The sequence below is a fragment of the Thamnophis sirtalis genome, unplaced genomic scaffold, assembly GCF_051295495.1.
Source record: "Thamnophis sirtalis isolate CommonGarterSnake01/CBP01778 unplaced genomic scaffold, rThaSir2_p1.2 scaffold_13, whole genome shotgun sequence".
Lineage (NCBI taxonomy): Eukaryota > Metazoa > Chordata > Lepidosauria > Squamata > Natricidae > Thamnophis > Thamnophis sirtalis.
The window spans coordinates 2864183-2986078 of record NW_028261393.1 but is presented as its reverse complement, the minus strand read 5'-3'; the positions used below and the strand labels follow the sequence as shown (position 1 = coordinate 2986078).

Genomic DNA, 121896 nt, shown 5'->3' with positions numbered 1-121896 from the left:
ATAGGGAAAAAATTAAATAAGGAAAAAAATTAAATAAGGAAAAAAAATAAAATAGGGAAAAATAAGGGAAAAAATTAAACAGGGAAAATTAAACAGGGAAAAAATAAAATAGGGAAAAAATTAAATAAGGAAAAATAAGGGAAAAAATAAAATAGGGAAAAAATAAAACAGGGAAAAAATAAAATAGGGAAAAAATAAAATAGGGAAAAAATTAAATAGGAAAAAATAAGGGAAAAAATTAAACGGAAAAAATAAAATAGGGAAAAAATTAAATAAGGAAAAATAAGGGAAAAAATAAAATAGGGAAAAAATAAAACAGGGAAAAAATTAAATAGGAAAAAATAAGGGAAAAAATTAAACAGGGAAAAAATTAAATAGGGAAAATATTAAACGGGAAAATTAATAGGGGAAAAAATTAAACGGAACAATATTTAGAACCACTTTAGGTACCGAATGGGAGCACATCCACACCCTCGATTCGTATAATATTTATTGTCATTGTACTTAAATGCAACGAAATTGGTTTTAACCTCACTGGTGCAAAATTATAACAGAAACGAAAAAAAAGAAAGAAAAAGAAAACACGCATGTTTGTGCATACACACGTAACACCTATGCCTCCCCTGAGAAGAAAGCCCGGCGTCAAAAGGAAGAACTCTGCGCGCGCTCAGCGCCTGGTCGGCAAAGGCCGTTCGGAAGCGGCTCTTCCCGGGAAACGCGTCAAAGGAACCCGGCGGCCAGCTGTTCCTCCAAACGCCGCCCCCGCAGCCGTCCGCGCGCTCCGATTGGTCGGCGATTGATACTTTTCCCTCCGCTACTCTCCTGTGCCTGGCACGTTGCCATAGCGAAAGAGGAGGGGGGAGCGTCCGCGAGGGGCGTCTTCCCATTGGCTGATGAGTGTTGCGGGCGTTCTGAGAGGCGATTCTTTTTCTTTTTTTTTTTTTAAATCCCCGCTAGAAGGAACTCCCGATTGGCCGGGGGAAAAAAAAAAACAACAACAACAAGCCCAAGCGCGGTGGGAGGAGCCCCTTCGGTTGCTATGATAGCCGTCGGCCAATCACAGGCGCTAAGGGCGCCACGGGGGGGGGGTTGTTAAAAAAGCCCGTGCTATCATTGGCGGTCCTTTGGTTTGACGTCTGTAAGGAAGAGCCCGGACGGTTTATAGCCAATGGGGAACGCCGCCTCTGCTTGAAGGGGAGGGGCTGCAGGGCTTGCGCTCGGTTCGAGGGTTAGGGAGGGGGGGGAATTCCTGCGGAGACATGGAGGCGGAAGACGTGCAGGGGTGAGCGGGGGCGGAGCCAGGGGCCGGGGCGGGGCCGAGGGTCAGTCGCGGGGGTGGGGTGGGGGGGTTGCGGGTGAAGGATTCCAGGGGGAGCCTTCGCTGCTCGCCCCACTTTTCTCAGCCTGTCCTACCTCGCAGGGTTATTGCAGAGCAGTGTTTCTCAACCTTGGCGACTTGAAGATGTCCGGACTTCAACTCCCAGAATTCCCCAGCCAGCGAATGCTGGCTGGGGAATTCTGGGAGTTGAAGTCCGGACATCGTCAAGTCGCCAAGGTTGAGAAACACTGGTCTATGAGATTCTCAGTCTGGGATAATGGCAACTGGATTTTCTTGGTTTTTCTTTGAAGACGTTTCGCTTCTCCTCCAAGAAGCTTCTTCAGCTCTGAATGGATGATGGTGGGGAATGGAAGGATTTATCCTCCTTGCAGACAGCTGGTCCCTTGCATCCTTTTGAGAGGGTCGTTGAGGCCACTTGGAGGTTCCTCTGTGTCCTCAGGGTCACAAATGGTTCCTGGAGTCTGCAATTTTCCCTCTGGAAAAAATCCCTTCCTGCTCCCACCCCATTCCAAGGGTCTTCATCCCAAATTGAATAGCTAAAAGTCTGTAGAGATTCCCAGTCCTCCTGGTCACGTTGCTCCCAAAGGCGTTTTTTTTCGGGAGGCACCTGGATTTCCTTGTTTTTTCTTTGAGGATGTTTTGCTGAACTGCTTCAGCTGGACTGGAGGGTGGGGAATGAGCCAAGCCGAGCTGAAGAAGCTTCTTGGATGAGAAGCGAAACGCCTTTGAAGATAAACCAGAAAGTCCAGCTGCCTCTTGGGGGGCAGGGGGGAAACACCCTGGGGAACCCTATCCCAGATCCTTGGGAAAGACTCGATAGGGGAATGAAAATCCCCAATCCAATTTAAACGTAAACTCCACGTAAAGCTGCCTCTTGCAATGGCCTGGTGCTGATGATGTCAATGCCGCCGCATTCAATAGCAATAGCAGTCAGACTTATATACCGCTTCCTAGGGCTTTCAGCCCTCTCTAAGCGGTTTACAGAGTCGGCATATCGCCCCCACAATCCGGGTCCTCATTTTACCCACCTCGGAAGGATGGAAGGCTGAGTCAACCCTGAGCCGGTGAGATTTGAACCGCCGAAACTGCAGCTAGCAGTTCAGCTGAAGTGGCCTGCAGTACTGCACCCTAACCACTGCGCCACCTCGGCTCTCAAGCGGTGATTGCACCCCAAAGGTGCCCTGGGACTGTGGAGGTTATCTTGGCTTTATTGTTATCATTATTTGTAGATTTCCGTCCGTAAAAACCTTCACCGAGGTGGCTGAAGCTGGGGTCTCCAGCCCTCGATTCATGACGCTCTGCTCGTGGCTGGTTTCAGAGCTTCGAACCATTTGTCGGCTGGAGGAGGACGTTAGCCCCGTGCAGGGTAGGTGGGCTCTTGCGTTTTGCAGAGGGGGGAAAGGTGGTTTCCACTTTTGGGGTGTGCGGCTTTGCAAGAGATGGGACTTTGGACTGCGCATCGAGGTTACGGAGCACGAGAGAAAGGGAACTGTTCTAGATCTGTGCAAGAACGGAAAATGCAAAGATTGTGGGGAGGGGGAAGAGAAGAGAAGGAAGAGGAGGGAAGGGATGGAAAGAGGAAGGAAGGAAAGGGATGGAAGGGGAAGGGAAGAGAAAGGAAGAAGGGAAGAAAAGGAAGGAAGGGGGAAGGTGAGAAGGGAGGTAGGGGAAGGGAAGAGGAAGGAAGGAAGGAAAGGAATGAAAGAGGAAAGAAGAAAGGGGAAGGAAGAGGAATGGAAAGGGATGGAAGAGGAAGGGAAGAGGAGGGAAGAAATGGAAGAGAGTTGAAGGAATGGAAGAGGAAGGAAGGAGAAGGAAGAGAAGAGGAAGGAAGGAATGGAAGAAAGAAGAAAGGGGAAGGAAGAGGAATGGAAAGGGATGGAAGAGGAAGGAAGGAAGGAAGGGAAGGGAAGAGGAAGGAAGAAATGGAAGAGGGCTGAAGGAATGGAAGAGGAATGGAAAGAGAAGGAAGAGAAGAGGGAGGAAGGAAGGAATGGAAGAGGAAAGGAAGGGGAAGGAAGAGGAAGGAAAGAGAAGGAAGGAAAGGAATGGAAGAGGAAAGAAGAAAGGGGAAGGAAGAGGAATGGAAAGGGAAGGGAAGAGGAAGGAAGGGAAGAGGACTGAAGGAATAGAAGAGGAAGGAAGGAGAAGAAACAGAAGAGAAAGGAAGGAATGGAATGGAAGAGGAAGGAAGGAGAAGGAAGGAAAGGGATGGAAGAGGAAAGAAGAAAGGGGAAGGAAGAGGAATGGAAAGGGATGGAAGAGGAAGGGAGAGAAAGGGAAGAGGAAGGAAGAAATGGAAGAGAGTTGAAGGAGAAGAGAAGAGGAAGGAAGGAATGGAATGGAAGAGAAAAGAAGAAAGGGGAAGGAAGAGAATGGAAAGGGATGGAAGAGAAAGAAGGGAAGGGAAGAGGAAGGAAGAAATGGAAGAGGGCTGAAGGAATGGAAGAGGAATGGAAAGAGAAGGAAGAGAAGAGGAAGGAAGGAAGAAGAAATGAAAGAGGACTGAAGGAATAGAAGAGGAAGGAAGGAGAAGAAAGAGAAGAGGAAGGAAGGAATGGAATGGAAGAGGAAAGAAGAGCAAGGAAGGAGAAGGAAGGAAAAGGATGGAAGGGGAATGGAATGGAAGAAAAGGAGCTAGAAATGTACCACTTGGAAAGCTTAAGAATGAGCAGAGGTGATAGAAATCTTTTTATTTTAATTAAATCATTCTGATCCTAAAAAAACTCTTCAGGGCCTGAGGATGCCGAGACATTTCAGATCGAAATCAGCGGCCTCCTGGCTGAGCTGCACTGCCCGTATCAGTCACTGACCACAGGGGACGTAATGGCCAGACTCCGCACCCGAGACAACTGCCTGCAGCTTCTGTGTAAGTTGGGGGAATGACGGAATGGGGTGCTCCGCACTACGCCACAGCTGGCTTAATCGTGGTTTGTGAATGACGACCCTCCTCCTCAGACCCCCCCCCCATCCTTCTAGCACTGATGATGTTACATAGATGGAGAATGAAACGTCTGCAAGAAAACAGCCAAGCTCGGTTCTCCTCCTCCCCAAACCTCACATCCTTCTAGCTCTGATGAGGTCACCTTCAACGGCCAAGTGCGGGGAGCACGAAGGACCCCACTACTCTGACTAGTAGGTGCCGAGAACAGAGGGCATGGCGGGCCTGTGTTCTCCCGAGGCCCCATCAGCTGAGGGACTCCCGACACGGCCCTGGTCTTCTGCCCCTGGGACATCAGGTGGAGTCTCCTTTCGGCCTCCAGGGAAATCGCAAAGGGAGAACAACGTTTCTTCTTCTCTTTTCCATTAGGGATACTTTTAAATGGATCTACTCCAGGCAGGGGGGGGGGGGTTCCCTCAAAAGCCACATGTGCAGGTGGAGGGGTGGGGGTGGAGGACATACTAAAAACACCAAAATGTTCCTCTTTTTTTCCCTTCCTCCTTCCTTCCTTCCTTTCTGTCTTCCTTCTTTTCCTTTTCTCTCCTGTCTTCCCTTCCTTCCCTCCCATCTTCCTTCTTTTCCCTCTCTCTCCTGTCTTCCCTTCCTCCTTCCTTCCTTCCTTTCTGTCTTCCTTCTTTTCCCTCTCTCCTGTTTTCCCTTTCTCCTTCCCTCCTTCTTTCTTTTCTATCCTTCTTTTCCCTCTCTCTCTTGTCTTCCCTTCCTCCTTCCTTCCTTCCTTCCTTCCTTTCTTCCTTCCTTCTTTTCCCTCTCCTGTCTTCCCTTTCTCCTTCCCTCCTTCCTCCTTTTCCATCCTTCTTTTCCCTCTCTCTCCTTTCCTCCCTTCTTCCTTCCTTCCTTTCTTCCTTTCTGTCTTCCTTCTTTTCCCTCTCCTGTCTTCCCTTTCTCCTTCCCTCTTTCCTCCTTTTCCATCCTTCTTTTCCCTCTCTCTCCTTTCCTCCCTTCTTCCTTCCTTCCTTCCTTCCTGTCTTCCTTCTTTTCCCTCTCTCTCCTGTCTCCCTTTCTCCTTCCCTCCTTTCTTCTTTTCCATCCATCTTTTCCCTCCCTCTCCTTCTTCCCTTCCTCCTTCCTTCCTTCCTTTCTGTCTTCCTTCTTTTCACTCTCTCTCCTGTCTGCCCTTTCTCCTTCCCTCCTTCCTTCTTTTCCATCCTTCTTTTCCCTCTGTCTCCTGTCTTCCCTTTCTCCTTCCCTCCTTCCTTTCTCTCTTCCTTCTTTTCCCTCTCCTGTCTTCCCTTCCTCCTTTCTACTTTCCTTCCCTTTTTTCCCTCTCTCTCCTGTCTCCCCTTCCTCCTTCCTTCCTCCATTCCTTCCATCCATCTCAGATTTTTTGAGCTCGGAGCTGCTGGCTGCCCGGCTCCAGGCCAGGAAAACGCTCCAGTCCTCAAAGCAAGGCGACAGAAAGAACGAAGCTGTGCGGGAACTCCATCGGATCTGCCAAGCCCTGGGGATGCCTGAGCCGGACCCGGCTTCCTCTGTGGCTCAGGTTATGGACGACATTGGATCCCAGGTGAGACTGGAGGGACAGGCAAACCCGGGCTGGACAGGTAGGGTACGAGGAGGGGCCTCTGTCCTTTTCGATGTCAGAAGGCTTAAAGAGGACTAGCTGCTTGCAAAGACAGAGGGAAGGAAGGAGGGAGGGGACAGGACATACCCTTGACTGGGGAACGTTCGTTTTAACGACTGTTTAAAGTTACAACAACACTGAAAGCCAGTGGCAAAAACTTGCCTCCAGAAGTTTCGGGTGCTCCAACTCTGAAGGTTTTTAAGAAGAGGTTGCTTCTCCTGCCTTCAGGTGCTTTGGAGAATAGGTTGACACCCCCCCCCACTTCTTTGGGGCAGCCCCTCAAATATTGGGACACTGCTATCATGCCCACTCCTGTTCATCAACCTAGACACACCCAATTCCAGCAACCGTTCTTCATACCTTTTAGCCTCCAGTCCCCTAATCATCTTTCTTGCTCTTCTCTGCGCTCTTTCTCAAGTAAGGGGTCCCAACTCAGGAGTGAAATTCAGCAGGTTCTGATCAGTTCTGGAGAACCAGTAGCGCAAATTTTGAGTAGTTCAGAGAACCAGCAAATGCCACCTCTGGCTGGCCCCAGAGTGCGGTGGGAATGGAGATTTTGCAGTATCCTTCCCCTGGAGTGGGCAGGAAATAGGGATTTTGCTGTATCCTTCCCCTGGAGTGGGGAGGGAATGGAGATTTTGCAGTATCCTTTCCCCAGGAGAGGGGAGGGAATGGAGATTTTGCAGTATCCTTCCCCCAGGAGTGGAGAGGGAATGGAGATTTTGCAGTATCCTTCCCCCAGGAGAGGGGAGGGAATGGAGATTTTGCAATATCCTTCCCCCAGGAGTGGAGAGGGAATGGAGATTTTGCAGTATCCTTCCCCCAGGAGAGGGGAGGGAATGGAGATTTTGCAATATCCTTCCCCCAGGAGTGGAGAGGGAATGGAGATTTTGCAGTATCCTTTCCCCAGGAGAGGGGAGGGAATGGAGATTTTGCAATATCCTTCCCCCAGGAGTGGAGAGGGAATGGAGATTTTGCAGTATCCTTTCCCCAGGAGAGGGGAGGGAATGGGGATTTTGCAGTATCCTTCCCCCAGGAGAGGGGAGGGAATGGAGATTTTGCAATATCCTTCCCCCAGGAGTGGAGAGGGAATGGAGATTTTGCAGTATCCTTTCCCCAGGAGAGGGGAGGGAATGGAGATTTTGCAGTATCCTTCCCCCAGGAGAGGGGAGGGAATGGAGATTTTGCAGTATCCTTCCCCCAGGAGAGGGGAGGGAATGGAGATTTTGCAATATCCTTCCCCCAGGAGTGGAGAGGGAATGGAGATTTTGCAGTATCCTTTCCCCAGGAGAGGGGAGGGAATGGAGATTTTGCAGTATCCTTCCCCCAGGAGTGGAGAGGGAATGGAGATTTTGCAGTATCCTTCCCCCAGGAGTGGAGAGGGAATGGAGATTTTGCAGTATCCTTCCCCCAGGAGAGGGGAGGGAATGGAGATTTTGCAGTATCCTTCCCCCAGGAGTGGAGAGGGAATGGAGATTTTGCAGTATCCTTCCCCCAGGAGAGGGGAGGGAATGGAGATTTTGCAATATCCTTCCCCCAGGAGTGGAGAGGGAATGGAGATTTTGCAGTATCCTTTCCCCAGGAGAGGGGAGGGAATGGAGATTTTGCAATATCCTTCCCCCAGGAGTGGAGAGGGAATGGAGATTTTGGAGGGAATGGAGATTTTGCAGTATCCTTTCCCCAGGAGAGGGGAGGGAATGGAGATTTTGCAATATCCTTCCCCCAGGAGTGGAGAGGGAATGGAGATTTTGCAGTATCCTTCCCCCAGGAGAGGGGAGGGAATGGAGATTTTGCAGTATCCTTCCCCCAGGAGAGGGGAGGGAATGGAGATTTTGCAGTATCCTTTCCCCAGGAGAGGGGAGGGAATGGAGATTTTGCAATATCCTTCCCCCAGGAGTGGAGAGGGAATGGAGATTTTGCAGTATCCTTTCCCCAGGAGAGGGGAGGGAATGGAGATTTTGCAATATCCTTCCCCCAGGAGTGGAGAGGGAATGGAGATTTTGCAGTATCCTTTCCCCAGGAGAGGGGAGGGAATGGGGATTTTGCAGTATCCTTCCCCCAGGAGAGGGGAGGGAATGGAGATTTTGCAATATCCTTCCCCCAGGAGTGGAGAGGGAATGGAGATTTTGCAGTATCCTTTCCCCAGGAGAGGGGAGGGAATGGAGATTTTGCAGTATCCTTCCCCCAGGAGAGGGGAGGGAATGGAGATTTTGCAGTATCCTTCCCCCAGGAGAGGGGAGGGAATGGAGATTTTGCAATATCCTTCCCCCAGGAGTGGAGAGGGAATGGAGATTTTGCAGTATCCTTTCCCCAGGAGAGGGGAGGGAATGGAGATTTTGCAGTATCCTTCCCCCAGGAGTGGAGAGGGAATGGAGATTTTGCAGTATCCTTCCCCCAGGAGAGGGGAGGGAATGGAGATTTTGCAGTATCCTTCCCCCAGGAGTGGAGAGGGAATGGAGATTTTGCAGTATCCTTCCCCCAGGAGAGGGGAGGGAATGGAGATTTTGCAATATCCTTCCCCCAGGAGTGGAGAGGGAATGGAGATTTTGCAGTATCCTTTCCCCAGGAGAGGGGAGGGAATGGAGATTTTGCAATATCCTTCCCCCAGGAGTGGAGAGGGAATGGAGATTTTGCAGTATCCTTTCCCCAGGAGAGGGGAGGGAATGGAGATTTTGCAATATCCTTCCCCCAGGAGTGGAGAGGGAATGGAGATTTTGCAGTATCCTTCCCCCAGGAGAGGGGAGGGAATGGAGATTTTGCAGTATCCTTCCCCCAGGAGAGGGGAGGGAATGGAGATTTTGCAGTATCCTTTCCCCAGGAGAGGGGAGGGAATGGAGATTTTGCAATATCCTTCCCCCAGGAGTGGAGAGGGAATGGAGATTTTGCAGTATCCTTTCCCCAGGAGAGGGGAGGGAATGGGGATTTTGCAGTATCCTTCCCCCAGGAGAGGGGAGGGAATGGAGATTTTGCAGTATCCTTCCCCCAGGAGAGGGGAGGGAATGGAGATTTTGCAGTATCCTTCCCCTGGAGTGGGAAGGGAATGGGGATTTTGCAGTATCCTTCCCCTGGAGTGGGGAGGGAATGGGGATTTTGCAGTATCCTTCCCCCAGGAGTGGAGAGGGAATGGAGATTTTGCAGTATCCTTCCCCCAGGAGAGGGGAGGGAATGGAGATTTTGCAGTATCCTTCCCCTGGAGTGGGGAGGGAATGGGGATTTTGCAGTATCCTTCCCCCAGGAGAGGGGAGGGAATGGAGATTTTGCAGTATCCTTCCCCAGGAGTGGGGAGGGAATGGGGATTTTGCAGTATCCTTCCCCTGGAGTGGGGAGGGAATGGAGATTTTGCAGTATCCTTCCCCCAGGAGTGGAGAGGGAATGGAGATTTTGCAGTATCCTTCCCCCAGGAGAGGGGAGGGGATGGAGATTTTGCAATATCCTTCCCCCAGGAGTGGAGAGGGAATGGAGATTTTGCAGTATCCTTTCCCCAGGAGAGGGGAGGGAATGGAGATTTTGCTGTATCCTTCCCCCGGAGTGGAGAGGGAATGGGGATTTTGCAGTATCCTTCCCCCAGGAGTGCAGAGGGAATGGGGATTTTGCAGTATCCTTCCCCCAAGAGTGGAGAGGGAATAGAGATTTTGCTGTATCCTTCCCCTGGAGTGGAGAGGGAATGGAGATTTTGCAGTATCCTTCCCCCAAGAGTGGAGAGGGAATGGGGATTTTGCAGTATCCTTCCCCCAGCAGTGGAGAGGGAATGGAGATTTTGCAGTATCCTTCCCCCAGGAGAGGGGAGGGAATGGAGATTTTGCATGTATCCTTCCCCTGCCATGTCCACCAAGGCATGCCTGCCACACCATGCCATTCCCACCAAGCCACTCCCACAGAACTGGTAGTAAAAAAATTCGAATTTCACCACTGTCCGAACCTTTTCTATACCCCATGCCCCTAGATTATATTCTCACACTCCTTAAAGAAAGAAATAATTATATGTATATATTTATACATATGCACTATAATTGTGAAACTTCTACCGTCTTTTCCCCGAAAATAAGACAGGGCCTTATTTTATTTTTTTGACCCCTGAAATTCTGGGAATTCTGGGAGTTGAAGTCCACAGGACTTAAAGTCGCCAAGGTTAAGAAACACTGTTCTAGAGTCTCTCTACATCTTTTTTACATCTTGGCAACCAAAGCTGGATGCAGTATTCTAAGTGTGGCCTTTCCGCGGCTTCACAAAGCGCCATTAACACTCTATTGTGTTGATCATTTGTGGTGCTATCGGCCTCTTTCTCTTCGCCAATCTACGCAAGCTAACGCCATGCTTCTTTCAGGTTTCCGAGGCGCTGGCTGCGCAAGGGCCGGAGCCCGACGGGACGGCACCGCTCCTGAAGGCCCCGTTGACCTCTGAGCAATGGGTAGGAGGCCTCTAGAGTTGGCAGTAGAGGAGAAGGAGGGGTGGGCTTCCTGGTGATGTGCTGATGGGTCTTAAGCATCTCTGCTTCCCCCTTTCGCTCTTTTTGAAATACCAGAAAGCGCTGGACGAGATTAACCAACTGCTGGGGGCTGAATACCAGTGCCGAAGACACATGATGCTGACACGTTTTGACGTCACCGTTGCGTCCTTCCATTGGTCTGAGAGGGCCAAGGTAGATTTCAGATGCTCTTGGAACTGATTGACTGATTGACTAACTAACTAAACTTCATTCATCCATCCATCCATTCATTCATGTACCACGTTCATTATTATTTAATAACTCAAGGCAGCGAATGTAGGCTCAACGTTGGCCTGAGAATGATTGGCTTGCTTGTTTAAGGCGGGACTAGAACTCACTGTCTTCTAGTGATTGGCCCAAAGTCATCCAGCCAGCTTCATGTCTAAGGCAGAACTAGAACTCACTGTCTCCTGGTGATTGGCCCAAAGACATCCAACCAGCATTCATGCTTAAGGTGGGATTAGAACTCACTGTCTCCTGGTCATTGGCCCAAAGTCACCCAGCTGGCTTTCGTGCTTAAGGCGGGACTAGAACTCACTGTCTCCTGGTCATTGGCCCAAAGTCACCCAGCTGGCTTTCGTGCTTAAGGTGGGACTAGAACTCACTGTCTCCTGGTCATTGGCCCAAAGTCACCCAGCTGGCTTTCGTGCTTAAGGCAGGACTAGAACTCACAGTCTCCTGGTGATTGGCCCAAAGTGACCCAGCTGGCTTTCGTGCTTAAGGCGGGACTAGAACTCCCTGTCTCCTGGTGATTGGCCCAAAGTCACCCAGCTGGCTTTCGTGCTTAAGGTGGGACTAGAACTCACTGTCTCCTGGTGATTGGCCTAAAGTCACCCAGCTGGCTTTCGTGCTTAAGGCGGGACTAGAACTCACTGTCTCCTGGTGATTGGCCTAAAGTCACCCAGCTGGCTTTCGTGCTTAAGGCGGGACTAGAACTCACTGTCTCCTGGTGATTGGCCTAAAGTCACCCAGCTGGCTTTCGTGCTTAGGGCGGGACTAGAACTCCCTGTCTCCTGGTGACTGGCCCAAAGTCACCCAGCTGGCTTTCATGCTTAAGGTGGGACTAGAACTCACTGTCTCCTGGTGATTGGCCCAAAGTCACCCAGCTGGCTTTCGTGCTTAAGGTGGGACTAGAACTCACTGTCTCCTGGTCATTGGCCCAAAGTCACCCAGCTGGCTTTCGTGCTTAAGGTGGGACTAGAACTCACTGTATCCTGGTGATGGGCCCAAAGTCACCCAGCTGGCTTTCGTGCTTAAGGCGGGACTAGAACTCACTGTCTCCTGGTGATTGGCCTAAAGTCACCCAGCTGGCTTTCGTGCTTAAGGCGGGACTAGAACTCACTGTCTCCTGGTGATTGGCCCAAAGACACCCAGCTGGCTTTCGTGCTTAAGGCGGGACTAGAACTCACTGTCTCCTGGTGATTGGCCCAAAGTCACCCAGCTGGCTTTCGTGCTTAAGGCGGGACTAGAACTCACTGTCTCCTGGTGATTGGCCCAAAGTCACCCAGCTGGCTTTCGTGCTTAAGGTGGGACTAGAACTCACTGTCTCCTGGTGATTGGCCCAAAGTCACCCAGCTGGCTTTCGTGCTTAAGGTGGGACTAGAACTCACTGTCTCCTGGTCATTGGCCCAAAGTCACCCAGCTGGCTTTCGTGCTTAAGGTGGGACTAGAACTCACTGTATCCTGGTGATTGGCCCAAAGTCACCCAGCCGGCTTTCGTGCTTAAGGCGGGACTAGAACTCCCTGTCTCCTGGTCATTGGCCCAAAGTCACCCAGCTGGCTTTCGTGCTTAAGGTGGGACTACAACTCACTGTGTCCTGGTGATTGGCCCAAAGTCACCCAGCTGGCTTTCGTGCTTAAGGTGGGACTAGAACTCACTGTGTCCTGGTGATTGGCCCAAAGTCACCCAGCCGGCTTTCGTGCTTAAGGTGGGACTAGAACTCACTGTCTCCTGGTCATTGGCCCAAAGTCACCCAGCTGGCTTTCGTGCTTAAGGTGGGACTAGAACTCACTGTATCCTGGTGATTGGCCCAAAGTCACCCAGCCGGCTTTCGTGCTTAAGGCGGGACTAGAACTCCCTGTGTCCTGGTGATTGGCCCAAAGTCACCCAGCCGGCTTTCGTGCTTAAGGCGGGACTACCTCCGGTCCTTCCGACGCGCCCTAAATAGTTGGCTTTTCCATCAAGCCGGCCTGGCCTGAATAGAATAAAATATAGGATTAATTTGGTTGTTAATTTTAATTTAATTTTTAAATTTTTATTGTAAATATCAATTGGGGGTTTTTTTGGATACTTTATTTAATGTCCCTTTTAATTTTTGTAATATGTGTTTTCTTTTATGTTGGGAGAAGGGCGGCCTATAAATCCAATAAACCTAAACCCAAACCTAGAACTCCCTGTCTCCTGGTGATTGGCCCAAAGTCACCCAGCCGGCTTTCGTGCCCAAGGCGGGACTAGAACCCACGGTCTCCCTCTTTCTAGTCTAGTGCCTTAACCATTAGACCAAACTGGAGTTGGGGAAGAGAGAACGCAGCCGTCTCTGGAGCCTTGTCTGTTTTTCTCATCTCTCGTCCCCCCCCCCCAGAACCGAAGCGCAGCCATGTCCGAAGCCTTCCAACCTTTACGGAAGTCTTTGCCGGAAGATTCCCAGCTCTCCCTTGCCCACCTGCTGGCTGCCCGCGAAGACTTTTCTCGTATCGTGAAGACCAGCAGTGGGGCCTTGCGGAGTAAGACCAGCTGTGCCGTCAACAAGGTATGAGCTGGAGGGAACATCTGGGCCCCCAACAGCTGGAGGGGGGGAGGAGGAGGACCCCAAGGGGGTTTCAAGCTCTTCACGGCTTAGCCCAGGGCCCAATGCTAGCCCCCCGCGGTTCACTCAACAGACTGCACAACCCGGATTTTACAACTGAAAGGAGTCGAATCTTGGGGTGGAGAGGCCGAGGGGGGGAGGATGCTGGTGTCCCCTCCCATCAGCCTGTCTTCCTTCCTCCTCTCTTCCCCTTTCTTTTCTTTTCCCTTCAATCTCCTTCCTTCCTTCCTTCCTCTCTCCTCCCTTCCCTTTCTTTTCTTTTCCCTTCACTACTTCCTTCCTTTTTCTTCCTCTCTCTTCTGTCTTCGGTTCTTCTTTCCCTTTTCTCTTTTCCTTCCTCCCCTCTCCCCTCTCCTCTTCTCCCTTTCCCTTTTCCATTCTGTCTCCTCCCTTCTTTCCTTCCTCTCCCTCTCTCTCCTCTTCCCTTCCTCTTCCTCTTTCTTTTCCTTCCTCTCCTCTTCCCTCCACTTTCCTCTCCCCGCTTTCCCTTCTGTCTCCTTCCTTCCTTCTCCCTCTCTCCTGTCTTCCCTTCCTCTTTCCCTTTCTTTTCTCTTTCCCTTCCTCTCCTCTCCCCTCCACTTTCCTCTCCCCCCCTTTCCCTTCTGTCTCCTTCCTTCCTTCTCCCTCTCTCCTGTCTTCCCTTCCTCTTTCCTTTTCTTTTCTCTTTTCCTTCCTCTCCTCTCCCCTCCACTTTCCTCTCCTCCCTTTCCCTTCTGTCTCCTTCCTTCCTTCTCCCTCTCTCCTGTCTTCCCTTCCTCTTTCCCTTTCTTTTCTCTTTTCCTTCCTCTCCTCTCCCCTCCACTTTCCTCTCCCCCCCTTTCCCTTCTGTCTCCTTCCTTCCTTCTCCCTCTCTCCTGTCTTCCCTTCCTCTTTCCCTTTCTTTTCTCTTTTCCTTCTTCTCCTCTCCCCTCTGGTCTCCTCTTCTCCCTTTCCATTCTGTCTCCCTTCTCCGTCTCCCTCCTGTCTTCCCTCCCCTCCCTCCCTCCTTCCTTCTTCTCCGTCTCTCTCCTCTCTTCCTTCCTTTCCTCTCTCCCTCCCTCCCACAGATCTTGATGACGGGCAGCGTCCCAGACCGGGGAGGACGTCCAAACGAAATCGAGGCCCCCATGCCCACCTGGGAGAAGAGGAGAGAAGGAGGAGGAAGAGGAGGAGGAGGTGGAGGCCAGCGCTGGTCTAAACGGGGCAACAAAAAGAAGAAATAAAGGAAGAGGATGTGAAACCGGCTGCTGTAGGTCGGCGTGGCCAGAGAGTGTGAAATTCAGGAAGCGCCACCGAGTCCCACCGAACGTGTCCAATTCTCAATCTCGCCTTTCTCCAGGATGGAGGCGACGCAGCTTTAAATAAGGATGTGGTCCTTGGGGCCAGATGTGCCCCGTAAAGGCAAGCTCCTCTAATCCAAAGATCACGCCAACTTTAGGAGAGCCGTAGCTCTCTTAAGCTATAGGGGAAGGTTTGGGAAGGAAGGCCACGCGACAGAGCAGCCGGGAAGCCGCTAAACAATTCTTGGCTGTCCGAAATCAAAAATAAGTATTTTGTATTTAGACTTTATTTCGCACTCTAAAGGCCACGGAATGGGGTGCCTAGCTGGGGAAAGGGAAGAAGATCCATGGGCTTTGATTTAAAGTTGATTTGGAGTTGAAATCCACAAGTCTTAAAGTTGCCAAGTTTGGGGACTCCTGATTTAGATTTTTACTGTAAAGAAAGCTTCCAAATCAGGTATCTTGTTAATTTGCAAGCAGAAATGCATAAGTTGTTTTGGGTGAGTGGGTGCTTGGGGTATTATTGGAGGAGGGGGGGGTGCCTCTTGCCGCCTCCATTGGTTCTCTTGGTGGTGGTGGGTTTGAACCAGGAAGGCTGGTTCATATATATCCATATCTGCTTAGCTTCCCTGGCTGAGGAATAAGGGGATTGTGGCTTGGGAGGCCCAGGATGATCATATGTATTGATGGCCCAATGGCCTTTTGTATTTAAAAAAAAGGGGGTGTTTGGGGGGACAAATAGATGTGGTTGAAATTTAACGTTCTGGATTGCTAACACAGCTCAGGTCCCTGATAAGGTTCTCACTCATTCAACCCAAACTCTTGCTGTGTAAAGATCCGTGTTCAAAATAAAGCTTTTTATTTTTTCTGCCTTCTGGTGGGTTGTGTAAAGTTTCGGGCTGGGGAATTCTGGGAGTTGAAGTCCACCCGTCTTAAAAGGATGCTGGCTGGGGAATTCTGGGAGTTGAAGTCCACCCGTCTTAAAAGGATGCTGGCTGGGGAATTCTGGGAGTTGAAGTAGTCCACCCGTCTTAAAAGGATACTGGCTGGGGAATTCTGGGAGTTGAAGTCCACCCGTCTTAAAAGGATACTGGCTGGGGAATTCTGGGAGTTGAAGTCCACCCGTCTTAAAAGCTGACTGGGGAATTCTGGGAGTTGAAGTCCACCTGTCTTAAAAGGATGCTGGCTGGGGAATTCTGGGAGTTGAAGTCCACCTGTCTTAAAAGGATGCTGGCTGGGGAATTCTGGGAGTTGAAGTCCACCCGTCTTAAAAGGATACTGGCTGGGGAATTCTGGGAGTTGAAGTCCACCCGTCTTAAAAGGATGCTGGCTGGGGAATTCTGGGAGTTGAAGTCCACCCGTCTTAAAAGGATGCTGGCTGGGGAATTCTGGGAGTTGAAGTCCACCCGTCTTAAAAGGATGCTGGCTGGGGAATTCTGGGAGTTGAAGTCCACCCGTCTTAAAAGCTGACTGGGGAATTCTGGGAGTTGAAGTCCACCCGTCTTAAAAGGATGCTGGCTGGGGAATTCTGGGAGTTGAAGTCCACCCGTCTTAAAGCTGCAGGCGGACCACTCCTCGTGGGAAGGTCCATTTCACTGTAGATTTCTGTGTATTTTGCAGCCGGCCTGCGTGACTGAACAACTGGTCTTCGGACTTGAAGCTCGCTCCCCACCCCCCCCCCCCACCCCCTTCGCCTTGTGACTTTTCTCAAGATATTCAAACCGATTACTTTTAGGTTAGGAATACTAATATGGCTGATATGAACTCTCGGAGTTGTGCTCTTTATTTACAAATCCCCCAAAGCTGCCAGAGCCATAAAATGCTCGTACATTAAAAAAAACAAAACCCCATAATAAATAAATTACAAATACGAAGCTCCGTGGGAAAGGGACCAGATCCGCACCGTTCCTTCTAGGACTGCAAAGATGGTTAACCAGAGAAGATCCTCAGGTGGAAATTAACAACACCCCACCCCACCCCACCCCCAGGACAGCGTCTATTATCAGCTCCCAAATTTTCTTCTTCTTTGCCGTTTTAATTTTTCAGCTTCCTCCGCCAGTCCCTTCTCCTGCGCTTGGCACGCCGAGGCTCGGTGCTTGCCCCTCCGGAAAGTTCCCTTCAGTCCTCGGAGTCCGTGGCAGAGGAGGGCAAAGCGACAGATAAGCCGACTCAGATAAACCGAGGCGCGATTTCGTAGAGGGAGCCCGGACTGCCTGTTTTCAGCAGCCGCCTGTTCTCGGCTTCCAGCTGCGCGTAGCGGCTCTGAAGAGATTGGTTGGCCGTCAGCAGCCCGTCCCGTTCCTGCAGGTCAGAGCGAGGGGTTTAGAGAAGGGGGCATCAGAATGGTGGGGAGGCTGGCATGCATCCCTGTTCTGACCCCCCTCGTCCCACACCAACACACACTCCGAGTCAAAGATAAGTTACGGCATTTAATTAACAGACAGACAGGTCCTTGGCAGCAACCCGGCACAGACAAGCTTGGGCAGCAATAAACACAGATAAGGCTTGGCAGCAATCCAGCCTGCCAAGTTTCTAACAATGTTCTCCGACATTCGTTCCTGTGTTGACTTCCGCAAGAGGGCCATGTACACAAGCAATCTTTTTATAGTCTGGAGAGGAGCCTAATGACCACCAGCTGAGCACAATTACCTCCCGTAATTGCGTAATTGTTCCTAACGCCTATTAGCTCTTCAATGGCGGTATTATTCTTTTTCTGGCCTTCAGGTGCTTTGGAGAATAGCTTGACCCCCTCCTCTCTGTGACAATCTTCAAATATTGGAACTCTGCTATCATGTCTTCCCTGGTCCTTCTCTTCACTAAACCAGCCATGCCCAATTCCTGCAACCGTTCGTCGTATGTTTTAGCCTCCGGTCCCCTAATCATCCTGGTTGCTCTTCTCTGCACACTTTCTAGGAGTCTCCGCATCTTTTTTGATAGTGTGGTGACCAAAACAGTGTATGCCACGGTCGTTAAACAAGCCAGTGGTTCTCTACAGGGCCAGTTTGGCCAGTAAGTGCCTTATTTTCGAAAAAAATGTGTTCGTGGTACTATCAGATACCGCAAATGGGCTGGGGAATTCTGGGAAATGAAGTCCACACACCTTAAATGTGCCTGGGATTGAGAAAAGCCACGATTATTGTTATTTCCCCCCCCCGTCCATATCCTCACCTTTTCCAGCTCCTTCACCAGTTCCAGGAGCTGCTTCTGGGTTTTGCTGCAACCATCCTCCGGCCGTCCCTCCTGCTCCTCAGCTGCTGGGCTGGCCTGCTCGGTTTGGGTGCTGGCATGTTTGACCGTCCGGCTGCCGGGGCTGCTGGACAAGGAGACCACGGGGTTCTTGCCCTGTTCCCATCCTGGTGGGAAGAGAAACTTTTCTTCCTCTGAGCCTGCAAGAGGATAAAAGACGAGGTCTCGTACGCTCAATCCAGATTTTCGGAGGCAGGAGATGCTCTTGGGGTGACCCTCGCCTCTTTGGCCTGGTGCAGAGGTGGGTTCCTACCGGGTTCGCACCGGTTCGGTAGAACCGTTTCATCAAATCTACTGAACCGGTTAGAAGAGGTTCCACCAGTGGACCCGGAAAGCAGGCCACACCTACAGAAGAGGTTCCAAAATTTTTTGAAACCCACCACACACACACACACAAACAGAGAGAGAGAGAGAGAGAGAGAGAAAGAGAAAGGAAGAAAGAAAGAAAGAAAGAAAGAAAGAAAGAAAAAGTGAGAGATGAAAGAAAAAAGAAAAAAGGGACAGAGAGACAAAAGGAAGGAGACAGAGAGAGAGAGAAAACACATGGCTGGCAAGCCACTCCCACAAAGGAGGCCACACCCAGAGTAGGTTCGAAAAATTTTTGAAACCCACCACTCTCTCTCTCTCCTCTCTCTCTCACACACACACACAAACACACACACACACACACACACTCACATAGAGAAAGAAAGAGAAAGAAAGGAAGAAAAGAAAAAAAAGAAAAAGTGAGAGATGAAAGAAAAAAAGGAAAAAGGAACAGAGAGACAAAAGGAAGGAGAGAGAGAGAGAGAGAGAGAGAGAAAACACATGGCCAGCAAGCCACTCCCACCAGGTCACATGGCCGGCAAGCCACTCCCACAAAGGCGGGCACACCCACAGAGTAGGTTCGAAAAATTTTTGAAACCCACCACTGGCCTGGTGGTGTCTGAACCGGCTCGTCTTCCGATTGTGACACAGAACCTGGCATGGGACCCTGCAGGTAAGGGGGTCTCCAACCGTGGCAACTTTAAGACTTTTGGGCTTCAACTTGTACAGATAATTCTTGGCTTATGACAGGGGTGTCAAACTCAATTTCATTGAGGGCCACATCAAGGCTGTGGTTGACCCTGGGGGGGGGGGGCTGGGCGGGCCTGGCTGACTGAGTGGGCGTGGCCAGTGGGGTGGGCGTGGCCAGCTTGATGCCACTTACTAAACTGCTGGCCCGAATTTTCCTCTGGCCGAAGCGACTATTCTGGCCGAGGCTTCCTAAGAGCATGAAGCCAACTCCCTGTTGTCCCAACAAAACCTCTTTTATTAATTGACTCTGAATTCTGCTCCTTCACCTCCAGCAAAGTCTTTCAAGGGAGGATTTACAATCACAGACCTTATCTGGCTTGGAGAGCTGCCAGGACGATCTCTGCAGAACTTGGCAAGGAGTCTCGGAGAGTCACGAACCAATGAAGCGAACTAATGGCCTCCTGCAAACTCCATTCCCCTTTCGCTCCTCTTTTATTCCCCCTGGGAGGGGCCATTCATCGTCCACCTGTGGCTTTACTCCAACCCTGTCCTTTAGCTCCTCCCTTCCTCTGGCAACTCTGCGCATGTGCACACAGGCTCCAGCTGTTCTTCTGCCTCACTGATGTCTGACTCTGAAGGCAGCTGATAACTGCCAGACGGCCTTGGCCTCCTCTCTGCCTCCGACACAGAGCCCACATCCGAGCCTTCCCCAGACTCCAGGACTGGCCCAGGTTCCTCCCCAACCCTCCTCACTGTCTGAATCTGCTGCCAGCTGCAATGGCTGCTGGTGGGCCACAACGGCAACACGGGCTGACCCCTTAAATTTTCCAGGCCAGATCCCACCACATTGCAGGCCCGCGGGCCTTGTGTTTCACATCCTTGGCTTACGATCACAAATTGGGTCCAGAATCTCCATCACTAGGCAACGTGGTTGTTAAGCGAGTCGTGCGTGCTTATTTTTTTAAAAAAAAAAAACCTTTTTTTTTTTTTACCCTCAACGGCCCATATACCGGAGCTGGGATGGTGACTCATAGCTAGCGTGGCTGTGGATGCGCGCGGAGTGCTGTCGGAGGAGGAGGAGGAGGAGGACGGTAAGCGGCGAGTGTGGCACTCCACCTCCACCTGGTTCTTGCAGTGCTTGTGGCAGATCATGGCACAATCTGGAGAGGATCACCAAAAAAGAAAAAAGGGCTTCAGATCAAAGCAACAAGAAGATGAATTGTCACCCACACCCAGGGCTGGGTTTCAACCGGTTCGCACTGGTCCCTGCGATCCGGTTGGTCGCCGAACCCGGGAGTAAGTAACTTCCGGGAACGGCGAAGCCCCCCCCCCGCGCCCGCGCGCGCCCGCACACCCGCGCCCGCTCCTTACCCGTTTTTTTTAATTTCGCGCTTTCCACGCATGCGCAGAACGCCTGCGCGATCCTCCAGGAGCAGCTGGAGCATCGCGCAGACGCTAATACGCATGCGTGCGCTGCGTGCGTGCACACGCGCGCTGCGTGTGTGCGTGAGGACGCCGCATGCATGCACGCGCGCGCCGCATGCGTGCGCGAGGACGCCGCCGGCCTCGTTCCAACCGATCCGGTTGGAACGGTGAGAAACCCACCCCTGCCCACCCCCCCCCCAATGGCTCCTGCTCCCAGTCCTCTCCAACCTGATACCACAACACCCATGGGGCTGGGCCAAGGCACTTTTATTCCTTCAGTACTAAGGATGCACATACACAAATGCACATTTTTAAATTTAATTTAATAGCTGGAGCAGCGAGGTTGGACACTGAGCCAGAGCACGCAGTTGTGGTTCATTGGTCCCAGAGTGTAAAGGGAGAGTATCTTTCCCCCCCTCCTCTGTGCCTTTTTTTTTTTTCGTGTGGGTGTATGTAATTTCGTGACCCGACAAAAGGGCGAACGACAAAACCGCGCCCGACTAAACCGCGTCGCTAAAACCACGACGTCATCAACGCGCCAACAACAGCGCGTCGACAACAGCACGTCGACCGAAGGGCGATTTACAACAGCGCATCGGCAGAAGGGCGATTTAAGTTAAGGTAAGGGTTAGGTTTAGGGTTAGGGTTAGATTTAGGGTTAGGGTTAGGGTTACGTTTAGGGTTAGGGTTACGTTTAGGGTTAGGGTTAGCGTTAGCGTTACGTTTAGGGTTAGGGTTAGCGTTACGTTTAGGGTTAGGGTTAGCGTTACGTTTAGGGTTAGGGTTAGCGTTACGTTTAGGGTTAGGGTTAGGGTTACGTTTAGGGTTAGGGTTAGCGTTACGTTTAGGGTTAGGGTTAGCGTTACGTTTAGGGTTAGGGTTAGCGTTACGTTTAGGGTTAGGGTTAGGGTTAGCGTTACGTTTAGGGTTAGGGTTAGCGTTACGTTTAGGGTTAGGGTTAGGGTTACGTTTAGGGTTAGGGTTAGCGTTACGGTTAGGGTTAGGGTTAGCGTTACGTTTGGGGTTAGGGTTAGGGTTACGTTTAGGGTTAGGGTTAGGTTTAGTTTTACAGCGTGCTTCTGTCGCCGCGCTGTTGTCGGCACGATTCAGCGCTCATTCGTCAGAGCGCTTTAGAACACGCGGTTTTGTCACCGCGGTTTAGCCGGGCGCGGTTTTGTCGTTCGCCCTTTTGTTGGTGAACCATGTCATTTACCTCACGATATCCCTGCGGTATTGATTTACCTCAGGATGCTCCTATTTGTCTGACCACCCTAGCTGAGTGCACATGTAGATTGCAAATACATTTATTTATATTTCAAACACTGAGCTGGTGTCAGCATCTTATGCCTCCATTCAGACACCGCAAAAAGATGAATTTTCAGTTATTGTTAGCATCGTTCTCCAGCTTATTATAGGCTCCCGGGTGCTCTTAGAGCAGCCCCCCCCCCCCAAAAAATTGGCAACTTTAAGACTTGTGGACTTCAACTCCCCGGATGGAAAATTCTAGGAGTTGAAGTCCACAAGTCTTAAAGTTGCCCAAATTTGGAGCCTTCTACTCCAGAGGTTGGTTGTTTTCTTGCGGACATTTCATTACCAAACTAGGCAACATCATCAGTGCTGGAAGGATGCGGGCTTTGCTCTAACCCTTAACCCCATTTAACACCCAATGGCAGCTGTCCCAATTCGGGGGGGTGGGGAGGGGTTTAGAGCCCTCCCACCTCATTGGATTCGGAAAAGCAATTGTGCTGAGCCAACAAGAGCCCAGCAGAGGGCGCACTCACCCCTGCATCTGTATCCCTGCTTGGTGACTCCCCATATCTAAGGAAAGAAAGAAAAGGAAAGAAAGAAAGAAAGAAAGAAAGAAAGAAAGAAAGAAAGAAAGAAAGAAAGAAAGAAAGAAAGAAAGAAAGAAAGAAAGACGGAAGGAAGGAAAGAAAGAAAGAAGGAAGGAAAGAAAGAAGAAAGAAAAGAAAAAAGAAGGAAAGAAAGAAAGAAAGAAAGACGGAAGGCAGGAAGGAAGAAAGGCAGGAAGGAAAGAAAGAAAGAAAGAAAGAAAGAAAGAAAGAAAGAAAGAAAGAAAGAAAGACGGAAGGCAGGAAGGAAGAAAGGCAGGAAGGAAGGAAAGAAAGAAAGAAAGACGGAAGGAAGGAAAGAAAGAAAGAAAAAAGAAGGAAAGAAAGAAAGAAAGAAAGAAAGAAAGAAAGAAGAAAGAAAGAAAGACAGAAGGCAGGAAGGAAGAAAGGCAGGAAGGAAGGAAAGAAAGAAAGAAAGAAAGAAAGAAAGAAAAAAAATGGGTTAGTTTAGGTTGCAAGACCCTCCCCCCCTTGAGACCACATCTGGAAGGATGCAAACAGCTGGGTGAGCTCTGCCAGCCATTACTTGCGCGAACAGATAATTTTATTTTCATTTCCCTGTGGCTTCCTTTCCCGGGGTTTTATTCCCCATCTCAAATATACATCTTGGTTACGGAGGTGTCCCCGTTTGCAGTCCCCAGAGTTGGCTTCCAACAGGAGGGTTAGGACGGCTGGGGAATTCTGGGAGTTGGTCCCCATCTTTTCACTCCCTAAGTGTGAGGAGCAATGTTTAAGAATAGTGTTTGTGCCTACACAGGGCAGCCAGATAACGGGAATAAAACATCCTTGGAGATCCTCAAATCACTCCTCTTCTGAAAAAAAAAATAGCATGTTCCTAGTCCTGATGGAGGGCCTAGAAGTCTAGCAGAGTAGTTCTGGAAAGAACTACTTAAATATGGGGGCTAAAACATATGAAGAACGGTTGCAGGAATTCGGTAAGTCTGGTTTGATGAAAAGAAGGGGGTGACACGATAGCAGTGTCCCGATATCTATGGGGCTCAAGAAGAGGGGGTCATCAAGCTATGCCCCTAAGCCCCTGGAGGCAGGAGAAGATGCAACTGATGGAAACTAACCAAGGGGAGAAGCAACCTAAAACTAGGGAGAAATGTTGTGACAGTGAGAACAATTAACCAGTGGAACTACTTGCCGCTAGAAATTGCGGGTGCTCCAACCATGCAGGATTTTAAGAAGAGATCTGATAATCTGTTATGAACGAATCGGTTTGTTTGAAATTGCACCAGGGTGTCCTGCTTGAGCAGAGGGTTAGACTAGAAGATCTCCAAGGTCCCTTCCAACTCGGAGGAGGAGGAGAGAGTCTAGCTGCAAAGTTTCCCTTCTACCACTAGGGGGTGGGGGGGATATCGGGAAAGGTCCGTAAACTCACAAAGCCGCTGCAGTGGTCGCAGAAGGTGGGCTTCTTAAAAGTGACCTCTTGGAAATCGTGCAGGACCACCAGGCCCATCTTGGAGAAGATGGCGCAGGCCCTCATGAAGTACTCCGAGAGGTTCTCTCGGTTCCAGGTTCCTTCCCTGTGATGAAGAGAGGACAGTTTGGTCTAGTGGTTAAGGCTGGAAGCTGGGAGTCCAGGCATTCTAATTCCGCCGTGTCCAGTTGAGTGACTATCGGCCAAACCACCAGGTGACCGTGAGCTCCGGCCCTGCCTTAGAGATGAAAGCCAGCTAGGTGTCTTTGAGTCGATCACCAGGAGACTGGGAATTCTAGTCCCACCTTAGACCTAAATGCCAGCTGGGTGACTTTGGGCCAACCCCCAGGAGACAGGGAGTTCTAATTCCACCTTAAGCATGAAAGCTGGCTGGGTGACTGGGTCAATCACCAGGAGACTGGGAATTCTAGTCCCACCTTAGACCTAAATGCCAGCTGGGTGACTTTGGGCCAACCCCCAGGAGACAGGGAGTTCTAATTCCACCTTAAGCATGAAAGCTGGCTGGGTGACTGGGTCAATCACCAGGAGACTGGGAATTCTAGTCCCACCTTAGACCTAAAATAGCAATAGCAGTTAGACTTATCTACCGCTTCATAGGGCTTTCAGCCCTCTCTAAGCGGTTTACAGAGTCAGCATATTGCCCCCACAGTCTGGGTCCCCATTTTACCCACCTCGGAAGGATGGAAGGCTGAGTCAACCTTGAGCCGGTGAGATTTGAACTGCCGAACTGCAGATAACAGTCAGCTTGAAGTGGCTGCATTACAGCACTCTAACCACTGCGCCACCTCGGCTCTTAAAATCCAGCTGGGTGACTTTGGGCCAATCCCTAGGAGACAGGGAGTTCTAATTCCACCTTAAGCATGAAAGCTGGCTGGGTGACTGGGTCAATCACCAGGAGACTGGGAATTCTAGTCCCACCTTAGACCTAAAATAGCAATAGCAGTTAGACTTATATACCGCTTCATAGGGCTTTCAGCCCTCTCTAAGCGGTTTACAGAGTCAGCATATTGCCCCCACAGTCTGGGTCCCCATTTTACCCACCTCGGAAGGATGGAAGGCTGAGTCAACCTTGAGCCGGTGAGATTTGAACTGCCGAACTGCAGATAACAGTCAGCTTGAAGTGGCTGCATTACAGCACTCTAACCACTGCGCCACCTCGGCTCTTAAAATCCAGCTGGGTGACTTTGGGCCAATCCCTAGGAGACAGGGAGTTCTAATTCCACCTTAAGCATGAAAGCTGGCTGGGTGACTGGGTCAATCACCAGGAGACTGGGAATTCTAGTCCCACCACAGGAATGAAAGTCAGCTACACGACTTTGGGCTAATCACCTGGAAACGGTGAGTTCTAGTCCCCCAAAGCTGCCTGGGGAATTCTGGGAGTTGAAGTCGAGACCTCTGAACATGTTGCGAAAAGACGAATTTAAATTTCTTGGGTATAACTGGTTGCTACCATCCTGAATTGTATGTTTAGGCCACGGGTTATATTCTGCCTCCAGCATTCATAAGCGCCTAGAAACCACATGTCAAATCGTACTCGGCGCCTACACCCACTGATTCTTATCCTGCACTCTTCTCACAAAGGGGCTTATCCTGCTTGAAAAAAACAGAATTATTTTTTTTGTTCCAAGTTTGCAAAATGAAATTGGCTGTCCCAAACATACAACGCCTTAGCATTATCTCCTGTTTGCTGTCATGTCTGCGGGATGCGATGTGCCTCTCCCCGTTGAGTAAGAGGGAGTTAGGTCATCCTTAACAAGTCCCATCTCGTCCCCTGATTCCATTGCTGTCGGGATGGGTAAAGTCTCTGGGTTTGCTTGTTTCTGCCACAGTTAAACAAGTCACTGCTGTTAGGGGAATCATGCAGTCGTTAAGTGAATCTGGCTTCCCCTATTGACCTTCCTGGGAAGGTCCAAAAACGTCTATCAACTGACCAGTGGTGGTATTCAAATTTTTTTTTACTACCGGTTCTGTGGGCATAGCTTGGTGGGCGTGGCAGTGGAAGGATACTGTAAAATCTCCATTCCAAATCTTCATTCCTTCCCCACTCCCGGGGAAGGATACTGCAAAATCTCCATTCCTTCCCCACTCCCGGGGAAGGATACTGCAAAATCTCCATTCCTTCCCCACTCCCATTGAAGGATACTGTAAAATCTCCATTCCTTCCCCACTCCCGGGGAAGGATACTGCAAAATCTCCATTCCTTCCCCACTCCCGGGGAAGGATACTGTAAAATCTCCATTCCTTCCCCACTCCCGGGGAAGGATACTGTAAAATCTCCAGTCCTTCCCCACTCCCGGGGAAGGATACTGCAAAATCTCCATTCCTTCCCCAGTCCCGGGGAAGGATACTGCAAAATCTCCATTCCTTCCCCATTCCCGGGGAAGGATACTGTAAAATCTCCATTCCTTCCCCACTCCCGGGGAAGGATACTGCAAAATCTCCATTCCTTCCCCACTCCCGGGGAAGGATACTGTAAAATCTCCATTCCTTCCCCACTCCCGGGGAAGGATACTGTAAAATCTCCAGTCCTTCCCCACTCCCGGGGAAGGATACTGCAAAATCTCCATTCCTTCCCCAGTCCCGGGGAAGGATACTGCAAAATCTCCATTCCTTCCCCATTCCCGGGGAAGGATACTGCAAAATCTCCAGTCCTTCCCCACTCCCATTGAAGGATACTGCAAAATCTCCATTCCTTCCCCACTCCCGGGGAAGGATACTGCAAAATCTCCATTCCTTCCCCACTCCCGGGGAAGGATACTGCAAAATCTCCATTCCTTCCCCACTCCCGGGGAAGGATACTGCAAAATCTCCATTCCTTCCCCACTCCCGGGGAAGGATACTGCAAAATCTCCATTTCTTCCCCACTCCCAGGGAAGGATACTGCAAATCTCCATTCCTTCCCCACTCCCGGGGAAGGATACTGCAAAATCTCCATTCCTTCCCCACTCCCGGGGAAGGCTACTGCAAAATCTCCATTCCTTCCCCACTCCCGGGGAAGGATACTGCAAAATCTCCATTCCTTCCCCACTCCCGGGGAAGGATACTGCAAAATCTCCATTCCTTCCCCACTCCCGGGGAAGGATACTGCAAAATCTCCATTCCTTCCCCACTCCCGGGGAAGGATACTGCAAAATCTCCATTCCTTCCCCACTCCCGGGGAAGGATACTGTAAAATCTCCATTCCTTCCCCACTCCAGGGAAGGATACTGCAAAATCTCCATTCCTTCCCCACTCCCGGGGAAGGATACTGTAAAATCTCCATTCCTTCCCCACTCCCGGGGAAGGATACTGCAAAATCTCCATTCCTTCCCCACTCCCGGGGAAGGATACTGTAAAATCTCCATTCCTTCCCCACTCCCGGGGAAGGATACTGCAAAATCTCCATTCCTTCCCCACTCCCGGGGAAGGATACTGTAAAATCTCCATTCCTTCCCCACTCCCGGGGAAGGATACTGCAAAATCTCCATTCCTTCCCCACTCCCGGGGAAGGATACTGTAAAATCTCCATTCCTTCCCCACTCCAGGGGAAGGATACTGCAAAATCTCCATTCCTTCCCCACTCCCGGGGAAGGATACTGCAAAATCTCCATTCCTTCCCCACTCCCGGGGAAGGATACTGCAAAATCTCCATTCCTTCCCCCACTCCCGGGGAAGGATGCTGCAAAATCTCCATTCCTTCCCCACTCCCGGGGAAGGATGCTGCAAAATCTCCATTCCTTCCCCACTCCCGGGAAGGATGCTGCAAAATCTCCATTCCTTCCCCACTCCCGGGGAAGGATGCTGCAAAATCTCCATTCCTTCCCCACTCCCGGGGAAGGATACTGCAAAATCTCCATTCCTTCCCCACTCCCGGGGAAGGCTACTGCAAAATCTCCATTCCTTCCCCACTCCCGGGGAAGGATACTGCAAAATCTCCATTCCTTCCCCACTCCCGGGGAAGGATACTGCAAAATCTCCATTCCTTCCCCACTCCCGGGGAAGGATACTGCAAAATCTCCATTCCTTCCCCACTCCCGGGGAAGGCTACTGCAAAATCTCCATTCCTTCCCCACTCCCGGGGAAGGCTACTGCAAAATCTCCATTCCTTCCCCACTCCCGGGGAAGGATACTGCAAAATCTCCATTCCTTCCCCACTCCCGGGGAAGGCTACTGCAAAATCTCCATTCCTTCCCCACTCCCGGGGAAGGATACTGCACAATCTCCATTCCTTCCCCACTCCCGGGGAAGGATACTGCAAAATCTCCATTCCTTCCCCACTCCCGGGGAAGGCTACTGCAAAATCTCCATTCCTTCCCCACTCCCGGGGAAGGATACTGCACAATCTCCATTCCTTCCCCACTCCCGGGGAAGGATACTGCAAAATCTCCATTCCTTCCCCACTCCCGGGGAAGGCTACTGTAAAATCTCCATTTCCTCCCGATCAGCTGGGACTCGGGAGGCAGGGAATAGGTGGGGGCGGGGCCAGTCAGGGGTGGGATTTACCGGATGTCCAAACTACTCAAAATTTCCGCTACCGGTTCTACAGAACTGGTCAGAACCTGCTGAATACCACCTCTGCACCTGGCCCCCTAGGAGATTGCGACCATTAGTAAACAGATGCTGGTTCTCAAATGCTCAGATTTTGATCACATGGTTGTTGAGGTCCTCCTTCAATGGTTAGTGCAACTCTGGTGCTTACCGTTCTCTTTCCAGGCCATAGAAGGAGAAAGGGAAACTCATCGAAATGGTCTCGAAATCTTCCTGAGAGATGCAGCCCCTTTGATCAGGGTCGTAATTCTTGAACACAGACTGTTGGGAAAAGAGAAGAGTAGAAACGCAGAAACCATCAAGACGCAAAAGTCTACAGAGAAATTTATTGACTAACTAGCCGATAACGCGGCATTGTCCAGGTATTGATTTATAGGGGGGAAATGTCCAGACCAAATGTAATTTCTAATGTTGCATTTTCCCACTTACCAGAGGGAGCCCCCTTATGGAGTACTGTGAAGCCGTTAACCCCGGCAACTCCACTGCGCTGTACAGTAGAAGCTATTTTAGGGCAGTACAGTAGAAGCCATTTGAAGGCACAACAGGCTGCATCTTAACAGAACATAAACCTCGAGCGGTTTTAGGGGTGTCTTACACCCACAATATTTGTTTCCAGAGAGTAAAATCATTTGTGTACCAAATTTGGCTGAAATTGCTCGAGGCGTTCCAGTGTTATGCTGGAACGCATGAACACACGCACGCACACACACACACATTTTATATAGATAGATAGAAGAGTAGAGGTACAGCTCAGGGTTGAATGGTGGGGTTCTCGCTGCTCTCTCAGCTTGGTTTTCTTGGAGACATTTCATGACCCAACTAAGTAACGTCATCAGTGTTAGAAGGGATTAGTGGGGTTTATTCTCTATTTGTCGGAAGCCAGCTAGAAATGTTACAAACGGTGATTGCCCGACCGCAGGACTGTGCCACTGTCATAACTACAGGTAGTCCTCGATTTACGACCACAATTTAGCCCAAGGTTAAACGAAACATTGGTTAAGTGAGTTTCCCCCCATTTTACCCCTTTTTTTTGCCAGCCTCGTGAAGTGAACCGTTGCCTATGTGAAGATAGTCGTTCACACGGTTTTGAAGTGAATCTGGGTTCCCCGTTGCCTTGACTTGTCAGAAGGTCGCAAAAGGGGATCACGGGACCCTGGGGACACAGCAACCGTCGTAAATATGAACCACTTGCCCAGCCTTTGAATTTCGATCAGCTACTGCAACGGTTCGTAAATGTGAAAAATGGACTTTTTCCCCCAGTGCATCTTAACTTCCAACGTTCATTAAACAAATAATTGTAAGTTAAGCTACTACCTGTAATTTTCACTCAGGGCAAGTGGCTCAGTTTCCTAGAAATTGCACGCTTTTTATGCATGCAAAAACACGCTCTTCAGCTACCACCAATTTCCGCTTCAGCACTTTAAAAATCTATCTGGGTGAGTGAAATAAATATTTGAATTTCATTTTGCCCTGTTTCTTTCCTCCCCACATCCTCTTTCCCCCCAAACCTGTAACCTACATGCTGCTCTCAATTCTTTCTGCATCGACAAGGTTGGGGTGCAATACTGTATAGATTCTCCACACCCCTAAATCTCCTACGAAAAGTACCTGTGGGCCTGGCCAGGAAAATTCCTTATTTCTCCTGCAGCGATTTTCAAAAGAATTGCAGCTCTTGAGATGCAAAAAAAACCCAGCTAAACTGTAGTAGATTGGAGAAAAAGAAAGTTAAATTATTCCGTCTTTGGCAATGCTGAGGCTACTTGAAAAAAGTCACCCCAAACTTCTTTGATGTTTGTAATGGTCTTCGTGGAGATCTGTTGAGTTTATATAAAGGTAAAGCTTCCCCTCCACGTATGTGCTAGTTGTTCCCAGCTCTAGGGGGCGGTGCTCATCTCCGTTTCAAAGCCGAAGAGCCAGCGCTGTCCGAAGACGTCTCCGTAGTCACGTGGCCGGCATGACTCAATGCCAAAGGCGCACAGAACGCTGCTCCCTTCCCACCAAAGGTGGTTCCTATTTTTCTACTTGCATTTTTTTACATGCTTTCGAACTGCTAGGTTGGCAGAAGCTGGGGCAAGTCACAGGAGTTCACTCCGTTACGCGGCGCTAGGGATTCGAACCGCTGAACTGCCGACCTTTCTGATCGACAAGCTCAGCACCTTAGCCACTGATCCACCCTGGGGTTTATATAAGAGCATCTTAAACCATCGTTTGCTAATTTGACACTGTTAGGCAGTACTCCCCCAGGGACCTGGCAACTTTAGGATGTTTGGACTTCAACTCCCAGAATTCTCCAGCCAGCAAAGATGTTTGGACTTCAACTCCCAGAATTCTCCAGCCAGCAAAGATGTTTGGACTTCAACTCCCAGAATTCTCCAGCCAGCAAAGATGTTTGGACTTCAACTCCCAGAATTCTCCAGCCAGCAAAGATGTTTGGACTTCAACTCCCAGAATTCTCCAGCCAGCAAAGATGTTTGGACTTCAACTCCCAGAATTCTCCAGCCAGCAAAGATGTTTGGGCTTCCAACTCCCAGAATTCCGTGTGCTGGTTGGAGAATTCTGGGAATTGAAGTCCACATGTCTTAAAGCGCCCTACAGTTTTAAGGCGCTATTTAGCAATATGGAATATGAGTTACTGGGGACGAGGGGGGGGGGACGGGGGGCTTGGATTGTGGACCCTTCCCTGCAAGCTAACGAAGCCTGGTGGTGGTGTTTGCTTCTCTCCTCTCTCTGTCGCCATGCGCAACCGTGTTTTCACCAGCATGTTTTTATTTGTAGAAGAGGATGTGGTTAAAGTGGCCGGATCTAAGCGTCTTCCTTTAACAGAAGAGGGAGGGGGGGCTGGGTGGAAAAGGGGAGGAGAAAAGCGGGAACTGGACATGGCTTCAGGGGGGAGGGGGCCGTAGGTGCAAATTGGGGCCACAGTGCAGCAAAATGCCAGGCTCACTGATGTGCCACAGATGGGGTTTGAGAGAGAGAGATGGATGATGTTATCTACTTTGGTCAAGAGAGTACCACGAGAGCACCAAGGACTGTACAGTCGTCACCAGCCTCCTCCTCCTCCTCCTACACTCCACAGCCCCCCTTCCTTCTAGCACTGATGATGTTACCTAGCTGGGTCACGAAAGGTCTGCAAGAAAACTACCAAGCTCAGAGGGCACCAAGGATCCTTCAGTCCTCTTCCTCCTCCTATTCTTCCTCCCTGCAAACCTCCCCTTCCTTCTAGCACTGATGACGTTACCTAGTTGGGTCACGAAATGTCTGCAAGAATACCACCAAAGCTCAGGGAGCACCAAGGATCCCTCAGTCCTTCTCCTCCTCTCTGCAACCACCCCACCCTCTAGCACTGATGACATTACCTAGTTGGGTCAAGAAACACCACCAAGACCAGAGGGCACCACGGAGCCCACAATTCAACCCTGGGCCACGTATGTTCTCTTTTCTCGATGGCTTTGATGGTCTTACCTCCACCATCTGCTGGACGTGCCTCTTGACAGAGAGACGGTCCGGCTTAGTAGCTACTCTGGGTGCCCACTCCACAACTACAGGGGGCTTGAACTGGGTAGATGGCTGTGAAGGGAAAAAAAAAGGGGGAGAAGAGAGATTTAAGAAACAAGACTTCCCTGAGTCTTCCTCAGGGAAGACTCGGCCCATCTCCAGGCCTTTGTCCTCCTCTTACCAGCAATTTGAGGCAGCGAGGCTCACGAGAGTACGAAAGGGCGTAAATTTCCTCCTCGGAGTAGTAGAGGTCCAAGGAGAGCTGGAAAGCAAGAAAGCATTTTACAAGTTTTTGTGCATCAATTCTTAAGCTTAGGATTAACATCACTGGTTTTGCATTAAACATAACTGAATGTTTCACTGTCATTGAGCATTATGTGTTCAAATGACCATTAATATTCCTTCATTTGTAACCATCCTTATTTCCATAAATTCATAATTATCTATCAAATAACAATAAGCCTTTAAAGTATTATAGCATCACCTATCTCCAAGGAGAAAAAGCGAAGATTAGAACAAAGACTTCCCATTAATTTATAATACACATTCATATTTTCAATTGACCATAATGTCACCAATCATCCAGAATTCCAAGAATAGTTTCCCATTATTAATTATTAATCCATATAGTGGTTAAGTATTTCAATCCATGTATATATCAATTATTCCTTACATCATCATCGATCCGTTTAATATACAAAGATCCTGTAACCAAATGACATGCTTGATGAAATGGAGGAAACTTGTTCTTTTTTCTTCTCTTGTTTTGTTTTGTATGTGTCGTTTTGTTTAAAAAGAATATATGTGTGTGTGTGTGTGTGTGTGTGTTTATTTGTGCTGATAAATAAATAAAGGGAGACTAGCATAGATCTATTTCAAGCTATTTAGCTGTCATCAGCTAGCCATACCCTTACTGGGATTTGAACCTGGGCTGTATTGCATACTAGGCATACTAGGCAGAGATCTTAGCCATTAGGCCACAGGCTCTTATCTGTTATCAGCGAAGCCAGGGTGGAAGGTATCTATTAGATTTTTACAACCCCTGGTAAGCCCCAATTATGGGAGGAAGCTAACTGCTTCCATCATCTGTCATTCGGCTCGTCACAAGAGTCAATCACGACAGAAACCCAATATTTTTACTGTTGCCTTTGTTATATTTGTGTTTTTTTATTTGTGCTGATAAATAAATAAAGGGAGACTAGTATAGATCTATTTCAAGCTATTTAGCTCTCATCAGCTAGCCATACCCTTACTGGGATTTGAACCTGGGCTATATTGCATACTAGGCATACTAGGCAGAGATCTTAGCCATTAGGCCACAGGCTCTTATCCGTTATCAGCAGCCCCCTTCCTACACCTTCTCCCCATCTCTCATCCCGGATAAGCTGTTTGGGGTGACTCCCCCCCCCCTACAGCCTCCTGCAATGCCTGTCCTCATTACGACACTACAGTCCTTCTCTTAACCCGTGATACTGCAGCCTGCCGCCACCTTGACCGGTGGGTTCGAAATGCCCATCCTTGGTAAAGAATAGACCGGGAAGGATGGGAGTTGTAGTCCAAACGGGCCTGTCAGACACCAGGCTCCTGGTCGAGTGAAGATGCCCTATGCGGCCTGTAGTCTCTGGTTTCACCTTGCCTGAGTTGCTAAGCGACATCTGCATCACCGTGCTCCGTGGCCCCGCCCACACTAGCTGCTGCTAGGCAACCAGGCATCCTGGGTTAGGGCCGACTGGCTGCTAGGCCCGTATTTCTTTATGTGGGGAGTCAATGCAGCCATTTGGGGGACTGAGTCAACCCAGTAGGCTGGGAAAAGCAGGCCGGGCCTCTTTTGCCTGTAGTGGGAGGCGGTTGCTAGGCAACCCTGCAGCTCTTGTAAACTGGAGGAGAGGTTTCTAAGCAACGCCACAGGTTGGAGGCCTGTGGAAGAGATGGCTGCCTGTTGTTGGTTCTCCCGGGGTCCCAGCACAAGGAAGCGTTTGAAGGCCTGCCACCCTCTGCACTTCCCCACCTGAGGCCATGACTGACTGTGTCAGACAGCATATAAACCAGTGTTTCTCAACCGTGGCAACTTGAAGATGTCCGGACTTCAACTCCCAGAATTCCCCAGCCAGTTGGCTGGGGAATTCTGGGAGTTGAAGTCCAGACATCTTCAAGTTGCCAAGGTTGAGAAACACTGATATAAACAATATAAATATTCATATAATATGATAGGGCACACTGTCCTGGTAGGGACTTCATAGTTTGCCTCCCGGAGTTGTGGGTCCTCCATCGCTGGAGATTTTCAAGAAAAACAGGATTTTCAAGAAAAGAAATATATATTATCCAGGCTGGTATAAGGCAGCAGCCCCCAACTTTCTGGGCACCAGGGACCAATTCTGTGGAGACAAGTTTTTACGAGGACCGAAAAGGGTATCGTTTTGTGTGGTGCCTGCATCCCATGGATGGAGGTTTACTTGTTTGCATGCCACGGACCGGGGGCTTGGGGGCCCCTGGTATAAAGTCTCCTGCCTAGGTCAGGGAGGTGGACCAGAAGACCTCCAAGGTCCCTTCTAGCCCTGTGATTCTATGAATGCTGGCGGGGGAAAGTCCATATTCTCCAACCATGGAGTCAGATTAACCGTGGCTTAGTCTGACTCCGGTTGATTTCCTTCAAAGGCAGCCAAAAGGACTTCCTTCAACCCGCCCACCGCTGGACCGCCTGCACTTCGGCCTGCTCATCCACCCTTCCATGAGTTCTCCAAGGGTATCGTTCGTACCGTCAGCAAATGCACCAGGTCCTTGTTGGCTTCGAAGGGCGTCTGAGCCCGTTGCCGCAACCGGAATTCCCACACCGGCTCGTAGAGGCTCTGCAGTTTGCTCAGGTTGAGACGCCCGCCCTCTACGCGATCCGGGAGGGCTTCGTGCAAAGTCACCAGGTCCTTGAGGTGGACTCCCACGATGGGGATCTTGAAGTCTTTGCAGTCGGCGTAGGCCCGGCGGTACGCCCCATAGTTTCCACTTGAAGAGAGCAGTTCGGTCATTTCGGCAACCACCTGCCCGAAGAAGGGAGAGGAAGAGTCCAGGAAAGAAAGGATAAATCCCATTTTAGCATCACACCCCTTCTGAAGAGCGCCTTTCAAAACGAATGCATGGATTCGTCGTTTTCTTGGCATCTGACGAAGCCAGATTTGGTTAACGACTGCATGGTTCACTTAACAATTTAAGCGTCCCTTAACTGTGGCAAAAAATAAGTTTGTAAAATGGGACCCAACTGACTTAACAACTGTCTTTCGGCTCAATTGTGGCCATAAGGTTCGGAGACTGCAGTTAGTTCAGAATGCGGCCACGCGGACGATAGTGGGTGTGCCGAGATACACCCACGTTACACCTATCCTCCGTGAGCTGCACTGGCTACCTATTGGTCTCCGGACTCAATTCAAGGTGTTGGTTATCACCTTTAAAGCCCTACATGGCTTAGGGCCAGGATACCTTCGAGGCCGCCTGCTGACACATACCTCCCAGCGGCCAGTAAGATCCCATAGATTGGGCCTCCTTCGGGTGCCGTCGGCAAACAATGTCGGCTGGCGGGCCCTCAGAGGAGAGCCTTCTCGGTGGCTGCTCCGACTCTTTTGGAACCAGCTCCCTCCGGAAATCCGGACCATACTCACTCTGATGGCCTTCAGGAAAGCCGTAAAAACTTGGCTGTTCCGGCAGGCCTGGGGCTGTTGACCTCACTGTTGAGGTCCGGTCCCGACAAGAATGAGTTTATGAGGGATGACTGTTGTTTTAAATTGTATTGTTGCTATGTGTTTTTTATATTTTCTTGTAAGCCGCCCGGAGTCCTTCGGGATTGGGTGGCATATAAAAGCTTCAAATAAATAAATAGATAAATAGATAAATAGATAAATAGATAAATAGATAAATAGATAAATAGATAAATAGATAAATAGATAAATAGATAAATAGATAAATAGATAAATAGATAAATAGATAAATAGATAAATAGATAAATAGATAAATAGATAAATAGATAAATAGATAAATAGATAAATAGATAAATAGATAAATAGATAAATAGATAAATAGATAAATAGATAGATAGATAGATAAATAGATAAAACATAAATAGATAAATAAATAAATAAATAAATAAATAACTAAATAACTAACTAACTAACTAAATGAATGAATAAATGAATAAATGAATAAATAAATAAATAAATTCTGAGGAAAAAAAATCATATTAATGGGCTTCCCTAACCTCGAGACCCCATACCCAAAAGAATGCCCAGCTCTTCGGGGACTTGGCATAAGATATGACATCCTGTAGATCTGGGGTCTCCAACCTTGGCAACTTTACACCCTGTGGACTTCAACTCCCAGAAGGCTCCCAAATAGCATTGAAGTCCACATGTCTTAAAGTTCCCATGGTTGAAGACTCCTGTTGTAGATGGCCAAGAGGCCAGGATACTGATGTGGACATGATGGCTACCTTTGGGATACTTCATCGAGGCTAAACCCCCTCCTCTCTTTTGTCCTCTTTCCTTACCTTGGCGACCTCAGAAGGTAGAAGCGCATGGGTCTCCTTGAGGCGAGCAATGGTGCTGTGGCAAAGCCCTCCCACAATGGCCATGAGGGTGTTGAAATTCTGCAGCTGCCTTAATTTCTGCAACAGGAGGAAGAACAAGAGGACAATAGCAATAGCAATAGCAGTTAGACTTATATACCGCTTCATAGGGCTTTCAGCCCTCTCTAAGCGGTTTACAGAGTCAGCATATCGCCCCCAACAACAATCCGGATCCTCCCTTTACCCACCTCCGAGGGATGGAAGGCTGAGTCAACCCTGAGCCGGTGAGATTTGAACCTGCAGATAACAGTCAGCTGAAATGGCTGCAGTACAGCACTCTAACCACTGCGCCACCTTGGCTCTATCCAAGATAGGAGCTTTAAGCGGATCCCGAGTAGAAAGAGTTGGCTTCTTCAAAGCCTCCTCAACGGCTGACGGGAGCTAATTTTCAAACCTGGATGCCCCTACGGGTGACATCTTTTAAACAACCTGGGGTTGATGAGCTTGGGAGGAATGTATTTTGTCCGTAATCACCGTTTGCAATCTTTCTAGCTGGCTTCCGACAAGGAAAGCCAACGGGGGTAGCTGGATTTACTTAACGACTGCACGAGTCACTTCAGAACCGTGGCAAATAAAACCGTAAAATCAGGTACGACCTATTCAACAACTTCCTTGTTTAGCAATGGAAATTCTCAGTTTTGGCCGTAAGTCGAGAACTACCTGTATTTTCTAACCGACTGGATACAAAGTGAGACAAAAATATAACAGAGTGGAAGGAGTTACTTTGGAGCCGGCTGCCAGAAAAAGCCATGTTCTCGTATCCTCCCAGCGGCCTCCAATTTGATAAGTCCAAATTGATAACTTTCCATCTGGACCTTATTGAACAATTGAGTTTTGAGACCAGCATCAATGGAACATTAGTGTCAGAAATTTCCTGGGAGTGAGAACAATTAATCGGTGGAACATCTTGCCTCCAGAAGTCGTGAGTGCTCCACCACTGGAGTTTTCCAAGAAGAGATCGGATAGCCATTTGTCTGGAATGGGAGAGGGTTCCCTGCTTGAGCAGGGGGTTGGACTAGAAGGCCTCCAAGGTCCCTTCCAACTGTGTTATTCTGTTACTCAGAGGATACAAGCCGCCAACTTCTACCAGCAAAGGATCAGGTTCATTTTAGGTCTCAGCTAATGCATCATTTCACTTTGGACCCCTCTGGATCATCATCTACATTCCCGGGTCTCTGCCCACATCAAAATTCCTCTCCCAGGCCACCAGCTCAGAGCTTACCACGTACTCCAGACATCCTACAAGTTCATAAAATATATATTGAGCATCAAACTTCCCTCTGGTTAAGATCCACCTTTTTCTGCTCGGGAGGTGGCCCAGAAAGAACATTTCTTACCTACCTCCCTTTGCAAAAATGCAAGCAAACCCGTGCCATTCTCCGCCTTCGCATCGGTTTTGCCGATTGACATCACCTCCCCACCATCCAACCCCGGAGTAGGTGGTTCTCCATTAGCGTTTGTCTTGGCAGAGCGACCACAAAAGGAACAGGAACATCCTTTTGAGTCTCCCACACACCCACCCACCCAACTGCATGGGCCAAACTCCCCGCTTCTGTGTCTTTCCAGTGAGGACCTTACCTGTGTCACGTGGATGAATTTGGTGAAGACTTCTGCTCGCTGCTGGGGCGTGGGACGCTTCAGGATCATCACTTGCACCCACTGGGAGATGCTGTTGAACAAGGTGATTGCGCGTTCCAGAGATGAGATCCCGTGCACAGATCCACGCAGCACGTAATTCTGGAAATCCAAGTACTGCCCAACATAACAATTTAAAAGGTAAGAACCGGTCTTGCTGGATTAAGCCGAGTCCAAACTGTTTTCCAAATGACTCATTGGGGAAGCCACTTTGAACTCAATTAAGGGACACCCAGGTTGGTTGGGTTTTTTGGTTCACCGCTTTTGAGGTGGATTGACGGCGGGAAGGGAAGGCGTTCCACAGTTGTAGGAATGCTCTTGTACACTTCTAAAAACTCATCTCTTACTATTATTGCTGCTTCTTATTTACAGGGATGAGAATTCTCACCACGTTCTAGTACAGTGATTCTCAACCTGTGGGTCGGGACCCCTTTGGGGGTCAAACGACCCTTTCACAGGGGTCGCCGAAGACCATCAGGAAACACATATTTTCAAAAAAATACGGGAAACATAAAATAATTTTATGGTTGGGGGTCACCACAACATGAGGAACTGTATTAAAGGGTCGCGGCGTTAGGAAGGTTGAGACCCACTGTTTGAGTAGGTGATACATAGAGTCCTCGACTTATGACCACAGTTGAGCCCGGAACGTCTGTTGCTAAGCGAGACATTCGTTCAGTGAATTCTCTCCCATTTTACGACTTTTCTTCCCACAGTCGTTAAATGGATCACTGCCGTGTTAATTAGTAACACGGTTGTTGAGGGAATCTGGATTTCCCCATTTTGCGTTGCTTGTTAGAAGGTCGCAAAAGGGGATCCCTTGACCCCGGGACAATGCGGCCGTCATGAATATGAGTCAGTTGCCAAGCGTACCAATTTTGATCACGTGGCCACGGGGAGGCGGCAACGGTCGTAAGGGTGAAAAACAGTCCTGCAGTCACTTCTTTCAGTGCTATTGTGTCTTAGAATGGTCGCTAAATGAATGGTTGTAGTCGAGGACTTCACGTACCCTGGTTCCTTCCAAGGCTGGATACTCAACTTTTTCAAGGGGCATTTTCAGAATGGAGAGCAGGACAAGGAATAGCAATAGCAATAGCAGTTAGACTTATATACCGCTTCATAGGTCTTTCAGCCCTCTCTAAGCGGTTTACAGAGTCAGCATATCGCCCCCACAGTCTGGGTCCTCATTTCACCCACCTCGGAAGGATGGAAGGCTGAGTCAACCTTGAGCTTGGTGAGATTTGAACCGCTGAACTGCAGATAGCAGTCAGCTGAAGTGGCCTGCAGTACTGCACCCTAACCACTGCGCCACCTCGGCTCATGGGGTGAATGGGATGGGAATGGGGTGGCAGGCCCAGAGGTTCGAGGGGGCAAAAACAACAGGTTCCCAAAATTGTTATCCCAGGTAAAAATAGGGCTGAGCGATTCCTTTCTTGCATTCCGATATTTAATTGCATTGAAGGAGCATATGGATCACTATGAATCAAAACTGGCTTCTGCTTATATTATTGTATACGGTAAGAAATTAGTGGTTTTCTAGCCTAGCAAATGGTAACCTTAATACTGGATGGCATTACTGCAAATGTTATCTCACTGCTGTGGCTTGTGGAAACTGCTGGACACCTCAAAACATAGATATATGGTTTTGTTTTGTTTTTAAATCCACATCTTCAATAATATACTGTACCCCTTTGCTCATGTTTATAGCCGAGGTGGCGCAGTGGTTAAATGCAGCACTGCAGGCTACTTCAGCTGACTGCAGTTCTGCAGTTCGGCTGTTCAAATCTCACCGGCTCAGGGTTGACTCAGCCTTCCGTCCTTCCGAGGTAGGTAAAATGAGGACCCGGATTGTTGTTGGGGGCGATATGCTGACTCTGTAAACTGCTTAGAGAGGGCTGAAAGCCCTCTGAAGCGGTATATAAGTCTAACTGCTATTGCTATGTTCAAGTTTGATACCAGTTCCTGGAAGGGCTTTGGAGAAGCAGTGGACAAAATTGTAAGGATCCACTAATGCCCTACAGGTCATTTTCCAGCCTGTTATATAGGAAGTCCTCAACTTAACGGCCACAATTGAGCCCCAAATTTCTGCTGTTAAGCAAATTGTCAGTTGCGAGGTGACAGTGAGAGCAATCAGCCCACGGAACAGAAGTTGCCTTCAGAAGTTGTGGGAGCTTCATCACTGGAGGCTTTCAAGAAGAGACGAGACTGCACACCGTCTCCCACTTGGGCGGGGGTTGGACTAGATGACCTACAAGGTCCCTTCCAACTCTGTTAATCTGTTCGGTGAATTTTGCTGGACCTTCCCCTCCACCCACCCCGCTGCAGTTGTGAATCATTGCAATTCTGAAGTCAGTCATGCGGTCGTTAAGCAAATCTGGCTCCCCCCCCCCAAAAAAATCAACTTGGCTAGTTACCCCGCACCCGAATTTGGATCACATGACTGTGGGGATGCCGTAAAAGTCGTAAGTATAAAAAAAACGGCCGTAAGTCCCTTTTTTCAGTGTTGTCCTAACCGTGGCACGACAAAACCGCGCTCGACTAAGCCGCGCCCGATTAAACCGCGTCGCTGACGTCATCAACAGGGCGACAACAGCGAGCGCGGAGAAAGAAGGGCGCTTTAAATAGCGCTTTGAAAGCAAGCCGATTCAACTTAAGGTAAGGGTTAGGTTTAGGGTTAGGTTTAGGGTTAGGTTTAGGGTTAGGTTAAGGGTTAGGGTTAGGGTTAGGGTTAGGTTTAGGATTAGGTTTAGGGGGGTTAGGTTTAGGTTTAGGGGTTAATTTTAGGTTTAGCGTTTACAGCGTGCTTCTGTCTCCGAGGTGTTGTCGCCCTGTTGATGACGTCAGCTACGCGGTTTCGTCGAGCGCGCTTTAGTCGAACGCGGTTTTGTGGTGGAACCGTCCTAACTCTGGACGGTCACTAAACAATCTATAGAGTCTGACCCTTTGCAGCTGGGATTTCTATTGTAAAGCCTTCTCCAAAAGGGGTGTAAAATTTGGTAGAGAGAGAGAGAGAGAGGGAGGGAGGGAGGGAGGGAGGGAGGGAGGGAGAGAGAGAGAGAGAGAGAGAGAGAGAGAGAGAGAGAGAGAGAGAGAGAGAGAGACGCAGAAAGACGCAAGGCCTTATCTTCTGCGTCGATTTGGAATTTCCACTAGAGAGGAAATTTCCACATTTCCTGTGGGCCTCGAAATAGTTGGTACACCATGTCCTGACTTACTAGTAAGTTTTGGCTGGGTGCTTGTGGGAGAGAAGATCATTGATGTTGTATTAGATATCGGCCTGGGGCAACCAAGGACGACAATCCTTCGGGTGTGGTTTGCCAGAAGCAACCACTGACCGAGGGGGGGGGGGGGAATCAGTAGGCAGCAGTTGTGGGTAACGCAACATTTCAATTGCCCAAACTGGGTACCAAGGAATGTGGTTGTTGCATAATTCCACCCCAAAGGTCAAGGAAGCAATTACTCTGAAGAGGCTCAACGCACTATTTCTCAAACCTGCACGGTTTTAAGACCGTGGACTTCAACTCCCAGAATTCCCCAGCCAGCCATGCTGAGCTTGCAATGGAAGACCGCATTACACCCCACAACAGGGTGCAATATTTTTCCTTCGCCTCAGTTGATACCCCGTGAACAACGGGGCCAATGAGTGATGCCAGGAAGACGGTCTCATGGCGGGTTGAGTTCCTACCTTCAAGGGGTGAATTTGAAAGGACCCTGAGGCTAAAACGTACGAAGAACGGTTGCTGGAATTGGGTATGCCTAGCCTAGTGTAAAGAAGGAGTAGGGGTGACATGATGGTGGTGTTCCAATATTGGAGGGGCTGCCCCAAAGAAGAGGGAGTCAAGCTATTCTCCAAAGCCCCTGAAGGCAGGACAAGAAGCAATGGGTGGAAACTAATCAAGGAGAGAAGCAACCTAGAACTAAGGAGGAATTTCCTGACAGTGAGAACAATTAATCAGTGGAACAGCTTGCCTCCAGAAGTTGCGGGGTGCACCATCACTGGAGAGTTGTGAGAAGAGACCCTTTGCCTCTTGTGCAAAGGGTTGGGATAGAAGACCTCCAAGGTCCCTTTCCAACTCTGTTGGTCATGCAATAGCAGTTAGACTTATATACCGCTTCATAGGGCTTTCAGCCCCCTCTAAGCGGTTTTACAGAGTCAGCATATCGCCCCCAACAACAATCCCGGGTCCTCATTTTACCCACCTCGGAAGGATGGAAGGCTGAGTCAACCCTGAGCCGGTGAGACTTGAACAGCCGAACTGCCGAACTAGCAGTCAGCTGAAGTAGCCTGCAATGCTGCACTCTAACCACTGTGCCACCTCGGCACATGCCTTCTTTGTATGAAGAACTTTCATATTTACTTTGGGTTAGATGGATGTACATCCATTATAGTAAAATAATGGACCTCTCAGCTGGTTATGGGTAAATATCACCATTGCTCTTCCAGTGAGAAGGATCGCCACAGTTTCAGAGTAGAAACTTCTTCCTTTGGTTGAGGAACTTCCTGTTGTGAAGCCGGGGTGATCTAATAATAAAGCGTTTCTCAACCACAGCAACTTTACAATTGCGCCGACTTAAATGTTCCTGCTGGCTGGATTCCAATAAAGGAGTGTTATTTGTAGCTCAGGTTGAAACGTGGGGCCCTTGGTGCACTCCCTCTGAGCGTGCTCGTTCTCTTGCAGTCGTTTCCTTGCCCAGAGTAGGTGACCCCCCCACACTGATGGTGTCACCTAGCGTGGTAATGAAACGTCTCAAGAGAAAAAGCCGCAAAGGGCTGAGAAACACTGATTAATAGCAATAGCAGTTAGACTTATATACCGCTTCATAGGGCTTTCAGCCCTCTCTAAGCGGTTTACAGAGTCAGCATATTGTCCCCAACAACAATCCAGGTCCTCATTTTACCCACCTCGGGAGGATGGAAGGCTGAGTCAACCCTGAGCCGGTGAGATTTGAACCGCCGAACTGCAGAACTGCAGTCAGCTGAAGTAGCCTGCAGTGCTGCATTTAACCACTGCGCCACCTCGGCTCTAAAAGGAGGAGGGAGGGAGGGGATACAGGCAGTCCCCGACTTACAACAGTTCGTTCAGCGACCATTCCAAGTTACCACGACATTTCAAAAGAGTGGCTTAGGACCATTCCTCACACTTACGACCGTCCCCGAAGCCGGTGGTCACGTGGTTGAAAATTGGCACGAATCTTGACAACGGCTTCATGTTTACAATGGTCACTGTGTCCGTGGGATCACGTGATCCGCACTTGCGACCTTCTGACCCGCCAACGGGGGAAGGCAGATTCACTTCACGACCGTGAGTCAGCTGAAGTAGCCTACAGTGCTGCATTTAACCACTGCGCCACCTCGGCTCTATTAATCTATACGGCATTCAGCCATCCTCAACCTGGGAATTTCCTACGTCGTCTACCCTTGTCTTCAACCAGCCAATTTTTCCACTACCAAAGATATCCGTAAAAGATACAAGGCCGAGGAAGGCTTATCACCACGATCCATCCACCCTTCTCGCCAAAAACGTTCCGTGCTCCTTTTGCAGTTCCTTACCGAGAGACGGCAGAAAGCCTTGAATTCCAGGTAACTGAGGTGGTCGGCTAGCTCACCTGGATCCAGGTGATCAAAGAGCAGCGAGACTTTACGTTTCTTGCCACCGGCAGGACTGTGTTGGCAACTGAGGGAACGGGTTCCAGGTGTGAGTCACCCTGGAGGAAGAACAAGGGGCAGAAGGGACTCGTTAGGGACTGAGTCGGGGTGACCCAGGGAACGGCACAGGGGCAACGCAGGCAGCTGACAGTTCGAACCGCCCCTTTATTGCTCCAAATATCCCCCCCAAAAAACGCTCCCACATTTCTGACAAGTCCCAGAGCAAAGTGATGACACTCACACATTCTCTCTCTCTCTCTCTCTCTCTCTCTCTCCCTCCCTCCCTCCCTCCCTCTCTCTCCCTCTCTCTCTCTCTCTCTCTCTCACACACACACACACACATACACACACACACACAAAGCCCAACGCTGTGAGCACCATGGCTGCAAAGCAAGAAATCCAGGAAGCAAAGGAGCAAGGCAAGTAATCCAGAAATCCAGCAAGAATGCCAGGAATCCGGGAAAGTTCAAACGTCGCCACTCAACCACTCCATGAACTTCAGCGTTTGTTCCCGACAAATGCCCCTCCCCACAGCATCTCCTTAAGTCTCAGTCCCCAGGTGTGCCTTGTGAAGAGGGGTGGGACACTCTCTTCCCGACTAGTCATATCAGTCTGCGCTGTTCCCACCTTCTCTCCACTCTCCGTGCCCGAGGAGTCAGGAGGGGGCAGTCCCCTGCTCGTCGCCTGAGCTCTGTCTCTCACGTTCACTGCTTAACCTCTCTTTGGTCATCTTGGCCCTGTTCCTCCATGCCTACAAGCCGTCCCAATCTTGAAAGGCCCCGGCCTGACTGAGCCCGCTCCTCCCCATTTTCCAACGAAGCCGCCCCCTCGATCTCTGTCAGCTCCTGTCCAGTCTCATCTTCCCCCCACCCACCCAGATTCTGGCTCCGACCGGGGCAGGACATGAGTATCCAAAGATTCACAAGGCCAGGGGACTTCTCTGTGGAAATGCAGAGTGCTCTCTGTAAACAAGACCAACACACTGCTAGGGTGTGGATGGTAGGCCCCTGAGCTAACTGGAGAAATGTTAGCTTCCATGGATAGTTGTGGAAAGATGGGATGATCTAAGGAGAAGATTGAAGAAGGCGGATGCTTTCCTGAGGAACAGAGATTTATGTCTCTTGAACAGAAAGCTTTGGAGAGGTGAAAAGACCAAGCTAATGGAGATCAGCCAAGGAGAACCTGAGAAGCAGGGCCTTCAAGTGCCTGAGGAATAGGAGAAGGCTTAGCAGCCCCATGGAAGCTCAGAATGGGTGTTAAGGCAACACCCATGGGTGTTCGTCACTGTTGGTTCATCTCCACCGAGTGACACGCTAGTTGGACTTTCCTTCTGCTTTACATCCTCATCATGATTTGGTAACATTTTTGGAGAAAAATGAATCACTCCTTCTTGCCATTGAATCAGAAGATTTTTTTTTTTAAAGGATGGGTAATGTCCTGGACTCTTTTCCCCGCAAGGAGCTTGCGTTCAAAATAAACTTTGCTATAGGTCAGCCGTGTGCAACCTTGGCCACTTTAAAACGTGTGGACTTCAACTCCCAGAATTCCCCAGCCAGCATGGCTGGTTGAGGAATTCTAGAAGTTGAAGTCCTCAAGTCTTCAAGAGGGCAAGTTTGGACAGCCCTGCTATATAGACCAATGTTTTCCATTAATAACCCCCAAAAGAATCGGCTGAAATGAAAAGCCAAGAGTTAATTTGGGATTTTAGGTTTGCCCAACCATTCCCGTTTCCCAGATTATTGCCTTCTATGGGCAAAAACACAATGGAGAAAAAAACCATTAACGCCTTCTAGTAAGGAGACATCTCAAAATAAAATGAAGAGCAATAGCAATAGCAGTTAGACTTATATACCGCTTCATAGGGCTTTCAGCCCTGTCTAAGCGGTTTACAGAGTCAGCATATTGCCCCCAACAACAATCTGGGTCCTCATTTTACCCACCTCGGAAGGATGGAAGGCTGAGTCAACCTTGAGCCGGTGAGATTTGAACAGCCGAACTGCAGATAACAATCAGCTGAAGTGGCCTGCAGTACAGCACTCTAACCACTGCGCCACCTCGGCTCTAATGAAAAAGGATCCTTTGTAAATTCTCCTCTTGTTCTGATAGACGAGGCTCAATTTCGCCATTCGTCTGTATTTCTAATGCCTCCAGAGGTATGAAACTTTCTACAGTAATTCAGCTAGGACTACAAGTAGACATACGACAGGGGTGGGTTTCTCGCCCCGTTCCAACCGGTTCGGTTGGAACGGGGCCGGCGGCGTCCTCGTGCACGCGCGTGGTGCATGCATGCGTACTAGCATCTGCACGACGCTCCAGCTGCTCCTGGAGGATCGCGCAGGCGCTGTATGCGTCCTGCGCATGCGTGGAACCGTAGAACTCGTCAAAACCGGGTAAGGACCGCGGGCGGGCGAGCGGGCCCTTCGCCGTTCCCGGAAGTTACTTACTTCCGGGTTTGCCGACCAACCGGTTCGCAGGGACCGCCGCGAACCGGTTGAAACCCACCCCTGACATACGACCACAAATTGGGAATGAAATTTCGGTCGTTGAGCAAAGTCGCTGTTAAAGCGAGCTGGCTACAGGACTACTTTGCTCAATGACTGTAATCCTGGCTCTCCCTTTGCAGTCTTTAAGCTGCCTGCCCCCCCCCCCCCCACACAAATATCTGGGGAAAGGAAGCTCAGATCATCATGACCTGAGCATCGTTTCTCCACCCCACCGCAGGACTCCTCCGCACTTCCATGTATGTAGGAGGAGAGAGAAAAATCCTTCAGCAGGGCGAAGCAGCTGTCAGCCTTCACCCTACAGGCTGCTCCACTGACGTTCTGGGGAAGCCAGAGGAGAAGATTGCAAGTGGCGATCACATGTCTACAGAGGGCTTGGCAATCAGTTGTAAGTGCAAACAGGTTGCCAAGAGCCCAAATGCAACCATGTGACCCGGGGGGGGGGGCACGGGAAGAGCAGCAGTGGTAACTCTGAGGCTAGGTCTGAAGTAGCTTTTTAGAAGTCCGTCATAAATTTAAACCTTTGTTAAATGGTCGGTTGTAAGTCGAGGACTTCCTGTATAGAGCAGGTTTTTTGAACTATCATGGAGTTAATGCTATAACATGGGATACATTCAGATTCCGTTTTTCCCTACCTGAAAGTCCTCTTTTGCAAAAAAAAATGCATTTAATTCAATCAATCTATCTATCTATCTATCTATCTATCATCTATCTATCTATCTATCTATCTATCCATCCATCCATCCATCCATCCATCCATCCATCCATCCATCCATCCATCTATCATCTATCTATCTATCTATCTATCTATCTATCTATCTATCTATCTATCTATCTATCTATCATCTATCTATCTATCTATCTATCTCTATCTATCTATCTATCATCTATCTATCTATCTATCTATCTATCTATCTATCTATCTATCTATCTATCTATCTATCTATCTATCTATCTATCTATCTATATAAATGGCTGTGTTCCAGCATAACTCTGGAACGCCTCGAGCAATTTCAACCAAACTTGGTACACAGATGACTTACTCTCTGGAAACAAATACTGTGGGGTAACACCCCTAGGAGTGTGTGTTCTGTTATGATACAGCCTGTTGTGCCTTCAAACGGCTTCTACTGTACTGCCTTAAAATGGCTTCTACTGTACAGCACAGCAGAGTTGCCGTGGTAACCGCTTCACAGTACTCCACAAGGGGGCTTCCTCTGGTAAGGGGGAAAATCCAACATTAGAAATTATGTTTGGTCTGGACATTTTCCCCCTATAAATAAATAAATATCCGGGCAATGCCAGGTTATCGGCTAGTATATAAATAAATAAAAACGACGGCACTTGGAATCCCGCCATGCCCATCCCATCCCTTCCACAGGGCAATTCCCATTTCTGAACTGGTTGTCGCCACTCACAGGCTGGATGTATCGAGCATGTTGTTTTGTCCTGCTGGGCCTTGGTTCCTCACCACCTCTAAGATTTCCGTGATCACCTCCTCCAAGTGGGGGTCCAGGTGAAAAGCCTCCGGATAGTTTACAAGCCAGTAGCTGAAAAGAGAGCAAGAGGTTCAGGTTGGAGCTGCATGCCTGACTGGGGAATTCTGGGAGTTGAAGTCTACACATCTTAATGCTTACTAGTTTGCTGACTGTGGAATTCTGGGACCTGAACTCCTCAAATCTTAAAGGTTTACTAGCTTGCCGACGGGAATTCTGGGAGTTGAAGTCCACACATCTTAATGTTTACTACCTTGCTGACCGTGGAATTCTGGGACTTGAACTCCTCAAATCTTAAAGGTTTACTAGCTTGCCGACGGGAATTCTGGGAGTTGAAGTCCACACATCTTAATGTTTACTACCTTGCTGACCGTGGAATTCTGGGACTTGAACTCCTCAAATCTTAAAGGTTTACTAGCTTGCCGACGGGAATTCTGGGAGTTGAAGTCCACACATCTTAATGTTAACTAGCTTACTGACTGGGGAATTCTGGGAATTGAAGTCCACACATCTTAATGTTTACTACCTTGCTGACTGGGGAATTCTGGGAGTTGAAGTCCACACATCTTAACGTTAACTAGTTTGCTGACTGGGGAATTCTGGGACTTGAACTCCTCAAATCTTAAAGGTTTACTAGCTTGCTGACGGGAATTCTGGGAGTTGAAGTCCACACATCTTAACGTTAACTAGCTTGCTGACCAGGGAATTTTGGTAGTTGAAGTCCATATATCTTAAAGTCTACCATCTTGTGGCTGGGGAAGGCTGGGAGTTAAAGTCTACACATCTTAAAGTCTATTAGTTTGCTAACCAGGGAATTCTGGGACTTGAAGTCCACACATCTTAAAACTTGACTAGCTTGGTGGCTGGGGAATTCTGGGAATTGAAGGCCACACATTTTAACTTGGCGAAGTTGAGAAATCTTGTGTGGGGGGGGGTAGGGGATAGTGGGAAGAGAGTTCAGACCGGACAAAGTGGCAGATCCTCAGCTGACGTGAAGGATTCTTCTCCTGGACTGATTCCTGATATGTGATCAATAAAGTTAAGGCTTAATTTGTTCTCAAATTCTTGGAGAAAGTGTTCAGGAATCTATTTTGCTGAAATACACTCCTCTCCCTTCCTTTCAACAGAATCCCTTTACGAGGTGAGACCTTCTAGCACAGGGGCGTCATAATCGTTTTCACTGAGGACCGCATGAAGGTTGTGCTTCCCTTCGGGGGGGGGCGCATAGCTGGACATGGCCACCTCGACGTCACTCACTGAGGTTCCATTTCTGGCCACGACAACCTCCTGCAGCCTTCTTCCGGACCCGGAGTCTCCGTTTTCACTTACAGAGGGCTGCAGGAGACCATCGTGGCAGGAAACAGAGCCCAGGAGGCCTCCGTGTGGCCTTCCTGAGCTCCGTTTTCACTGGCAGAGGTGCCATAGGCCAGTCCATTGCTGTTTACCAGAGCGGGCCTGCGGGCCAGACCCAGCAGTGGGATTCAACCCACTTAACAATCGGTTCGCTGAAAATGTCAGTGTGCATGCTCTGGCGCACAACTCCAACACATGCTCTGCCACGCAGCTTCCGTGCACGCTCTGGTGCATGGCTTTTGCACATGCTCTGGCGCACGGCTTCCGCGTACGCTCTCGTGCACGGCTTCCGCGCATGTCCGGCTTCCGCCACGCGGCGAGGGTCGACTGAGCAGCCTTTCGGGGCCTGTTCCGTTCCATCCCTGTCCTCCGGGGCAGCGGCTGCTTCTCTCGCTGGGAGAGAGAGAGCATCTCTTGCGCAATTTAGCACCTGTGAGCCGCCACTTTCCTCTAAGTCCCATCCAGAGAGCGTGCACGACAGAGAAGCAGCAGCCGGTGGTTGGTCTTACGGCTTCTCCGAACTGCACAAAATCAGAACAACCGGCTCGCGCGAACCTGGTCCAAACCGGCTGAATCCCACCCTTGGCCAGATCTAAGCCCCCTGAGGGCCGGATCTGGCCTTCAGGTCTTGAGTTTGGAGCCAAGGTGGCGCAGTGGTTAAATGCAGCACTGCAGGCTACTGCTAGATCAGCAGTTCAGCGGTTCAAATCTCACCGGCTCAGGGTTGACTCAGCCTTCCATCCTTCCGAGGTGGGTAAAATGAGGACCCAGATTGTTGGGGGCAATATGCTGACTCTCTGTAAACCGCTTAGAGAGGGCTGAAAGCCCTATGAAGCGGTATATAAGTCGAACTGCTATTGCTATTGCTATTATTGAGTTTGACACCCCTGTTCTAGCAGGACCGTTTTAACTAAGATAACTCACATAACGCCCCAACATTTTCCTTCACGTAACTTCTGAGCTATTTGGAGTATTTGAAGGTCAGGCTGCTTTCGTTGTTCACCGGTTCAATACTGCCTCAATACTGCTACAAAGGTTACCCTAATTAACTGGCATAATTGCTCCCTGGGAAGTTAATTCTCGAGGAGCCCCAGTAATTCACCCAGAAATGGTTGCCTGGGAATTGTCATTCATTCCAAGTGCTAAAACTCAAGATCCTTTTTTTTTTTTGCTGGTTAAAGAAAACCAGAAGACTGCTGAAGTACACAGAATACTTGTTCTAAAGCTGTTCCTTTTAGGTCCGATTGGAGGCTGGACAAAAGAAGTTTGCTAGCTTCCTATAATGCACGAAACCCCATATATATCTAGGTTCACATAAGGTATCGGAAGAAAAAACAGTATCAAGGCCCGACTCGTGCAGCTTTCTAAAATAACGAACGGCACCACCGGCGAACCAACCCATTTTACGCAAAACTCGTCCCTTTAGACTAAGGAGCCGAGGTGGTGCAGTGGTTAGGGTGCAGTACTGCAGGCCACTTCAGCTGACTGCTATCTGCAGTTCAGCGGTTCAAATCTCACCGGCTCAAGGTTGACTCAGCCTTCCATCCTTCCGAGGTGAGTAAAATGAGGACCCAGATTGTTGTTGGGGGCGATATGCTGACTCTGTAAACCGCTTAGAGAGGGCTGAAAACCCTATGAAGCGGTATATAAGTATATAAGTCTAAGTCTAAGTCTAATTCTGTAATTGTAATTTTTGTCAAGGAATCCTGCACCGCGTCAACAGCAAGCCACCAGCAATTTTACCTCTCATGGAGTTTTTAATTTTAGATGTTTAAATTTAAGCTCTGTTGTTTTTAATTGTTTTATACAGCATTTTATTCCGTGTCTATCAGCTCCTGCGAGTCCCTTGGACTGCAAGGCAATCCAACCGGTCAGTCCTAGAGGAGGTCAACCCTGACTGCTCCTTAGAAGGACGGATCCTGAAGAGGGAACTCAAAAGACTTTGGCCACCTAATGAGAAGGAAGAGGGACTCCCTGGAGAAGAGCCTCATGCTGGGAACGATGGAGGGCAAAAGAAGAAGAAGGGGACGGCAGAGAAGGAGGTGGCTGGATGGAGCCACCGAAGGAGAAGACATGAGCTTCAATGAACTCCAGAGGATGGGAGAGGACAGGAAGGCCTGGAGGAACGTTGTCCATGGGGCCGTGATGGGTCAGACACAACTTTGCAACCAACAGCAACAACATAAGCTGGCCTGGGGTCCCCTTACGAGTTTAATAAATGAATGAATAAATGAATGAATGAATAAATATGAAAACTCTTTCATATCCAGCAATCCCCTTGGAAAGACATTCTACGGAATGTCAATGGAGATTCTCAGCCATCCAGGTCGCGGCTGTCCCAAAAGTCCTTTTTCCAGAAGCAACCGGACTTTTGGGGGTTTTTCCTCGAAGACGTTTCCCTCCTCATCCAAGAACCGAAAATGTAGAACTGAAGAATCTTCTCGGATGAGAAGCGAAACGCCTTCCAAAGACGTTTGAAAAAACACCATGGGGAATATCTGAAGGAGATAATTTTTTTTTTGCGTTCCCCCCCGCAAAAAAGGATATAAAGTCAGAAGACGCCGAGCCAGCTCTGCAGACGGGACCACCCAACTATGAACGGTTAGTGTCATGTTCACCATGAAGTCGCTGGTGCACAGCTTCCCATCCACATCTGGAGAAGAAAGACAGGCGTTAAAGAGGATCTGTCGATAGGCAGAAATGGAACGGAATAGAAACGAGGAAAGGAAGCAGTCTGGGATAGCTCTGCCCCATAATACAGTACATTCCTGGTCAGCAAAAGACGGTGAGCTTTAGTTCCACCTTAGGCATGAAAGCCGGCTAGGTGACTTTGGACCAACCACCAGGAGACTGGGAGTTCTAGTCCCACATTAGGCATGACAGCCAGCTGGATGCTTTTGAGCCAATCACATGGAGATGGTGAGTTCTAGTCCTGCCTTTGGCCTGAAAGCCAACTGGGTGCCTTTGAGCCAATCACTAGGAGACAATGAGTTCTAGTCCTGCCTTAGGCTTGAAAGCTAGCTGGATACCTTTGGGCCAATCACCAGGAGACGGTGAGTTCTAGTCCTGCCTTCAGCTTGAAAGCCAACTGGGTGCCTTTGAGCCAATACTAGGAGACAATGAGTTCTAGTCCTGCCTTAGGCATGAAAGCCAATTGGATACCTTTGGGCCAATCACCAGGAGACGGTGAGTTCTCGTCCTGCCTTTGGCCTGAAAGCCAACTGGGTGCCTTTGAGCCAATCACTAGGAGACAGGGAGTTCTAGTCCTGCCTTAGGCACGAAAGCCAATTGGATACCTTTGGGCCAATCACCAGGAGATGGTGAGTTCTAGTCTGCTTTAGGCATGAAAGCCAGCGCAGTGACCTTGGGTGAGTCCATATCTCTCTCTCTCTTTCTTTCTTTCTCTCTTTCTTTCTTTCTTTCTTTCTTTCATTCTCTCTCTCTCTCTCTCTCTCCCCCTCCCTCCCTCCACTCTCCCTCCCTCTTCCTCCCTTTCCCTCTCTTTCCCTCTCTCTCCCCAACCCCTCACAGGGTTGTTGCTGTCATGGGGAAAATAGGAGAAGGAAGCTGTGTTAGATATGTTCTCCGCCTTGAGTTATTTCTACAAACAATCACCATCAAAGAAAAAAAACTTCCTTGATGGTTACCTGAGCTATCTATTTGCACCAGAACCACCCTTGGTCTCTAGCCTTACAGAACACCTTCCCCTCCCCTCTCCCTCCCTTCCACACCTTCCCCTCCACCACCACCCAGAATCAAAAGGGGGGGGAGGGTCTGCATCTCATCCCGCCACCCCCAGCCGCAGTACCAAAGGAGCGAAGGCATTTCTCAATCAGCTCCTCCAGGGTGCAGGACCGGTTCAGTTCTCCCAGGCTGATGCAGGCCAAGGCCTGGTTGATCTCCCGGGGGTTGGGGCAGGTCATATGGCGTCGGCTCTTCCGCCGGTAGATCTTGCTGGCTCCTGGGAGGGTGCTGGAATCCATCTTACCAGCGGCCTCGGTCCGCGATCGCCTGCAAAAAGCAACAGCGGTGCTGTTGGCCGTTCTCAACAACCTGGCATCCGGATTCCAAGTAATACATCCAAATCCATTCAATAAGAACTCCCAAGGCAGGCAAATCCCTCCAAGAACTCTGCAAACCCCTTAGAGTGGGCTGGAAAGCACCGTGAAGCGGTATATAAGTGCTCCCGTTCTTCCTTTTATAGCAATAGCAATAGCAGTTAGACTTATATACCGCTTCATAGGGCTTTCAGCCCTCTCTAAGCGGTTTACAGAGTCAGCATATCGCCCCCACAGTCTGGGTCCTCATTTCACCCACCTCGGAAGGATGGAAGGCTGAGTCAACCTTGAGCCGGTGAGATTAGAACCGCTGAACTGCAGGTAACAGTCAGCTGAAGTGGCCTGCAGTACTGCACCCTAACCACTGCCCCACCTCGGCTCTATCTTTTCTCCTTCCTTTCTTCCTCCCTCCCTTCCTCCCTTCCCTTCCGTGGTGCGCAGTGGTTAGAATGCAGCATTGCAGGCTGAAGTCTGCCCACTGACAGCAGTTCGATCCTGAGCAGATCAAAGCGGGCTCAGCCTTCCGTCCTTCCGAGGTGGGTCAAACGAGGACCCAAATTGTTGGCGGGGGGGGCAAGAGGCTGACTCTGTAAACCGCTCAGAGAGGGCTGTAAAAGCACTGCAAAGCGTAATGTAAGTCTTAAGCGGGTGATTGCAATTGCTTTTTTTCTGGCGAGGCTCCGCGGATCGCCCGCAAGAGACCTCTGAAGCAAATTGCTTGCAATCCCGTGCCACAATCTTGCACAAGTTCCTCAAATGCCCATTTCAAGAGCTCAGCGCGGGTGCACGGACACACACACACACCCCAGCACACGCATACACTGGGCAGCCTCCCGTAGCCTGGCTGTTTTGGAACACCAGCTGTGCCCCAAGGAAAAGAGGAGGCGCTGTGGGCATTTCTGCCAAGTGCCCCCCCCCTCTCAGCTTCCGTCACCCTGCTGCCCTTCCCCACCCCCAGCTCTCCGGCTTCCCGTCCTCTTCCCCTCTCTCGCTGCATGCTGCATCTTGCAGGGCTTGTACTAGGAAGTTCCCTCTGAAGCAAAAAAAACTCTTTCCAACATCCCGAAAACATCAGCCAGCCAAAAATAAATACGCCGGCTAGTCTGGGCTTGAGTCGTCGTAAGATTTCCGTTGTGATAAACGGCGCAAAGGTTTCAAATCCTTCCGAGGGTCTTAGGCACCGGGTCGCCCAGGCCTGAGGGTTCAACTTTTTTCAAACGTTGTTCCTCTTCCAATTTAGAGCTGTCTCTTTTCCTCCTCGGTTGCGCCAACTTACCTCCGGGGGTCCAGCCATAAGGGCCCCCATGCTGCAGGTGAGAAGTAAGAGCTAGCCCGCCAGGTAAATAGATCTCGTTCCCTCCTGCTTTTCTACGCAGGGGGACAACGCTCCCAAGGAGTTCCGCAGAGAGAAAAAACTGCAAGCTTTTTTCCAGGATACGAAGGGAAGAAGGGGGAAAAAAGAAAAATCTTGCTCCTCTTCGAAGTTTGGGGCTCAGCCTGAAGCTCTCCAGGTGCCCCTCATCCCAGTGCCTCTCCCAAACTGGCACCTTGTGAAAGATGCCTTTCAAGGATGCCTGGAGGGCAACTCCTCCTTTTTTCCACACCAGGGGCAAAAGAGGAGAAGTGACAAAACGGAGTTGTGTGTGTGTTCACCTTACTCAGAATGACACGGGGATTTAGAAAGCACCAAGAAATTCCCGGGTGACTAAAGAGGAGGAGAGAGAAAGGAAGAAAAAAGGAGGTTTCGAGGCGTTCGGCTTACCGCTTGCTCTCTCGTCGGATCATAGTTCTTTGGTTGTGTGTGTTGTTGTTGTTTTTTGCTAGCACACCAGGGTCCTTTCCTTTTTTTTTTTTTTAGCCTGCTGTGACCATTAGGGAGGGCTGCCCTCTCCGCTTTGGAATTTCTCTGCCACGCAAAGGCACAGAGAATTCGGGCAGCCGAGACGGTGGTTGGCTGGCTGCAGGGCAGCTGAGTCAAAACCTACTGGTTTGGTTTTGTGCTGATGTGAGTTAAAAGGAACTGGGTTACACATGTGATGTGGTGCGTGTGTGTGTGTGTGTGTGTGTGTGTGTGTGTGTGTGTGCGTGCGTGCGCACGCCTGGAAAAAAGTAGAACTAAATCTTAAGTTTTCACTCTGTGGTTAGTCAGAGAGAGGTGGCTGGGCAGGGAGCTTTGACCATTAGGCCAAATTCAACAGGTGATTTTTACTCTACGGGTAGAGTTAAGTCCTCAACTTACAACTGATAGTTTAGCGACCTGCGAAATTACGACAGCACTGAAAAAGGGGAACTTATGACTGGTCCTCGCACTTACAACAAGTCACAGTAACATGATCAAAATTAGGGCGCCTGGCACGGATTTACGACCGTTGCTGTTGTCCTGGGTTCAAGTGGTCGCCACCATTTGCAACCCTCCGACGGCTTCCAACCAGCCAAGTCAACAGGGCAGGCCTGATTCGCTTAATGACCATGCAATTCACTTAACAACCGCAGTGATTTGCTGAACAATTGTGGCCAACCCGGACATAAAATCAGGTGTGGCTCACTCAACAGCCGCTTGGAAATTCTGCTTCCAATTCTGGTTGTAAATCGAGGACTACTTGTACAGACAGTCCTCGACTTGCGACCACAATGGAGCCCCAAATTTCTGTTATTAAGTGAGACATTTGTTCAATGAGCTTTGCCTCATTTTTATGACCTTTCTGGTCACTGTTGTTAAGTGAATCCCTGCAGTTGTTAAGTTAGTCACACGGTTGTTAAGTGAATCCAGCTTCCCCATTGACTTGGCTTGTCAGAAGGTCGCAAAAAGGGGATGATGGGACCCCGGGTCATTGCGACCGTCATAAATGTGAGTCAATTGACAAGCGTCTCAATTTGGATCCCGTGACTCTGGAGATGCTGCAAGTGTGAAAAATAGTCTTCAGTCACTTTTTTCCTTCCTTCCTTCCTTTATTTCCTTCCTTCCTTTATTTCCTTCCTTCCTTCTTTCTTTGCTTCTTTCCTTCCTTTATTTCCTTCCTTTCTTTGCTTCTTTCCTTTCCTTTCTTTCCTTCCTTCCTTTCTTTGCTTCTTTCCTTTCCTTGCTTTCCTTTCTTCCTTCCTTTCTTTTTTCCTTCCTTTATTTCTTTCCTTCCTTTCTTTCTTTGCTTCTTTCCTTCTTTTATTTCCTTCTTTCTTTGCTTCTTTCCTTCCTTTTTTTCCTTCCTTCCTTCCTTTCTTTGCTTCTTTCCTTTCCTTGCTTTCCTTTCTTCCTTCCTTTCTTTTTTCCTTCCTTTATTTCCTTCCTTCCTTCTTTCTTTGCTTCTTTCCTTCTTTTATTTCCTTTCTTCTTTTTTTGCTTCTTTCCTTCCTTTATTTCCTTCCTTCTTTCTTTGCTTCTTTCCTTCCTTTTTTTCCTTCTTTCTTTGCTTCTTTCCTTCTTTTTTTTCCTTCCTTCCTTCCTTTCTTTGCTTCTTTCCTTTCCTTGCTTTCCTTTCTTCCTTCCTTTCTTTTTTCCTTCCTTTATTTCCTTCCTTCCTTCTTTCTTTGCTTCTTTCCTTCCTTTATTTCCTTCCTTCCTTCCTTTGCTTCTTTCCTTTCCTTGCTTTCCTTCCTCCCTTTCCTCCCTTTCTTCCTTTCCTTCTTTTCCTTCCTTCCTTTCCTGTCTTTCTCCTTCTTTTATTCTTTCTCTCTCCGCCACCCAACTGCAGAATTTCGAGAGCCGTCGTCAGCCCCAGGAATCCACCCTTTGGGCTTAACTAATGACCATTTTTCTGAGCAAACCTCTCCTCGACCAAACCTCTCAAACATTTCCCCAAACAACGCTGGGCGGGAAGCCACAATGCCTTCCCAAACACCCTCGGCCGAGCCCAGCGGTCCACATTCCAAGAAGAAGGGAGCCAAACCCAGAAAAAGTGGGCGCAAGGATCTTTTTTCCCTTGCCCCGCCTGCTTTCCTCAGCTATTTGGGCTGGCCCTACCTGAACAGGTGAGAATGCTTCTCTCTGAAAGCAGGAGGAGCTTCAGCAGCTGATGGTGGCTGGAACAGGGAGGGGTAAAAAATCAATCAATCACAGGAGTAGACCATAATAAAGGGGAAGGAGAAAGAGAAGTTGGCTTTCCTTTTTTGCAACCCAGTTAACGCTATCAGAATGAAGAATAATTAACAACAACAACAACAACAACAACAACAACAACAACAACAACAACAAGTATTTTCCTCCCACTACACGTTTACTCAGGGAAATGACATTGTAAGATCCCAGCAGTTTTCCCGGAGCCACTGAAACGCCCAAGAGAATGGAGACTCCAGACGAGGCTTGCAAAAAAATATCAGCTTTTATTTATGGCCGTAGCAAAAGCTGGGTGTCAAAACTATATCCAAAACATACAAACTCACGCATGGAAGGAATAGCCTCCCCCTGCAAGGGGGGCTCAGAGAATTATATACATTTTAGGCAGATAGAAACAAACTTTATCCCATCAGAGACAAAGATTTGTTATCAACGTGATCTTTAAAACGTCCTTTTGTTCAAGCTGCTATCTCTGCCTACCTTATCTATGGAGGATTCCTATGGCTTTGTGTAGGGGGTGGCAGCCCTCCTTGGCCAAGTTGGCAGAAGGCTTTAAGGATTTACAAGCCAGGAAAACTCCCGGGTTTGGTTCCCCTATCCATGGGGCCTGCTATTCCCGTGTAACAATTTCTTTTATCTTTTCAAAAATACGCCCAGCTTTGAAGCCAAGAATAGAAACGAGACGCAGCAGTGAGATAACATTTGCAGTCCAGTATTAGGGTTACAATTTGCTAGGCTAGAAAACAACGAATTTCTGACAGTATACAATAATATAAGCAGAAGCCAATAACAAAGCTTAATTCTTAATAAATGATTTCTGGCAGTCTCACATATCAGAAGCAAACAGCAAATATTGGTTTAATCGGTAACAATGACATAGTAACACAAGCAATTCATAATAAAAGCAAATAGCCAATATTGATTCATAATGGATTCATATATTCCTTCCACATTTTGCAATGGATCCTACAACGTAGATCGGAGGTCTTCAAACTTGGCAACTTTAAGACTTGTCGACTTCAACTCCCAGTATTGCTGGCTGGAGAATTCTGGGAGTTGAAGTCCACAAATCTTAAAGTTGCCAAGTTTGGGGACCTCTGATGTATATTATTACACCTCCGTTCATTCCCAAGCCTGCATCCCCAATCCAGAAACAAAACACAAGCATTCTGGTTCCTTTTCCACTTAATTTTATCACTGGATCCCTGTAACTGGCAAGTTAGCCCTCTGCTAATTTTATTTTCCTTTCCCAAGTCCTTTCCTTTCTGCTCATTTCCAGGAGATATGCCCCTTTAAATAGTTTCTTTCCCTTCTGCAGGGAATTTATAAATAGGAGAGGTCTTTTTTCTCCCCCCCCCCCCTGTCTTTCTTTCGAAGCCTGTTGGTTGTGTTGCTGTTGTTTTGTTAACCTTCCCCATCGTGGTTACGCTTGTAGGTGTGAGGGTGGGGGGGGGGGGAAGCTAACCTTTCTGGGCCTTAAAAGAAAGCTTGGTTCAAAGGAAAGGAAGACCCAATCAGGTGTGTGCGTTGTGGGAAGGTAAGGTAGGTAGGTAGGTAGGTAGGTAGGTAGGTAGGTAGGTAGGTAGGTAGATAGATATATAGATAGATAGATAGATAGATAGATAGATAGATAGATGATAGATAGATAGATAGATAGATAGATAGATAGATAGATAGATAGATAGATAGATAGATAGATTGATAGATGATAGATGATAGATGATAGATAGATAGATGATAGATGGATGGATGGATGGATGATAGATAGATAGATAGATAGATAGATAGATAGATAGATAGATAGATAGATAGATGATAGATAGATGATAGATAGATGATAGATAGATGATAGATAGATGATAGATGATAGATAGATGATAGATAGATGATAGATAGATAGATAGATAGATAGATAGATAGATAGATAGATAGATGATAGATAGATAGATAGATGATAGATAGATAATAGATAGATAGATAGATAGATAGATTGATAGATAGATTGATAGATGATAGATGATAGATGATAGATGATAGATAGATGATAGATAGATAGATAGATGATAGATAGATAGATAGATAGATGATAGATAGATAGATAGATAGATAGATAGATAGATAGATGATAGATAGATAGATAGATAGATAGATAGATAGATAGATAGATAGACCTAAAGTTGAAATGGTTTAGGTGTTTTTTTTAATATTGCAAATTTTTTTTTTAAAGGATTCTCCTTAGAAGGCATTTTCCGTGGGGGAAACTGACCGACCTCTCTAGAAAGTGGAGAAATCAGAGGTTTAACTCGGGGCTTCAAAAAAATAATAATAAGAAGAAGAATGGGATTGCTTGAATGCGGCTGACTTTCGAAGAAAAGGAGGAACATCTCAACTCCGGTTGTAGGCGCTGGGAATTCGAGTTGACTTAATTCGGCTTCCTTCAACCCCTCGTGTTTTGCTCTCGCTTTACCCTGCCGGTCTTCCGAACTTGCTCGAAAGGGTCTTATCCGAGCCACGAAAAGGGACGTTGTTGTTGAAAGCCACCTGGGCTACCTTCTGTGAAATGTGACATCCGTCCCAGCTGGAACCATGTCGGGTCCAGAGAACCAAGCAGGAAGCAAGCTCTCACAAGCCATCATCTCCCACCTGGCCAAGAGTGGCGTTTGTGTCTGTCCTCCTAAGGCCGGCCCCAGGCAGGTGAGTGAGGCCTTGTCTCAAGAGCTTAAAAGGGCTTCATAAAAATGGATCTGAAAGTAAAACGTCCTTGGAGTCCTCCTTGAGTCTGGTAGAATAACAGGAGTCGGAAGGGACCTTGGAGGTCTTCTAGTCCAACCCACTGCTCAGGCAGGAACCCCTATGCCCGTGGTGGCATAGCACAGGGGCCAAAGGTGGCCCACAGAGCCCTCGCTGTGGGCACCTGCGCCATCACCAACTGGTCTTCTGGTTTCTGACACGCACATGGGGCGCCGGCCAGCAGGTCCTCGTGGGCGCTGAAAGTGCTGGAAAATGCCCCCAAAACAGGAAATGGGGATTTTGCAGTAACCTTCTCCTGCCACGCCCACCAAGCACCCCCTCCCCCCCAAAACCGGTAGTAAAAATAAAATGAATCCCACCACTGGGTCATAAGTGCCAAAAATGGTTGTAAGTCACTTTTTTTCAGTGTTGTGGCAACTTCGAATGGTCACTATATGAGCTGTTGTAAGTCGAGGATGACCTGTGCCGCCCTCCCTCCCTCCCTCCCCAATGTTCCCACTTGCTAGGCCAGTGGTTCCCAAACGTGGCAACTTTAAGACTTGTGGACTTCAACTCCCAGAATTCTCCAGCCAGCAACTTTAAGACTTGTGGACTTCAACTCCCAGAATTCTCCAGCCAGCAACTTTAAGACTTGTGGACTTCAACTCCCAGAATTCTGGAGAATTCTGGGAGTTGAAGTCCACAAGTCTTAAAGTTGCCACGTTTGGGAACCACTGTGCTAGGCTATAAACATCAGCGTTGTTTTTTTTTCAAAAGTTGCACCGTATAAAGGAAATTGTGAGGCCTGCAAGCCATTTTTTTCCTTTTGGACTTTCTACTATTCGTTTTTTATGGTGGGGAAATGGGAGTTGTGGATTATACGGAGTTGGGTGATATGTAGCCATAACAACATTCTTCTTAGAAACTCAAGGTCATCCTTTGTTTCTGCGTCTGGCCGGAACTGGGTGGGTGGGAGCTGCCAGCGTGGCAGTGGGAGACTGGACCATGGGATGGACTTGTGGGTGTGGGGGCAAGATCTTGAACTTTCAACTGGGTGGGGGAAACCGGGAAGCTTTCAGATTCAGGGTTTTCCCAGATGTGCCAACATCTGAATAAATTGGAACTTGGAGCAATACTTTGCCTCGGACTCTGGTTTAATTTCGGATGCGGTTTGGAACCCCAACAAAAATATTTCATTATCTTTAAGCAAAGAAAGGAAAAGAGAACCAGGTTGTCCTCAGCAGAGGAAAATATGTAAATGTAACAAAGGTTAGAAGGGAGGGAAGGAGGACAGCAGGGAAGTCAGGATGGAGAGGAGAAAGGAGAGGAATAGGAAAGGCAGAAGAAGGGGGGAAGGATAAAGAGGAGGAAGAGAAAGAAGAGAAGGGAAAGAAGGTGGGAAGAAAGAAGGAGAGAAGAAAGAGAAGAAACTGGGGGAGGAAGGAGGGAGGGAAGAAGAGAGGGTAGTAAAGAGGGAAAGAGGGAGGGAAAGAAAGAGAGAAGGAGCGTTGAAAGGAAGGAAGGAAGGAGGGAGGAAAGGAGGGAGATTAAGAGAAAAGAAAGGAGGAGGGAAAGAGGAAGGGAGGGAGGGAAGGTACGTGAGAAGGAGGGGGGGATCGAGGGAGGGAAAGGAGGGGGAAGGAAAGGAGGAAAGGAGAAAAGAAAGGAGGGAAGGCAGGGGAGAAGGAAGTAAGGGGGGGAGGGAAGAAAAGGGTATGGAAAAGAAGAAATGAGGGAAGAGAAGAGGGAGGGAAGGAATAAGATACCTAACCTTTGATGTTTATAATGATTTGATAGTATGGGAATATCTTGAAATGTAGTTGTATTGTTTTTTACAAGTTATGGATGTTGTATTTTCTTTTTACCCATAAAATCTTTTTTAAAAATTAAAAAAAAATATATTTCGTTATCAAGGCCATGGTTCCAGGGTTTAATCGCTCTTTGCTCTGTTACAGAAGGCTCCAGGTGGGCTTTTTCCGACCTCGGGGCTGTTTGGCATCCCGCTGCCCTCGCTGCGTCCTTCGCAACATGTCGAAGGTGTGCCAGAGTGAGTAATGCTGGATGCAACGTCTCTACACACCCCGGATAATCCCGAGAAAAGTTCTTCCTCTCAATTATAATTGGTGGGGGGAAGAGAACGGTTGGGATCTGGGAACTCTTAATGCGGGAGCAGGATATTACGTCACTCCTGTGTGTTCTAAGGGAAGAAGGAGCTTTACTGCCAATGGAATATTTGGAGGTCAGGATTGAAAGGGCGGGGGCCTTGGTGCCCCCTGAGCTTGGTGGTTTTCTTGCAAACGTTTCATGACCCGACTAGGTAGCGTGATCAGTGCTCTGTCTACAGAGTTTACAGAGAGCAGGCCACGCCCTTGCATCATGGATGATGCTAGCTAGTTAGGCCATGAAATGCCTGCAAGAGAAGAACCAAACTCAGAGACCACCAAGGACCCCACAGTCATCCTCCTCCTCCTTCCTTTCCGTCTCCTCCTTCTCCTCCTCCTCCCTCCTTCACCCTCCTCCTCCTCTCCCAACAAACCACACTACTTTCTAGCACTGATGATGTTCCCTAGTTGGGTCATGAAATGCCTGCAAGAGAAGGACCAGACTCAGAGAGCATTAAGGACCCCATAGTCCTCCTCCTCCTCTTCCTCCTCCCTTTTCTTCTTCTTCTTCTTCTTCTTCTTCTTCTTCTTCTTCTTCTTCTTCTTCTTCTTCTTCTTCTTCTTCTTCTTCTCTCTCCTCCTCCTCCTCCTCCTCCTCCTCCTCCTCCTCCTCCTCCTCCCTTCACCCTCCTCCTCCTCTCCCAACAAACCACACTACTTTCTAGCACTGATGATGTTCCCTAGTTGGGTCATGAAATGCCTGCAAGAGAACGACCAAACTCAGAGAGCATTAAGGACCCCATAGTCCTCCTCTTCCTCCTACTCCTCCCTTTTCTTCTCCTCTTCCTCCTCCTCCTCCCTCCTTCACCCTCCTCCTCCTCTCCCAACAAACCACACTACTTTCTAGCACTGATGATGTTCCCTAGTTGGGTCATGAAATGCCTGTAAGAGAAGGACCAGACTCAGAGAGCACCAAGGACCCCACAGTCCTCGTCCTCCTCCTCCTCCTCCTCCTCCTCCTCCTCCTCCTCCTCCTCCTCCTCCTCCTCCTCCTCCTCCTCCCTTTTCTTCTCCTTCTTCTCCTCTTCCTCCTCCTCCTCCTCCCTTCACCCTCCTCCTCCTCTCCCAACAAACCACACTACTTTCTAGCACTGTTCCCTAGTTGGGTCTTGAAATGCCTGCAAGAGAACGGCCAAACTCAGAGAGCACCAAGGACCCCACAGTCCTCCTTCTCCCTTTCTTCTTCTTCCTCCTCCTCCTCCTCCTCCTCCTCCTCCTCCTCCTCCTCCTCCTCCTCCTCCTCCTCCTCCTCCTCCTCCTCCTCCCTGTCCACCTCACATCCATCTAACACTGGTGATCTTCCCTAGTCAGGAAACCAACCAAGGATACTCCTGGAGCACCCAGGAGCCCACAAGGAAGATGACTGTCTCCTCTGAGTCTTTGCAGGAGGATTCACACCTCCCTTTTTATCCCTTGCTGAATGATGCGATGGAACCAGTAACCAAAGAGATGATGATTAATTTAAAAAAAAACCGGATGCTGGTTTTCGGTTGCTTCCTGCAGGGGACTCCAAAGCAAAATACGGGTTCTCAGGTCCCGGGAAAAGCTCCCAGATCTGCAAGGAGAATCCACACCCCGGGGTGTGTGCCCTGCATCCCAGGATGGGTGGCACGTAACACATCTGACTGTCTCGGCCAGAGCTCCCCCACCCATCCCTTCCCTTCCCTTAGTACAGTGTTTCTCAACCTTGGCAACTTGAAGATGTCCGGACTTCAACTCCCAGAACCTCAAAAATAATAAGACCTCCCCCAAAATAAGGCCAAGCGCTTATTTCGGGGGTCAAATGAAAATAAGACCCTGCCTTGTCTTATTTTGGGGAAAACACGGGAGTTTACAATCCAGGCTGTTGTGGCAAAGTGGTTAGAACAGTGTTTCTCAACCTTGGCCACTTGAAGATGTCCGGACTTCAACTCCCAGAACCTCAAAAATAATAAGACTTCCCCCAAAATAAGGCCAAGCGCTTATTTCGGGGGTCAAATGAAAATAAGACCCTGCCTTGTCTTATTTTGGGGGAAACACGGGAGTTTACAATCCAGGCTGTTGTGGCAAAGTGGTTAGAACAGTGTTTCTCAACCTTGGCCACTTGAAGATGTCCGGACTTCAACTCCCAGAACCTCAAAAATAATAAGACTTCCCCCAAAATAAGGCCAAGCGCTTATTTCGGGGGTCAAATGAAAATAAGACCCTGCCTTGTCTTATTTTGGGGGAAACACGGGAGTTTACAATCCAGGCTGTTGTGGCAAAGTGGTTAGAACAGTGTTTCTCAACCTTGGCCACTTGAAGATGTCCGGACTTCAACTCCCAGAATTCCCCAGCCAGCATTTGCTGGCTGGGGAATTCTGGGAGTTGAAGTCCGGACATCTTCAAGTAGCCAAGGTTGAGAAACACTGCCTTAGTAATTCCACAGTGTAAACACACCGGCCCTGCCCTCGTCCTGCTACTCCGGCCAGGTACAGGCTCACCTAAGAATGCCGTGTTTGTGTTCCCGTCCCAGGTTTCTGGTGGATGCCTGTGAGCAACTCCGACCCCATCTTCACATCGAAGGCCTTTTCCGGAAATGCGGTTCAATGACTCGGATCAACGCTTTAAAGGTAAAAAAAACACGAAACCCCCCGATGGAAGGGCAAGAAACGAACTCAAGTCCCATCGGATGCTTCGACTTCTCCAACTGGTTTTGCTTCTTTCCTTTGTGGAGGGCAAAATGTTGGTCCCCTTCCCTGTTGCCCAGCTTCCCTTTCAAGTGTAAGGATCTGTCTTTCATTTATTATTTCTATGAAGAAAATGCAAGGATTTCCTTCCTTCCTTTTTTCTTCGCCCTGGAGCTGAAGTGGAGAAGCCTTTATGATGTAAAGGGACTAGCTTGGCCTTCTTAATGGCCCATTGACAAAGTGGGGACGGGCAGGAATCTGCAGGCAGCTATTCTGACTTTTAAAACATGTTTCTTTCTCTTCACATCCAGAGAAATATTCTGCCTTTTCAATATTTCTTAGGATGTTTCATTTTTTCTGGGAGAAGGTTGGGTGATAACTTCCTACACTAGAAAGGCAGGGGAATGGAAGACTGGAATAATTTCCAGTCGGTTTGTCAGTCGCTTTGGTTCTTGGAAATCTCCTGCCCCCCAGTGTGAGAAACGAGAAATGTAAAAAAAAGCCTGAAGGATAGAATGCTTTTGGTAAAAAGTCACAGGATTAAAATCGGGGACTTCGGTGCCTCAACATGTAGAAATCCCACATCTCAGCCCACCCTACAAAATAAAGCAATAGAAAGGATTTAATAAGGGCCACCTGGGAGCTTCCTGCTGTGTTGCCTAAAACCAGCAAAAATATTTAGGAAAAAGGATTCCTGCAGAATGTCAGACATCCAAGTTGTGGTTATCCCAAAGATGCTTTTTTTCCAAAAGACAACTGGATTTTTCCTGGTTTTTCCTCGAAGACGTTTTGCATCTCATCCAAGAACCGAAATGTAGAACTGAAGAAGCGTTCTTGGATGAGACGCGAAACGTCTTCGAGGAAAAACCAAGGAAGTCCAGATGTGTTTTGAAATGAGCCCCTGGGATTCCTACAGAATTTGAGGGAGTTTTCTTAGTTTTGGGGTGTCCTACCAGTTTATCTCAGATTAATTCTTCGTGGGATCATTGAGAGCTTGCATCTTTCTCCTATGTTTTCTCCTTTTCCCTTCCTCTCCTCTCCTTCTCCCACCCTTCCTTCTCTCCTCTCTTCTCTCTCTCCTCTCCTTCTCCTGCCTTCCCTCCCTCTTTCCTTTCTTTTCCTTTCCTTCCCTTCCTCTTCCCTTCCCTTCATCTTTCCTTTTCTTTCTTTCCTTTCCTTCTCTTCCCTTCCTCTTCCCTTTCCTCTCCTTTCCTTTCCTTCTCCCACCCTTCCTTCTATACTCTCCTCTCTTCTCTCTCTCCTCTCCTTCTCCTGCCCTCCCTCCCTCTTTCCTTTCTTTTCCTTTCCTTCCCTTCCTCTTCCCTTCCTCTTTCCTTCCCTTCATCTTTCCTTTTCTTTCTCTCCTTTCCTTTCCTTCCCTTCTTCTTCCCTTTCCTCTCCTTTCCTTTCCTTCTCCCACCCTTCCTTCTATCCTCTCCTCTCTTCTCTCTTTCCTCTCCTTCTCCTGCCTTCCCTTCCCCTCCCTTCTTCTTCCCTTCCCTTCCCTTACGATGAACAGTGGCAGGAACTGGGCATGGCTGGTCTAGGGAAGAGAAGGACCAGGGGAGACACGATAGCAGCCTTCCAATATTTGAGGGGCAGCCCCAGAGAGGAGGGGGGTGTCAAGCTATTCTCCAAAGTACCTGAAAGCCAGAAAAAGAATAATGGATGGAAACTGATCAAGGAGAGATTCAACCTGGAAATAAGGAGGAATTTCCTAACAGTGAGAACAATCCACCCATGGAACAGAAGTTGCCTTCGGAAGTTGCGGGAGCTTCATCCCTGGAAGCTTCCAAGAAGAGACTGGGCTGCCACCTGTCAGAAATGGTGCAGGGTCTCCTGCTTGGGCGGGGGGGGTTGGACTAGATGACCCGCAAGGTCCCCTTCCAACTCTGTTCAACTGTAAGGTTTCTGCAACCTGGATGGGATGACCGCCGGTGTTTCTGCCTTCCAGGCCCGTCTGGAAGCGGGCGAGCGCTGCCTGCACATGGCGCTCCCGTGCGATGTGGCCACTCTGGTGAAGCAGTTTTTGAGGGGCCTCCCTGAACCCCTGATCCCCACCGAGCTGCAAGCCTCCCTCTGCCAGGTGCAGCGAGAACGCCGAGAGGATCGGGACGCTCTAACTCTGCTCCTTACCTGCCTGCTTCCCCCGAGGAACGCCACCGTCCTCCGCTACCTTCTCAGCTTCCTGCAGGAGGTGGCGGCCAGGTGAGATCTTTGTTTATCGGTTGACTGATCCTATGTCCATCCCGCCTTTATTATTTTTAATAAATGTCTCGAGGTGGTGGAACACATCCAATCAGTCTTTCTCCCCACCTCCGGTCCTTCCGACACGCCCTAAAAATTTGGCTTTTCCAGCAAGAGCCGAGGTGGCGCAGTGGTTAGAGTGCAGTACTGCAGGCCACTTCAGCTGACTGCTATCTGCAGTTCGGCGGTTCAAATCTCACCGGCTCAAGGTTGACTCAGCCTTCCATCCTTCCGAGGTGGGTGAAATGAGGACCCAGACTGTGGGGGCGATATGCTGACTCTGTAAACCGCTTAGAGAGGGCTGAAAGCCCTATGAAGCGGTATATAAGTCTAACTGCTATTGCTATCTATCTATCTATCTATCTATCTATCTATCTATCTATCTATCATCTATCTATCTATCTATCTATCTATCTATCTATCTATCTATCTATCTATCTATCTATCTATCTATCTATCTATCTATCTGGGTGAAATGAGGACCCAGACAGTGGGGGCGATATGCTGACTCTGTAAACCGCTTAGAGAGGGCTGAAAGCCCTATGAAGCGGTATATAAGTCTAACTGCTATTGCTATCTATCTATCTATCTATCTATCTATCTATCTATCTATCTATCTATCTATCTATCTATCTATCATCTATCTATCTATGTATCTATGTATGTATCTATGTATGTATCTATGTATGTATCTATGTATGTATGTATGTATCTATCTATCTATCTATCTATCTATCTATCTATCTATCTATCTATCTATCTATCTATCTATCTATCTATCTGGGTGAAATGAGGACCCAGACTGTGGGGGCAATATATGCTGACTCTGTAAACCGCTTAGAGAGGGCTGGAAGCCCTATGAAGCGGTATATAAGTCTAACTGCTATTGCTAGCAAGCCAGCCTGGCCTGAACAAAAACAAAATAAATTATTGATCACTGTTAATTTTAATTCGATTTTTTTTTAATGTCATTGTCAATTTTAATTGGGTTTGGGATATTCTATTTAATTTTTTTTTTAACTTTTGTATTATGTGTTTCTTTTAATGTTGTACGCCGCCCCGAGTCCTTGGGAGAAGGGCGGCATATAAATCTAATAAACCTAAACCTAAACCACCCATTTTCCCCACAACAACCCTACAAGGCGGATTGGGCCGAGAGAAAGCCACCCAGCTGGCCTTAGGTGAGACTAGAACTCACCGCCTCCTGGTGATTGGCTCAGAGTCACCCAGTTGGTTTTCATGACTAAGAGGCGAGTAGATTTCACCGTCTCCTGGTGATTGTCCCGGAGTCACCGGGCTGATTTTTGTGCCTAAGGTGGGACTAGAACTCACCGTCTCCTGGCAACTGGTCCAATGTCACCCAGCCACCTTTTCTGCCTAAGGCAGGACTCACCGTCTCCTGGCCCAAAGTTACCGAGTTGACTTTCCCGCCCAAGAGGAGACTAGAATTCATTGTCACCTGGTGATTGGCCCAGAGTCACCCAGCTGACTCTCCTGCCTAAGGTGAGACTTGAACTCACGGCCTCCTGGTGACTAGCCCAAAGTCACCTGATTGGCTTTCCTGCCTAAGGCGAGACTAAAATTCACTGTCACCTGGCGACTGTGTCTAAGGCAGGGACTAGAACTCCCGGTCTCCTGGTTTGTTGTAGTCTGGTTCTGTCTGCCCCATAATCACTGCAGCCCCCTCCCACCCCTCGGCACCCACACTGGGAATCCTAATTCCCTTCTCCACCCACCCCCCAGTCCTCACCCCCAGCCCATAGTTTTTTTTTTAATTGAAAATTTTAGGGGAAAAAAAACTTTTACAAATGTTTACCTCCCCCCTCCCCTCCCCATCCAAATCCCACCCCCCCAACCTCCCCCCCCCCAGACTTCCCAGAACCAATACAGGGTATAAATCTTTAACAAAAAGGTTCTAAAATAAACTTTAAAAAAGTTGGTATCATCTTTCATTTGAGCTTTAACTCCTCTTTTGTTAGGCTAACTCTAAACAGATTATATCATTCCTTGTTTCTTCAGTCATAAACTATCTGGAATTTCTTAGTCCCATATTTAGAGTATAGTCTATCTATCTATCTATCTATCTATCTATCTATCTATCTATCTATCTATCTATCTATCTCTATCTATCTATCTATCTATCTATCTATCTATCTATCTATCTATCTATCTATCTATTATCTATCTATCTATCTATCTATCTATCTATCTATCTATCTATCTATCATCTATCTATCTATCTATCTATCTATCTATCTATCTATCTATCTATCCATCTATCCATCTATCCATCTATCCATCTATCTATAGTCAATCCATCTTCTCCACTCCAGTTTATATCTCTCGTTTGAGTGGTCCTTGAGATATGCAGATATTTTAGCCATCTCTGCTAGGTTTGTTACTTTTAGTGTCCATTCTTGAATAGTAGGCAAATCTTCCTTCTTCCAGTATTGCGCCACCAACAGCCTTGCTGCCGTTATTAAATGCCAAATCAGGTTAATCTCTACAACGGTACAATCAGTAATTATGCCTAACAAGAATATCTGAGGGGTAAACTTTATATCCTTTTTTTTTAAAAGAACATTTTGCATAATGCACCATATTTTTATCCAAAATGCTTTAACCTTTTTACAAGTCCACCATATATGATAGTAGGTAGCATGGAGACAACCCCATAGTTTTTCAGGACTCTGCAGATCTTCCTTTCCTTGCCACAATGTCTGTTTCTGCCTCCTTCGATCGCTGGGAACCTAAATTCCTGACTCTTTATGTTGTCTTGTCCCTTTGTGAGTCAGGGATCTTTGCATTCCGCATGCCGCAGACTTCCTCCATGTGTGTGTGTGTGTGTGTGTGTGTGTGTGTGTGTGTGTGCGAACCCCAAAAGTGAGGATGGCAGCAGCCCTGATGATGCTGTACTCAAAGCTCTGGCTGGGTTGCGATGGGGCTGCCAACACCCCTGCTCCGATGACGGATGTCTGTTTGCCGGAATGAATGAATCCTTCCCGTGCTCCAAGGACACGGGGTCCTTCATCCCCCCCCACCTCCCTCCCTCTTCTGCCGCGTGATGGCAGAGCCCTTTTCTCTCGCGACCACGCAAAGCAGAAGTTTGTGAATGAGTCACCACAACCTGAACGCTGTAATGACGGTGTTGCTCAGGAAACTCACATTCATTCTGTAGAAAGAAAAGGGAAAAAAGGCTCGTCGGAGGAGGTGGGGGGGAAGAGAGGAAGGAGGAGTAGAACATCGCAGGGCACGTAAAGCATGTGCCCACCCACAACGGCCCTGAGGACTAGCAACTTGGTCTCCCCCTAAACCAGGGGTGTCAAACTCAAGGCTTGCGGGACAGATGAGGCCTGCGGGGTGCTTAGATCTGGTCCGCGAAGCTGCCCTGGAAACAGCAAAGGACCAGCCCGCGGTGCCTCTGCTGGTGAAAACGGAGCTCGGGAGGGCCACATGTGGGCCTCCCGGGCTCCGTTTCGGCTATGACGGCCTCCTGCAGCCCTCCGCCAATGGAAATGGTGCTCGGGAGGGCCACATATGGGCCTCCTGGGCTCCATTTTGGCTATGACGGCCTCCTGCAGCCCTCTCCAGTGGAAATGGAGCTCGGGAGAGCCACATGTGGGCCTCCTGGGCTCCGTTTCAGCTATGACGGCCTCCTGCAGCCCTCCGCCAATGGAAATGGAACTCAGGAGGGCCAATGTGGGCCTCCTGGGCTCCGTTTCGGCTATGACGGCTCCTGCAGCCCTCCGCCAATGGAAATGGCGCTCGGGAGGGCCACATATGGGCCTCCTGGGCTCCGTTTTGGCTATGACGGCCTCCTGCAGCCCTCTCCAGTGGAAATGGAGCTCGGGAGGGCCACATGTGGGCCTCCTGGGCTCCGTTTCAGCTATGACGGCCTCCTGCAGCCCTCCGCCAATGGAAATGGAACTCGGGAGGGCCAATGTGGGCCTCCTGGGCTCCGTTTCGGCTATGACGGCCTCCTGCAGCCCTCTGCCAGTGGAAACGGAGCTCGGGAGAGCCACAGGTGGGCTTCCTGGGCTCCGTTTCGGCTATGACGGCCTCCTGCAGCCCTCTGCCAGTGGAAACGGAGTACCGCTTTCACTGTCAGAGGGCTGCAGGAGGCCATCATGGCCAGAAACGGAACCTCAATGAGTGACGTCAAGATGGCCACACCCCTTAGCCTCCCTCTCGAGGTCAAACGCAACCCTGACGTGGCCCTCAATGACATTCCTGCCCTAAACGAAGCCAACAGTGGGTTTTTTTAGACAAAGTCGCCTGGCTCTCCTCCTCTCTCTCTTTTTCCTTCCGTTATTTGTTGGTTGATTTGTTTGTTTGTCTCTTCGTCTATTCTCTGTTGCTGATTCCAAACTGCTTTTTTTGGGGGGGGGGTGTTCCTTCCTGTGGCTTCTTTTCAGGTGCGGCCAGAACAAGATGGACCTGGCCAACCTGGCCATCATCTTCGTGCCCAACCTCTTCTCCGGGGAGGCGTCCAGCCAGATGGGCATCACCAAGGCGGAGGAGCGGCTGCGGAGTCAAGCGGCAGCCACGCGGGTGTTGATCAGCCACGCAGCGGAGATCGGTGCGTCCTGAGTACATGGGGTGGGGAGTGGGGGGGGGAGGTTTCTATTTGGCGCCACCCGGGAAACAGGAGGGTGGGTGGGTGTGGCTTGTGAATGAAGGCGGAGCTAGAAATCAGGAGTCGGGGAGTTCTAGTCACGCCTTAAGCATGAAGGCGGCTGGGTGAACGTTGAGACAATCAGCGGGAGACTGGGAGTTCTGGTCCTGCCTTAGGCGGGAAAGCCGGCTGGGTGACTTCAAGCTTGTCCCTCCCTCTCAATCCGACCTGCCTTACAGGGTCGTGTTGAGGTAAAAAAAAAAAAAGGAGGTGGAGGGAGTATTAATCATACTCCCTGCCTTGAGTTATTTATAAGTAATAAATATGGGATAAACAAAGAAACAAGCACGCATATCCCAATGATGATAGAGTGCTGCCCCCTGTTGTATTCAGCAGGAATAGCAGCTGATCCTCTCTGAGCATCCAGATCGGGGTTTCCTTGATACTTGCGAGTTTCCTTGATACTTGCCTGGCCAATAGCTGTTTAGGTCACACACACACATACACACACCAACACACACACCAACACACACACACACACACACACACACACACACACACACACACACACACACACACTCCGGAGGCAGAGAATAGATGGGGGCGAGGCCAGCCTGAAGTAGTATTTGCCGGTTCTCCAAACTACTCAAAATTTCCACTACTGGGAATTTCTGCTAAGGTGTGTGTGTGTGTGTGTGTGTGTGGTCCACTCTAGATGAAATCTGACACGCAACTGCACTTGTTTAGAAGGGCAGATGGAAGCAGGAGATCCAGAAGCGGTCAAAGAAAGGGAGATGGCATTCGGCAGGTTCTGAATAGTTCTGGAGAACCGGTGGTAGCGGAAACTTTGAGTAGTTTGGAGAACTGGCAAATACTACTTCAGGCTGGCCTCGCCCCCATCTATTCTCTGCCTCCGGAGTCCCAGCTGATTGGGAGAAAATGGAGATATTACAGTATTGTTCTCCCGCCATGCCCACCAAGCCATGCCCACAGAACCGGTAGAAACTTTTTTTGAATCCCACCATGCATTCAAATGAAATGACGTTGCATACAGTAAGTTCATGGGATGCGGTGAGCATGTCGATCAGAAAATGTCGGCAGTTTGGCGGTTCAAATCCCTAGCCCCGCGTAACGGAGTGAACCCCCATGACTTGTCCCAGCTTCTGCCAACCTAGCAGTTCGAAAGCAGGTAAAAAATGCAAGTAGAAAAATAGGAACCACCTTTGGTGGGAAGGGAACAGCGTTCCATGCACCTTCGGCATTGAGTCATGCCGGCCACATGACCACGGAGATGTCTTTGGACTGCGCTGGATCTCTGGCTTTGAAACAGAGATGAGCACTGCCCCCTAGAGTCAGGAACGACTAGCACATACGTGCGAGGGGAACCTTTAACTTTACTTTTTACAGTAAGTTCAGTTTTCATTACGTCTTGTTGTATCCCTTGTGTTAGGAGCCCCCCCGCCCCGAGTTCGGTTTGAGACTCCCGGCCACATAAGTGTGTTTTAATCCATTCCTTGTTTTGGGGGAGCAAGCGATAAACAAACCTGGCCTGGCGTTGCTCCCCGGTTCCACAGCAGAGTGTCCGTTTCCAACCACGATTCTTGGTTTTTATATCGAATGGCACAATCGATATAAACACCGAAGGTGACAGTCGAGGTCGAAGGTGTGTGCAGTTTTCCAAGGAAGGGAACGGAGCCATTTTTGGTGCATGAGTCACAGGGGATGGAAATGAAGGCGCTCCAGTTTTGTCGGAGGGGAAGGAAGAGAGCAATCTTGGCTTGTTCTCCCAGGAACAGAGTGTTCCGCCGAGCCCAAATTTACGGGAAGGGAAAGCACCGGGTGAGAAATTCTTTCCTTCTGAAGTGCGTGTAAGGGAAGAGGTGTGTAGATGTGTGTGCCTGCCTTGTGTTTTGCCGCAGCTTGCAGTGACTTGCACACACACACACACACACACCCATCCTTCTTTCCGTTGACCTTCTGGGCAAAGGGAGACGATGCGGGGACAATTGTAAGTGCGAGGACCAGCCATGAGGTTGGATCTAATAAGCCAGCTCAGTTATGTCCTTGCAAGGGGATTTTTTTTTAATGGACGGCAGGAAAAGTTGCAAATGGCAAACACTTGAACCCAGGACACGGCAACAACGGTCCTAAATCTGTGCCAGGAGGCCACATTTTGTTCGTGGGGAATGCGGTGACGGTTGTAAGTGTGAGGACCAGTCATAAGCTTGGATCTAATAAGCCAGTTATGTCCTGAAAGCTGCGGGGCTGGAAAAAGGGACTTATGACCGTTTTTCACATGTACGACCTTTGCACCCGTGATCAAAATTCCGAAGCTTGGCAACTGACTCGTATTTATGACCGTTGCTGTGTGTCAAGGCCACATGGCATCCTTTTGCGACCTCCCCGACAAGCAATGGGGAAACCAGATTCACTTAACTTATCAACCGCAGTGGTTCACTTAACAACAGCGGGAAGGTCATAAAATGGGGCAAAACTCCCTTTAAAAGTTTCTCACTTAACAACAGAAATTTGGAGCTCCATGGCCGTCGTAATGCCGAGGACTATCTGTACAAATAATCCTCGATTTGCGACTACAATTGGGAGCAGAATTTCCATGGCTAAGTAAAGCGATTGTTGAGTGAGCCATGCCTGATTTTACATCTGTTTTGGCCACAATTGTTCAGGGAATACCTGTGGTTGTTAAGTGAATTGCACGGTCATTAAGCGAATCAGGCTTCCCCCATTGACTTGGCTGGTTGGAAGTCAGCAGGGAAGGTTGCAAATGGCGACCACTTGAACTCGGGACACGGCAACAGTCATAAACCCGTGCCAGGTGCCAGGCACCCCGAATTTGGATCATGCTACTGTGACAGTTGTAAGTGTGAGGACCAGTCGTAAGTCACTTTTTTCCAAGCTGTTGTAATTTCACATGGTCGCTAAACTATTTATATATCCATATTAGTTTTGTCGATGGTTTCCCTCCCTTATCATTTTCCTCTGTCACAGGGAGTCCTCGAGTTACGACCACAGATGAGCTCAAAATGTATGTGGCTGAGGGAAACAGGGGTTAAGTGAGCTTTGCCCCATTTCTTTCTTGCCACCTTTGCTAAGCGAATCATTGCCTTTGTTATGTTAGCCTCCCGGTCGTGAAGTGAATCTGCCTTCCCCTGTTGGCGGGTCAGAAGGTCGCAAGTGCGGATCACGTGATCCCACGGACACAGTGACCATTGTAAACATGAAGCCGTTGCCAAGATTCGTGCCAATTTTCAACCACGTGACCACCGGGCTTTGGCGACGGTCGTAAGTGTGAGGAATGGTCCTAAGCCACTCTTTTGAATGTCGTGGTAACTTGGAATGGTCGCTGAACGAACTGTTGTAAGTCGGGGACTGCCTGTATCCCCTCCCTCCCTCCCTCTTCCTTTTAGAGCCGAGGTGGCGCAGTGGTTAAATGCAGCACTGCAGGCTACTTCAGCTGACTGCTAGTTCGGCAGTTCGGCTGTTCAAATCTCACCGGTTCAAGGTTGACTCAGCCTTTCATCCTTCCGAGGTGGGTAAAATGAGGACCCGGATTGTTGTTATGGGCGATATGCTGACTCTGTAAACCGCTTAGAGAGGGCTGAAAGCCCTATGAAGCGGTATATAAGTCTAACTGCTATTGCTATTGCTATTAGGACAGCTCATAGTTCCACGTTTTGACTTCGAACTTTAATCAAGACGTTGTGAAAAGGAAGCATACGTATATCAAACCCAGTTTGTATTGAGGGAAATTTCCCCCTTCTGCCTTCCTGGTTTTAGGCACGATTCCTGAGCCTCTCCGGGAAAAAATCCACGCTGCCGTTTCAGACATGGAAAGCGAATGCCGGTTTCAGCCAGGCCAGGAAGAGACTGAAGGTGGCCACGCCATGGGGAGGAGGAGACGGCGGCGCAGTGTAAGCTGTGAGTGTGCCAGGGAAAACCCAGATTAATGTACTAACCATAAAAAAGATGTGGAGACTCTAGAAAGAGTGCAGAGAAGAGCAACCAGGATAATGAGAGGACTGGAGGCTAAAACACACAATGAACGGTTACGGGAACTGGGCATGGCTGGTATAGGGAAGAGAAGGACCGGGGGAGACACGATAGCAGCCTTCCAATATTTGAGGGGCTGCCCCAGAGTGGAGGGGGGGTGTCAAGCTATTCTCCAAAGTACCTGAAGGCCAGAAAAAGAATAATGGATGGAAACTGACCAAGGAGAGATTCAACCTAGAAATAAGGAGGAATTTTCTGACCGTGGGAACAATCAACCCATGGAACAGAAATTGCCTTCAGCAGTTGTGAGAGCTTCATCCCCGGAAGCTTTCAAGAAGAGACTGGGCTGCCGTCTGTCAGAAATGGTGTACGGTTTCCTCTTTGGGCAGGGGGTTGGACTAGATGACCTACAAGGTCCCTTCCAACTCTATTAATCTGTAATGTGAGAAGTTAGGAAGAACCACGTTTGGGTCAGGTCTGAGGCTGATCTAAGCTGAAATCTGTATCTCCAATTGCCATTCGAGGACATTTGGGAAGTTTACTGCATAGAAAATGGGCGAGAACATAGAATAATAGGATTCGAAGGGACCTTGGAGGTCATCTAGTCCCACCCCCCACCCAAGCAGGAGACCCGACAGCATTTCTGACAGATGGCAGTCCAGTCTCTTCTTGAAAGCCTCCAGGGATGAAACTCCCACAACTCCCAAAGGCAACTTCTGTTCCATTGGTTGATTGTTTATCCTCCTTATTTCCAGGTTGAATCCCTCCTTGATCAGTTTCCATCCATTATTCCTTGTCTGGCCTTCGGGGGCTTTGGAAAACAGCTTGACCCCCTTCCTCTCTCGGGCAGCCCCTCAAATATTGGAAGATGCTATCACATCTCCCCTGGTCCTTCTCTTCGCTCGACTAGCCAGGCCCAGTTCCCGCAGCCGTTAAATCATACGTTTTGGCCATTGGTGGGTTCCGGCGTCCTCCACATGAACACACGCAGCACGCACACGCGTCTTACCCTCCAGCAACGCCTCCGCGATGCTCCAGCTGCTCGGCGGAGCGTCGCACAGCTGCTGTATGCGCCATGTACGTGCATGGAAGCGCTGAAGAGTTTAAAGACAGGTAAGGACGGCGGGCGGGCGAGTGGGCCCTTCAGAGCACCGTACCGGAACGGTACCCGGTGCTCCGGGCAGGCTCCGGTACGCCCGTAACAGGGTGTATCACCTGCAACCCACCACTGGTTTTGGCCTCCAGCCCCCTCATCATCCTGGTTTCTCTTCTCTGCACTTTTTCTAGAATCTCCACATCTTTTTTATGGTTCCACCACAAATTCGCGAAGCCCTTATCCGCGGAGACATAGGCGTGAAGACTAATTCGCGCCGTTCGAAGCGCTAAGGAAAAACGCGACCCTACCGGGATGACATAATTGCGGAGGGCAAATCCGCGCATTCCCAAGCACTCAGTACCCTAAACCTAACCCTAAACCTAACCCTAAACCTAACCCTAAACCTAACCCTAAACCTAACCCTAAACCTAACCCTAACCCTAACCCTAAACCTAAACCTAACCCTAAACCTAACCCTAAACCTAACCCTAAACCTAACCCTAAACCTAACCCTAAACCTAATCCTAAACCTAACCCTAAACCTAACCCTAAGCCTAACCATAAGCCTAACCCTTAGCCTAACCCTAACCCTAACCCTAACCCTAACCCTAACCCTAACCCTAACCCTAAACCTAACCCTAACCCTAACCCTAAACCTAACCCTAACCCTAACCCTAAACCTAACCCTAAACCTAATCCTAACCCTTACCTTAATTGAAATCGGCTTTCTGCCGCGGCGCCGTTTTAAAGCGCCCTTCTGTTGCCGCGCTGTTGTCGCGGCGGTGGTGACGCGTGGTGATGACGTCGCGGCTTTAGCGACACGCTTATGTCTCCGTGGATAAGGGCTTCGCGGTTTTGTTGTGCCACGCTTCTTTATAGTGTGGTGACCAAAACTGGATGCAGTTTTCTAGGTGTGGTCTTAAAAAGGCTTTATAGAGTGGCATTAGCACCTCCCTTGATCTTGATTGTATCCTTCTGTTCATGCAACATAGGATTGCATTAAATTTTTTGGCTGCCGCTGCACATTGTTGGCTCCTATTTAATTGGTTGTTCCACTAAGACTTTTTAAAAACGTTTCCTTTTGAAAGTCCTTTAGGAGGAAGACTCTTTGAAAGAGGGAAGGTCGACGGGCTGAGTATTTTAGGACTGAAAATGCTTTTGGAATTTTTTTTGTTGGCCTTGCAGATATGGTCACTGAAGCCCTGAGTAAATTCAGGACCTGTCGAACCCTTTGCGTCTCTCCTGACCTGGAAACGAAAGAGGGTGAGGATGAATCGCCTTTGAATTTTGATTTTTGCTTTGTTTTCAGGTAGCTCCAGGGTTTAAAGCAGGGGTGAAATTCAGCAGGTTCTGACCGGTTCTGGAGAACCGGTAGCGGAAATTTTGAGTGGTTCGGAGAACCGGCAAATACCACCTGTGTCTGGCCCCAGGAGTGGGGAGGGAATGGGGATTTTGCAGTATCCTTAGATTTTAGATTTTTAGATTGTATTTATTATTTATAGGCCGCCCTTTTCCCTGAGGGGACTCAGGGCGGCTTACAATTCATGGGAGGGGAAGTGCAAGACAAAACATAAGACAATACGTGAGTGAAAAAAAATAAAACGATAAAACACAACTTTCATTCAGCATTCGGGTGGGGCAGATTAGAATCTTTATCCCCAGGCCTGACGGGATAGCCAGATCTTAAGGGTTGTGCGGAAGGTCTGGACGGTGGTGAGGGTGCGAATCTCCACGGGGAGATCGTTCCAAAGGGTCGGAGCTACTACTGAAAAGGCTCTCCGCGTAGTCGCCAATCAGCACTGACTGGCGGATGGAACTCGGAGGAGGCCTAATCTGTGCGATCTAATTGGTCGAAGGGAGGTAATTGGCAGGAGGCGGTCTCTCAAGTACTCGGATCCACTACCATGGAGGGCTTTATGGATGGTAAGTAGCACCTTGAAGCGCACCCGGAGATCAACAGGTAGCCAGCGCAGCTCGCGGAGGATTGGTGTTATGTGGGCGAACCGTGGTGCGCCCACAATCACTCGCGCGGCCGCATTCTGGACTAGCTGAAGTCGCCGGATGCTCTTCAAGGGCAGCCCCATGTAGAGCACGTTGCAGTATTCCAGCCTAGAGGTCACAAGGGCTCGAGTGACTGTTGTGAGAGCCTCCCGGTTCAGGTAGGGACGCAACTGGCGCACCAGGCGAACCTGTGCAAATGCCCCCCTGGTCACAGCCGACAGGTGATGGTCACCGTTCCCCTTGAGGTGGAGAAGGAATGGAGATTTTGCAATATCCTTCCCCTGCCACGCCCACCAAGCCACAGAACCGGTAGTAAAAAAACATTGAACTTCACCACTCTTTTAAAGGTATTTGATAGCAACGGAGGGCGGGTGAGAACACGGGACCTGCTGTGTGGGCGACCTCTCGGTCCTCAGGTCAGCCCATCGGTCTTGCTGAAGTGGCTGAGAGGTTCGCTTTGAGGCTGCTTTTGAACCTCTTCTCCCACAGAGTCTCAAGGTAGCCCAGTCCGGAAAATATCCTTCGGCTCCAAGCGGAAAGCCTCCGAGGAGGTAGTGACAGTTACCGAGCTCTCGATCAAGAAAAGGTGAGCTCTTAATTCCCATCAGCGATAGGAAGAATTCCGGGTGGAATTGCTAAGAAACGCAGCTTGGATGTGAATCAGTTGCAGAATCAGAATGGAGCTGGAAGGGGCCTTGGAGGCCTTCTAGTCCAGCCCCCTGCTCAGGCAGAAGACCTTACACCTTTTCAGACAGGTGGCTGTCCAGTCTCTTCTTACAAACCTCCAGTAATGGAGCACACACCACATCCGGTGGCAAGCTGTTCCACTGGTGAATTGTCCTCGCTGCTGGGAGGTTTCGCCTTAATTCTAGGTTGCTTCTCTCCTTGATTGCAGAGTGAGAAAGGTGGGATATAAATTTAAAAGGTATCGAAGGCCAGCATCAGCAATGTAAAAAAAAAAAAATCGCCCCCATCAGCAAATCAGTAAGATTTGTCCATCATTTTGCCCGCAGGAGATCGGACGTGGGATTAACCAATCCAGAACTCTTTGAGGAAAACGGAAGGGATTCTTTTGATCAACCAGCTGTCATCACTTCGGTCCAAGGTAATTTCCTTGAACCTCCCCCTCCCTTGACCCCCCACGTCCTTATATCCAGGACGTGGCATATATGCGCTGCTCGAGCAGGATTGTCCGGGACGCTACATGTCCCCTTCACAACCTGTTCCCTTTCTGGGAGGGAGGGGGCTTTGTGGTACCCGAAGCAGAACCACCCAGAGTCAGTCACATTTCTGCTACGCAGGCAGGCGGAAGGATATGACAGATATGATGACAGATATGAAACATAAGATAGATAAGACAGACAGAGATTGAGATAGGTATGATAAATAGACAGATAGATAGAAATAGGTGATACGGTGAATATGGTAGATTTGGGAGAGAGAGAGAGATGAGAGAGAGAGATAGGTAGATATGGTAGATATGGTAGAGATAGATAGATAGAAAGAGAGAGGGTAGATATGGTAGAGATAGATAGATAGATGATAGATAGATAGATAGATAGATAGATAGATAGATAGATAGATAGATAGATAGATATGGTAGAGATAGAGACAGAGATGGTAGAGATAGATAGATAGATAGATAGATAGATAGATAGATAGAGAGAGAGAGAGAGAGAGAGAGAGAGAGAGAGAGAGAGACATACATACATACATACATACATAGAGATGATAGATAGATAGATAGATAGATAGATAGATAGATAGATAGATAGATAGATAGATAGATAGATAGATAGATAGAGATGGTAGATATGGTAGTAAGAGAGAGATGGTAGATATTGTATATATATATATATATATATATATATATATATATATATATATATATATATATATATATATATATATAGATATATAGAGAGAGAGAGAGAGAGAGAGAGAGAGAGAGAGAGAGAGAGAGAGAGAGAGAGAGAGAGAGAGAGAGAGAGAGAGAGAGAAGAGAGAGAGAGAGAGAGATGGTAGATATGGTAGATAGATAGAGAGATAGATAGATAGATAGAGAGATGGTAGTTATGGTACAGATAGATAGATAGATAGATAGATAGATAGATAGATAGATAGTAGATAGATAGTAGATATGGTAGATAGATAAATGATAGATAGATGGATGGATGGATGGATAGATAGATAGATAGATAGATAGATAGATAGATAGATAGATAGATAGATAGATAGATAGATAGATATAGAGAGATAGAGAGATAGATGGTAGTTATGGTACATATAGATAGATAGATGATAAATAGATAGATGGATGGATGGATGGATGGATGGATGGATGGATAGATAGATAGATAGATAGATAGATAGATGGATAAAGAGAGAGAGAGAGAGAGATGGTAGATATGGTAGAGATAGATAGATGGATGGATGGATGGTTGGGTGGATGGATGGAGAGAGAGAGAGATGGTAGATGATAGATAAGATAGAGAGATAGAGATAGGTATAGATGATAAAAGAGAGAGAGAAAAAGAAAGAGAGAGAGAGAGAGAGAGAGAGATGTATGTATGTATGTTGGTATGTTGGTATGTTGGTATGTTGGTATGTATGTAGCCAATGTTTTCTCTGTTGCTCCAATCGAACTGGGGCTGTTCGCCGTCCATCCCAATTTTTATCCCAAGGAGGAAGCCAAGAAACCCAGGTGTGAAAATGCTTGCGTGACACTGGATCTAAGACAGGGGTTCTCAACCTTCCCAATGACCCCTTTAATACAGTCCCTCGTGTTGTGGTGACCCCCAACCATAAAATTGTTTTCTCGGATCCTAAGACCATCGAAAATATGTGGTTTCCGATGGTCTTAGTCGACCCCTGTGAAAGGGTCGTTCGACCCCCCGAAGGGGTCCCGACCCACAGGTTGAGAACCCCTGATCTGAGAGGTCACAGAGGTCGACTTTTCTCGCTTCTGTGAAGCTGGCCTGCTTCCTCTTGCATTCCCCAAGTCTTTCCTCCATCGCCCCTTTCTTACAGGCGGCGCAGAATCTCCAACCGGGAAAGTTCCCCAGAAACAGAGCAGCAGGAGCAGGAAACGCCCTCGGAGGTGGGTGGGTAAGACTCTTCCTAGAAATATTTACCTGCAAAAGCAGGAAGACCCTTCTCTCGATGTAGATGCAAATGCACATTTTTCAAATGGAGATTTGCGGCAGCAAAACAGCTTCCTTGGCTGCAATTATTATCGGCATTTTAGTGGCATGATGCGTTTCTGGCATTTCGGAGGCCAGGTGTCAATCACCCGGTGTCAGTGATTGTTCTGACACCCCCCTTGCAGCCCCCCCCATCCCAGGTGCATTTCAAGCGTCAGGCCTGCAGCCATATTTTTTTGGGGGGATCTTAGGCCTGCCACACTTTCTATTACTCTGCTATGCGTTTTCTATTGTGGGAAAATGGGAGTTGGGGATTGTAAGGAGTTAGATGATATGTAGCCATAACAACATTCTTTCCAGAAAGCCAAGGTCATCCTTTGTCTCTCTGCACCTCTGCACCTGACTGGAACTGGATGGGTGGAAGCTGCCAGCGTGGCGGTGGACGATTGGACCATGGGATGGACTTGTGGGTGTGGGGGAAAGATCTTGAACTTTCAACTGGGTTGGGGAAACCGGGAAGCCTTCAGATTCCGGTTTTCCCAGATGTGCCAACATGGCTCTCTTCATAAATTGGAACTTTGAGCAATGCTTTGCCTCGGACTCTGGTTTAACATGCTAAACAATTCGTGACTTTGTGGCTCACCTTATTAAAGAAATGCACAGCAGGAAAGGAAGAAAGAAGGGTAGGGAGAAGAAATATCCAAAGCACTGTGGGGTTTTTTTTAATGCCTTTCTTTATTCCTATTTTTGCTGGGCATGATGGGCATGAATTGAGCTGTCCAGGATGGTCCAAATAGCACGATCTCCTTCAAATTAGATGCACGTGTTGTTCTATTGGTTCCACCACAAAACCGTGGTAGACAAAAGCGCGATCGACGAAAGCGCGTATGTGACGTCATCACAGCGCGACGAAAAAGATCGAAAAATGTAAAAATAAAGCGAAAACCTTACCCTAACCCCCCCAAACCTAACCCTAAACCTAACCCTAAACCTAACCCTAAACCTAACCCTTAACCTAACCCTTAACCTAACAAAAAACCTAACGCTAACCCTTAACCTAACGCTAAACGTAACGCTAACGCTGTAAACCTAACCCTAACCCTTAACCTAACCCTACCCCTAACCCTAAACCTAACCCTTACCTTTATGTGAATCGGCTTGCTGTAATTTAATTTTTATTTCAATTTTTCGATCTTTTTCGTCGCGCTGTGATGACGTCACATACGCGCTTTCGTCGACCGCGCTTTTGTGGAACGCGGTTTTGACGGGTCACGGTTCTATTTGTTAGTAACATGGTTCTTAAGTGCCAAACTCCCCCCCCCCAAATCCCCCCGCCCATCTTTTCTTCCAGGAAGTCCACCACTCCTGCCTCCAACAGCTTTTTACCCTCCCCCATTGAGAGGAAGCAAATCGGCCACAAATCCCTCAGCATCTTCTCTCGCAAAGACCAGGTGAGAACTCTTGAGGATGTTGCTGTAAATCACAGGGGGTTACTATGCATTTTGTTTTTCTGCAGAGCTGCATTGGTTCTGCTGGACTACAATTCCCAGGATCGGCACCAGCAGGTAACAAGAGGGGTGTACTCCAAAATGGCCGAGGGAGAGGTGGGCTAGCTTAAAATGTCACCTCGGTAGGACAGGTGGTGACAACCATCTTTAAATGGAAGGGTGGTGTTTCAGCCTCTTGGCCGCCGGCCACTCCAGCAGCCAAATCGGAGGAGGAGGAGGAGGAGGAGGAGGAGGGGGGGGAGGGGGAGGAGGAGATGATGTGGGGACCAGGGTCAGCATCAGGGCAACATGGGAGCTCCGAAGGGGAAGAGGGAATGGAGCTGGCAGAGAGAGAGAGAGAGAGAGAGAGAGACAGAGAGACAGAGAGACAGAGAGAGACAGAGAGACAGAGAGAGACAGAGAGACAGAGAGACAGAGAGAGAGAGGCGGAGCCTGGGCCGTCCGTCAGTCCTCAGATGGAGAGTCAACAGCCCCCAGGTCTGGAGGTGGCTGATGAGGAAGAGGAGGAGCTGGTCCAGTGCCTGATGCATGGATGCACAGAAGGCAGAGGAGTGGAGAGCAGTGGAAATCTATGGGCCGGTCCTTGGGACGGAAGAGCCAGTGCTGCTAGCAGAGCCCTACCCTAGCTCTGGGGATAGAAGGCAGGGGGCGGAGATGAATAGATGTGGCAGACAACTCTTCATCTGCCTGCCAGACAGACTTGGTGTGTGTGTGTGTGTGTGTGTGTGTGTGTGTGTGAGAGAGAGAGAGAGAGAGAGAGAGAGAGAGACAGAGACAGAGACAGAGACAGAGACAGACAGAGACAGAGAGAGACAGAGACAGAGAGACAGAGAGAGAGACAGAGAGACAGAGACAGAGAGACAGAGAGAGAGACAGAGAGAGACAGAGAGAGACAGACAGACAGACAGACATGTTGCTAGGGCTACGGACACTCCTAATCAAGGAGTCATTGATTTAACTTCAGAAGGTTTACCGTGTTTGGGGAGTTGGGTCAGAACAGGTACAGGAGGTTAAAATGCTGGGCTGATGATCAGCCGGCTCGTGTTCGAGACCTGTTGCTGCCACCGGATGGGGTGAGCTCCACGTCACTTGCTCCAGCTCCTGCCAACCCAGCAGTTCGAAAGCAGGCGATCACGATTAGATAAATAGGTACCCCTTCACAGGGACATGAAAGGACCTCCCCCCTCTCCCAACTACGCATCCCCCGGGGGAAATGGTGACGTTGCGAGCAGATGCTTTCACCGTGGAAGCCCGTTGGGGCTTCTGACACGGAAGTAGTAGTCGTAATTTTCACCATGAGTGGTGGAACCCAACCCGAGAAGGTACGACTGGATTGATTCAAAGTTGTTCCTTTTTTCCGGCCCCCATCCCAGCAACCCCACTCCCTCTCTGCCAAAGGAGCAGAGCCCACTGGATGGTTCCCGCTGAAGAAGAGGAGGCAAGACGCAGGAGACCTCCCCTCCATGACCCTCCCTCAGTGGGCCTGCCTGCAATCCTATAAGGCCCAGGAAGATCAGAGAGGTATGTTCGGGTGAGCCGGACCCTCCTGGAAGGGGTTCACAAACCATAACTCTGGTTTGGAGAAGGATTATGTAAAACGGCTGTTAGTTTTGGATTTGTTTCTCTTTTTTTTAATATATATATATTTATTCTTTTTCTTAAAAAAACAAAACAACACATACAAAACAAGAGCAAGAAAAAAGCAAACTTTCCTCCATCTCATCAAGCACATCGTTGGGTTACAAATTTTTGTGCATCAATTCTTAAGATTAATAGCAGTTAGACTTAGCAGTTAGACTTATATACCGCTTCATAGGGCTTTCAGCCCTCTCTAAGCGGTTTACAGAGTCAGCATATCGCCCCCAACAACAATCCGGGTCCTCATTTCACCCACCTCGGAAGGATGGAAGGCTGAGTCAACCTTGAGGCGGTGAGACTTGAACCGCCGAACTGCAGATAGCAGTCAGCTGAAGTGGCTTGCAGTACTGCACCCTAACCACTGCGCCACCTCGGCTCTAGATTAAGAATAACATCACTGGTTTTGCATTAAACATAACTGAATGTTTCATTCTCATTGAGCATTATGTGTTCAAATTACCATTAATATTCTTTCATTTGTAACAATCCTTATTTCCTTGAATTCATAATTTATCTATCAAATAATAATAAGTCTTTAAAATATTAAAATATCACCTATCTCCAAGGAGAAAAAGCGAAGATTAGAACAAAGAATTCCCATTAATTTATAATATACATTCATATTTTCAGTTGACCATAATGTCACCAATCATCCAGAGTTCGAAGAGATAGTTCTCCATTATTAATTATTAATCCATATAGTGGTTAAGTATTTCAAATCATATGTATATCAATTGTTCATTACATCATCATCGCTCCATTTTTTAAATTTTTTTATCAATTTCATGTATACATTCACAATTATATGATCTCATAACTGTTATTAATAATATGTATTTATAACAATTTTTCCCTACTGTTGACAATATACTTGAAGATTGTTTTCTTAACATCCCATAGATCCATCTTATCTTACAACGGTCCTACTTCTTCTTCCCTCCCTCCCTCTTTCCTTCCCTCGTTTCTTCTCTCCTACTCTCCTTCCTTCCCTCCTTCCTTCCCCTTCCCTCCTTCTTTCCTTCCCTTCTTCCTTCCCTCCTTCCTTCCCTCCTTTCTTTTCTCCTTCTCTCCTTCCTTCCCCCCTTCTTTCTCTCCTACATTCCCTCCTTCCTTCCCTTTCTTCTCTCCTCGGTCCATTTAATATACAAAGATCTTTCTAATATAAAATGGTCACTACATACAATTATACCAAAGTGTTCAAATCATCATCATAGAGCCGAGGTGGCGCAGTGGTTAGAGTGCAGTACTGCAGGCCACTTCAGCTGACTGTTATCTGCAGTTCGGCGGTTCAAATCTCACCGGCTCAGGGTTGACTCAGCCATCCTTCCGAGGTGGGTAAAATGAGGACCCGGATTGTTGTTGGGGGCGATATGCTGACTCTGTAAACCGCTCAGGGAGGGCTGAAAACCCTATGAAGCGGTATATAAGTCTAACTGCTATTGCTATCCCACTCTTATACATTGAGATCATTATTGTCCTTTATATATCATATGAATAGTGCTCTATATCATAACAAGAAGAAAGAAAGAAAAAACTTCATAACAATAACTATAACTTTCTATTACTACATAAGTAAACAGTTTCATTCCCGGATTTTGGATTTGTTTCAAGGGCCTCCAAGCTGCAGAGAAACGGCAAACGCTCGCGTCTCCTTAAACCCAAGGGCTTCGGAGGACGTGAAATCCAGAAGACCCACAGAACCGAGGCCCTATTTTGAGGTGTTCAGTTCTGGTCAGGATGCAAGGACCCCCCTTGGAAAGAGAGGCCTGTTGGCAAAGATGGAGACCTTGGCTGAGACGAGTCGGCAAGGCATCTCGCTCGCCCTGTGCCACAAGGTTCTTCGGCGTTCTCTGAGCTGGCCGGACGAGCTCTCGTTGAGGGATTCGGCGGACGAAACCGATTTCTCTCCAGACGACGCTCCCTCTAGCCCAGGAAGGCGGGAGGTCCTTGGGGGAGCGGAGCCAACTCAGCTTGGCATAAAAGACGTCGTATCTGGCATGAAACAACTCAGCCTTCACATGGCACGCGCAGCGCCACCAGAGAGCCCCAGAGCTGGCTGTTCAGGAGCCGAAGCTCCAAAGCAGTTTCCATCTCGGTTGGAAGAGCCGGAGGCTGGTGGGGGTCTCGACAGTCAACTCCCCCAAACCCCTGCAGGACAATTCTCCCCCGACTCCCAAGGGGCTCCACTCCGGTCAAACCAAGAGACGCAAATCGGCATCCTCAGCTCTCCCAAACCCAAAACCCGGCGCCGTTTCGGCCGGTCGCTGAGCCACGAGAGCGGCCTTCCCTTGCAGGCCGAGGTCTCCCAGGGAGGGGGATCCAGGCAGCCGTCCAAGACGCCCCTCCAACACCTCAAGGCTTGCGGCCGGCAAATCTTCATCACCCGCAAGCACATCCGGAGCTCTTTGGCCGGGCTGTGGGGACGGAAAGAGGGGTACGGACCCACGGGGGACCCCGCAGACCAGCAGACAAGCCTCCTGTTGGAAGATGAACAGATGCCCAAGAGCTGCCCTTCTCCCCAAAACCCCACAAGGGAGCTGTAGATGATGGTTAATCCAAGATGCTCCAATTTATCATCGGCGTCCCCAATATCCACGCTGCTAGGACCCACTGTTGGGGGCTTACCCGTTGGACTTGTTTCGTTTGCCATGAGTTGGGTCTAAATTTGAGCAGAGGTGTCTCCGTGTGTTGGGGGGGGGGCAGGCCAAGCGGGGGCTCTGCTTCTGCCCCGATCCTGTGAGTGGGGGGGCTGGCGCCATGCGTCAATTGTCCCACCTGTAATTTTTCCCCTTTAACAAGGTCAAAAGCTTGACCCGGCTAACAGCCCTCCTTCCCTGCCCTTTGGATATGTGTTGCTGTTGTTTCCTTCCCTCCAACACTTGGTCCTTATCTCTGCCTTCGTTATTCATTTTATTCTGCCCCCACTTCCCCCAAATATTGAAGTTTTTGACTGCAAGAGGCGGGGAAGATCTCCCGAGGCAGGGCGTGAAAAATACCTGGACATTTCTGTTTGGCTACGTCTGCCTTCCCCTTGCAGTTCATAGCTTTCCCCTTTTTTCCCCTAAAATGATGAGTCGCTGAAAGAGCAATAAAAATTCACTATGACGTCAAAGGGTTTCTTCATTGATTTGGGGGAAAATTTGCGTCTTGAACAAGAGACCCGGTGGCTCAGTGGCTAAGACGCCGAGCTTGTCGATCAGAAAAGGTTGGCGGTTCGGCGGTTCGAATCCCTAGCCCCGTGTAATGGAGGGAACCCTTGTGACTTGTCCCAGCTTCTGCCAACCTAGCAGTTCGAAAGCACGTAAAAAATGCAAGTAGAAAAATAGGAACCACCTTTGGTGAGAAGGGAGCAGCGTTCTGTGCTCCTTTGGCGTTGAGTCATGCTGGCCACATGACCACGGAGACGTCTTCGGACAGCGCTGGCTCTTCGGCTTTGAAACGGAGATGAGCACCACCCCCTAGAGTCGGGAACGACTAGCACATATGTGCGAGGGGAATCTTCACCTTTATGTCTTGAACGTTGTGCAATGTTTACAGGCGGCCTCAAGGGGGCGCCAACAGCCTTCCTAATTGCCAACAATTGTAGCCTTCTATTTCTTTTGAATGTCTTCACTATGTGTGTCTGTGTGTCTGTGTGTGTTTTACTTGCTCGCACGCCGGGGGTTCGGCAATCCTAAATAATTAAAAGCCAAGACGTGCCACACAGCTGGCCTGACCTTCTCCTCCTTAAGCTGTTTTTAATGAGCAGTTTTCTTTTTTTAATTGCCCCGCAGTCGCATTTATCTTCGTAAAGAGATGTCGCAGCCACGCTTCTCACCCACAGAACTCCAAAAAGGCACAACTCGGCTGCCCGGAGTTTAATCAAAGGAACCTCGCTGTTGTAGCTTAAACGGGAGTTTGACAACCCTCTTCGTCTTGATTTCAGGAAGTTCTCGGGGCCAGGGTGCGGTGGGGGGTCTGTTTGGAAACGCAAGAGAAGCCAGCCAGGTTACGTAGACGCAGACGCTTCGAAGTGAAGTTTGATGAGACTTAAAACCGTGATTGTCGCCTTTCCGTTCGCTAAGGTTTCTCTTTAACGCAGTCGAAGGAGGCAGCCACTCCAACCGATAGTTTCGAAATGCAGCAGCAAAGGGATGTGTGAAAGAAGGAAATGTCCAGGAATTGAAATGGAGAGGCCAGTGATGGCTCTTCTTTTCGTCATCAGGTGCCGAAAGCGCCTGTGTGCCCGCACCCGTAATGCGACCCCCTCGCTCCCCCCCTGCGCATGCACTCCTGACCCGCCTCGCACCCTGTTTTGGGCCTAGTAGGGCTCCCTGAAGCCTCCTGGGAGCAATAGCAATAGCAGTTAGACTTATATACCGCTTCATAGGGCTTTCAGCCCTCTTTAAGCAGTTTACAGAGTCAGCATATTGTCCCCACAGTCTGGGTCCTCCTTTCACCCACCTCGGAAGGATGGAAGGCTGAGTCAACCTTGAGCCGGTGAGATTAGAACCGCCGAACCGCAGATAGCAGTCAGCTGAAGTGGCCTGCAGTACCACTGCGCCACCTCTAGCAAAAAAGGGCCACATGAGGGGCAGCTGTGCCACACGCCCCCTGCGCTCATCTGCCACATGTGCCCGCCACGTGTGCGGCAGAGACTCAAAAATCAGCTCAAAAATGGCCGGTGGAGCTGAGCTGGAATGACGTCTCATGCGTGCGCCCGCCGAGAGGGTTGTGCCGTAGATTCACCATCACCGGGATAGACTGTTCAATCAAGATTACTTCCGGGATGAATGGTTTTTTAAAATCTATTTGTTTCCCACATTTCTTATAAGCAGCTCACGGTGGAGAATGTATCCAACAGCCCTTTCTACTTCTGATTCCCCACAACAACAGCCCTGTGAGGTGGATTGGGATGAGAGAGAGGGACTGGCCCAGAATCACTCGGCCGGCTTTCATGCCCAGGAGATGGGACTAGAACTCACCGTCTCCTGGTGATTGGCCCCACGTCACCCAAATGGCTTTATGCTTAAGGTGGAACTAGAACTCACTGGAGTCTGGGGAAGGCTCTGAGGAGGGCTCTGTGTCGGAGGCAGAGAGGGGGCCAGGGCCATATGCCAGTTATCAGCTGCCTTCAGAGTCAGACATCAGTGAGGCAGAGGAACAGCTGGAGCCTGTTCCCAGTGTGCGCATGTGCAGAGTTGCCAGACGAAGGGAAGAGCTAAAGAACAGGGGTCGACTTGGGATTAAATCCACAGGTGGACGATGAATGGCCCCTCCCAGAGGAAATAAAAGAGGAGCGAAAGGGGAGTGGAGTTTGCAGGAGACAATTAGTTCGCTTCATTGGTTCGTGACTCTCCGAGACTCCTTGCCAAGTTCTGCAGATATCGTCCTGGCAGCTCTCCAAGCCTGATAAGGTCTGTGACCGTAAATCCTCCCTTGAAAGACTTTGCTGGATGTGAATGAGCAGAATTCACAGCCAATTAATAAAAGGGTTTTTTGTCGGGACCAGGAGTTGGCTTCATGCTCTTGGGAAGCCTCGATCAGAACAGCTGCAGTGAAAAATGGTCCAAGTCATTTTTTTCCCAGCGCTGTCATAACTTCAAACGGTCACTAAGCCAACCGTTGTACGTTGAGGACTACCTATAATCTAAGATCTGCTTTGGCCCGTCTCTAGAAATGCACCAAGAAAATAAGGAGTATTTCCAAGGTGGAAAACGTGGCATAAAATACATCCTGCTTAAATCCCAGCTCCCTGCAGACGTGCGAAATTGATTTGTTCCTAGAGGTTTGCTAAATTTGCAGCCTCCGTCCTTCTTTTGTGTGATATAAAAGCCGTCGTCGTCTTTTGGCTAATTAATCAAGTCCTTTAAAAATGATGTGCCCTCTTTTTCTTCTTCTTCTTCTACCAATTGAATCCTCGGCAATTTTCAGAGGGGAAAACTTTGCTTCCTAGTTGAGTAAGTCAAACAAAGTCAAGACCATACAATGGATTTAGAAGCCGGAGTGTAAAGAAACGAACAGGATTGCGCTATATAAAGCACTCCAAGGGAATTAATTTAATATCCCGAGTCTATAAAAAGCCGGGATGCGTTGACCCTGTGAGTCTTTCTCTCAGACTTCACCCCCCCTCTGTGAGATAATGTTTGGCCTTTTTAAAAAAAAACACAAAAGTTTCTACTTAATTAGCACTCCTGATTTAAGTGAGAACCATTTAATCCAGGCGTCCAAACTGGGAGCCTTTAAGACCCATGGACTTCAACTCCCAGAATTCCCTAGCCAGCCACACATTCCCCATGCTGGCTGGCTAGGGAATTCTGGGAGTTGAGGTCCACAGGTCTTAAAGGGGCCGCTTTTGGATATTGCTGGTTTAAATATTTTCTTACCAGCCAAAATATGAAATGAGGATGGATTATTGTCTGTGAAATTTCCCAAAGGTGGAACGTTCTACTATTGGAGAACCAAGATCACGTGAAGGGTTAATACCACTTTATAATGCCTTGGGAAGGCCACACTTGGAATTCTGCACTCAGTTTTGGTCGCCACGATGTAGAAAAGATGTGGAGACTCTGGAAAGAGTGCAGAGAAGAGCAACAAAGAGGGGGACTGGAGACTAAAACATATGGAGAACGGTTACAGCAACTGGGTATATCTAGTTTAATGGAAAGAAGGAGTAAGGGAGACATGATAGCAATGTTCCAATCTCTCAGGGGTTGCCCCAAAGAAGAGGGAGTCAAACTATTATCCAAGGCACCTGAGGGTAGGACAAGAAGCAATGGGTGGAAACTAATCAAGGAGAGAAGCAACTTAGAAGTAAGGAGGAATTTCCTAACAGTTAGAACAATCAATCAGTGGAACAGAAGTTGCCTCCAGAAGTTGTGAAGGCCCCAACACTGGAAGTCTTTAAGAAGATGTTGGATAGCCATTGGTCTGAAACGGTATGGGGTTTCCTGCCTAGGCAGGGGGTTGGACTAGAAGACCTCCAAGGTCCCTTCCAACTCTGCTCTTGTATTGTAACCTTTCCTGAATTGCCCGATGATAGAAAATATTTCAGGAATCGCTCTAATCCCATGATGGTGAACCTATGGCTTGTCTGCCACAGAGGCAAGTAGAGCCCTCTCTGCGGGGACGCATGGCTCCCGCCGGCCAGCTGATTTCTGGGTCTCTGCCACACATGTGGGGGTGCATGCGGGAGATCCATGTGCATGTCCCTGACGCGGGCTGGGGTATGTGATGCAGGCCCCTACGCAGCCCGTTTTTGCTCCCAGGAGCCTTCATGGAGGCCTTCTAGGCCCTAAATCAGTGTTTCTCAACCCTGACGACTTTTAAGTCCTGTGGACTTCAACTCCCAGAATCCCCCAGCCAGCACAGCTGGCTGGGGGGATTCTGGGAGTTGAAGTCCACAGGACTTAAAAGTCACCAAGGTTGAGAAACACTGCCCTAAATGGAGTGTGAGGAAGATCGGGAGTGCATTATGGGTACAGGCGCACTCACGCATCCGCTTTCGGCAAATGATGGCAAAAAGATTAGCCATCCCTGCTCCAACCTGGCTGTCTCTGATCCGATAGAAATCTCTACCTATTTGGTGCAAAACTGTAAGTGGTGTAGGGTTTCCTGCCTAGCCTAAGAAGGGGGTTGGACTAGAAGACCTCCAAGGTCCCTTCCAACTCTGTTATTCTGTTCTATTCTAGTTTTCTTTAAAAGAAAATAATTTTTAATGAATGTTTTAATCTTTAAAAAGAGTAAAGAAGACACAAGAAAAACAAAACAAAACACAGAACATATATTAGAGCCAAGGTGGCGCAGTGGTTAAATGCAGCACTGCAGGCTACTTCAGCTGACTGTAGTTCTACAGTTCGGCTGTTCAAATCTCACTGGCTCAGGGTTGACTCAGCCTTCCATCCTTCCGAGGTGGGTAAAATGAGGACCCGGATTGTTATTGGGGGCAATATGCTGACTCTGTAAACCGCTTAGAGAGGGCTGAAAGCCCTATGGAGCGGTATATAAGTCGAACTGCTATTGCTATATATAACCATATACAGTGATTTTACAGCTTTCTATATATCGGCTTTCATGCTTAGCATTTATAATTCTCCCTTCTATTCTAAACTGCAGAGGCTCTGCACCTCCTTTTTTTTTTAGCTGGAAAAGCATTTTACAATAGTTTTTATTTCTCTTCGCCCATTTACAATCCGCAGGAAAGCGGGCCCGCAAAACCGCTTGTGAACGGCTTGAACCAAAATAGGGACTTCGGTCAAAACCGAGGTTTGTATAGATTATAAAGGGAGGCGGTTATCCCCGCAATCAAACGGCCACTTTAAGGCTTTGGTGGGAAGGTTCCTGCTGTTTTAATAGCTTTGCTTTGTGAATTTCCCCCCCAAAGGATTCATTTATATGGGGTTTTTTTTTCCTTACAAAAAAGGGCCAGCTTTTGGAGCTGAAATTCAGTTTTTTTTTAAAATCACAGTTTAACTGAGCAACGGCAAATCCTACGGGTCCGCCAGAGGCATGAAAGCGGGGCAGATTCCTGATATAGTATCCGTGCAGCCGTAGGAATATTTTTATATCCGTCGTACACTCTGGGCTCTAAGCCAGCGGGGTTCAACTTTGGCCACTTGAAGGGCTGTCTGGACTTCAACTCCCAGAATGCCCCAGGCTGGAATTTTGATCGTGGAAAAATAGCAGTAGACTTATATACCGCTTCATAGGGCTTTCAGCCCTCTCTAAGCGGTTTACAGAGAGTCAGCATATTGCCCCCAACAATCTGGGTCCTCATTTTACCCACCTCGGAAGGATGGAAGGCTGAGTCAACCCTGAGCCGGTGAGATTTGAACCGCTGAACTGCTGATCTAGCAGTAGCTTGCAGTGCTGCATTTAACCACTGCGCCACCTTGACCCTGCTTCACACTTAGGAGCATTGCAGCATTGGTGCTACGCGATCCAAATCCAGACTCTTGGCAATTGACTCATAGTTACGACGGTTGCAGCGTCCGGGGGTGGGGTGGGGGCTCACGAGGTCCCCTTTGGCAACCTTCTAAGAAGCAGAATCCGGATTCGCTGAACAGCCGTTGCTCGTAAAATGGGGGCGAAACTGACTTGACCGGATGTTTCACTTAGCCCTAAAAATTGTGGGCTGGATTTTGGTCGTTAAGTGGAGGATTACCCGTAGATCACGAACGCAAGTCTGTGCTTGACAAGGGGGGGACGGGACTGGGTGTCTGGAAAAATGAAGGTGCCCTGGCCAATTGTCCCCCTAAACCTGATGCCTCTAATTGAGGGGTGTCCAACCTTGGCGACTTTAAGACTTGTGGACTTCAACTCCCAGAATTCCTCAGCCAGCTAGCTAAATTGAGGAATTCTGGGAGTTGAAGTCCACCAGTCTTAAAGTCGCCAAGGTTGGCTGAGGGATTCTGGGAGTTGAAGTCCACCGGTCTTAAAGTCACCAAGGTTGGCTGAGGAATTCTGGGAATTGAAGTCCACCAGTCTTAAAGTCACCAAGGTTGGCTGAGGAATTCTGGGAGTTGAAGTCCACAAGTCTTAAAGTCACCAAGGTTGGCTGAGGAATTCTGGGAGTTGAAGTCCAGGAGTCTTAAAGTCACCAAGGTTGGCTGAGGAATTCTGGGAGTTGAAGTCCACCAGTCTTAAAGCCGCCAAGGTTGGAGCCCCCCTGCTCTAATCCTTGGTTTACCCCCTGGGTGCCTGACCCCTGGTTATCCATATCAATTGGCTAATCAATGGAGCAACCTGTCCAGCCTCCTGCCTGGGCAGGTGACCCGGGAGGGGGGGTGGGCTGGACTAGATGACCTACAAGGTCCCTTGCAACTCTTGTCATTCTGTTGTTATTATTATAATTTCAGTATTGCCTTTCTCAACCTTGGCCACTCTTAAGATGGGTGGACTCCAACTCCCAGAATTCCCCAGCCTTCCCCATTCCAGGAAGAAGGATCAGCCATAAAGGTGGGAGTGGAGGGAGTGGGGAGGGGGCTGTTTGGAAGTGATGGATGCTTGCAAAGAGCGGAGTCCCAGCATAATACAGGTCGCCATCAACCTACGACCACGATTGCGCCCCAAAGTTATGTCGTTAAGTGAGAAACGCAGTTCAGTGAGTTTTGCCCCCGTTTCGCGCATTTTTCTGGCCGCCTTTTGCGAAGTGAACCGCCACTGTTGTTAAACGAGTCCCCCGGTTGTTAAGTGAATCCGGCTTCCCCGTTGACTGGTGTGGTGATCACACGACCTTGGGACGGTCGTAAACGCGAGTCAGTTGTCATCCGGCATCCGAATGTCAATCGCAGGAGCACGGGGATGCAGCAAGGGGCCACAAGTGTGGGGAAAAGGGACTCCTGTCCTGTCCCCTTTTTTTTCCCCCAGAGCTGTGGTCACTTTGAACGGTCACTAAAAGGAACTGCTGTATGTCGAGGACTAACCTGTAAAGCTTGGGCATGCTAGCCCAGCCTTGGGGCTGGTATAACCATGGTCTAGAGCAGTGTTTCTCAACCTTGGCAACTTGAAGATGTCTGGACTTCAACTCCCAGAATTCCCCAGCCAGCATTCGCTGGCTGGGGAATTCTGGGACTTGAAGTCCAGACATCTTCAAGTTGCCAAGGTTGGGAAACACTGGTTTAGAGCGCCCGCCCCCCCCCAGTGACTAACAACCAATGTGAGTTGAGTCAGGGGCTGCAAAGGGGGGAGGGAAGACCCATAGGTCTCCTGCTTGGGCAGGGGGTTGGACTAGATGACCTGCAAGGTCCCTTCCAACTCCGTTAATCGGTTAATAAACGAAGGAGGAGGGGAGAGCCGACAGGTGGATTAGTAGCTCCGATGCACCTGCGCCCAGCAGCAGCAGCCACACACACACACACAGAGACACCCACACCCACGGGCCGGCTTTGCCTGCCGAGCCCCGATAGACTGCTCCTGCCTCGGGAGGCTCCGCTGGGCGGCGGAGAGCCGGCGGTCTTTTCACCCCTCCTTATAGGGGCGGGCCGGGGGGCGGGGACGGCTCGCCGGCTGGGGCTGCTGCTGGAGCCGGGACGGCCGGCTAGTGTCTCCGCAGGAGCTCCCGGCTGCTGCCTCCACAACACCCGGCCGGCTCCCGCCGCCGCCGCCGCCGCCGCCGCCGCCCAGCAGCCCAGGGCCGCCGATCCCGCCACCCAGCCCAGCCATGGCCGAAGGAGGCGGCGAAGGAGAGGACGATGTGCAGTTTCTGAGGACGGTGAGCTGGGCTGGGGGACACCGAGGAGGAGGAGGAGGAGGAAGGGCTCGGCTGGAAGAATTGGGGGGAGTGGGCTGGAGTGGGTTGGGGGACACCGAGGAGGAGGAGGAGGAGGAGGGGGAGGAAGGGGTCGGCTGGAAGAATTGGGGGGAGTGGGCTGGAGTGGGTTGGGGGACACCGAGGAGGAGGAGGAGGAGGAGGAGGAGGAGGGGGAGGAAGGGGTCGGCTGGAAGAATTGGGGGGAGTGGGCTGGAGTGGGTTGGGGGACACCGAGGAGGAGGAGGAGGAGGAGGAGGAGGAGGAGGAGGAGGGGGAGGAAGGGGTCGGCTGGAAGAATTGGGGGGAGTGGGCTGGAGTGGGTTGGGGGACACCGAGGAGGAGGAGGAGGAGGAGGAGGAGGGGGAGGAGGAAGGGGTCGGCTGGAAGAATTGGGGGGAGTGGGCTGGAGTGGGTTGGGGGACACCGAGGAGGAGGAGGAGGAGGAGGAGGAGGGGGAGGAAGGGGTCGGCTGGAAGAATTGGGGGGAGTGGGCTGGAGTGGGTTGGGGGACACCGAGGAGGAGGAGGAGGAGGAGGAGGAGGAGGGGGAGGAAGGGGTCGGCTGGAAGAATTGGGGGGAGTGGGCTGGAGTGGGTTGGGGGACACCGAGGAGGAGGAGGAGGAGGAGGAGGGGGAGGAGGAAGGGGTCGGCTGGAAGAATTGGGGGGAGTGGGCTGGAGTGGGTTGGGGGACACCGAGGAGGAGGAGGAGGATGAGAAGGAGGAGAAAGAGGTCAGCTGGAAGGTGCTCCCAGGAATTGGGGGGGGTGTTGGGTTGGGGGGCATCGAGGGGGAAGACTGGTGGAAGGAGAAGGGGGACATACTTGAAGGAGTGTCCAGGAATTGTGGGGAGTGGGCTGAGGGGGGGACCAAGGAGGAGGAGGAAGGCTGGTGGGAGGAGGAAGGGGTCGGCTGGAAGGGGCTCCCAGAAATTGGGGAGAGCTGGGCTGGGGGCCACCAAAGCGGAGGGAGGGGGTCGACTTGAAGGAGTGTCCAGGAATTGTGGGGAGTGGGCTGGGGGGGACGAAGGAGGAGGAGGAAGAGGAGGAGGAAGGCTGGTGGGAGGAGGAAGGGGTCGGCTGGAAGGGGCTCCCAGAAATTGGGGAGAGCTGGGCTGGGGGCCACCAAGGTGAAGGAGGGGGTCAACTTGAAGGGTATCCAAGAATTGGGGGAGCGCAATGGGTGGGTGGGTGGGGAGCCAAGCCAAGGGCAATGCCAGCTCGCCCTGTCCAGAGTGCCCCCCCTCACCCAACCTGCCTCACCAGGTGAAAATCCCCCCTCTGGGCTGTGCCAAGGTGAAAAAAACGGTCTCTTAGTGCCAGACCCCCCCCAGGGGAGGATCAGAGGAAAGTGGGGTGGCGGAGGAGGAAGGGAGAGAGGAAGGGAGGGAGGGAGGGCAAGCGGACTTCAAGAAGGTCGGATGAAAGTTGGGAGTAAGAATTTCCCTGGGCGAATGTGTGAACCCGGGACAGAGACATACAGGGTCCTAGGACGGTCTGGGGAATTGGCTCGTTTGAGGCCCTTTGACTGAACGAGCACTTTGGTTTCTCTGCTGGGGGGGGGGAGAAATGGATTTGGGTTGGGGGCTTTTAATTGGAGTGATCTCACCCCCATCCCATCTTCTCCAGGGGGGGCTGGAATTAGCCTCCTGGGCCCAAAATTTGGGCAGCCAGGGTGGGAGGGGGTCACCCAGCCCCCTTGATATCTGGGGTGGGCCTGCCTAATTGGGTTGTTGATGGCCAGGCAAAGGGGTGGGGGGGAAAACTCTCCCTCATTTATCCCCCCCTGCCCGCATTCACACAACCTTGTGGCGTCCTCTTTCTCTCCTTCGCCTTTCAATGCCCGCGGCCCAACAAGGAAGGCAACTTCGCGGCTTGTTTATTTGCAAAGAAGCTTTCTCGCCAACCGCCATCCTGTTAATTCCACTTTTGCGGGAATCAGCTGGGTGGGTTTGGGATGGGTGGGCCGATGACCCAGAATTCCCGTCATCCGGAACCGCCATGGCTAGGAAAAGTCTACCTTTTCCCTTCCCTTTGGCTCTGCCGTTGAAGTTTTGGCCTCTTTTTCTTCCCCCGCTGGGACACTAAAATTAGAGTCCGTTCCTGTTCCAAGTGGATGGATCGCGGCCGACCAGGCTGGCTGAGAACAGGTGGCGTCTCAGGATTTAGTAGAGGGTGCTGGGTTCGACTCGGCTTCCTCCTCCTCCTCCTCCTCCTCCTCCTCCCCTCTGCTCCCTCCCCTGAGACGGGCGAATCTTGCTGGACCTTGGATGGCCAAGCAGGAGCCTGAAGCCCGTCGCACCCATCCCTGCTTCTCTCCAAACTTGCTTTCTCCCCATTAATGTGGGCAGCTGTTTGCTCCCCCCTCTTCCTCTGGGGTGCAAGCCTTTTCCATGGGGCAAGGACATTGTACGGGTCACTTGAGTCCCCTTCGGGGAAAAGGGCAGCATATAAATGAAATAAATCCTAATAAATAAATCCTAATCCTTGTGAGGGGAACGGCCCGTGCGAATGGGTACCAGCAGGACACGTGTTTGGTCCTGGCCTAGATGCCGTGGTAAAGCTGATGTTTTTTCCAAATCTGGCCTCAGCAGGCGGGAGGTCCATCAAGGTGATGGGCCCACCACGTCGCAAGGTTTTCTCCCCAGGAATTCAGGTTTCCCAGCGTTGCAGCCGTGGCTGCCGTCATCTCTGGAGATGCTCAAATCATCCAGGTTTGGTAAATGGCCACTGGATTAACTTGGAGGTTTTGTTTTTTCCTTGAAAATGTTTCGCTTCTCATTGAAAAACCTTCCCCAGAACTGAAGAAGCTCTTGGATGGGAAGTGAAATGTTTTCAAGGAAAAAAAACAAAAAGAAAGTCCAGTTGCCTTTTGGAAAAGGAGCTTTGGGTCAGTGCTGTTATTTAAGTCCTCCCATCTTGCTGTGGTCATCTTCCTTCTTCTCCTTCTCCTTTTCCTTTTTTCCTTCCCCTTCCTTCCTTCTCTCCCTCTCTCTCCTCCCTTTCCCTTCCCTTTCCCCTTTCCCTCCCACCCTCCCATCTTCCTTCTTTCGTTCCTTCCTTCCTTCTCTCCCTCTCTCTCTTCCCTTCCCCTTTCCCTCCCTCCCTCCATCTTCCTTCCTTCTCTCCCTCTTTCTCCTTTTCCCTTTCTCTTCCTCTTTCCCACCCTCCCATCTTCCTTCCTTCTTTCTTTCCTTCCTTCCTTCTTTCCTTCCTTCCTCCCGCCCTCCCTCCCTCCCATCTTCCTCCCTTCTCTTCCTCTCTCTCCTCCGTTCATTTTCCCTCCCTCCCTCCCATCTTCCTTCCTTCCTTCCTTCCTTCCTTCCTTCCTTCCTTCCTTCCTTCCTTCCTTCTCTCCCTTTCTCTCCTCCCTTTCCCTTTCCCTCCCCTCCCTCCATCTTCCTTCCTTCTCTCCCTCTTTCTCCTCCTTTTCCCATTCCCTCCCTCCCATCTTCCTTCCTTCCTTCCTTCCTTCCTTCCTCCCTTCCCTTTCTCTTCCTTCCTCCCGCCCTCCCTCCCTCCCATCTTCCTCCCTTCTCTTCCTCTCTCTCCTCCGTTCATTTTCCCTCCCTCCCTCCCATCTTCCTTCCTTCCTTCCTTCTCTCTTTCCTTCTCTCCCTCTCTCTCCTCCCTTTCCCTTCCCTTTCTCTTCCTTCCTTCCTCCCTCCCATCTTCCTTCTCTCCCTCTCTCTCCTCCGTTTCCTTTTCCCTTCTCTTCCTTCTCCCTCCCTTCTTCCCATCTTCCTTCCTCCCTTCCTTTCCCCACTTCTCTTTCCTTTCCCTTTCCCTTCTTCCCTCCCTCCCTCCCTCAACATTAAGCCCTTCCCCAGAGAGTTGGCTCTTTGCACATTGCATCCGAAGTATAATTTCAGCTTTGCACAATTTCTCCCTCGGGTAAGAATTCTGGATTCCTTGGTTGAAGGATCCGCCGACTTCGTTTCTTGGCTGCCCACCGAATCCTCAGGAATCCCTTCCAACACCCACGTCCGAACCCCTCCGGGCTATTCAAGTTTTCTCTCTTGCTGCTTCGAAATCTCCCCTCCGCTTCCATAGAGAGTCAGAGGGAAACATGGATGGCCTGGTGGGCAGCTTCTCCGGTTACGGACCTTTATTTATCTCGGCCGGCCGAGGGCTGCTCTCCCTCCTTCTCAGGTTTAGGCCCCCAGTTGCTGTTCTGCAATCCAAGTCAGTCTTAACGGCTGGAATCCGCCTGCGGTTTTCTTAGCAGCCTTTTTCAAGAACCGTTAGCCCAGTGTTTCTCAACCTTGGCCACTTGAAGATGTCCGGACTTCAACTCCCAGAATTCCCCAGCCAGCGAATGCTGGCTGGGGAATTCTGGGAGTTGAAGTCCGGACATCTTCAAGTGGCCAAGGTTGAGAAACACTGTTCTAACCACTTTGCCACAACAGCCTGGATTGTAAACTCCCGTGTTTTCCCCAAAATAAGACAAGGCAGGGTCTTATTTTCATTTGACCCCTGACATAAGCGCTTGGCGAATGCTGGCTGGGGAATTCTGGGAGTTGAAGTCCGGACATCTTCAAGTGGCCAAGGTTGAGAAACACTGTTCTAACCACTTTGCCACAACAGCCTGGATTGTAAACTCCCGTGTTTTCCCCAAAATAAGACAAGGCAGGGTCTTATTTTCATTTGACCCCTGACATAAGCGCTTGGCGAATGCTGGCTGGGGAATTCTGGGAGTTGAAGTCCGGACATCTTCAAATGGCCAAGGTTGAGAAACACTGTTCTAACCACTTTGCCACAACAGCCTGGATTGTAAACTCCCGTGTTTACCCCAAAATAAGACAAGGCAGGGTCTTATTTTCATTTGACCCCTGAAATAAGCGCTTGGCGAATGCTGGCTGGGGAATTCTGGGAGTTGAAGTCCGGACATCTTCAAGTGGCCAAGGTTGAGAAACACTGGCCATTGCTGGCTTCTTAGGGCTGAGAGGAAGTGCCTGGCTCGAAGACGCCCAGCTGGCTTTTATCCCGAAGGGAAGATGTCCCTCCATTTCATTGCTTTAACCACCACACCACGCTGCCTCTCTCTCTCTGGGGCTGAGCCTATGAAGCCATATCTGACGCATGGCCCTTTGTGCATGAAGGCCAGCTGATTTTTGGCCTTCCAGAAAGTGGTGAGAGGCCATTTTTCGCCCTCCCCAGGCTTCAGGAAAGCTGTGGATGGAGAACAACAGGCCCAACAGGCCTACTGGGAGTTTGGAAACGAATTTCCAGTTGGTCCGCTGGGCCTGTTTTTCGCCTCCACAGGCTCCGGAGTCTTTCCTGAAGCCTGGGGAGGGCGAAAAACTCCCCAACGGGCCTACCAGAGATCCAGAGGCTTCAGTGAGGCCTGCACACATGCGTGGGGTGTGTGTGTGTTGTGCATGCATGGGTGTGGGCACGCACACATGTGGTATTGCGCGCACGCCCTTTTGGCACCCGAGCAGAAGAAAAAAACGTTTGCCGTCAGTCTTCCAGGGCAATCGTTCTTAACTCTTGACAACTTTAGGTTTGTGGACTTCAAGTCCCAGAATTCCCTAGGCGACATGCTGGCTAAAGAATTCTGGAGTTGAAGTCCACGCATGCTGGCTTGGGGAAATGGGAGTTGAACTCCACCTTGTGCTGACTGGGGAATTCTGGGAGTCGAAGTCTAAAGCAAGCTGACTTGGGGAATTCTGGGAATTGGAGTCGCACATGCTGACTTGGGGAAACTGGGAGTTGAAGTCCACATATGCTGAGGGGGGAATTCTGGGAATTGAAGTCGTACATGCTGACTTGGGGAAACTGGGAGTTGAAGTCCGCCTATGCTGAGGGGGGAATTCTGGGAATTGAAGTCACACATGCTGACTTGGGGAAACTGGGAGTTGAAGTCCACATATGCTGAGGGGGGGATTCTGGGAATTGAAGTCGTACATGCTGACTTGGGGAAACTGGGAGTTGAAGGCCACATATGCTGAGGGGGGAATTCTGGGAATTGAAGTCGAAGCAACCTGGCTTGGAGAATTCTGGGAGTTGAAGTCAAAGCAAGCTGACTAGGGAATTCTGGGAGTTGCTCTGAGAAGATTTTGCCGAGGGCTTTGGATGGGTAATAAAAGACGGCATTTGATTGGCTTCACACAATGCACGGAATCCTAAGCTTAGGATGAGGAAACGTCGTTGCTGCATTCACAAAACGTCCTGAGCCTAAGCAGGCATGGCATGGTTTGCTTCCTATCACCTGCTTCTAACCCAGTGTTTCTCAACCTTGGCCACTTGAAGATGTCCGGACTTCAACTCCCAGAATTCCCCAGCCAGCGAATTTCTATAGGTGTGAGAGAGAGGGAGGGGGGAGGGAAAAAAGGAAGGAGGGAAGGAAGAAGGAAGGGAGGAATGAAGGAGGATGAGGCAGAGAGTGATAGAGGAAAGAAGGGAGGGAAAGAAGGGAGGGAGGAAGGAGGGAAGGAGGAAGGAAGGCGGGAGGGAGGAAGGAAGGAGGGAAAGAAGGGAGGGAGGGAAGGAGGGAGGGAAGGAAGAAAGGAGGGAGGAAGGAAGGAGGATTGGGCAGGGAGGGAGGGAGGAAAGAAGAAGGGAGAGAAGGAAGGGAGGAAGGAGGGAGGGAGGGAGGGAAGGAGGAAGGAAGGAAGAAAGGAGGGAGGGGAGGGAGGGAGGATGGAGAGTGGCTGGGGAATTCTGGGAGTTGAAGTCCGCCAGGCTTAAAGTTGCCAAGGTAGGAGACACCCTGATATCTGCTACCGAGGCCTGTAAACCATCATCCATGGTTTACATTATATCTTTTGCACAGCTGTTTTTTTAATTCCATGCTTATTTGGGGGGGGGGGACACAGGTCTCCCCTGTTCACCTTGGGTGCGAGTGCGCCCTCGGCTCTGTTTTGCCCCAAAGTCACTCTTGAGCGGTCTGGGGAGGTATGTGCGTGTGTGTGTGAGTGTGTTTGTATGTCAGCAAGTTCCCCGGGCTCTGAGCTATGTGCTTACCCAGAGTTGCAGCAATGCCTCGGAACAGGTGCAGAGTCCCAAAATACCCATTCCCCCACCCCAGGCCCATGGGAACGGGGAACGAAGGCGGGCGAAACATGGGGGCTGGGAAGAGGGGCTTCCAACAGAAGAAAATTGGATCTTTCTGTTCCGCAAATTTTTTTTCTCCCATCTTTTTTTTTTCCTGGCTGGAAAAAAAATAAAATCCCAGCCATCCTCAAAAAGGGCTTTTCCTCCTCCAAAGGACTCGATTTTTAAATTTTGTCTCTCGTGAGTTGCTTTGAAGTTAAGATTTGGGGAGTTTGAAGGGTGTCCAGAATGGGTGAGTTGGGTGGAGAACTCTAGTTTCCCCAACTTCGGAGACTTTGAAGGCCTCGCGACTTCAATTTCCAGAATTCCCCAGCCTGGCTGAGTTTGGCTGAGCCCCTTGGAGCCCCTTCCCCATCTCTGCGGAAGGGGGGGGCATTAACAGACCCTAAACTCATCCGTCCGTCTTTCTGCAGAAGCCGCAGCTGATGGGACACATTCCTAGGGCCAAAATAGTCCGCCAAGGAACCTGATCTCCAGGGGCTGAAGCCAGGGTGGGCGACGAGCCGGCTGGGTTGAAGATCAGCCAGATGGAATAAGAGGGGCGGAGGGGTGGGGGAGGCTGGGGGACAGATGGTTTATCAGGGCATTTTTTTAAAAAAATATACTTTTTTAAAAGAATGATAGGTACAGTATAGGTGGTACCTTGCTCACTTGTAGTAACCGTGAGAGGGATCTTGGAGTCCTAGTGGACAACCACTTAAATAGGAGCCAGCCGTGGGCAGCAGCTGCCAAAAAAGCCAACACAGTTCTAGGCTGCATCAACAGCGGGATAGAATCAAGATCACGTGAAGAGTTAATACCACTTTATAAGGCCTTGGGAAGGCCACACTTGGACTCCTGCATTCAGTTTTGGTCACCACGATGTAGAAGAGATGTGGAGACTCTGGAAAGAGTGCAGAGAAGAGCAACAAAGATGATTAGGGGACTGGAGACTAAAACATATGAAAAACAGTTGCAGGAACTGGGTATATCTAGTTTGATGAGAAGAAGGACCAGGGGAGACAGGATAGTAGTCTTCCAATATCTCAGGGGTTGCCCCAAAGAAGAGGGAGTCAAGCTATTCTCCAAGGCACCTGAGGGCAGAACAAGAAGCAATGGGTGGAAACTAATCAAGGAGAGAAGCAACTTAGAACTGAGGAGGAATTTCCTGACAGTTAGAACAATCAATCAGTGGAACAGAATTTGCCTCCAGAAGTTGTGAATGCCCCAACACTGGAAGTCTTTAAGAAGATGTTGGATAGCCATTTGTCTGAAACAGTATAGGGTTTCCTGCCTAGGCAGGGGTTGGACTAGAAGACCTCCAAGGTCCCTTCCAACTCTGCTATTGTATTTGTATTTCCAAAAGTGAAAAGGTGACAGTGACAAAAGGACAGGAAGTCCTTCGCTTACGACCGCAATGTTTGTTCTTAAGACAAAAGGACAGGAAGTCCTTCGCTTACGACCGCAATGTTTGTTCTTAAGCGAGACAGTTCGTGCCACGGCGGTTTGAGTGAATCTCTGCCATTGTTATGTTGGTCCCCGGGTTGTAAAATGAATCTGGCTTCCCCAGTTCTGACTTTGCCCGTCAGAAGTTCCCGAAAGGGACATTGCGACAGTCATAAATACGAGCCCGTGGCCAGCTTTCAAATTTTGACTGCGGGGAGGACGCAACAGTCCTAAGTATGAAAAACGGTTGGAGGTCACTTTTTCCCCCAGTGCTGTCGTAACTTTGAACGGTCAGTGAATGAATGGTTGCAAGGCGAGGACTATCCTGATTTCCCATCCTTGTTCTCGGCCCGCGTCGAGAGTGGTGCGGTGGCCTAGAGATGGAGCTCCCGCCTCACAATCGGGAGGCTGTGAGTTCGTTTCTAGGTACAGATATTTCTCTCTCTGAGTTCTCACAGTGAGAATATATCTGCCGAACAAAACTCCAGGCTGGTGACAGGAAAGGCATCTGGCCATTAAATCACTCTGCTAGTTCTTATCCGTCGCCTACATTCCACCTCGCAAGGCATTATGGGATCATTCAAAGATGATGGTGGTGATTCTCAGCCTGCGTCGCCTACACCAGCGGGGTGGAGGAGCATCTGTCAGCGGGACGCTGATGTCGTCGTCCTGGCTCCTTCCTGAGTCACCTTCCCCATCGTGGCTGTGTTCCAAGGTCTCCATCCTTGGTTGCGCATCTCAGCTCTTTGGCTGGTGCGCATGGTGCGCACGTGTCCCCCCCTCTGCCTTTAATTCCCCGCACTGTTGCTGCAGATTTTCTTCACGGTGCCCTTGATGGATGAAGGATGCCAGATCTGGCAGCTGGGGTGATGGGAAGTTGTCCTGCCTCTGAAAGTCCAGTTGTACATCAGCAAAAAAAAAATATTGGATAAGTATAAAAAACTGCCTGGGAGAGATAACCACACAATCAATATAACTAAAACCAGAACTATTTCCATTAGGGATAATGACAGGGAATTATGGGGGGGGGGATTCAATACTTAATAATACTACACGTAATAACTGCAGCAGGAATCATATACGCACCAAATTGGAAAAACAAAAATATACCAACCGAAGAAAATGTGATATAAAAAATTTAGAAAGTGCTGAAGTGGACAGACTTACAAAAGAAATAAAAGACAAAGGAGAATCTGAGTATTACTTAGTATGGCATTTATGGCACGAATGGCTAGAGGAAAGAGGCAAAGAATAAGAAAGCATTAAAGGGAAAACGATTAAGAAAGTAGAAAACAATAAAAAAACCTGCACAATTAATAAGAGGGAGGGGGAACGTAAGATATATTGTATATGAAATAGTACGGAATAATAGTTATGAGGAATATATGCACATAGATATAAGATGTGTAGAAATAAGTACATTGATAGAGTAATATGCATAGAAGAAATGTAAGTATAAATTATATTAGTAGATGAAAAATGTGTAAGATAGATAGATAGATAAGATGATAGATAGAAAAAAAGAAAGAAAGATAGATAGATGATAGATAGATAGATAGATGATAGATAGATAGATAGAAAAAAAGAAAGATAGATAGATGATAGATAGATGATAGATAGATAGATAGATAGATAGATAGATAGATAGATAGATAGATAAATAGCAGTAGACTTATATACCGTTTCATAGGCCTTTCAGGCCTCTCTAAGCGGTTTACAGAGAGTCAGCATATTGCCCCCAACAATCTGGGTCCTCATTTTACCCACCTCGGAAGGATGGAAGGATGAGTCAACCCTGAGCCGGTGAGATTTGAACCGCTGACCTGCTGATCTAGCAGTAGCCTGCAGTGCTGCATTTAACCACTGCACCACCTTGGCTCAGATAGATGATAGATAGATAGATGATAGATAGATAGAAAAAAGAAAGAAGAAAGAAAGAACGAGATAGATGATAGATAGATAAATATATAGATAGATATATAGATAGATGATAGATAGATAGATAGATAGATGATAGATAGATGGATAGATGATAGATAGATAGAAAAAAGAAAGAAAGAATGAGATAGATAGATAGATAGATAGATAGATAGATAGATAGATAGATAGATAGATAGATAGATAGATGTATACATGTACGGATAAAAAGAGTATAATAGGGGCTTACCGATGTGGAAATGTTGCAAAGATGATATCAAAATTAGTTGTAGTACTCCAGGTGTGGTCTTACTAGGGTTTTAAGTTGACCACATGCAGGGGGTGTGGGAGGGAGGAGGGAGTGTTTCCTCAACCTTCGAAATTTAAGATGAGTGGACTGCAATTCCAAGGATTTCCCAGCCAGCATGATGGCCAAGTTTGAAAAAAATATTTTGGAAGAGTAGCCGTTTCATATTCCTATTGGAATTCCAATAGGAAGGACCTCAAATATGTATAATTCTTTACAATTTCCCCCCCCTCCCTTAGGATGATGAGGTCGTTCTGCAGTGTTCAGCTGTGGTCTTCAATGAACAGCTCAAGTTATGCCTGGCTACCGAAGGCTTTGGAAACCGGCTCTGTTTTCTGGAACCTACCTCTAATGCTCAGGTGCGTACCGAGGGAAGGTGATACAGGTGCCAGGCTGGAAAGGTGCATGAACAACAGCTTAGCCGGCCCTCCCTGCTTTCATACTGGGAATTAGGGAGTGACGTCTATTGGTCTGGAGAAGTTGTCTTTCTTTGAGTTTGTCGATCAGGATGGTTCGGCAGTTCGGCGGTTCGAATCCCTAGCGCCGCGTGACGGAGCGAGCTCCCGTGACTTGTCCCAGCTTCTGCCAACCTAGCAGTTCGAAAACATGTAAATAATGGAAGTAGACAAAATAGGAACCACCTTTGGTGGGAAGGTAACATCGTTCCGTGCGCCTTTGAGGGTTTAGTCATGCCGGCCACTTGACCACGGAGGCGTCTTCGGACAGCGCTGACTCTTTGGCTTTGCAACGTGGAGATGAGCAGCGCCCCCTAGAGTCGGGGACGACTAGCACATAAGTGCGATGGGAACCTTTACCTTTATATCATTTATTTCTTTATTAGATGTTTATCCTGCCTTTATGAATTATAAGTATGGTGAACCTATTCATCATACTCCTTCCTACTCCTGAGTTTCCCCCACAACAACCTTGGGAGGTAGGCTGAAAAGGAGGGATCAGCTCAAAGACACTTTTATGCCTATGGAAGGACTAGAACTCACCGTCTCCCTGTGATTGGCCCAAAGTCACGTAACTAGCTTTCATTTCTAGGGCAGGGCTAGAACTCCCAGTCTCCCGGTGATTGGCCCATCGTCACCCAGCGAGCTTTCCATTCATAAGGCGGGACTAGAATTCATCCTCTATTGCTGATTGGCCCAAAGTGGACCCAGTGGGCTGTCCTGCCTAAGGCAAGACTAGAACTCGCCATCCCCTGGGGATTGGCCTACAGTCACCCAACTGCTTTCGTTGGCTACAATGGAACTAGAACTCACCATCTCCTGCTGATTGGCCTAAAGCAGTGTTTCTCAACCTTGGCAACTTGAAGATGTCCGGACTTCAACTCCCAGAATTCCCCAGCCAGCATTCGCTGGCTGGGGAATTCTGGGAGTTGAAGTCCGGACATCTTCAAGTTGCCAAGGTTGAGAAACACTGTTCTAACCACTTTGCCACAACAGCCTGGATTTTCTTAAGGCAGCGGGAGTTGTAAAGCTCTTCCAAAGAGGGGAGTGGGCAACCCAGGATCCTCTAGGCCAGTGTTTCTCAACCTTGGCAACTTGAAGATGTCCGGACTTCAACTCCCAGAATTCCCCAGCCAGCGAATGCTGGCTGGGGAATTCTGGGAGTTGAAGTCCGGACATCTTCAAGTTGCCAAGGTTGAGAAACACTGTGTTAGAAGAAGGATTCGAACTCCGGGGTCTCTTGCTCTCTAACCTGGGACCTTGACCAAACTAGGCCGAACGGGAATCGTGCCTTGGACGTTTGATGAGCTTGCAAAAGTTCTATTGTATACTTTTTCGTCGCTACTCGGGTGGTTGTGGGGGCAGATGGGTTGTCAAACTCCAGTCAACAGAAACTTACATCTACTTTTCTCTCCCCACGTAGAAAGTCCCTCCGGATCTGGCAATATGTTGCTTCAGTCTGGAGCAATCCTTGTCCGTACGAGCCCTGCAGGAAATGCTGGCCAATACTGTGGAAGCCGGCGTCGAGGTAAGAAGGGGAAAACGTTTCCTTCCTTTGCGGGCAGCGAGTTAGAAAGGCAGCTCTTGGCGTGGCCTCCTTGAGTTAAGACAGGGATGAGAATGTGTCTGCGGGTGTGTGTGTGTGTGAGAGAGAGAAAGCTACAAGAGAGATGTTGAGCCTCTCTTTCATGCGTCTGGCACTATTGTTCTGACCGAGGTTTCCCAAGAGCATGAAGCAAACTCCTGGTCCTGACAAAAACCCCTTTTATTGATTTGCTGTGAATTCTGATCATTCATATCCAGCAAAGTCTTTCAAGGGGGGATTTACAGTCACAGACCTTATCTGTCTTGGGAAGATTTACAGTCACAGACCTTATCTGTCTTGGGAGGATTTACAGTCACAGACCTTATCTGTCTTGGGAGGATTTACAGTCACAGACCTTATCTGTCTTGGGAGGATTTACAGTCACAGACCTTATCTGTCTTGGGAGGATTTACAGTCACAGACCTTATCTGGCTTGGGAGGATTTACAGTCACAGACTTTATCTGGCTTGGGAGGATTTACAGTCACAGACCTTATCTGGCTTGGAGAACTGCCAGGCTGATATCTGCAAAAGTTGGCCAGGAGTCCCGGAGAGTCCCGAACCAATTAAGCAAACTAATAGTCTCCTGCAAACTCCACTCCCCTGTCGCTCCTCTTTTATTTCCTCTGGGAGGGGCCATTCATCGTCCACCTGTGGCCTTCCTCCCAAGTCGACCCCTGTTCTTTAGCTGCTCCCTTCTCCTGGCAGCTTCGTGCACATTCTCAAATTTAATTGCACCTAGCTACTTGTGGGAAACTAGCATTCGGCCGTAGTGGGGAAGCAACGTTACTAATTTCTTAACGGTGCTAAGCCACGGGAAGCTACCTGACCAGCAGCAATCCCACAGCTGTATTGAAAGAAGAGGCACCTCGCGGGTTTGATTTTTTTTACTTCTCAAACAGCTGGTGGAACGCAAAAACATTTCCCCTCTAAAACTCCCAATGGGTGAAAACCCAAGATATGATCGTGGGTATCCCTTCCTGGTTTGATCCCATGGTCCTCACTGGAGGCGGAGCGTGTCCTGGGTATTTGAAGCGGATGGGCGTCTGGAATGGTGAATGAATGGAAGGTGTGTGGGTGTGTGTGGGGGATCCTTTTAAGGGGTGAAGGGAGGCGTCCAGCGAGCCTCAGGTACCCCGCGATGCCGTTGGTCTGAGTAATCATCAATGGTTCACTTTCTTTCCCTCTTCTTTTCTTTGGCTTCTCAAATCTGCCGACTGACCCTATAGGGTGTTGACTTGGACAAGTGGGTAGGTGCTATCTTCAGCCGCTGCCGTGATCCCTCCTCCTCCTCCTCTTCATGCCCTTCCTTCTAAACCGTTTCCCCCTCTTCTCCCTGTCCCGTTTTTGGTGTGTGCCGCCCACTTCCTGTTTTCCTCCTCGGGGTTCCCACCTCTCCAGAAGCAGCCCGTAATAGACAAGCGACAGATTTCAAGAAGACAGTGGATTTGCCGTAGGGTGGTGAGGACGTTAAACCTAGAACCGCGATGGCGAACCTGTGACGCGCGTGCCCAAAGCGTCACGTGAAGCCATGTCGCCCGGCACACGCGACCTTGCCTGTTTGCCTTCTGGGTTTCTGGCATGCGTGTGCGTGCGGCGATCGGCCGTCCTTCGCACGCGTGCCAAAAAAAAGGACGTGCGCATGAGCACCAGCCAGCTAAGAGCCGAGGTGGCGCAGTGGTTAGAGTGCAGTACTGCAGGCCACTTCAGCTGACTGCTATCTGCAGTTCGGCGGTTCAAATCTCACCGGCTCAAGGTTGACTCAGCCTTCCATCCTTCCGAGGTGGGTGAAATGAGGACCCAGACTGTGGGGGCAATATGCTGACTCTGTAAACCGCTTAGAGAGGGCTGAAAGCCCTATGAAGCGGTATATAAGTCTAACTGCTATTGCTATTGCTCATGTGTGCCAGAACCCAGAAGTTTGGCTTTTCCAGAGTGCGATCCCTTCGCACAGACAGCAGCATTCTGCCACAAAGAAGAGGCAGTCAAGCTATTCTCCAAGGCACCTGAAGGCAGGACAAGAAGCAATGGGTGGAAACTAATCAAGGAGAGAAGCAACTTAGAACTAAGGAGGAATTTTCTGACCGTTAGAACAATTAATCAGTGGAACAGAAGTTGCCTCCAGAGATTGTGAATGCTCCAACACTGGAAGTCTTTAAGAAGATGTTGGATAGCCATTTGTCTGGAACAGTATAGGGTTTCCTCCCTAGGCAGGGGGTTGGACTTGAAGACCTCCAAGGTCCCTTCCAACTCTGTTATTCTATTCTATTTTATACTATGGAAGGAAGGAAGGAAGGAAGGAAGGAAGGAAGGAAGGAAGGAAGGAAGGAAGGAAGGAAGGAAGGAGCAAGGGAGGGAGGGATTCTCCAAGGCATCTGAGGGCAGAAGAAGAAGCAATGGGTGGAAACTAATCAAGGAGAGAAGAAACTTAGAACCGAGGAGAAATTTCCTGACAGTGGGAACAATTAACCAGTGGAACAGAAGTTGCCTCCAGAAGTTGTGAATGCCCCAACACTGGAAGTCTTTAAGAAGATGTTGGATAGCCATTTGTCTGGAACAGTATAGGGTTTCCTCCCTAGGCAGGGGGTTGGACTTGAAGACCTCCAAGGTCCCTTCCAACTCTGTTATTCTATTCTATTTTATACTATGGAAGGAAGGAAGGAAGGAAGGAAGGAAGGAAGGAAGGAAGGAAGGAAGGAAGGAAGGAGCAAGGGAGGGAGGGATTCTCCAAGGCATCTGAGGGCAGAAGAAGAAGCAATGGGTGGAAACTAATCAAGGAGAGAAGAAACTTAGAACCGAGGAGAAATTTCCTGACAGTGGGAACAATTAACCAGTGGAACAGAAGTTGCCTCCAGAAGTTGTGAATGCCCCAACACTGGAAGTCTTTAAGAAGATGTTGGATAGCCATTTGTCTGGAACGGTCTAGGGTTTCCTGCCTAGGCAGGGGGTTGGACTAGAAGACCTCCAAGGTCCCTTCCAACTCTGCTATTCTGTTCTATTCTACCTCCCAGAACTGAGTCAGCATTCTCACAAAGGGGGGGTGGGATGTGGAGCGGGCCTTGTTCTGTTTTGTGTTTTTATCATGTCCCCCCTTCCCACCAACGGTCCCAGTTTGGCCACAGGCGGGTTCTCCATCATGAAGAAAAGCTTAGGAGCAGCTGAGGAAACTTATGGAAATGTAGAGCAGTAGGACAGTTTTTGAAGTTGACTTGCCCGCCCCACAGTACTTCGCAGTGGGGTCTTCCTTGTTGAAAACCAGGTGGGATCCCCCTCGTCCCCTCCCTCCAATAATCTTTCTCTCCCTCTCTCGCACTTCTTCCTTCCTTCCTTCCTTCCTTCCTTCCTTCCTTCCTTCCTTCCTTCCTTCCTTCCTTCCTTCCACGTTTTCAACCCATCTTCCTTCCGATTGATGGTTGTGGTTTCCCAGATTGGTCCCTGTGTCCCCGTCTCCCTTCATTGCATGGTTCCCCTCAGTGAAGCCCACTTTCCTTCTGGAAACTCTTTCACAGGTTGAATGAAGCGGGACGAAAGAAACATGGCGGTTTGCATTTGACAACACGGAGGGTTGGGAGGGAACAATTCTCTATCCTGGAACGGAACGTGGTCTGCCACAACTTACCGTATTTTTCGGAGCCTAAGACGCACCAAGATTTTGAAGAGGCGACTAAGAAAAAAAAAGTTTTTGCACTCTGCAGATCTCCCCAAAACAGCCCGTTTTTTTCGCGAAAACAGGCCCATTTTTATTTTTTTAAAAAGGGCATGATTAGCCTTTAGGAGGCTTGTAAAGTGCTCCTGGGGGCTGGAGGGGGGCAAATTGAGCAAAAAATGGTCCATTGTTCACTCATTTCTGCCCTCCCCAGCCCCCAAGAGCACCCTGGAAGCCTCCTAAAGGCTCTGCATGGCCATTTTGGTGAAAAGGGTGGGGTTTTGGGAGGCCAAAAATGCTGCATTCAGTGTATAAGACTCACCCAGATTTTCAGTCTCTTTTTTGAGGGGAAAAAGGTGCGTCTTATACTCCAAAAAAATACACTACTCACCAAAATCATGAACCCAGAAGCAACGTGATGGGGTTCCAGAAAGGTTCGTCACAGCCTTTCTAAGGGGAATGATCTTGGCTCTCATCATGTCCCTCGACCCCCGTTTTAAGTTTTGGGGACGATCGTCCGTGAAATCCCAGTTGACAAGCAACTCATGTTGAACCTGCCAAAGGGGAATGAATGTCTCTTTTCTTGCTGTTTTTATTGGGATAAAATGGGGGGGGACACCCCAGAGGGAGCTGTTAGAACAGTGTTTCTCAACCTTGGCAACTTGAAGATGTCTGGACTTCTGGGAGTTGAAGTCCAGGCATCTTCCAGTTGCCAAGGTTGAGAAACACTGTGTTAGAAGAAGGAGCAGTTGACAAGGTAGCTAAGCTAGGAGGTTATGGATCCTGCCCTATTCGGGATGATTTGAGAAGGCTACACAATTATCCGTGTCACGCGATAATTTGAATTCTGCAATAACAATGGTAGTCTTGGACCACAGCTGCTCTGGACTCAAAGCTCTTGGGGGTTGACACCTCTATCCCAATAATTTGGACCTAGTAGCCTACTATGATGTCTGCATAGCAGTTGGGTCCATGCTCGTGTGATGTGAGTTTGATGGTTGCAAGGATACATGAAATAATTAGACCTTCCTGAGTGTGCTTTGGAGCTGCTGACTTTGTTTGGGGGACGACAACACATTTTCTGCCGTGAGTCTGTGATCTGGTCCCATTTGTGCAGACACGGCTCAGGCAGATCCGTCCTTTGAGGATGTCACTCCTTGTATGCCCCTCGAGCTATAAGATGCAGAAGTTGAATTCTTCCCAAGGTGGGTGAGGTCCACATTTTGAGAGGCACGTGGTAAACGAGACAAGATTGAGACATCGTGGAAATCTCCCCGAGCAATAATCCCATAGTATTTTATTATGAACTAGTTGACAATGCAAACACTATTAGTCAAAATCATACCCACCTATTACTGGAAAATAGTTAGGAAAAGGATGATGCTCTCAATTTGGAATCTTATTTACTACTAGTTGATAAGCCAGCGTTGCTCGAGTATTTAATTATAGGGGGGAAACATCCGGACTGAACATAATTTCTAATGTTGGATTTTCCCCCCTTACCAGAGGGAGGAGTACTGTGAAGCCGTTACCATGGCGACTCCACTGCGCTGTACAGTAGAATCCATTTTACGGCAGTACAGTAGAAGCCATTTGAAGGCACAACAGGCTGTATCTTAACAGAACACACACTCTGAGGGGTGTTAGGAGTGTCTTATCCCCCACAATATTTGTTTCCAGAGAGTAAATCATCTGTGTACCAAGCTTGGTTGAAATTGCTTGAGGCTTTCCAGAGTTATGCTGAAACACACACACACACACACGGACGGACGGACAGACAGACGGGCGGACAGACAGACAGACAGAGAGATGATAGACAGAAAGATAGAAAGATAGATAGATACCTTTATGTTGTTAAGGGAGCAATTTGGGAAGCGAGTTTGTTCCACTTTACGACTTTTCTCCCCAGCATTGTTAAGAGAATCCCCGCCGTTCTTAAATTAGGGGACTCCCTGTATATTGTCCCTGATCCCTGCGAAATCAAGATCAAGACGAGTCATATTTTTGCCTTGGAACTGGGTTGCAACTTCTGCATCGACAAACACAGGAGGACATACAAAGCCTTGGCTGAAATTTTAGCGGAGGGGAAGGATTTGCAACTGGCCTGGCCCAACGTAGCTACACGGTGGTGCAAAGAGCCGAGTAATCTCTAGCCCTTCCCCCCCACAACTAAGCATCTCTGCCCTCTTTGACTTGGGGCTTTGGGCTGTTGTGTTGGAGTTGCAACCCCCAAGTCCATCTGGCATCGAATGCTTAGTTGCTCCAGAGACTCTCTTCCAGGAAAGGGAAGACCCACGGCGTTATGTGGCGGGGTATCTCATGTGGAGATGAACACATAACTTCCCGGGCACAGTCTCTCATGGAAATGGTCAAATCCTCCGCTTCCATGCGTGCCACCCGGGAAGCCAACCGTTGGGTTGACTAGCTTGGATGGTGAGGAGAACTTGGCCATACACCATGGTGACCTTGAATGGTAGCGTGTCTGGTGAAAAGATGGTGTTTGTGTGGGGTGTCTGTTGATTCTTGAAGTCATCCCACAATTTGAACGCCTGCTTTCCCTACTCCTGAGAAGTGTAGTAGGTTCTGTCCGAGTCAAACATAAGTCATTGTGCTCTTTACTACACCGTAACAAAGCACTCTACGGCCCGCGGGCCACATCCGGACCTTCGGCTGGCCCTGTCCTGCCCATGACAATGGCGGCAACAGCAGGGACCCTATTGGTTCTGCCTTCCATAATGGTCCCAGGTGTCTCCTTGCGAAAATTAATTGCCCTCCCCTCCCCTAAGGGGTTGAGTTGAAGAAATGATACCGTCGGTTCGATCTTGGCTGATCTCAGAAAGCTAAGCAGGGTCAGATCTGGTGAGTCCCGTGGATGGGAGATCAGCAAGATCTCAATAACAACCACAACGATGGAAAAACCGCGTTGTGGCCAAGAGAACTGCACGAGCACCCATGAACTAACTAAAGGGTCAAGCTTGACTGAAGAGATGGTGGTCACCTGACCTTTTGGTTAGTAGGTTTTCCATCCTACCTCTGCACCGCCTTCAAGGCCTCCTCCTTGTTTGGTCAGCCGCGAGGTCTAGGATCTTGGCAGTCCCGTAGAAGCCGAAAGCTGGCGATAGTTGTCGTGGGGGAACGGGTGCATGGGTTTGAGTGAGCTCCAGGTTGAACGTTCCACCAGGTGAGGCCGTCAAATGCCTTGTGTGATTTGGGTTTCTCTTTTGCCTTGACAATCCTCCAGTCCTCACAAGGAGGTGGACACCGGACTCTGCTGTATGGACACGCTATTCTTCTCCGGCATTCCCACAGCGGCATGGTAAGGGGGCAATGGAATTCACGGGGGACAGGGGAGGAGGCCTAGGGAGCCTTCAGCACGCCATCTACACAAGCCCAGCGAAGCGGGTGCTGTCACACAGTGAGACCCAAGGCCATTTTGGGTCAAAGCCAAGCAGGTTTATTTTCAAACTCTTGAGTCATCTGTTCTCTACCAAGGGGGAAGGGGTGTAAAAATTGCAAGGAATCTCCAAGGGAAGCTTTGAGGAGCTGGGGCGTAGCTCTCCGCCAAGCCAAGGTTTGAAAAGGCTGGGAGAAGGTTCTGGAGGCCAAGTCAAAAGTTCTAAGTAAAGACACTGAGGTCATCTGAGGTGGTGGTGGTGGTGGGAGATGCTGGCTGTTCCTTGCCTTCTGCGTCACCGTTCCTAGGAGAGTCGTAGCTATGGAGGTCCACCACCAGAAGAAGGCCTGAATTATTTTTTTAAACAAAGATATGTTACGTATATTGAAATGGAAGTATAAATACCATCAACACAAAATGGAGCTTGCTCAGAAGCTGAAATACACCAAGTGAATGAGAGGAAGAGTGGGAAGCAGAGGAGAGAAGAAAGATAGGAAGAGAAGGATAGGAGAGAGGGTGAAGGGGGAAGATGAGGTGTATAAGGAGGAGTGGAAAGGGGAGAGAGGAGAAGGAGAAAGGAAGGGGAAGTAGAGTAGAAAATGATGGAGGGAAGACAGGATGTAGAAGAGTGGGAAGCAGAGGAGAGAAGAAAGATAGGAAGAGAGGGATAGGAGAGAGGGCAAGGGGGGGAAGATGAGGAGAATAAGGAGGAGTGGAAAGGGGAGAGAGGAGAAGGAGAAAGGAAGGGGAAGTAGAGTAGAAAATGATGGAGGAAAGACAGGATGTAGAAGAGTGGGAAGCAGAGGAGAGAAGAAAGAGAGGAAGAGAGGGACAGGAGAGAGGGTGAGGGGGGAAGATGAGGAGAATAAGGAGGAGTGGAAAGGGGAGAGAGGAGAAGGAGAAAGGAAGGGGAAGTAGAGTAGGAAAGGATGATGGAGGGAAGAAAGGAGGTAGGGACGAGGAGGAGAGAGGCAGAGGAAAGTGTTGGATAAGGCATAAATATGGTGCATGGAGAGCAGACGAGCCAATAATTGGTTTTTCTTTTTCTTTTATTTTTTTATTCTTTCCGGGAGTTGATGGCAAGATGAACTGATGTAATTATTAATTAACACAACATGATATTGGCTATGTAATAGTATACATGTGAGGTGGCGCAGTGGTTAAATGCAGCACTGCAGGCCACTTCAGCTGACTGCTAGCTCTGCAGTTCGGCTGTTCAAATCTCACCGGCTCAGGGTTGACTCAGCCTTCCATCCTTCCGAGGTGGATAAAAATGAGGACCCGGATTGTTGTTGGGGGCAATATATGCTGACTCTGTAAACCGCTTAGAGAGGGCTGGAAGCCCTATGAAGCGGTATATAAGTCTAACTGCTATTGCTAAAATGGAAAATAAAAAGTTTAATGAGGAAAAAAAGAAGAAGAAGGCCTGAATTGGTCACCCTTTCAGCCAAGCAGGTGTTGGCGTTTCTCTGGAACCACTTGCTGATGTTGGCTGATGTCCCCTCGCTACTACTAAGATTCAATAGCTGAATTGATTGCAATCAATCCATCAATCAATCAATCGGGGCGGCCTGGTGGGTTTTCTTGCAGGGTGCAGAGAGTTGGACTGGATTGACAGACTGAATTGATCGCTGGCGAACGTTGCAATCCTCACCTTGGCATCAGCTCATTGGGTCAGCTCAAACCTCTCAGACGCTTCTGCCTCCAACCTGTGGCTGGTCCTCGGTTGATTTAAAGGCCGTCTAAACTCCCTGCTACATTACCAGAACAATCTCAATAATAGAATCCTTTGTCTAAAAACATAAATGGCATCAACAAATGAAATGAAATGAAATCCACCAGTCAGTAAGATTTGACACTCCGGGTCTAGGGTAGCTTTATGTGTACTGATTTTTGTATTTGAGATAAGCCAGGAATCCTGGCTTATACACAAGCCAGGAATCCTGGCTTATACGCAAGCCAGGAATCCTGGCTTATACGCAAGCCAGGAATCCTGGCTTATTCGGAACCTTTCTCCTTCCCAACGTTTAGTATTTAAGCTGCTTGACCACCTCGCGCTCCTTGACGGATAAACTTGCCTTTGACGTGGGCCTTCAGGAAGATGCTTCAGGTAGGTGAGGTGGCCGAGCTCTCCAGGGAACAATCGGGGGGACGGGGGGCTGATGGGTTTTCTCTCAGGGTGCAGAGGGTTGGACTGGATGACCTTTGAGGTCCCTTACAGCCCCCCTCCCCGGTTCTGGGATTGTACGGGATGGTTTGAAGGGATGGGGAGGAAGAATTCTACCTATCGGACTCTAGATGGGTCTGTTCCGCTGTTTCTGTGTCCCCTCAAGAAAGGATTTTAAGCAGCTTAAAGGAAAAGAGCCGAGGTGGCGCAGTGGTTAGGGTGCTGTACTGCAGGCCACTTCATCTGACTGCTATCTGCAGTTCGGCGGTTCAAATCTCACCAAGCTCAGGGTTGACTCAGCCTTCCATCCTTCCGAGGTGGGTGAAATGAGGACCCAGACTGTGGGGGCGATATGCTGACTCTGTAAACCGCTTAGAGAGGGCTGAAAGCCCTATGAAGCGGTATATAAGTCTAACTGCTCTTGCTAAATGCATTTGGGGTTAGGTTTTTATGTATTTCTTAATATTTATTTATACATCTTATACTTTACTGATGCTCTGGGCAGTGTACAATTTATGCATTGTTGTTCTTGTTCTCGTTTTCTTATCGCCCTCATTAGCCACCTACCCAGGTATAAGCCTTGATGTGCAAGCATCCGTTTAGTGAATTGTTAAGGTTATGACCGCACTGGGAAACAAGGACTTACAGCCTGTCTTCACTCTTAACGGCCATTGCGGCATCCCCACGAGACCAAAATTCAGGCAGATGGCTACCAGCATGCACAGCCAGTCCTCGGCTTACAACAGTTCATTCAGTGGCCCTTTCAAAGTGGCAGCGGCACCGAAAAAAGTGACTTACGACCGCGTCTCACTCTTGTGACCGTTGCAGCACGCAATTTTTCGTTTGGATGCTTGGCAACTGATTCATATTTATGACAGTTGCAGTGTCCCGGGGTTCATGTGATCAAATTCCACAACTTTCTGACCAGGAAAGTCAACAGGGGAAGCGAGATTCACTTAACGACCGGGTGACTAATTTAATGACTGCAGCGATTCGCTTAACCAATGTGGCAAGAAAAGCGGTAAAATGGGACAAAAAAACCCCTCACTTAACATCTTTCTCGCGTAGCCACATAAATTCTGGGCTCAATTGTGGTCGTAAGTCGAGGACTTGTCTGTATTTAATGGCATTTGTAGCCTCCTGGGGCCTCTGCGGCCCTCGGTTTGTGACGGATAAGCAGAGCTGGAGTCTCGTTAACGTCTCTGTGATTCACTCAAGTGCAGTAATTCGCTTAAAACCCGTGGCAAAAACTGGGCATGGCTCACTTAGCGACCACCTTGCTTGGCGAACGGAAATTCTGGTCTCTATTGCGGTCGTAAGATGAAGACAACCTGTAACTGAAACTGGGTGCTACGTAGAAGCGAAGTTTTGTGATCTGCATGAGTTCCCCAGCCGAGAGAGCTGGATGATAGAAATTTCATTCCATACCGAGGCCTCCCTCCATGCATAATTTGCATATTTTTGCATAATTTGCATGGTTTACTTTCCTTCTGCATTGCACAAGGAGTTGGCAGCTGCGTGGGATGCCAAAGCATGATGGAACTAACGAACAGACAGGGACCTCGTCGCCTTCCGAAACCGCCCGCGGCGTTGGCTGCCATCTTTCTCCTCTGAAAGACTGGCCAACAACGCCCATCGTCCCCCACCAGGTCGGCCCGGGGAAGGAATGCTGCATGGCTGTGCAGAAAACGTGCTTGGATTCTCAGCGGGCGTTTGGAATAGCCCGCCCACGATTCTCCCTTCTCCCATCCGCAGGGGAAGCCTGTTGGTGGACCATCCACCCCGCCTCGAAGCAGCGGTCGGAGGGGGAGAAGGTGCGCGTGGGGGACGACCTCATCCTCGTCAGCGTCTCCTCTGAGCGGTATCTGGTGCGTGTCCAAAATAGCGGTGGTGCCTTCGAGGCGCTTGTTTATCCTCACAGCAGCAACCCTCTGAGATGGGCTGGGCCAAGAGAAAGAGAGCGAGCGATTGGACCAAAGTCATCCAATCAGCTTTCATGCCTAAGGCGGGACTAGAATTCACTGTCTCCTAGTAATTGGCCGAAAGTCACCTAGTTGTTTAAGGTGGGACTAGAACTCCCAGTCTCCTGATGATTGGCCCAAAGTCAGCCAGCTAGCTTTTCAATTTAAAGTGGGACTAGAATTCTCAATCTCCTAGTGATTGGCCCAAAGTCATCCAACCAACTTACAGGCCTAAGGCAGGACTAGAATTCTCAGTCTCCTGGTGATTGGCCCAAAGTCACCTAGCTAGAGCTCATGCCTAAGGCAGGACTAGAACTCATTGTCGCCTAATGATTGGCCCAAAGTCACCTAGTTGTTTAAGGTGAGACTAGAACTCTCAGTCTCCTGGTGATTGGCCCAAGTCAGCCAGCTAGCTTTCCTATTTAAGTGCGACTAGAACTCTCAGTCTCCTAGTGAGTGATTGGCCCAAAGTCACCCAACCAACTTACAGGCCTTAGGCAGGACTAGAATTCTCAGTCTCCTGGTGATTGGCCCAAAGTCACCCAGCTAACTTTCATGCCTAAGGCGGGACTAGAACTCACTGTTGCCTAGTGATTGGCCCAAAGTCACCCAGCTGGTCTTCAGGACTAACGTGGGACTAGAACTCACAGTCTCCTGGTGATTGACCCAAAGTCACCCAGCTAGCTTTCATGCCTAAGGTGGGACTAGAACTCACTGTCGCCTAATGATTGGCCCAAAGTCACCCAGGCAGCTTGCAGGCAGGACTAGAAGTCACAGACTCCTGTTCTGGGAGACAGTCCATCACTCCCACTCCCCCCCCCCCCGCTCTTTCCTTCTGGCCTAACCGTTGACGTGGTGGGGGGTCTTTATCTTCTCCAGCACTTGTCCACCGCTAGTGGAGAACTTCAGGCTGATGCCTCCTTCATGCAAACCCTTTGGAACATGAATCCTATCAGTTCTGGCTGCGAGGAAGGTGCGTGTTTTGTGTGTGTGTGTGTGTGGTTGTGATAAGAGTTCCTTTGGCCTTCAAAGATTTCAGATAATGTGGTGGAGGTTTTCAGCAATGGTGGCCCATGGGCTGTGGAAGCGTGTCCCTGCATGGGAGATGGGTTGACCTTTAATTCCGTCTTGTTCCCATCTCAGGATCTGGAGATGGTTGTTGACTCACCCTGCCGTCTCCTCTTTCTCTCTCTCTCTCTGTCCCCCCAAGGGTGTGTGACTGGTGGCCATGTCATGCGCCTCTTCCACGGCCACATGGACGAATGCCTCACCATCTCCACCACGGACCAGAATGAAGAGCAACGCAGGTGGGCCTCCCTGAGTCGAGCCAGAGATGGATAGGCAGGCCTTAACAGAACAGAAGAACAGAGTTGGGACCTTGGAGGTCTTCTAGTCCAGGGGCCTCCAACCTTGGCAACTTTAAGACTTGTGGACTTCAGCTCCCAGAGTTCCTCAGCCGGCTGGCTGAGGAACTCTGGGAGCTGAAGTCCACAAGTCTTAAAGTTGCCAAGATTGGAGGCCCCTGTTCTAGTCTAAGCTGCTGTTCAGGAAGGAGACCCTCTACCATTTGAGATACATGGCTGCCCGATCTCTTCTTAAAAACGTCCACTTTTGGAACTCCTATAACTTCCTGATGTGGTGTGTGAGTGCTTAGTCGACCACATTCGTCGACCACATTGTCTGGATTCAGATGTTGCGTGAAGCCATAAACCAAGAGTATTCCAAATTTCAGACTTGTGGACTGGGCCTGGCTGAGGAATTCTGGGAGTTGCAGTCCACAAGTCTTAAAGGTGCCACGTTTGGAGACCGCCTGCCATCAACAGGTCCTTGAAAACGTCGCCTAAAGTGGGGATTTGGCCACTGAATCCTACTTAAGGATCTGTTAGCTAAGTCCTTCCCTCGTTTTACACTTCCTTCTGCAGGGTGGTGAACTATGAAGGAGGGCCCGTCTGTTCCCAGGCTCGATCCCTCTGGCGCCTGGAGCCTCTGCGCATCAGGTAGGTTCGTGTTCTCCATGCTTTCGGTCTTCAACTTTTCCTTTCTCTTGGGCCTTTCTTCTTTCCCACGCCCAGGTGGTGTTCACTTTCAAATTAAATCTGACCAAGGATAGCTGGTCTGTATTCAAGTCGCACTAAATCACCACTTATCTATGGCTTATGGCAGGGGTGTCAAAATCAATTTCATTGAGGGCCACATCAGGGCTGTGGTTGA

General features: G+C 49.2%; 4 protein-coding genes and 1 long non-coding RNA gene across 5 annotated transcripts in view; 4 read left to right on the top strand and 1 right to left on the bottom strand.

Moving 5' to 3' along the window:
• The first annotated feature begins 1222 nt into the window (after positions 1–1222).
• On the top strand, positions 1223–15286 carry TSLIG3C (tRNA splicing ligase complex subunit 3C). The gene is made up of 8 exons (XM_087727296.1): positions 1223–1282; positions 2569–2705; positions 4074–4208; positions 5621–5805; positions 10187–10270; positions 10385–10501; positions 12931–13098; positions 14202–15286. Exons 1-8 carry the CDS (start codon positions 1260–1262, stop codon positions 14355–14357), a joined length of 1005 nt encoding a protein of 334 aa, XP_087583422.1. The 5' UTR covers positions 1223–1259; the 3' UTR covers positions 14358–15286.
• Positions 15287–16174: 888 nt separating this feature from the next.
• RASGRP4 (RAS guanyl releasing protein 4) lies at positions 16175–54671 on the bottom strand. The gene is given in 18 exon segments (XM_087727282.1): positions 16175–16715; positions 17583–17800; positions 19649–19816; positions 21863–21899; positions 23319–23463; positions 28057–28166; positions 31368–31472; positions 31582–31662; positions 34157–34432; positions 35929–36045; positions 37585–37758; positions 43193–43327; positions 43329–43347; positions 47208–47339; positions 48249–48311; positions 51186–51291; positions 52447–52649; positions 54459–54671. Coding segments are annotated over 18 exon segments (2244 nt in total). The 5' UTR covers positions 54482–54671; the 3' UTR covers positions 16175–16583.
• A 4662-nt stretch (positions 54672–59333) lies between these two features.
• LOC148042889 (rho GTPase-activating protein 11A-like) lies at positions 59334–87238 on the top strand. The gene is made up of 10 exons (XM_087727949.1): positions 59334–59441; positions 61433–61524; positions 64134–64230; positions 66242–66495; positions 70950–71113; positions 74945–75085; positions 77439–77516; positions 78744–78840; positions 79268–79359; positions 86155–87238. Exons 1-10 carry the CDS (start codon positions 59334–59336, stop codon positions 87084–87086), a joined length of 2055 nt encoding a protein of 684 aa, XP_087584075.1. The 3' UTR covers positions 87087–87238.
• On the top strand, positions 81297–84421 carry LOC148042890 (uncharacterized). Its single transcript, XR_015698293.1, has 3 exons — positions 81297–81354; positions 82749–82848; positions 84279–84421. It is a non-coding gene; the product is annotated as an uncharacterized LOC148042890 (long non-coding RNA).
• An 8445-nt stretch (positions 87239–95683) lies between the features above and the next one.
• Positions 95684–121896, top strand: part of RYR1 (ryanodine receptor 1) — a 159537-nt gene continuing 133324 nt past the window's right edge. The window contains 10 exon segments of the mRNA XM_087727948.1: positions 95684–95734; positions 106718–106837; positions 108357–108461; positions 109747–109767; positions 115405–115479; positions 117589–117667; positions 119480–119592; positions 120565–120658; positions 120896–120992; positions 121608–121682. Coding sequence (XP_087584074.1) covers positions 95684–95734; positions 106718–106837; positions 108357–108461; positions 109747–109767; positions 115405–115479; positions 117589–117667; positions 119480–119592; positions 120565–120658; positions 120896–120992; positions 121608–121682 — 830 coding nt within the window.

What these genes read in the sequence shown, in the direction of transcription:
- TSLIG3C (XM_087727296.1), top strand. Translation starts at nt 1,260, where the DNA reads ATGGAGGCGGAAGACGTGCAGGG. An exon ending in GGACGTTAGCCCCGTGCAGG is followed by an intron (nt 2,706 to 4,073) that starts GTAGGTGGGCTC and finishes AAAACTCTTCAG; the next exon opens with GGCCTGAGGATGCCGAGACA. An exon ending in CCAGCTGTGCCGTCAACAAG is followed by an intron (nt 13,099 to 14,201) that starts GTATGAGCTGGA and finishes TCCCTCCCACAG; the next exon opens with ATCTTGATGACGGGCAGCGT.
- LOC148042889 (XM_087727949.1), top strand. Translation starts at nt 59,334, where the DNA reads ATGTCGGGTCCAGAGAACCAAGCAGGAAGCAAGCTCTCACAAGCCATC. An exon ending in CTAAGGCCGGCCCCAGGCAG is followed by an intron (nt 59,442 to 61,432) that starts GTGAGTGAGGCC and finishes GCTCTGTTACAG; the next exon opens with AAGGCTCCAGGTGGGCTTTT. An exon ending in CAGCCACGCAGCGGAGATCG is followed by an intron (nt 71,114 to 74,944) that starts GTGCGTCCTGAG and finishes TCCTGGTTTTAG; the next exon opens with GCACGATTCCTGAGCCTCTC.